This window comes from Xenopus tropicalis, chromosome 9, assembly GCF_000004195.4.
Source record: "Xenopus tropicalis strain Nigerian chromosome 9, UCB_Xtro_10.0, whole genome shotgun sequence".
Taxonomy (NCBI): domain Eukaryota; kingdom Metazoa; phylum Chordata; class Amphibia; order Anura; family Pipidae; genus Xenopus; species Xenopus tropicalis.
Genome location: NC_030685.2, coordinates 54256900 through 54401078, shown reverse-complemented (window position 1 = coordinate 54401078; position 144179 = coordinate 54256900). Strand labels below are relative to the sequence as shown.

Genomic DNA, 144179 nt, shown 5'->3' with positions numbered 1-144179 from the left:
TTCTGTCATTTTATTTAATTTATATTGCATTGTACATTTATGGTTAGACACACTTAAGTGTAAACAATTTTTATTTTAAATTTGTTTTGGGTTTACAGGAGAAATATAGTAATATGCGACAATTACAGAGAAAATATTGAGCGCTGTCATTAGTGAATATGCAGCATGATCATCCATAATTTAGACTAGTCATGAAAGGTATCTAAATCATTTGGTAATAGCGATAATTGAGGTTGGCATTGTTATAATTGTGAAACAAATAAAAACACGATGAGATTAAGCAAACTGCCTACATCATTTATTACAAAATAATGTTACTGAGAATTAAGTAATGGGGAATGTAATGATGAATATGGCTGTTTACGGTGGCATACCTATGTAGTATAACGTTTCTAGGAGTGCTCCATAGGAAACTGGCATAATAAAAATAAAAACATAGCATGAAACGTCCCAGATTCTAAGAAAGTTACCATGAGTGCCAGAGAGAATAGAGGTTCATTTTTCATTAACCATTAGGTTACTTAACTTACAGACTTTTAACTGGGAATTGGGAGAAAAGGGGTAAGTCAGGATTTGGCGATAAGTTGTTTGGCTGCCGTAAATATAAAGGTGATCAATTTGAGAGAGTTATTGTTAATATTAGGTATGCATTTATTTCATAGGGCCTTCCAGGGATCCTTTCTCAAATGCACATGGCTGACTGATTCCATAAAACCAAAGACTCTCAGCCAAAAACCCTGGAAAGAGGCGACGGTACCATATGTACCCTAAGGCTAGAGGCACATTTACTAATCCACGAACGTCCGAAAAGCGTCCGAATGCGTTTTTTTCGTAATGATTGGTATTTTGCGACTTTTTCGAGTCGTACTGGCTATGAAAAAGTCGCGACAATTCACGAAATTTGTAATGGCAATGAAAAAGTCGCGACAATTCACGAAAGTCATAATGGCTATGGAAAAGTCGCGACAATTCACACAACTCGTAACGGCTACGAAAAAGTCGCAAAAAATACGAAGAAGTAGCAAAATGTTCGTTTTCCAATCCGAATTTTTCCCATTCGGATTCGTGGATTAGTAAATCAGCCCCTAAGAGTGTAAGCAATTTTTACATTTACAAATAACTTCAAACCCATGTATAATTTGCAATTAATGTATATTGGAATCATTTTTCCAATTTTGGAATTCCATTTTGTTTGATTAGGCAAACTTTTATATTTTATATTAGGGTGACCAGATCACTTGAGAATTCAGTGTCTCTGAATTTTTACATGATCTGGTCACCCTATTTTATATTTACATTGAAACCTGTCAGTCACCATTGGTGAAGGGGAGGATTTGAATGTTTATTTTGGCTACCATCTGCCTTTCAGCTGTGACAAGCGGTTTGCATTAAAGAAAATGACAACCTTGTTGGAAGGTGGAAAGCTGACTGCAAATATGTTTTTGCACTGAATTATTATTGTTAGGATATTGACTCTTATGTTGTTGTCTATTGTGCCAGTGTTTCTGTATATCATAAAGCATTCTCTAGGTAAACCAATATAAGCAGAATCAGGAGGAGCATTAGCCTCTCTGCTTGTGTGAGCATTGGCAAGGAGTAGTTTTGCAAAGAAACAGCATTGCTAAGTTCAGGAACTTCTCAGAAAAAATGCCAGTGGAGAATATGTCTTGTGAATCATGAATCTAAGAGCCCCTTACACCTTACTTTTTCAAGTAATCAAACCAAACAGACTATACATCATTTCCATTAGTCCCTGCCCAGTTGGAGCTTACAATACATTGACATTTTACTATTTTCATTACATTAATAGTAAAAATAAAAAAAGCCTCTGCCAAGGTCAGCAGATTGTGAAAATGGCACCAAAAGAGTCCCAAGATGTGACACAACCAGACTTGTGGTCTAAAAGTGGGAATTTCAGAAGCTTGTCCTACATACTATGCAAATGATACTGATGTAATGGCTAATTTAGGTCTGTAACAATTCTGCAGTCAGAAATAAGACTGCCATGGGGCACCTGCACTAGTTATACAGTCCAAGACCCTACGTTGTCTTAAACTTGCATATCATTTTTATTAAAGTACATAAAGCTCTAAACTAAAAAATACTGCAAAAAGGCATATTCTCTGCTTTCTTCCCCATGCCCTGGAATTTATTTATACATGTATGTAAAAATGATTCTGCTCTTTCAGGCCTTATGAGAAGGCAAGCTACCATTCCTATAACTACAGCTCTAAAACTGCAAATATAACAGATTGCCAAAGTACTTTGAGGATCAATAAATACTTTTTTAAAACTAAACAAAGAGTCTATTGGGTAAACTTGCAATAAAATTTGCATTTAACCTGTACAAAACAAACATTAGTTAAAAGGTTAGTGTTTGTAGAGAGGAATATATATATATATATATATATATATATATACAGTATATGCACAAGAAAAGAGTTGTAGCTCTACTGCATTCATTCATTTTGCAATCCTTGTCAACAACATGTATGGAAACCACAGCAGGCAGCCCAGAGCTTATCACTTCCTTGCTCGTTCAATCTTGATCAAAATCAAAAACAATTGCATCTAAGTCTTTTCTAGTGGAGTCCACCCACCTGGCAAATAACTATCGCATTCAGTTATCTTAAAGGTATTCAACCATATATACCATGACGCTTCTACCACAAAAGCACAAAGCAGATAAGAGAAAGCCAAAGGAAAATTATTTAAGAAAGTAAGAAATGTCTAAAAATACTTTTGTACTGAATAGGATCACAACCGTTAAAAAAATGTGTGCATGAATGACATCCACCCAAGTACAATAGAAGACAGACTATTAATTGTAAAATATTTGACTGTCAGCAATGTCGGTGCCTCAAGTCTGGTAGAAACCTGATGTGCACAAAGCCACCATGTATCTGCTTATTGTTTGAATGAATTTAGAATCTTTGCAAAAGATCTGTTGTTCTGTTCATTTCTATGAATCATTTGCCAAACCATCATAGCACACTCATTTTATAACTGAAAAATGATACTATAATTTATTTATGGTAAAGGAACAGTTATAGATTTCTCTTACAATGAGTGATTAATGGATAAATGGTTCAAATTAAATGGATGGCTTTTAAGCAAGAAATGACAAATTTGTATTTTGTAGTGGTAGTTGATTTAGGGGGCATTCACACTGCTATTTTGTTGTCAAAAAGAGCACCTGTATGTTTTGATTTCTTCTGGATCAGAGGAAAGATAGGGTAAGCAAGAACAAAGTGTAAACTGGAAGAAAATGCCTACATTTAGGATAAATAGCAGACCATTTGCCATTTATTATTTTCCACATCTATATAGCCATTAGGATTTTTTTTTTACAAAATGGTGTGGGAAGTCTTACCCATCAAACAATTGGCTAATAGTCAATATGTGCTAATGGCTGTAGAGACCTACAAGAAGTAGCCTCTTGTTAAGCCTCAGTTTCATTTTAGGGCTCTGGTACACGGGGAGATTAGTCGCCCGCGACAAATCTCCCTGTTCGAGGGCGACTAATCTCCCCGAAATGCCATCCCACCGGCGAAAATGTAAATCGCCGGTGGGATGGCAAATGCGGCGGCACGATTTCAGTGAAATCGCGGAAGTTGCCTTGAGAGGAAACTCTAATCTCCCCGTGTGCCAGAGCCCTTATAGTTAGTATCTCTAGATTTCTTTTTTTGTTTATAGTTCATTGTTTTTTTTTCAACATTACAGTGTACTTAAAAGTAAAAGAAAGAAAGGGGATGTGAAAAACATATGTAGTGGTAGAATAAGTTGCTCTAAATTTCAAACTAATGTATTATTTTTTTTTTATTTCAATAAATTTTTATTTAAATCGGGGAAGAAACAGACTGTGTTACATTTGTCACAGCATATAACGTTAAAGGAGAAATAAAGGTAAAAACTAAGTGAGCTTTATCAGAAAGGTCTATGTAAATACAGCCATAAGCACTCACAGAAACGCTGCACTGAGTTCTCTGTCAAAAGATTTGTTGTGTCTGTAATTCCTGTGCCAGAGGCACGCAGCTCTCTCCCCTCTCCTGCTCCCCCTTCCTCAAGAATGCTAAGAACTCACTCCCCCCTCCCTTAGGAATGTGGATCTGAGCCAATCAGCAGGAAGCTTCCTCATAGTCTTACTAACTGAGCATGTTCACTTGGTCTGGGTCTCGGTGCAGGAGCAAGGCATTATGGGAACTTTTTTTGCACAGCTCAGCGTTTTTCCTTCCTGTTTGGCTTCTGATCATCTGAACAGGTGAAATATGGGGAGACTTAAGGGCACTATTGAGATAACTGAAGGTATGCCTGCAGCTTGAGATTAACTCTTTATTAGCCTTTCCTTCTCCTTTAAAGCAGACCAACAAGATATGATATCTTAGATGGATATCAGTATAGGAGCAACCAAAATATATAATTGGTAGTCTCTATGTATACATTGGGGGCCTGGGGTTCTCCTTCAAGGGAGCGCTCTAGTACCCATTGCTTAAATAATATAATATGTCAAAAAAAGACTGTAAAGCATTAGTTATAAAGGGTGTAAACAATAAAACAAAGAACAATGAACAACGGATAGGTCATATCTTCAGAATTCAAGCCAAGGAGGGACCTAGGTCTTTGGTTGTTTATTGTTGGCCCATTTTAAATGCCCTCTGTGTACCTTTGTCTAGGCCAAGTTTTAAGCTGGCCATACACGCACCAATAATATCGTACAAAACCTAGTTTTGTACGATATTTGGTGCGTGTATGGCAAGTCAGTGAGTCGACCGATATCGCAGGATGCTGCTGATATCGGTCGACTTACCGATCGGGCCGGTTAAAAGATTTTGATCGGGCGCCATAGAAGGTGCTTGAGCAAAATCTGTCTTCGGGGCTGAATCTGCAGAAGGAGGTAGAAATCCTATTGTTTCTACCTCCTTATCTGCCGTTTCAGTCCTGAACGGTTAGTGGTGGATTGTACGATCTTTTGTGCGACCGATGGTCGCACGAAAGATCTAAAATCACCACGTGTGTGGCCACCTTTACAGTGAGAGAAGAGAAATACGGTAATCTGCCCCATATCTATATATAAATCATGGCTTCCATATTTTAAGGAACTTCTTGTGGGAATCTGTTAAGATACTGGGCATCTTTTCCATGGCCATAATTTCAGTAGTTTTATTCTTACGGGAGACTACCGTAGTCTTCTAAAGAGAAGCCAATAAGTCTTTAATATTAATATTGTGGTGACATTTTTTATTCATTTTCAATCTTAGAATGCTCTTGCTGTACAAAATAGAATACCAAACATTATTTTGTATACTCAATGTGAAGGGAAAGGTGATTTGCTGAATCCTCCTAAGAACCACCAGATTGTCCCAGGATTTCTGGACTGGTCAGCAAGTAGAGGAAACCATTTAATGTTCCTTCCACATGGTATAATAAACACAAGTACATTGTTGAAATGTAATCAAAAATCCAAAGAAGACAAAAGAGTTGCAAGGCTTCCATCTAGTGTTCAACCACACAAATACTTTCTGCGATTTCCTTCTGGTTTCCTGTGTTTATTCATTTGAAATGTGAGGCAGGGAACAAAGAACAAAAAACAAGAGCAAAGTACTAGTGATGTACAGGATGAGCCACAAATGGCTGGACCTGCAGTTTACCCTGAGGTCAGGTGGGTTAGGGTTGAAATTTGGGCAACCATTGTGGGTTCAGGTTGGCTGTGGGTCAGGCTGGGGGAGTACACAGTTTCTCTACTCCTAAATTTTCCCTGTCTTGGAATCCAAGGTGCACTCAGAATTAGCTTTAAGCGTGTAAACACGCGGGTATGTGTTGGATGTGGATCTTACAATGGCAACATTTTACGGGTTAGGTGTTGTTTAGCGGGAAACTGTCACCCTGGGAAACAATTACAAATCCTTGTCTATCATGTTAGTTGAATAAAATAAACTTCACTTACACTATACAAAGTATTTAAATTTAGTTTTCTTCAGTCTTGGAAGCCACGATCACAGCAAGCAGGCAGGTACCATTTTGGGGGCACTGTTATTAAGGTTATAATGTGAATTTGACATCTAGGTGACATCTAGGAAGTCCTGAATGATGTAATTCAGATATTTTTTGTAGTACTTTGTACCCAGCCCCTTTGTGCCTTATGCTTCTTCCATGAATACAGTAATACCTGCATTCGGCAGTGTTATATTTATAGAGGGGTGGGCTGGGGGTTGTATGAGGATGTCCTCTTTATGCCCTCTAGCTTGCACATCATTCAAATGTACAACCAAAGATTCAGCATGGCTTGCAAGTGTACTATGGTCTTGTTACCAACTAAATATCTCTAATGTTGTAGCTAACTAAAAGCACTTCAAGGCATTTGTCAGGATGAACATCAGGTATCGAAAGGTTCCTGTGAAAAACTTTGGGTCATTTTTATATCCCCCTTAACAATTATTCAGTCTCCTAGCAAGGTGATATATTGGCAGAATGGTGAGTCAGTGATTGGCACTGGGATCCTGGGCATGATTCTGAGCTGAGCATTACTGCATAGAGTTAGTATGTTCTCCCACTGTGTGGGGTTTCTCTTTGACTCCAAAAACATACAGTCAGGTTAACTGACTCCTCTGCATGTGGTAAGGTCCTTACATTGTAATCTATACCTTGACAGGGATTGATGTGAATGATAAACATTTTCTATAAAGAGCTGCAGAACACGTAAGCACATTAGAAATTATAATAGTAATATCAGTGGATAAATGTCAGGAAACATTAGAACGACAACAGTATTACATCCTAATCCTTTGTAGTTTAAAACCATATGGATAAACTGAGCCTATAATAGCTACAAAGAGGCTGTGAACAAGGAATCCATTTGAAATGTTGAGCCCCAAGGCAAGATAAAATACTCTAGGGAACAAATCCTTTTCTTTTCATCGTAACACTGCAATCATCTCAGCTTTTATCCACTGTGGTATTTTGTCATACATAACCATATCCATACAAAGGGCAATCCCATTTACCAAAATTAAAGCGCTTAGCCATTTATAGCTTATTTTATGATTTAACAGATTGATCTAAAAAAGGATTGTTCCTTATGGAAAGAAAGAATGTGCTTCTTCTGCTAAAGGCTAAAATATAAATTTTAAAAACAGATGTGTGAAGTTACAGAGTGCTATTTGCAAAAAGGGTAAATATTTATTACAGTTGCAGCAAAAACAGTCAAGTTTAGATCGCAAAAATTAAAAAGAAATTATTTTTACACTACAGAATAACATACAATAATTCTGAAGATATCAGAAAAAAATTGCTATTATCACATGGTGCAAGCTCATTGGTCAGTGGGGCCTGAGACTCTGGGGTAAGAGGTTGGCAGACTAAAACTTATCACTGTTGAAAATGTAGAACATTTTTTGTCCGAGCAATTATATACAAAGAATAAATATGTAATAAAAATACAAAGTGTTACAGATAATGAAATGTAGAACCTGTATAAAGTGAAAGATATAATAACAAAAATTGCATTTATTCATACAAATGGTGAATAAAATACAATACAGAATCAGGTTGTTAGCTATCTATTGACCCCTATAGGTATGGTGAATAAAAAGCTTAAAGTTTCCTGGAGATTCCCCATCTTTTTTTACTATTTTAGGGGTACAAGCTTCACTCCTTAAATACAGGCAATGTATTGAAGCTGCATGCTATTGCATGGTTGCACAGACACCATTACTGTCCATGGAACACATATGATTTTTTTGCTATTTAGTCATTAAGGATGTACATTCAATATGCAACCACTGTTAATAGGCTGAGGTGGATATACAGTACATGTTCTTATACTTCCCTTGAGTGCTGAGCAACAAGACCTCTCTCTTCTGTTCTCTATGAGCACTTCTAAAGTTCACTGACTAATTAGTAACAATGAAGTTAGCAAAGAATATATGTGAACCCCCCCAAAAAAACATTGAATTTCCACAGTAACCACCGGTACCAGTAAGTAAAAACGTCATCATATGGAGCCAAAAAGTACCACCATTGCATGGTGTTGACCCACGGCAACCACCGGTGCCAATATGATGACATTTTTGCTTATTGGTACCGGTGGTTGCCGTGGAAATTCAATGTTTTTTGGGGGGGTTCACCATGGCAACGGCGGTACTTTTTGGCTCCAAATGATGATGTTTTTACTTACTGGTACCGGTGGTTACAGTGGGCTCCTGGCTTATTTAACTCTGTTTGGTAGTACGGATCGGGTAGATTTTTCTTTTTGGTTTTTGTTTTTTCTGCTGATTCTGTTCCACTCTGGCTCATATCCTGACTTGATACAATTTGCACCTGAAATGATACTTGTATTTTTGCTACATTTGTGTGCTATACTTATGTTTCACTTCAGCAATAAGTGTCTGGAGGGTTTGTTACACTCTCTTTTCATGTTTGATCTACCATTTTATTAGGCTTTTCCTTTTCTTTTGTATACAAGCAGTTTCCATGATTACGGACACTAGATTTTGGCACCTTTTTTGTAGTGGGCTATTTAAAGGGGGTGTTTGTGCACAGTCTTTTGGTTTGTCCCTGAAGAACACATTTAGGGGCTGATTTACTTACCCACGAACGGGTCGAATGGAGTCCGATTGCGTTTTTTTCATAATGATCGGTATTTTGCGATTTTTTCGTATGTTTTGCGATTTTTTCGGATTCTTTACGAATTTTTCGTTACCAATACGATTTTTGCGTAAAAACTTAACGCTACGAAAAATGCGCAACTTTTCGCGTAAGTTTTAACGCTACGAAAAATGCGCAACTTTTTACGCAACTTTCGTAATGGATACGAAAACTCGCGTTTTTACGCAAAAATCGTATTGGTAACGAAAAATTCGTAAAGAATCCGAAAAAATCGCAAAACATACGAAAAAGTCGCAAAATGTTCGTTTTCAAGTCGGAACTTTTCCAATTCGGGTCGGATTCGTGGGTTAGTAAATCAGCCCCTTAGTGTTCAAAACTATGGATTAATAAAGATTTTTTGTTCTGTTTTAAAGTCCCTGTGTGTGCGGTACTCTGTTCTTCATTTATATATATATATTTATTTTTGCACATAAGACCTGTGAGAGCGACTTCTTCGTGTTCAATATATATATATATATATATATATATATATATATATACACACACTGGCTGGAGTGACGGCACAAACAGGATTTTCACAAAGGATTCTGAGGAACAAAAAAAAATGGAATAAATCAGAGGTTTATTGTGACCAATGTTTCAGCTCCATCCCTTTTGATCAGGGATCAGCTCCTGTGTGGAGCTGAAACGTTGGTCACAATAAACCTCTGATTTATTCCATTTTTTTTTGTTCCTGAGACTCCTTTGTGAAAATCCTGTGTCTGCCGTCACTCCAGCCTGTATACTTATTTTTTGCACAGGCACCCAGGTATCAACACGACCTCATGGTGTGCAGCTCTTCCAGCATTTTTGTATATATATAATTTGGCTTTTCCTAAAACACAGCATCACCTGCTGCAAAACCAGGCATTCTATCTGGCGCTACTTGTATCCCACCTTCAACACTGGTGTAAATACACCAAATAATGATCTTTTCCATTGCATCTCTCACAATATATATTATATGTTCATATTACTTTAATGTACTTTTATACTATTGGGATACTTTATACATTGCTTGACATTGTATTCAATATAATACAAAATTTAAGAAAAGGGAAAAAAAAAATCTCCAGTTTGAAATTTCATCAACTGTTTGGTTGCTAGTGCCCAATTTTAGCCCATTTTTTTATTTAATTGTAGCCTCATTAATCAATAGTTTTTTGGCTGCCAGGTTCCATGTCCCCTATTTAAAAGTTGGATTAAGGCAGAAGAGGAAGGCAAATAATTCAAAAACTATATAAAAAAAAAACAAAAAACATTTGAACAGTTACTAAGAAAAGGACATTCTATAGCATACTTGCGTGCCTGTGGCTGTGGCACACAAGCTGTTCTCCTACCAGCTTGTGTGCCATAGGCCATAGACTTAATATGTTTAGAGAACCTCGCCACAGTATCTTAAATACCCAGTCCCCCAGCTGTTGTGAATTACAGCTTTCAGCATCCACAACATCCTTCTGCAGCTGGAGAATGAGAGTTTGGCAGACCCACACAGCCATCTATAATTTCAGTGTAATAATTACAATTATGCCCTATTGCTAAGGCTGATTGAAATGATAGGAGGGTGTATCTGGTCCCAGCAAGCTCTGCAAGTATTTTCATCCTAAGATGACTCTATATTCAGCTCCTAACTGCTTAAAAAGCGTTACCTGGAAAAAAATAATGAAGTAACATTGTGCACACTGATACTCAGCTTATGTTATCATCCACAGCAGAAACACCCACTGAAAACCTATCTGTAGCACAACAGTTACAGCCAAGACAGACAGCCAGCCTCTGATTGCCTTCCAGAGCTCTACCTGCCTATAGACACTATAGTGGGGCTCATTTACAAGACTGGCAAATTTGCAATTACCCAAGGCCATTCAGTTTTTTTTTAGCAAACTGCAAGTAGAACAATGAAAGCAAAAATGTGATTAGTTGCAATGGATAACTGCCCAGGTGCAAATTTGCCTAGTCTTGAAAAATTTGCCCAAGTGTGTGATCTGCAATAATTTCCACCCTGCCCAACTATGGCCAGTATATAGCTTGTGTGTGTTTGTATAGAATGTAGCCCCTTTGGAAATGAATGGAGCTACTAAAATAGTAAAATGTGCTCTTCAGAGCCCGATTTGGCAGGTAGTTTATAAAATTCCTAAATGCTGCACCATATTGAGCAATAGGATCAATTAACTAGAAAACATTGTAGTTTAACGCTGAGCAAAGTGACAAAGACAATTACCATGCAGTGCACTACAATACCTTATTTTAACTGTTCTACTTTCTACCTGTAAATAAGACAGTACCTTGTACTTGATGTTAGCCAAAATAGAAAAAAAAATCATGTTCATGGCAAAACAATCCTATTGGGCAATATTTAAATGTTATTAAAGGGGTGTTTCACCTTTAATTTAACTTTTAATATATTACGGAATGTTCTATTCCAAGCAACTTTTTTTTTATCATTTTTTGAATTATTTGCCTATCTCTTCTACATCTGTCTAACTTTCAAATGGTGGTCACTGACCCCGGCAGCCAAAAAACATTTGCTCTGCGAGGCTATTATTTTATTGTTATCATTACCCTCTCCTGGAACAAAAAGCGAAATAACTGAAAAAAAAACAAAAAAATGAAAACCAATTGCAAAATATCAATGTGTATATCATACTAAAGGTTAATGTAAAGGTGAACAACCCCTTTAAGCAGCTTTAAGGCATGGTGCAATTTATTAAAGACAGACCACTGGAACAGATCTGATAAAATCCAAGTCCCAGTGATTCTAGTTAACTGATACTGTACCTCTAGAGTGTCACCTCCAAAATAAATTACATTAAACTGCAAGTTGCTGATTTTTCTCTCTAAGATGAGTTAATGGAATATTGCGGAGCATCAACATTTGCTGCCAGTGCTTTGTCAAAAAAATGCTAGAACAGTGCCAGGCACAGTTGGAAGGACTGAATATATCCTCACATGTGTTAAAATTAAGGGGTTATGTAATACTGTGGCAAATGTTCTTTTAGTAACCCATCATACAATGAACAGTTAGCTTGTATGCGTCTCCTGGAGTTAAAATAAATACATGGTTGCTTGCAATGTCTTTTTGGACCAATTAGAGTTAGTGTGAAATGGTACAAATAAACATAAAATCATTCCTTTAGGGAAAAATTATAAATAAATACAGGCTTTGTCTAACAATTAATCTGATGTGCAGAACAAGTATCTAAGCCTGATGTTGAATATACTGATGGTAGACTGCAGATTGATACGTCTGTAGGATTTGTTTCAAAAAGCGTCTGGCTGCTTACCTCTACTGTAAGGAGATTTAACTTCTAGTTCAAATTTAGCATTGCTTATTAATCAATTGTCTGATGCTCTGGACCAACATAGCTCCCTGAAGACATTCAGCATTTACTTTAACCTACATTTATCAAACAGCATCATATTTAAAAGGATTTTGGTGCTACAGCACTATATCAGAGAAATAAAGCAAATAAAAATTTCAAATAGCAAGTCCAAAAAGATGACCAAGAAAAGTGATCGACAAACATATAGAAATGAAAGGCAGAAAATGCTAGAGTAACAAGTGCTGATCACATATTGCAAGAGGAGTTGTAGGAAGTAGCTGCAGCCACGATTGTGCTCTAGGGACAGGTTATACGGACCCACCAATAAGAAACCAAAAACCATGAAGGCATGAAAGAGCAGTGTTAAGGGAGTAAAAATGAAAGCATTTTACACAATAGGTAAAGTGGAAGATACAAAGGAGTCAATGGAGATATTTTGGAAGTGTCTGGTTAATTTTTGGAGCAATGGAAACAATTCCAATAGATGAATTTAGGTGCTGTAGTGGTGAAAGATAGGTAGGGGGTAAGTCTATAACAATGTTAATGTAAGAACTGTTTTTTTAACAAGCAAAACCTCTTTGTTGAACAGCAATACAGCATTCTAGCACAGCATATGCAAATGTCCTCTTTGGAATAGTCATTCTGATACAATGAACTAGCTAGGACAGTAAAGGAGCAAGTACCAGACTTTTATTGTTGGGTTAAAATATATATACGGCACATATGTACAGTAATTGCTTCTATTTATTTTGTGTATATTAGCAGTGAACTATACTGAACATCCTGGACATGCTGAATCATGTGCCACAACAAATCCATTATGTAAAAAATACAGGTGGCATATAAGCAAATGCAGCATACTGGCTTATGGGGTGGCAAGGCAATGAGTATAAATGAAGGCAGCTCCAGCAAATCTGCAGCTCAAGGGACAGACCTGTTATGGGACAGCAGACGACTAATTGCTTTCAGATAACTGCTTACTGTTTAGAACAGTGCTGTCCCGCAACCCTCTTCTGTGTGGCCCCCCACCTGACTGGCTGCTTTGATGTCTTACCTTTGTGTAAGCTTTACATGGTATCAGTATTGGGATTAACTGGCCCCCTGCATAGTGCACACCTCAGATTCAGGCTGTAATTCCCCTGTATTGTTTAAACATGTAATCCCCTGTACCGTTCACACCTTTTAATCCCTGCATTGTTCATACCTCAGGCTCAGGCTGTAATCACCTACATTGTTTACTTCTTCACACCTCGGACAGACTGCAGGAACAGTGCCAGCATTGTGTCGCTGTATGTACTGTGTATGGCACACACAGGCAGCATAGGGCAGACAGAGCATGGCACACCCAGGCAACTAAGGGCAGGTAGAGTATGGCACATACAGGTAGCATAGGACAGGCAGAGTATAGCACATACAGGCAGCATAGGGCAGGTAGATTATGGCACACAGGGGCAGCATAGGGCAGGCAGAGTATGGCACACACAGGCAGCTAAGGGCAGGTAGAGTATGGCACATACAGGTAGCATAGGACAGGCAGAGTATGGCACATACAGGCAGCATAGGACAGGCAGAGTATGGCACATATAGGCAGCATAGGGCAGGTAGATTATGGCACACAGGGGCAGAATAGGGCAGGAAAAGTATGGCACACAGATGCAGAGTAGGGCAGGCAAAGTACCAGTGAGCACCAACCATTTGGGGTTTTGCTGCGCTACCACCATTAATGTGGTCTTGTGATAACATGGGTGTGGTTTGAAGTGGGTGCAGTTTAAAAAAGGGGAGTGGTCAAAACTGGCTTCCATTAGCGGCCCTCCACTATATATGCTAGAGAAATTCCGGCCCTCGGCACCACAGTAGTTGGACAGCACTGGTTTAGAACATAAATTCATACTAGGGATGCACAGGCCCAGATTTGTGGAGAGGTCACAAAGGCCCGGGCCTAGGGCGGCAGAAGTTCAGGGGCAGCTTGCCGCCCCGCCGCAATGAAATTTTTTAATTTTGCTCCTATACGGAGCAATGGGGGCCTCTCCTCACTGCTCCATATGGGAGATGAAATGCATGCGCTTGCTGCCGCGGGGGGGGGGTTCGCGCATGCGCACAGGGGGAGGTGGGGGGGCGGCCTTGGGGAGCACATTCAGGCACCCATTACAAGCACCTATGTAAATGCTCAAGTTGGAGTATGGGTCATACAGTATTATCATTAATCAATGCTTTATATACATCTTTAGTAGGAATGAAAGTAACAGCACCAAAGTTTTGCTTGACTTGGTAAGATCATTATTAAGTTGCTGTATGACATCCATTTTAGATTGTTTACCCCAGGGCACAGATTAATTGGTGTTATTGGTTTTGCTTTATGTACCGGATGGAGACTTAAACAGGGTACACATGGCATGGCTTTGATTTCTTTATTGCAAGTAATCATTGTAGTTTATTTGATTTACAGTATTTTGGATTGTTATGTGACCCTTTTTTTCAGTGCTTTAATAATATCACCATAATAAGTTTGATGGTGATGTTGTTGGTAATAAATAGCGTTGCTTACAGTACTCTGTTGAGTATGTCTTCTCTAAATAATATGTTTTTAATAGGCCTTTTTTATGACACAGTCATCCTTTTGTACTCTTTAATGCTATAGATACAAGGAATAAGGATCAGATTTATAAAATGCTGCATATAAAGATTTATTTCAATAATCTCTGAACATATAATTTCTAAGCAAAATTAATCTTGAATTTGCTCTGCAAGAAACAATGTTTTTTTTCCCCTCTCTTTTCTTTCCATAGTTTATCCACTAGGTATGGTTAATTTGTTTGTATAGTTAATGTAAATTTTGTTTCTCTGTAAGCATTCTATTTTCTTCATATCTTGTCTTTTTGAAGGACAAATGGTTGAATGTGATTTTTGTTCTATAACCTACATTTAAATAATTTGTGATTATTCATCCTGTATGTTTATTGCAAAACCTCAATAAAATGTTAAAAAAAAGAAAAGTACTGTATATACTGTATTTAAAGGCAACTCCACTTTTTTTTTATATTAGTGCAGTGAAGCTGTTTTGTTGTTTGCAAGTTCCAATGTGTGTATAACCAAGTGCAACTGCTCCATAGAAACCCCTACTCATTTTAGATTGTAAGCATTCTTTACCTCTGTGCTTTGTAAATATGTGTTGTTGTTGTTGTTTTTTTAATAATAATAGTAATGCCAATTATAATTACCTAAATATTACCCCTGCAATCAGCACCATCCTTCCCCGCTTTGCCTACCTTGCCTGATGCCTGTTACCTGCCTTGTCTGTTGATTTGTTCCTTAATAAAGAGCAAGTCTGTCTGCCAGTACCAGGCTTGTCAGTCCTACCTTTTGTACAGTAACTGCTCCTTTCTAAGTCTTTACTTTTTAGCCTAGATAACAGATGTCTATTGTGAGCATAGTGAGAGACTGAAGGTGGCACAATTGTATTCTTGTACATGCAAAATATTCTGATGATATTTGACAATGTTTCACAGCATTCCTTTAAACAAAGCAAAACATTTTAGAAGTTATTTAGCAGCATGTTTTATGTAAAATGTTATTAATCCAACTAAAATGTGTGAATTTTTACAATTGCCAAATGGGGTTGCTCCTCCTCAAAGGTATTCTCACTTATCTATATCCAACCACTAGATGTCATTATCCTGAGAGCTTTAAAAATGCTTAAGCCAAAGCAAGGTTTTTCTGGGTACCACTCGGATCTATAAATCTGAGCGAAAAGGAATTTGCTATGTACATAATTAGCTCTGCTTTTTCTAATTCAGAAATACTAGTAATAATTGAAATATATTTTCCATTTGGCACAGATATTACGATTCTGGCTTGCATTTCAAATTTAAGAGCATGCAATTCGTCAAATCTCCAGATAAAACAGCGTAAGGGGACAGAATTTCCTTTTTAATAGAATAAGCAGCTTAATGAATGAGACAAGCGGGTCAAGCTGTCTAGAGCATAATCAGCTAAACACTGCATCTGCATTGTACTGTGTAGCAGGCAATGTGACGTGATGTTTTATAGCAATGAACTAAAGTATAAACCATCTTAATTTCTTATACAACCAAAAAAGGCTATAAAAAGTCAATACCTGGAGAGCTGAAAAAGCAAAAATGTTTAAAAAATGCAGTCGTACACATTTGTAAAGTACATGCATGCTAACACAAGCTGTTTTGCTTAACAGCACACAAAACAGGATTATTTGTCTTTGTAGTATATTTGCCTGAGGTCTGTATATATTTTACTTGTATATGTTAAACCTTATATTGCTAAACATACCTTATATCTTAAGGTAATATGGTACTTTACATACTGGATATGCTAAGAAAAGGAAAAAACATAATTAAAAATACTGAATAAACAAGAGCAGGTAAAAAAAAAAATCCAAATACAGGCATGAATCCTGTTATCCAGAATGCTTGGGACCTGGAGTTTTTCCGGATAAGGGATATTTCCATAATTCAGAACTCCATACCTTGATTCTACTAAAAGATCATTTAAATATTATTTCAACCCAATATGATAATTTTTGCCTCCAACAATGATTAATTATATCCTAGTTGGGATCAAGTACAAGGTACTGTTTTATTCTTAGAGAGAAAAGTGAAATCATTTTTAAAAATTTGAACTATTTGATTAAAATGGAGTCTATGGGAGATGGCCTTCCTGTAATTCTGGACTTTCTGGATAACTGGCTTCTGGATAGTGGATCCCATACCTGTAACAGCACTTGATAGCTGCAGGGAGCCAGATTTATTGAATTAAATGTTATAGTTTCCAATATTTTCTGTAAATCTAAAAAAATCAATACAAGAAAATATTAAACGTGTGTTTATTTAAAAAGCTTAAATCTCAAAAACTTGAAAATAAAACAAAATTCTACTGCTCATTTTTAATGAGTCTGCCAATTTTTATTAAACAGGTATTGAAAACTAGCTTGGATTTTTCTATCTACATAATTTCCCCAGCTTTTAGATGTTGATTGTTGATGTTGTTCAATTTGAATGTTGATATATCTGCCCACTCAATTGGAGACTCAATCCATTACCATTGTAGATGCTCATATCCCAAATAAGCAAGGTCCTCAGTCAAATCAGACTTTAAAATCTTATCATTTACATGAAGAGCCATAAGCAGTGCGGTTTAGCTCTTAAGTCAGATAATCAGATCATTCAGAGTCTGCTCATTTAATGCTGTCTTTACTCATGCTGAATAGCACTTGTATTTGCAAACACACAATATTCTATTATAGAAAACGTTTAAAAGAACATTGTCTATGAGTGTTGTAACTGTTGCCTAATTCAGACTATAGGATTTTTTCCAATTTCATGCAAGTTTGAATAAAAATATTCCCGTATATCTTATTTTAATATATCTTATATTTCCCATTGCCCTGCTCTCATGAATATGGTTGTTGGACAAATCAAGCCCACCTAGAGATTCAAGACCCCTTTAGCTTATAACTAGGTTTAGATATAGGAAAACATTAATTAGACACTTAGCCAAGATTATCTAAAACATCAGGTTAATTTCAACCTAAATTTTACCCTAATTAACTTTCAAGTTGGTCTTTCAGATGTACCCAAGAGAGCAAATAGGCACACGTCCCATATTCCATTATAACTGGCTTTTGACTGAGACTGTATGCCCCTACCCTTGATGCACTACCATTTAGGAGCCATTGATGCAGAACACATTAAGAAAGTCATAACTAAGGACTAACCAGGGGTACACTAGTAAATTTTCCCTTTCACCCTCTTGCTGCATTATGCATTTAAAGGTTAAATACTGAGTTAGATTGCTTCATTATGAATTTTCTATCTATATTTAGGAGCTTTAAATCCAGTAGAACTAGTATGGATGGATAGTATACATTTACTCAGCTGCCTCCCCATTTTCTGCCAGCTGCATTTATTAGTAGTTTTCTTTAATATCAAATAATCTTTAGTTAATTCAGACACAACCCATACAGATTAGGTGCTATCAGCTTATCTACTTCCTTTCCTCTGTTTTGTACCGTACTACATCCCCCAATAGCCTTGGACCTGTTGCTTAGCAAATGCAGCTAGACATTCCCAGAATGACAATTCCTCCATACAGTCTGGAATTACAGAGTTTGAGAGAGTCTATCCTTCATATACCATTCATATACCACTCTCAAAAAAAACCCTTTTGAAAATATTTGACATAATTTCTAAACAGAATTTAGACAGCCCAGTGACAAGTTACGATTGACACTTTGCTGGAAAGAATTTAGGAAAGAATTCTTAAAGCAGAGGCATTATTAGCTTTAAGTAACCCAGGGCATCATTGTGGAGAATTCATATAGAAATCAATGAGAGTCAGCATCATGGTTTCATGATTTTTTTGGCAAAGTAATAAGTCCCATTCAAGGCACTGAGGGTAATTTATTGCTTTGCAGCAGGCTCCATGATGTCACACTATAGCCTCTTGTGAAGAACAGTGACCCTTTAACACTTGTGCACTGTTGGAAAAAAACAACAATATCTCAAGTTACAACTGTCAGCAGAGACTTGTACTTTATGTTAGGCTATAAACAAATATTTAAAATAATCTAGCATCTGTTGCTGTCTGTAAGGCTACAAAGGAGTTAATAGAGGCTTTTTATTTTCATACAGGTCAAGGTTATTGTCTCTGCAGAACATGCTTTATAGTTATTACAAATCTACTAAATTAAACAACCAGTAGCACCCAACAATAAAAGTTTTTGTATATTTAAATATAATGTACTTTTAGAAATATAACATATAATATTCCCCATAAGAACCAGTTAATTGCAGTTCCACCAAATGTAAAATATAATATAAAATCAACATAACCTTTATAAGATTTATTAGAATTGAAACCCATTATTAATAAATATAAGTGTATCTGCTATACAAGTGAAAATAATATTGCTCTAAATGCCGTGGATCTAAATGCACAGTGAGTCAAAAAAAAATGACAACACTGAGACAGATTAGGACTAATTGCACTAATTGCAATATTCCACTGTAAGCCCCTGTTGCTGCCTTGCTTATAAATACTATCTATCTTGAAGGATATAGAGCACCTAAAACTAGTCACTGGTCACTAGTGGGCATTTTTTAGGCTAAAATCAATCCCATGTGTACAGTGACTGGAGGATGCCACTGAGATTACAGCAAGTGTAAAACTAGGGTGTTTGGGCCCATTAGGAGCCGTCACCCATGGCCCTGACCCCTGTAGCGAAACCTCCCCTCAACATATTCCTCTGTTAGTGGACTGATGGCAGCAGGGACCATGAGGGACCACCCAGTGCAATCCTGTTTACTTTTTACAGACACATAATATTTTTGGAGTGGAATTGTTGTTTTCTCTGTTTATATACAAGTTTTGCCTAGTATTTGCAAAATGATAAATAGTAGTTAGATGCTATTCTAACTTTCTACACACAAATAGTACAAAAACCTCTCTCATAGCTAATGAGATGGTTTCTGCTGGGAAATAATTTATTTGTAGATGCTGCATATACAGATGTCTGTATATCTCTGTAAGTTATGGTGCAGCAAAAAGCAAATATAATCAAAATGGTGTCTTGGCCATAAACAGATACCTGTATAAACTTACATACAAATAAAACAGTGCCACTATATTATAATTTTATTGACATATAGCAAGTTAAAAACACATTCCTGAACATTACTGAAATAAATCCTAAATCTTGTTGTGCAGGTTCTGAAATTTGGTTTCTATCCCTCTATGTTTCTGTCAGCTCATTTCAAGACAACTTTCTTTCTAAGCCCTGCTCATAAACAAAGAGAACGATATTTCACAGCACTGAAAATTCAGCAGCACAAACAAACAAGTATAAGTTTCTGAAGCTCTGTTCTCCCGCTCTTAAAAGGATGTTTTTTAAAATGTAAAATGTATGGACTCCTGACCTCTTTTGTTATCCAGAAAGAAACCTATTTAATGCAGACATCAAGAGTTTCTAATAAAATTAGTTTTAGCCATTTGCTTAATCAATTTTGAATGGATAAAGTTCAATGTTTCATCTAACTGCAGTGTATGTTTTCCTTTCAGTGGTGCTCATGGATTTTGCAATAGAAAGTTGTGGGATAGGTGAGGTCACTGTCTATGCAGGAATCCACACCCTGGCTTTACAAGGCTGTACTGTGTTAGCATAGGAAACATAGCACCCAAACTGTTCCAGCATCATAAATGGACAGAGCTGCTTTCTTCACTTCAGGGTGTGTTCAGTGACTTTTTTATTCATTTCTTCTAGGCAAAGGAATATCCAGGGATCAGCTGAGTTGCTGAATCCTTTCATTGCTATGAACTCCTGCTAAAACTGTAGCGCCAATTACAGAAAAAAAACACATTCATGATTCCTGTGTTTTTAATTTGAAATAAGTGTAACAGAACCTATGTAACAAATTAAAGCATATTTAGTGTGATAAGTGATCATTCTTCTCTTATTAAATTTATTTTATTTGCCCCTGTTTTTTAAGTATAGATCAATATGTTATACAGCATATAAAAATATACATGTTTAAAGTATAAAACTTCTTTTAATACAGCCATGGGACGTGGATATTAGTATAGAGCACATATACAGGTATAGGATCTATTATACTACTAAAAATAATTTAGACATTAAAAAAAACAACTGTAAAACTGCTTTTTACAGTTGTAAATCATAACGCAAACCATGCAACCATATTTCTACAGGAAAAGAGTACTACTGTTAGTTTGTGGGAAACACTGTTTACAATAGGGTTCTAGCCAATCAGATGTTTGTGCCGGCCCCATGCCCTGCATCTTAATTCAAAAATCAGTGCACCAGTCACTATAGTGCACAGTGCAATCAGTGCAAATTTCCCTTGGGAATTATTTAGGCAAGGAAGTGCAAAACACTAATTGAAATAAGGCACTCAAATTTTTAGCTTAATGTAGCATTTCCCCAGAATTTCAGTGTAGTAGCATGATGTAGGGAGCATGATCAATAGTGCAAATCTACTTTGGTAAATCCATGCAGGTTGCAGTGCCAGTATTTTTTAGTCTTGTTCTACACGAATGGCATTAATTCAAGCACTCTGAAGTGATGCGATTCTATTAAAAAAATGGATATTACTATACATTTACTATCTTTTCCTAAAGAAGCATGGTGGTATCACTTGCAAAGGGTGGCGATATGCTGTATTTATTGATATTATATCTCAAACCATAATAGCCTTTCATAACTGGATTAAAGGATTGACCATATGCTAAACTTCAAGACACATAAAGGCTTAGAATAAGATCATTACCATGTATGTGTTGATCTGTGCTAAAGCATCTGATTATCCATAGGCTTAGTTGTCTCAGATGGAAAATCATGAAAACTGTACATCACTATATGCATTCGAATATACGTTGTGTTTGTTTGTTATGCTTCAAACACCTACTGCAACTGAAGTTTGAAAACCCACTTTAATTAGACAACAAATTGCCCATGATGTGAATACAATTTTAGGTAAAAGCATAAAGGCAGTGTTGACCTACATTTTAAAGCAGGTGCCTCTGATTATGCAGCATATTCTCCTGCCTTTCTGTTCCTCTGGAAAATAGTTACAATAAGAGCATAACCATTTTTTTCTTAAAGGGAAACAATGTATAATGTGATGGAGGACAAGGCATTTATTCACAGACTGAAAGGCAAGATGCAAAGTGCAAAAAACAAGCATAAGCCACTTTTCACTCTGCCCCATCATCAGCGCATATAGGCACAGGTCCATTCTGGAGTGCAAGTACCTGACCTTCCCCTATCAATACAGTTCTGCCTGAATTTGCTGTTGCTGTATTCATAAGGGATAGATATGGGTTGGCACATAGGTGTCCCCCCTACCCATCACCTAACTTGCTCATCACCTCACTACAAATTAAATGGTGCAGAGAACAGGCATGTTCCAGGCACAAGTAGTTTCTGAATGAGCACTAAGGGGTGCAATTTTAACTTTATTGATTTTTTTTTACATTTATTATTATTGTACTTTATTTGTATAGCCATGGCCTATTTCACAGCGTTTTACAGAGATATTATACATCAGTCCCTGCCCCAGTGGGACTTACAATATAAGTTTCCTATCATGTTCACACACACACAAGGGTCAATTTCATCAGGAGGCAATTAACATGCCTGTATGTATGTGGAGCATAGGAAAATTACAATGTACTGGGATAAAATACACGTATGCAGCAAGGATAACATACAAACACTCAAATTAGCCCACCTGATCATTCTTTAATACAAACAGTAACTATATTATGTTAGCTCCCAGTTCCATCCCAAAATGCATCATTGGTAGCATTCAGAGTTGGACTGGGGGGGTGCAGGGCTCACCGGGGCTACCAACCCCCCCCCCCCATATATTAAACTTACTTTCAGCTAGCTAGAGGAGGGAGATCTGCAGCCCGGGGAGCTTCAGTGGGGATCAGGTCTGTGCCGGCGGGGCCCAATGGACTTTTTCCTAGTGCCCCACCGGCCCAGTCTGACCCAGGTAGTGTTGTTAGCAAACAGAGTAGCTGTTGATCTGTGTTCTGTTTTTATGACATGACTATAGAAAGGGTCTCTTGTTAACTCACAATGACTGAGCTGTTAGCATTAAGCTACCAAATAACTTTCCTAGCTTTTAGAGAGAGTTAACACAGTAACCCAGCTTCCTTACAGTGTCCCTATTTCTCAAGTATATTTATATATTTTCCAAGATTGTCTTGATTATAACATGAAGAACATGAAGGAAATATATGGAGCACCAGTGGGAGATAATTCTTCTCCATCCAGTAAAATATCAGTTACAGAGTTCACTAAACCTTGATAAACAGACAAAGTTGAAAAAGAGAAATTATGACAGGACACAAAAGGGGTCATTTACTACCTGCAGGGCATGGTACAAAGTAAGTGTAATCCTCTTTACTGTTTGCCCTATAGGGCTTGCTTTCGGTGATGCTGTGTTTTGTATCTTGTACCGGATTCTCTATCTGCTAGGCCCAGAACCCAGACAGAAGTGGTCTTTGAATGAGCACAAAGGGGGACACATTTATGACCATTAGTGCTCTTGCACTTCTATTCAGTGTCATAGTAAATGACACTTCATGCTTTGCCGAGCTGTTTATGGGGGACAAGGAGATATGTAATCAGGGGAGAGAGGAAAACCAAAAAAACTATATTGTGCCTAATAGATTTTCCCTTTTTGATAGAGGACTGCCAGTTAAGTTTATATCAGTATATAATATATAATCTATAATTATATCGACTGCAGTATCCAGCTGTTGTTTTATAACAACTCATTATCTAATGACAGCTGTTAGTTGCAGAAAGCTGCAGGTTTAATTTTAAATATTGGTTATTTAGCCCTGGGCCCTAAACTGCTAAAGGCAGTTCTTATGCTGCATATTTAGCATAAAATGTAGTCACGGAGTATAAGGGAACAAAACCTGTAAAAAGCAAACGTCTAAAAGAATTAATCCATTTGGAAATTACTATAAACCCTTTTGAGACCCTGTGATATATTCATTCCCTATTAATAACATTGGCATCAAACATACCGGCAAAGTGGTAACCCTACAAGCAAGTCATTTTCAAAAGGCTCCCAAAACCAGATAGTCTTGTTGTGGTTATACAAAGACTGCTATTGTTTTAGGCTGCCTGGGGAAAGTTCAAGGACTTTTGGGTCCTACTACTTATCAAAGAGAGTTACAGACTGGAGATCTAATTGATTTCTTTTTTCTTCATGTGAAGATCTCTCCATAATTGCCCTACAGTGCTTTATTGAAGTTCCTCTTCCTCTTTTTACTCAAGAGTTTGGAATATTAGTTTATATATATATCACCATGGCCTTACACCATTATGTGTCTGAAATCTTAACTTTAAGGCTTATTCTGAAGCAACAAGAAAACCTAAAAAGCTTTTCGTTCTACCAACATGAGAAAGAAAAGGTAAATAATCCTCCAGTGCCAAAATTAAAACTGCATTCGCACAGTGACTGGGGACATTATTTTTGTTTTTCACCTTTAAAGGAGAAGTAAAGGTAAAACCTAAGTAAGCTTTATCAGAAAGGTCTATGTAAAACAGCCATAAGAACTCACAGAAAAACTGCACTGATTCCTCTATCAAAAGAAACACAGGATTTCTTGTCTTCTTTTGTGTAAACATGTTCTTCGTTATCAGACTTCCTCTCCTTTAGGGCTCCTTCAGATTTGGGGCATGAGTCTGCACAGCTCTCTTCTCTCTCCCTCTTCCCCTCCCTCTTTTTGCTCCCCCTCCCATAAGAATTCACTCCCCCTCCCATAAAAATGTGTGATCTTAACCACCAACAGCTAGAGCTACAGCACAGAAGCTACTGAGACCAACCTAAAAAGGCAGCTGCTATCTTAAACAAACGGTATCATGGTTTACTCAGGTATGGTAAAGCTTTCTGCAGAATAAATATAACGTTCTAGGTGGCACTCTGTTAGCAGTAAAATGCCAAAATGCCTTTCCTTCTTCTTTAAATTAACCTTTAGTATAATGTAGAGAGTGGTATTCTGAGACAATTTGTAATTGGTCTTCATTTTACATTGTGGTTAATGTGGTTTTTCAGTTATTTAGCTTTTTGTTTAGCAACACTCCAGTTAGAAATTTCAAAAGTTGCTAGGGCCCAAATTACCTTAGCAACCTGGGAGTGGTTTGAATGAGAGACTGGGATATGAATAGAAGAGCTGAATAGAAAGATAAGTTATAAAAAGTAACAATAATAATTGTAGCCTCACAGATCAATTGTGTTTTAGCTGACCGCCATTTGATGGAAGTGGTCAGAAGAAGGCTACAAAAACTATAAAAAATAAATAATGAAGACCAATTGAAAAGTTGCTTAGAATTGACCATTCTATAACATACTTAAAGTTAACCTAAAAGTGAATTAATTTTTCAGTACAATAAACATAAGCAGGAGGTGATATTTGAGTTTAGCGCTGTTTGGGCCTTTGTGTACTTGCAATGTCAGGGCCTATTTTAAATCTCTTTCTATGCCTGCTTGAAAGATTCTGTCAGAGTATGCCCACACAAAAACATGCATGAACAAATTTAATGCCAGCATGATTTATATTGCCCCTACTATAATGGAAATAATATAATAATATAATGCCAACCTAATGATAAATTGCAGGATAAATACAGCGCCAATTTTAAAATAATCACCAACACATGGCAAGGTAAATGCAGTGCCAATGTTAAGTATTATATGCATAGAACACATGGTAGTATAAATGCAGTACCAATTTAAAGGAAAAATATATCCTCAGAATGAATACTTAACCAAAAGATAGTTTATATCATATTAAGTGGCCTATTAAAGAATCTTGTCAAACTATCAGTAAATATTGTCCTTTTACCTTGAGCCGCCATTCTTTGATGGGCTGTGCGCTCCCTCAGAGATCACCTGACCAGAAACAATGCAACTCTAACTGTAACAGGAAGTAGTGTGAAAGACAGAACTTTGTCCATTAATTGGCTGTTGTGACCTCACATTTTGGTTTCTTTGTGTGCACTGTGAATCGTATGATTCCAGGAAACATCCCTTGGCATATACTACTTAAACAGTATTATTTTATGAAAATGGTTCAAGGGTTTTACATATGAGCTGTTTTATGTGATATAGTTTTATACTGAACTACTTTGTTAGGGGGTATAGTTTTTTCTTTAATGAATAATACCCCAAGAACAAGAGGCAGAGTATTTGCAGTACCAATCCTCTTGGGGAGGTTTAGCCTCTCCAAGCTTTCTTTCAAATCCACCCATGGCAATAAATCTGTATTTCTGGGATTTTTTTCTCTTGGTTTTTATTTCCACCAATCAGACTAGAAGCTTGATACATTCCAGAAAGTTGTTATGTGGGAAGGGCTAAAAACAGCTAGAGATTAATTGATTTACACATTTGCATTTTACAGGGCTTTTTTCTATCACATGTCCAACCTATGCTAACTATCTGAAATGTTCTTAGAAGGTTATGGCCCGTGGCAAAATAACTTGTGTGGGTCCTGTTATTTATAATAAAACCTGCAGCTCTCCACTAATTATTAAACTACAACCTGCAGTATCTCCTGACAGACATCAAACATGTGCTCTTTTAGCCAGAGACGACTAGGAAGGGAAAATAGAAGCAAAGGGATGCACTTTTTAATTATTTGAAAAGTAACTTGGAAATATTAGTTTCAACTGAACTCATGTCTTTCTAAAAGCAGACAAAAAGGTTAGTCATGGGATTTATAACATATTTTTCAGTGAAGGATTTATTGGCAAACAGAAGTTGTGGTTGTTACTACTAGCCCTGACAAAGCACTAAGAAGCTGTCACTCAGAATCGTTGCAGCAGATCATTTTTTTTCTTAACTTGGGTTAACATAAGTGTGTGTGAATCCTTACACAGAAGCATATGTTGTATAAATTGTGGGTATGGTCATTGAAGTGTGTATGTTAAAGTGTGTTTGGATTGAAAAATTTTACTTTACTGCTAGAAAAGTTATTGGAATATTATATGTTTGAATAGAGAAATCATTTTTCTGATCATTATTTCTATTTCTCAGGATCCAAACCACTGGTCCCACAAGATTAAGAAGGATCAAATACACTTTATCAGAATAGTTTAAAATTATAATTTAAAATTTAATAAACATATGTTTCCAAAGGCTCTGACTTATTAAACAATATGATACAGTATGGAGGCTTGGCAGAGACTAAATAGATACATCTCTTCCAGTCATAGAGTCAGAGTATTAGACATATATCAGTATTGATGTAAATAGTGAATAATCATTGTACAGTGCTGTGTAACATGTTGGCACTATACAAACAAAGGATAATAATGCAAACATTTATACAATTATAGATAATAATCAGGCCTAGGTCTAAAGCAGGGGTCCCCAAACTTTTTTACCCATGAGCAACATTTCATTATATAAAAAGCTGAGAAGTAACGCAAGCATAAAAAAACTTCCTAGGGGGTGAAGGGCTGTGATTGGTTATTGGGACTTGCAGACTTCAGGAGGTTCTGTTTGGCAGTACACGTGGTCTTCATGCTTCCAAAACTTGCCTTCAAGTCAGAAATTAAAAAAATGGGCATCTGCTTTAAAGCCACTTGGAGCAACATCAAAGGGTTTGGTAAGCAACATGTTGCTTGTGAGCCACTGGTTAGGGATCATGGGTCTAATGTCCAAAGTGTGCAGCATTCTCTAAATTCCTTTTCTAGATGGTTCTCCAGAACTGTGCCTCTACCCAAGTATTGCCTTAATAGGAATATATTAAGGTTTTAAAGTTATAGGGATTGATGTGAATAGTGGATAATCTTTGTAAAGTGCTGTGTAACATGTTGGCACTATAAAAATAAAGGATAATAATACAAATTTTTATATAATTATTGATTATAATCAGGCCTAAGTGCCTCCTTGAACATTGGAAAACAAAATCAGAGTAAATAAATCAGGCAATCACTAGAAGCCGTTCATTAAAAGGTCTTGCTTCCAAAGCACAATTACAACTGCAAGTGCATCAGGTGCATCTTTCCCTCACAGACACAATGATGCTGGAATTAAAGAGAAAAAAATGCTGCATTGTGGGTAAAAAAAATATGGTGAGTGCATTTTGTGAAGAGGTAAAATAAAAGATTTATTTTAGTAAATGTAAATAGTTGGGTAATGTGCAGGTTCCACCAGCAGATGGCACCAAGCCACCTAGTTGTAGCCCATATAAGGGCGTGCTTTGGGCGGGCACTTCCTCTTTTGGTCTAGGAACACCTTGAGGCAGGATCAAGACCGATATAGCCAGACCAGTTGAGAGACTGACCCCTTTAGGGTTGTGAATTTAGTGAGAAAGAACTGTTTGTTGTCCTGATGAGAAGTATTTTGGGGTAGAGCCCCAAAAGCGATTATGCACCAGGTAGGAAAGTGAATGTTTAGGTGTAGGTTAAAGAAGAACAAGCTTGGACTCTGTAAGGAGACAGGGCCCCTGGAAGCTTCAGTGAGAAACACTGTGTGAGTGTGAGAAGCAGAGAGAGGCAATCTGTAGAAGTATTGCATAACTCCCAACATTTAAAAAATTTAAAGATAGACAAAAGGAAATGCTGCACGTAGTGCAGTTACTTTTTGGTCACGCCCACTTTGTGAACACCCCCGCTAAATACCACACCCATTTTATAAAATTTGGCAGGTTATGTAAAGTTTGAACACATTTCTGGGGATCTTGTTTTATGTGTGATTACAGTTTTGCTAATGAAGGTGAAACTGCCCTTTAAGCAGCAAGCCTCAATTTCCCCAAGAGACCTGCTTATCTTATTAGTTACAACTGTATCTAAGTGCAGGTGTTTTGAGTATTTTGGGCTTTCTACCAAAAGCCTATTTATTTAATTAAGTTTGAGAAACTTTGTATCTTTTTTGGCATTCAGTGCAGGAGATCAAAGGGAAATGAGGGACTTTTTAATAAGAATCCAGGACTGCGGGCTGGGCTGTAAAAATCTGGACTGTCCCAGGAAAATCAGGACATTTGGAAGGCATAAACTATTGTGGCTTGTTTAACCTTGAGTCGGCAACCAGTGCCTCTGTCTGTAACCCACCCCCCTGCAAGAAGCTGTTAATAAAGCGTGCCTCTGTTTATGGCAACTTTGTGAATATGCTTACTTCTTACAGTAAAGGTCAGAAGCACACATCTGACTGTAATGAGTGTCTGCCAGCTAAGGGTGGTCCCGTTGCAACTTTGTATACTGCACTTGCATGTAGCCTTATAGCAGTGGTTCTCAACCTTCATAATGCCGCGACCCTTTAATACAGTTCCTCATGTTGTGGTGAAACCCAACCATAGAGGAGCGGTGTCTCGGTTCCCAATACCATCGGAAATATGTGTTTTCCGGTGGTCTTAGGTGACCCCTGTGAAAGGGTCGTTCGACCCTCAAATGGGTCCCGACCCACAGGTTGAGAACTGCTGCCTTTATAGTAAGCCCGACAAAATTGCCTCACTGGTAGAAATACTTTCTGAACCAGGGCCAATAGGGTTGATTCACTAAAGTGCGTTAAAACGTGCGCAATTTATAGCGTGCGTTAAAAATGCACGATTCACTATAAGCATACTTGCATTAATTTACGCATGATACTGCATGCGTTATTTTCGTGCGGTATTGGATGGTGCATGCGACAGTGCATATAAATAGTCGCCGCATATAAATGGTAGCATATAAATAGTGCATATAAATAGTCGCCGCATATAAACGGTAGCATATAAATAGTGCATATAAATAGTCGCCGCATATAAATAGTGCATATAAATAGTCGCCGCATATAAATGGTAGCATATAAATAGTGCATATAAATAGTAGCATATAAATGGTAGCATATAAATAGTGCATATAAATAGTAGCATATAAATAGTAGCATACAAATAGTAGCATATAAATAGTGCATATAAATAGTAGCATATAAATGGTAGCATATAAATGGTAGCATATAAATAGTAGCATATTAATAGTAGCATATAAATGGTAGCATATAAATAGTGCATATAAATAGTAGCATATAAATGGTAGCATATAAATAGTGCATATAAATAGTAGCATATAAATAGTGCATATAAATACTAGCATACAAATAGTAGCATATAAATGGTAGCATATAAATAGTGCATATAAATAGTAGCATATAAATGGTAGCATATAAATAGTGCATATAAATAGTAGCATATAAATAGTGCATATAAATAGTAGCATATAAATAGTAGCATACAAATAGTGCATATAAATAGTAGCATACAAATAGTAGCATATAAATGGTAGCATATAAATAGTGCATATAAATAGTAGCATATAAATGGTAGCCGCATATAAATAGCAGCTGCATATAAATAGTAGCCGCTAATGATGAGCGAATCTGTTCCGTTTTGCTTCGCCGGAAAATTCGCGACTATTCTTTTTTGATGCCTGCGACAATTTTTGGACATTTTTGAACATTTCGCCCATCACTAGTAGCCGCAGATAAATAGTCGTGCAAATAAACGCACGCCATGTTAGCCATACATGCCAATACTTTCGGAAAATTACTGTACTGAAAATGACCATTTCCCTGCAAACTGGAGGCTACATCACTCTAGGGCCAACACAGACTTGAATAAATCCCACTGCAAAGTCCATATTGTGTTGCCAAAAGCTCATTAACTGTACTTTTCTATAATTACCGCCTGCCTCAAGTAGGTGTTAATTTTCGCACGAACTAATGCGATATTTAGCGCATTTAAGTGTTTGTGAATCATGCATTTGTTATGTCGGCATCAATATGCACAGTTATGTTACTATATACTTGTTTTTAGGTGCACAATAACTAGCATGAAAACAGTCAGAGCATGGAGAGTGAACAGGGTATTTCCCTTCTGGTTTATTACTTCCGGGGCGCATGAGACATACATCACACCACGGTATTGCCACCTAGTGGCACGTATGTGAAATAACACTCAAATACATTACATCTCCTCCCCACTTAGATCAATTACTCCCATGTTCTTTCTCATACCGTGAACATTGGAACATCAGTGGAACTCAATAACTGTGAGGCCATTTTAATGATAAAATAACCTACCGGACCAACCGTTAACTGCTTGAGTCTACACCCAATTAACATATTATGCAGTGCAGATAAAAACAAAAACTACAGATCTAATCTGTTAGGTGCCTTACGATTCCTCACGGGGAATCGCCTCTCATTTTGGGATATAACCGTAGCTGGTGCAACAAGCCCATCTGCATGTTGGTCTGGTGCATAAGATACAGTCTCATTAGATATCAAAGGCAGTTCTTGTTCCCTATTGTCTAATATTGGTGACACACTGTTATCCGCTGGCAACAGTTCGGTGGCTTTTGTGATTTCCGGGTGTCCCCCTAACATTTGATCTGCATGTCTTTTCCAGGTTTGTGCACTGTCCACTTGGACCGTATATGACACTGGTCCTGACTGGGAAGAGACAGTACCAGTTTTCCACTTTTCTCCCCCACGTCTATAATCTCTGACCAGCACGGAATCACCAACACCAAAGTCTCTTTCTTTCGCATGGAGAGCACGGTACGAACATTGAACTTCTTGGGCTTGCTCCACAGTCTGTTTTACACTTGGCTTTATTAAATCTAGTCGTGTTCTCAGTCTGCGATGTAAGAACAACATTGCCGGTGCTTCTTTTGTTGTGCTGTGGGGAGTATTCCTGTACTGTAACAGGAAAGCATCTAGTCTTTGTTGCAATGGTTTTGGTTCTTTGGATGCTTTTAGCGAATGTTTAAAAGTTTGTACAAAACGCTCAGCCAACCCGTTGGTCGCTGGGTGAAATGGTGCCGAGCGTACATGTTTAACACCATTCGATTTCAGAAAGCATTCAAATTCCTCTGAAGTAAATTGTGGGCCATTGTCGCTCACTAAGGTTTCAGGTATGCCATAGCGACTAAAAAGACCACGCAATACCTCGATCGTTTTGCATGACGTAGTAGAATCCATCACCAGAACTTCTGGCCATTTCGAGTGTGCGTCAACGACTACTAGGAACATGCGTCCTTCAAATGGCCCAGCGTAATCGATGTGGATTCGCTGCCAAGGGGATTCGGGCCATGCCCAGGGATGTAACGGTGATAGGGCTGGGGATTTCTGATTTTGTTGACAGGACATGCAGGTTTTAGATTTTTCCTCAATCTGCGAGTCGATATTTGGCCACCAGATGTAGCTACGCGCTAATGCCTTCATTTTGACTACACCTGGGTGTCCCGTGTGTAAATCCTCTAAGACTTGGGGTCTCAAATTTGGTGGGACGATAACTCGCTGTCCCCACATTAGACAGTCCTGCAAAAGTGATAGCTCCTCCTTCCTCATGAGATACGGTTTTAAAACATTTTCTGAGTCTTTGGTAGGTGGGAATAACCCGGTGGATACCATTTCCTTTACCCGACAGAGAATTGGATCTGTCCTGGTTCCTTTCCGAATATCACTGCTACTGACTGGAAGTGTATCCATTTTGTTTATAAAATAAACCTCTAATGCATCCTTTCTGTCCTTGTGGTGAACAGGCAGTGGTAAGCGTGATAAACTATCTGCATTCCCGTGTTTGTCTGCACTCCTATACTGGATAGTGTAGTTATGTGCAGCCAACAGGAGAGCCCACCTTTGAAGTCTGGCTGCAGCCATGGAGGGAGTCGCTTTGTGTGGATGGAGTATGGTGGTAAGTGGACGGTGATCGGTCATTAAGGTGAAGTGACGTCCATATAGGTAAGTGTGAAACTTCCGTACTCCGAAGATTAATCCTAATGCTTCTCGCTCCAGCTGCGCATAGTTTTGCTCTGCCTTACTTAAGGTTCTCGAAGCGAAGGCTATGGGTCTTTCCTGCCCATCTGGCATCAAATGTGAAAGTACTGCCCCCACCCCATAGGGTGAAGCGTCGCAAGCCAATCGGACTGGAAGTCTTGGGTCGTAGTGCGTAAGCACATTGGGTGTCAATAGCTGTCTCTTGATTTCCTGAAATGCACCCTCACATTCTGGAGACCAGTTCCATTTCACCTCCTTATGTAACATTGTGTTCAGGGGGTGAAGGACTGTGGACAGGTTTGGAACGAATCTTGCATAATAATTAACCAGCCGTGAATTTTCATGTACAGGGATCTGCAGGTACGCTTGTGAAAGGTCCAATTTGCTAAACCTTTTTCCTCCCGCTAGTGAAGCGAACAGATCTTCAATCCGAGGTAATGGATAATGTTCGGCACATAAGGCTGGGTTTACCGTTACTTTGAAGTCACCGCAGATTCTGACATTACCTCCTTTTTTGATTACAGGCACAATCGGGGTTGCCCATTCACTGAATCGTACTGGTGAAATGATTCCTTGTTTGAGTAGGTGGTTGATTTCTTCCTCCACCTTGGGTCTGATGGCATATGGTACCACTCGAGCTTGGAAAAACTTTGGTTGAGTTCCTGGTTTCAGATTGATGGTAGCTGTGTAACCATTGAAAGTTCCTAACTCTTCACTGAAAACTTTCTCATGCTGTTTTAGAAGGCTGTCCAATGTCCCTTCGTTGCTGCGGTGTACTGCAGTTATTGATTTGATCTCACGCCAGTCCAGATGAATTCGGCGAAGCAACTCGCGTCCGAATAGCGGAACCGCATTTCCGGTAACAATATACAGTGGTAACCGTGCACGTTGTTTGTTTAGCTTAACGCACACCTTGATGACTCCTTCTGGCCGGATTACTTCGCCAGTGTATGTCTTGAGAACAACGTTTGTATGGCGCAGACGAATGTGACTTAATTTATCTCTATACAGTTCCCCTGAGATAATAGAAACTGCCGCTCCTGTGTCGACTTCCATCTCTACTCGTAACCCCTCAATTTTTGGTTGTATTTTTATTACCGCTGTCCCTTCCTCATTTTCCCTTTTCATTATGTTCCCTGGTGCAGGGTTTTGCGATGTTGCGGTAACGTTGTGTAGTGTCAGTTCAGACTCAGTATCCGAACTTGTCTCTTCATTCAGCCTTTCCGTCTCAGTGCCCATTTTGTGAATTGTTTTTTTCTTTGTCATTCCCTTACTTTTTACATAGTTTCCTTTTCCGAAAACTCTCGGTATTTTCACCTCTGTCTTTGCACCTTTACATGACCGAGCGATGTGGCCCTTCTTTCCACAATTGTGACACAGTTGGTCTTTGTAAAAACATTCATTTTGGGTATGGTTAGACTTTCCGCATCTAAAACATTTTGCCTTTGGCGATTCTGATGCAAAAGACATGGCATTTACTTTCAATGAGTTACTTAAATGCTGTGATTCCCTCGATACAGCCTCCATTGACATTGCTATGTCCACGGCCTTTTGGTACGTGAGCGCCGATTCAGTCAAAAGCTTCCGCTGTATTGACTCGCTGCACAGGCCACACACCACTCTGTCTCTTAATGCATCGTTTAAATTGTCACCAAATTCACAGTGCTCCGCCAGTTTCTTTAATACAGCCACATACTGTGCAACACTTTCCCCCTCCGCCTGATTTCGTTTGTGAAACTTGAACCTCTCAGCAATCACAATAGGCCTGGGACTGAAATGCGCTTGCAGTGTGTTCACAATGTCTCCATATGACATAGTGCCGGGCTTAACTGGTGCAATAAGGCTACGTAAGAGTCCATAAGTGGATGCTCCCATTACGCTGAGGAAAACCGACACTGTTTTTCCCTCGTCAATGTCATTTGCTTTCACGAAGTGTTCAAAGCGTTCTACATACGTGGTCCATTGCTCTCTCGCCTCGTCGAAGGTATCAATCTGTCCAATGATCGTAGCCATCCTTACTTCTGGCTTGACAACTAGATATTGACCGTGGGCACGTTTCCCTCGTCGCCAATTTATGTTATGTCGGCATCAATATGCACAGTTATGTTACTATATACTTGTTTTTAGGTGCACAATAACTAGCATGAAAACAGTCAGAGCATGGAGAGTGAACAGGGTATTTCCCTTCTGGTTTATTACTTCCGGGGCGCATGAGACATACATCACACCACGGTATTGCCACCTAGTGGCACGTATGTGAAATAACACTCAAATACATTACACATTAGTGTTATTTTGGTGCTCAAATTAACGCACGCGGTAATACTGTAGTGAATCGCGCGCTAATTGTCGCGTCTATTTTAACACAAGAAAGCATGCAATAATAATTAACGCACTTTAGTGAATCAACCCTATTGTCTTTTCCAGAACCTGAAATTTGGTGGAGGAAAAATCAGGGCTGTTTTACCTCTACTGGATAACAAACACAGGTCAGTGCAGTTCTTGGATGTTTGAAATTTCAGCCTTCCCAATTGGTATCTAACACTTCCCTAATCAGCAACATCCCTGAATCACATTGCAGCACATTAGTAAATCAGTTATGTGCCTTTATTTTATACCATAAGGATGAGATGGGATTTCTAGCTGTGAGTCACCAAACTGTGGTAAGCAATTCATGTGCAAACAGGAAATGAACTAGTCTATCACTCCCTGCAAAAAGCCATGCTACTAGGCTTAGTTACAAAACAGCAACCAAACACACAGCTGCAAATGTACTGGTTGTCAAACCCCAATTTTTTCATTTTAGAGTTCAAATGATTAAATTGCGCTTTTTCTGGCAATAATTTGTGGCCCAATGCAGGGTACTGACCTGGCTCCTAATGAAGTGCACCTGCGATATGGTTTGTGTGTGGCACCCTATGTTTTACTGCATGGTTGTGTATTGTGGCTGTTGTTTCTACATCCGTAGGGTTTTAGGATACATGAGCAGAAGCAAATATCTATAGGTAGAAAAAACAATAGCATAAAAACCTACAAAAAGAGAAATAACATATATTAGGTGGTAGATGATCACTTATTTGGTTAAGTAATGAGATATACTATAGTAAAGTCACCGGGGGTTAGGATCCAGTTCGGTATTTGGCTATTTATCTGGTGCTAGTTGTGTTGAGGTAGTGATGGTTTTTCCACTGTATGTTGTCCAGGGTGACCAAATACAGTAATAGACGCCAGTTGGTATTTGGTTTCCAGAATATCAATGAAGAGAGCACAAAAATGAAACTTATTCTGGATATCCACCTTATTAGACAAAATCATTAAAGAGATACTGACACCAGAAATTAAACCTTTTTTTACATCTATCATAACATTGTCTTTGCATGACCTTTATTTTTGCCATAAAAATATTTGCCCAATGCTTTAATATTACCTGTCTGATCCCCCATGTTCCCCTATAAGGGGGCGGCCATATTTGTCCAGCAGGAGGCCGTTAGCATTGGAAGCTATAACTGACAGGCTGAGAAGGGACAGTCAGGTTGGCAAAACAGTCAGGTTTAGGAACTTCAAGTAACAATTATTTACAAAAGCAAATCTCTCAGCGAAAATCAATCAACATGACCTATAGGCAACTTTTTATGTAAATTCATATTTTGAGGAGTTGTTTTTTAGTGTCAGTATCACTTTAATGTTATCTGTTAACCTGAGTATACTAAGGATTTCCCCAAAGTATGTAAATCAGAGTTTTGTATCCGCCATAAAAATTCATAATTCCTAGGGGCAAATTTAATCAGGTTTTCTGAGAAAATTTTTTATTCTTTTTGGGGTTTTTTTCTTCAAGATTTACATATGTGTTTTTTGGCAGTTTTGAGAAACGAACAAATGTTCGGGATTTATGTGACTTTTTTAGACTGGCAAAAAGTATGCTAGGTTTAAGATGCTGAGTCCTATGGAGGCTTAAAATAGTAGAGAAATAGTCAGTGAGAGCCTGTCCTTGACACATTTTCAAGGGGAAGTTAATCCTATCAATTTCTATTTCACACATTTTCAAGGGGAAGTTAATCCCATAATTGTTTTCTATTTCATACACTTTCAAGGGGAAGTTAACCACATTATTATTATTATTATTATTTTCTATTTCACCCAGTTTCAAGTGAAATTTCAACACATTATTGTTTTCCAAGAATGAGAACCAATGCTTTTCCTGTTTGGGAAAAATAAAGAGCATTCATGGCAATGAATAGGTATTTAAAGTTTTACGAATTTCTTGAATACCAGCATTATTGTGACATTTAATAATTGCATTTTTTTTTTTTTTTTAAAAGGTGTATTTTATTGATTTTCATAAAAACATAAAACAACATATCTGACAATACAAAAGGACAGAATGGAATACTTTTTTCCAGGTAACATTATATCATTGCTATATACATCGTTATTACAGGCTTAATGAGATGAGTATAACTTTACAGGGTATAGGTCCGGCAGCGGTTCCAGTGTATTATGTTAGTCAACCCTCTGCTACAGGGGCGCAGAGTTCTGCCCAGGCCATTCTGGGGGGCTGATTGTTCCAAACGAATGGTACTATAATTTGATTAAGTTTCTTGAAAAACATTTTTGGGATAAAGACTGGGGCATTGTGCAATATATATAAAAATTTGGGAATGTATATCATCTTAATTATGTTTATGCGACCCAAGAGTGAGAGTGGTAACTTGGACCATTGCATCAGTCGGGTTTTAAGATCTGAGATTAGGAGGTCTAGGTTAAGTGTCACATATTAGTAGGGTCTGCAGTTATCCAGATTCCTAAGTATTTTAATTGATTGACCCATTTTAGAGGTATAGAGGGGGTCTATAGGACAAAGAATTGATTTATCCCAGTTGATTCGCAGACTGGAATAATAACCAAAGTTGTCCACTTGCTGAAGCAGAGGGGTCAGTGGTTCCCTGGGGTCTGCAAGATAAATCAGTAGATCATCTTTTACATAGTTACATAGGGTTGAAAAAAGACCAGAGTCCATCAAGTTAAACCCATCCAAGTAAACCCAGCACACACACAACCCACACCTACCAATCTATACACTCACATACATAAACTATATATACAACCACTAATACTAACTGTAGATATTAGTATCACAATAGCCTTGGATACTATGCTTGTTCAAGAACTCATCCAGGCCCCTCTTAAAGGCATTAACAGAATCTGCCATTACCACATCACTAGGAAGGGCATTCCATAACCTCACTGCCCTCACCGTGAAAAACCACCTACACTGCTTCAAATGGAAGCTCCATTCCTCTAATCTAACCACATTATTATTATTATAATTTTCTATTTCACCCAGTTTCAAGTGAATCTGCGTATAGCGGTACCTTTTCTTGGATATTAACATATGTGAGGCCCTTGATGCCCCAGGAGTTCCTAATTAGTATGGCTAGAGGCTCTATCGCCAAGGCAAATTGTATTGGCGAGAGTGGACAGCCTTGCCATCTCCCTCTCTCAAGGGAGAATGAAGGAGAAGTAATCCCATTCACTCGAACCCTTGCTGTGGAACATTGATACCTACTCTCACATCCAGGACTTCTCACGTGCCGCACCCATCCTCTGGAACTTTCTTCCCCATCCCATTAGGCACTGCCAAACTCTCCAAGCCTTTAAACGGTCTCTTAAAACTCACCTTTTCACTCAAGCCAATAACCTAAACCCCCCAAACATTCACTAACCACTGGGTTCCTCCTCTCACTCTGCACTTACTGTCACTTTACACACCTACATAAACTCCAACGCCATACTAGTTACCCTGACCTTATGTCTCAGCCCTACCTTTTAGAATGTAAGCTCTTGCGAGCAGGGCCCTCCCCCTAGTGTTTCCAATCCTCATTCAATGTAACTGCAAACCATTTTCGTGTATTGTTTATATGTACATGTTAACTTATGTCTTTTGTACCCCTCTATTCTGTAAAGCGTTGAGTAAATTGATGGCTCTATATAAATAATAATAATAATTGATATAGTAGCTTAATCCACTTTAAAAATGACTGGCCAAAGCCAAAGCTGGACAAGACCTCCCACAAGTATCCCCACTCAATTGAGTCAAAAGCTTTGGCAGAGTTTAAAGAGGCCACAACTCTGGTACCTGTCTCCGGGTGGGAGATTTGTAGATTGGTAAAAATTGTTCGCAAGTTAATGTTAGTGGATCTTCCAGGCATAAAGCCCGATTGATCGGGGTGTACAAGATCAGGGACCACCTGTTGAAGCTTCACCGCCAGGATCTTGGCCAAAATGTTGGCATCTGTGTTAATTAGAGGGATGGGGTGGTATGAGGAACAGACGGAAGGATCCTTACCCGACTTCGGAATGACCACTATTACAGCCTCAGCACAGGAGGTGGGTAATGCATGGTTGTCATAGGCATATTGGAAAGTTTCTAATAGTTTAGAGGGTACATGTTCGGATAGTGCCTTGTACCAGTTTGATGGTAGACCATCCGGACCTGAGGGTTGATTCACTAAAGGTTGATACATTTTATTGCACGTTTTTTTGCGTTAAAATAGACGCGGCAATTAGCGCGTGATTCACTACAGTATTACCGCGTGCGTTAAGTCGCATATCGCGAGCGTTACATTTCACGCTACCGCATGCGTTAATTTGCGCGCAGAAATGAATACGAACACATGATTCACAAACACTTAGACGTGCTAAATATCGCATTAGGCTATGCAAAAATTAACACCTACGTGAGGCAGGCGGTAATTATAGAAAAGTCCAGTTAATGAGCTTTTGGCAATAAAATATGGACTTTGCAGTGTGATTTATTCAAGTATGTGTACGAAAATAATGGCATTATCATGGTACTATAGCGGCGCATATTTTGTCGCAACAAATACATTACACGTTATATTTTGGCGACTATTCTGTTGCGACATTACGCCGTTGGAATCTCGTGATAGGTGCGAATTGCGGCCATTTTGTCTCAGAGCCTGCAGTGACACAGAGAGCCAACATGCCTGGGGTATCAGAGCTCCGACCGGAGGAGAGGCGCTACATCTGCTGCTACCTCCTGCGCGAATCCTATGACAGGCAGCCGCTGGGGATCGTAGGGGTCCATGAAAGGAAGAGGGCAATCCTTCGCAGGCTGATGCGGAGGTTAGAACATCGTTTTGCCCTCCAAATGGACCTCAGACTTCTCCAGCGGATTTGGTCGGATATTAAGCGCAGGAGTCCAGATTTAGTTGCTGAAATAGCGGAAGGTAATTATTGTACTTTATTAGGGTTTTAAAGAATACATTAATTAAATATATATATTATTATTATTAGATATGGTACCCTCAGCAGGACATTGGGGCAGAAAAACAGAATTCAACAAACCTTGCCAGTTGCTTGGATTTCCATCTTATCATTACTATCCTTACTTAGTATGGCAGCTTTCTTAGCCTTCCCACACTTGCCTAACAGTTAAAAATAAAACTTAGCAGTAGTATGCATAGTATGAGTAATTTGGGGAAGGACCACAAATGTTTTAGGGGGCCCTGGCTAACAATGTGTGGCTAACTAAAAGAAAGTGTCTTTAACTCCTTCCCTGCCAGAGGTTTTAGTGCATTGCTAGGCAATATGTTTTTCCAATAGTAAAATTGTAAACCCAGAAATGTATGTGCTACATCAATAGAAAGGCTGTCACTGACTTAACAGAAATTTTTTAGACCAAATTTAATTTAGCCATCATATATTGATCATGGGCTTTGTAATAAGGGTGCTTTTAAGAGACACAACAAGGGGCATTTACTAAGCTTCGACTTTTTCGTGTCACGCTTTTTGTCACTGAAAACCCTAAAAAAGTTTTGGAAAAAAGTCGCAACTTTTCCGAGATTTGTTATTGCAGCAATTTCCGAATCTGAAAATACTCCATCTAAAACCTGTTGAGATAATGTAATGATGACAGATTTCTCATTTACAACTGTAAGATCTTTCTTTGTTTTGTGGTTTTCTGATTTTTTGACACTGGCTTTTGTGCAACAATATGAAAGGGTTATCATGCAGCAAGTTCAAAAAGTTGCAGTTTTTCCATGACTTTATTTTTTCATTTTTTTTGTATGTTTTCAGTTCAGATCTTTTGATAAATGCCATTTGTGGAAATTAGTTTTTTTGTGTATTTTTTTTTTATAAAAATGAGAGAATTTCGACTTGTGGTAAATCTTCCCCAATAAGTTCCCAATAAATGGATGTCCTCCCAAAAACAGTTTTTGCTTTTTCTTGTATTATAAAAGAAAATGTAATTCCAAATAATTTAAAGGAATACTGTTATGGGAAAACCATGACAACCATGACAGAAAGTCCAGCAGAATCCTGCACTGAAATCCATTTTTCTAAAAATGCAAACAATTTTTTTTTTATTTTGAAATTTCACATGCGGCTACCCATGTTTTTCATTTCCCATGGTGCCACAGCCATATGACCTGTTCTCTGATAAACTTCAGTCACACTTTACTACAGCACTGCAAGTTGGAGTAATATCACCCCCCATGGTTGTCATAGGCATATTGGAAAGTTTCTAATAGTTTAGAGGGTACATGTTCGGATAGTGCCTTGTACCAGTTTGATGGTAGACCATCCGGACCTGAGGGTTGATTCACTAAAGGTCGATAAGTTTTATTGCACGTTTTTTTTCGTTAAATTTGCATGGGATTTGGAGGGGCATTTTTATCAAAGGGTGAACTCTCACTTTCACCCTTTGATAATTATATGCCTAAAAAGTCCTATACAAGAGAACAGAGTAGTGGAATTTCCCTCTGGCAAACTCCATTTTGACAATTTGATAAATATGTCCCAAAGTCACAAAGTCTATGTGGTGATCACAGAGAGAATTTCTGTAGTCCTGCAGCTGCAGGCAAATAGGAATTTAGCTTTGAATTACTGTATTACTGAATACAATTCAAGTGAGTTTATTTCATGTACCTTTTACCTACACCTCCATAAAGAGATCATATGTCTGTTAAAAAGGTTACCTTAGAATGATCTTTTAACATGATATTGATATCCTCAGACAGCAGTAATTATTCTTTCTTTGTTTAATTTGCTTTTCTATTCCATTTCTTTCTAACCTGAAAAATAAAATTTTACATTGCTGGTTAGCAACACCCAATAAGCAAATACCTAATCACTATTGTGTTATTATTGTTATATCACTTATCATTCTATCTAGGCCCCCTACTATTTTTTTTTCAGGTTGGCTGCTATGGTCAGGAGGTCACTTATATCCAGATTGCAGTTTAAATTCCAAACAGGAGAATTGCAGAACAACATGTTGAATTATTTTTTTTGCAAGTTCTCCCACTTAGAAATCACGAAGGGGTCTCAAATTCACATTGTAGCTGCATTCCCACTGTGAGAGACAGCATTTAAAAAAATAATTCAGGAAATCACATTGTATGATTTTTAAAGAATGTATTTATATTGCACTGCTGCACATAAGTATTTGAACACCTGGCAATCAGCAAGAATTTTGGTTCTCAAAGACCCGGTACTCTGCCTTTAAAAAGTCCACCTCTACTCCACTCATTAATCTAAATTAGTAGCACCTGTCCACCCCACAGTCAGTCAGACTCCAACTACTACCATGGGCAAGACCAAAGAGCTGTCAAAAGACACCAGAGACAAAATTGTGGACCTCCACAAGGCTGGAAAGGGCTAAGAGGCAATTGCCAATTGCAGCTTGGTGAAAATAGATCAACTGTTGGAGCAATTGTTAGAAAATGGAAGAGGCTAAAGACGACTGTCACTCTCCCTAGGACTGGGGCTCCATGCAAGATCTCACCTCGTGGGGTATCACTGATGATAAGAAAGGTGAGAAATCATCCCAGAACTACAAGGGAGGAGCTGGTCAATGACATGAAGAGAGCGGGGACCACAGTTTCAAAGGTCATTGTCGGTAGAACACTACGCAGTCATAGTTTCAAATCATGCATTGCACGGAAGGTTCCCCTGCTCAAGTCATCACATGTCCAGGCCCGTCTGAAATTTGCCAATGACCATCTGGATGATCCCGAGGAGGCATGGGAGAAAGTCATGTGGTCAGAAGAGATCAAAGTAGAACTTTTTGGTCTAAACTTCAATCGCCGCGTTTGAAGGAAAAATAAGGATGAGTTGCATCCCAGAACACCATCCCTACTGTGAAGCATGGGGGTGGTAACATCATGCTTTGGGGGTGCTTTTCTGCAAAGGGGACAGGACAACTGCGCTGTATTAAGGAGAGGATGAATGGGGCCATGTATTGTGAGATTTTGAGCAACAACCTCCTTCCCTTAGTCAAAGCATTGAAGATTGGTCGTGGCTGGGTCTTCCAACATGACAATGACCCAAAGCACACAGCCAGGATAACCAAGGAGTGGCTCCGTAAGAGGCATATCAAGGTTCTGGAGTGGCCTAGCCAGGCTCCAGACCTAAATCCAATAGAAAATCTTTGGAGGGAGCTTAAACTCCATGTTGCTCAGCGACAGCCCCAAAACCTGACAGATCTAGAGAAGATCTGTGTGGAGGAGTGGGACAAAATCCCTGTTGCATTGTGTGCAAACCTGGTCAAGAACTACAGGAAACGTTTGACCTCTGTAATTGCAAACAAAGGCTTCTGTACCAAATATTAACACTGATTTTCTCAGGTGTTCAAATACATGTGCAGCAGTGCAATACAAATACATTCTTTAAAAATCATACAATGTGATTTCCTGATTTATTTTTCTTTAAATGCTGTCTCTCACAGTGGGAATGCACCTACAATGTGAATTTCTGACCCCTCCATGATTTTTAAGTGGGAGAACTTACGAACCGGATTCCAAAAAAGTTGGGACACTAAACAAATTGTGGATAAAAACTGAACGCAATGATGTGGAGGTGCCAACTTCTAATATTTTATTCAGAATAGAACATAAATCACGGAACAAAATTTTAAACTGAGAAAATGTACCATTTAAGGGAAAAATATGTTGATTCAGAATTTCATGGTGTCAAATCCCAAAAAAGTTGGGACAAGTAGCAATAAGAGGCTGGAAAAAGTAAATTTGAGCATAACGAAGAGCTGGAAGACCAAATAACACTAATTAGGTCAATTGGCAACATGATTGGGTATAAAAAGAGCTTCTCAGAGTGGCAGTGTCTCTCAGAAGCCAAGATGGGGAGAGGATCACCAATTCCCACAATGTTGCGCAGAAAGATAGTGGAGCAATATCAGAAAGGTGTTACCCAGCGAAAAATTGCAAAGATTTTGCATCTATCATCATCAACTGTGCATAACATCATCCGAAGATTCAGAGAATCTGGAACAATCTCTGTGCGTAAGGGTCAAGGCCGTAAAACCATACTGGATACCCGTGATCTCCGGGCCCTTAAACAACACTGCACCACAAACAGGAATGCTACTGTAAAGGAAATCACAGAATGGGCTCAGGAATACTTCCAGAAACCATTGTCAGTGAACACAATCCACCGTGCCATCCGCCGTTGCCAGCTGAAACTCTACAGTGCAAAGAAGAAGCCATTTCTAAGCAAGATCCACAAGCTCAGGCGTTTTCACTGGGTCAGGGATCATTTAAAATGGAGTGTGGCAAAATGGAAGACTGTTCTGTGGTCAGACAAGTCACGATTCGAAGTTCTTTTTGGAAATCTGGGACGTCATGTCATCCGGACCAAAGAGGACAAGGACAACCCAAGTTGTTATCAACGCTCAGTTCAGAAGCCTGCATCTCTGATGGTATGGGGTTACATGAGTGCGTGTGGCATGGGCAGCTTGCATGTCTGGAAAGGCAGCATCAATGCAGAAAAATATATTCAGGTTCTAGAACAACATATGCTCCCATCCAGACGTCATCTCTTTCAGGGAAGACCCTGCATTTTTCAACAAGATAATGCCAGACCACATTCTGCATCAATCACAACATCATGGCTGCGTAGAAGGATCCGGGTACTGAAATGGCCAGTCTGCAGTCCAGATCTTTCACCTATAGAGAACATTTGGTGCATCATAAAGAGGAAGGTGCAACAAAGAAGGCCCAAGACGATTGAACAGTTAGAGGCCTGTATTAGACAAGAATGGGAGAGCATTCCTATTCCTAAACTTGAGAAACTGGTCTCCTCGGTCCCCAGACGTCTGTTGAGTGTTGTAAGAAGAAGGAGAGATGCCACGCAGTGGTGAAAATGGCCTTGTCCCAACTTTTTTGGGATTTGTTGACACCATGAAATTCTGAATCAACATATTTTTCCCTTAAAATGGTACATTTTCTCAGTTTAAACTTTTGTTCCGTGATTTATGTTCTATTCTGAATAAAATATTAGAAGTTGGCACCTCCACATCATTGCATTCAGTTTTTATTCACAATTTGTTTAGTGTCCCAACTTTTTTGGAATCCGGTTTGTACAAAATCGCATGGTGTTTAAATACTTATGTTGCTCACTGTAGAATCTAAAGCTGGCCATACACGCATCGATGAAATTGTATGAATTTTTCTAGAAAATTTTGGTCAAAATCTGCAAATGTTGTGTGTATCGTGCAATATCCTTGGGGGACTTGGAAGTCATTTTTGGTGTCATTCAATTGGTGTCTGCCAACTATTTCATTTTGATAACATCCTCTGATTTGTATTTTAAGGGCTTTATCCTATAGTTTTAGTCGGAATGTTAGTTTCACATCATTGCATTTCAACGTATGAACAATATCCGAATGTTTGTTGGAAAAAGACTTTAATCTGAATGTGTATGGCCAGCTGGAAAAGAAGGCAGCAGAATAGAGATGCATTATGGATCTTAAAGACAAGGATGAAATGAAGAAAGAAAATGAGCATCCACCAATTGAAGAGGCCAGATATAATAAACAGCATAAGATCTGACTAAAATAAAAATTATCTGGAGTGTGGATCAACTTGCATTACCCTGGTCAACTTCAAGAATCCTGCCCTGAAGGGTTAAACAGTACACACTGTGAAATGATGAATTAACTTGGAATGTGACAGTAGCCATGAGGTATTGGGGAGGGGAAGGTAATAAAAGATGCTGAACAATATTAACTAGCAGGCAATTAATGGAGAAGCGAATATGTGTTGCTCTTCAGTTTGAGAGCCCTTCATTATAATGAAAGAACAGACGTGTTATCAAGCGGCCCTACTGCTGCCGGAGGGTTGCTGCCAGTAGTAGTGCAACAGCTGGAGTGCAGCAATCTAAACACGCTTGTTACAGTATGGGGAGGCATGATGACTGCTAGACACACCCAGTATGGGATCGTCTCTGACTTCAGAAGGGAGTGGAAGATAGATAGGCCCTCTGGGGCAAAGGCAAAGAAGTAGCACGACAGGGACGGGAGAACTGTATCGCTAGATAGGAGCGCTAGCAGCAGGAAGGCCGCGCAGGAAGAAAGGAATCCACAGGCGGAATACTGGAAACCACCGTGACTCGTGTGAGGGAAAATCCCGCAGCAGAGAGAAGGAACGTGGAAAGAGCCGGGAGAGAGGAAGGGAAGGGCCTTCCCGGTCACTCCTCCTTCTCCCATCCTCCTCCACCCTCTCTCCCTCCTCCCCGGTGCTGCCGTCACTCTCAAGCCGGGAGCTGACGGGGTGGTTGAGGCCGCCGGTTGCCCGCATCTTGCCCAGAAGCCGCACAGAGGAATTACCCAGGTGGCAGAGGGAGAAAGCTTGGAGCGAACGCAATACAAGGTGAATGTAGGGCCGAGGGTTTGGCTGCTGCTGCTGCTGGTGTGGGGGATCTGCACTGCTGACAGGGGGCCTGGGCAGCTACTGAGGATCGCACTGTGCTGGGGGCACCAAGACACTAACTGCCACAGGGTGCGGGGTGCCCTGCATACATGGCTATGTCCTGCTGCATTGTGTGGGGCAATATGACAATGCATCTTGGTGCCCTGCGCTGTGTGGGTCTGTGTTGCAGTGTATCCTACAGCCCTGCATTGTGTGGTGTGTATTTCACTGTATGATAGTGGCCAGCATTGTTTGTGGCTGTGTTACAGTGTATCCTAGTGCTTGTAGGGATGAGAAGAAAATCATGTCTGTATGGTTGCTCCTTAGAGCAATTCCTGTGAATTAGGGTTACCATATTGTCCTTCTAGAACTCAGCACCTATATTATGCACATTCTGCAGGGCTGATTAGCAATTGTTCATCTGCATACCACATGGTTGCATAGAAACCAATATAGGCTGCAGCCAGCATCTGAACTGCTAATTAGATAGAAAGCATTTGTGTTTTATTGGTGTCCAGATTTAAAGGGACTATATGGCAATGTGTCTGCAGTAATGATTTATATGGCATGTGGGTTATTAATGCAAAATAAATAGGTAGGGCCCTGAAAAAAAGCCTTGTCAAAGCAGTGGCCCCCCTGTTGTTAAACTACAATTCCCAATTCCTGGTGGTAGTGAAAAGGAAAGTTTCAGTTCACCAACAGCTGGAAGGCAGCAGTTTGGACTGCTGATCAGACATGCAGGAGATTGTAATGCAGGGGTGTTCCTCCTCAGTACCCTGATTTAGAAATGTATTCAGGGAGCTGAATGTGATCTTTGCGTTATTTTCTATGGTATGAGTTTCATATTCTAGTTTGTGCCAACTAATATTTTGTTTATAATATATGCAGTGTGTTAGGGGAAGTGTATATGCCACCTTTTATGAACAGTGCTATACATTACAAGGGCTGCATTTGTATATTGAGTAAGGGAGTTGTAATATTTTGTTGGTACAGTATTTATTTCCATATGACAAGGTGTGTGGGCAGTATAATGATTACTTGGGAGCTGTTGCATTTCAGTCCTTGGGAGAGAATTGTTTCCTGACTTGTATGGATGCCTGTGGTTTGTTTAGCTTTGATTTTACCAGTCTGCCCTTCTGCTCTGCCCTGGGCACTATAACTTCTCTTTCTGTATTCTACCTTGCCTAGTTACTGTTTTTTCACATTTCCCATAATTCTAAAGAAAAAAGAACAAAGACGTCACATGCAAGTTATTAATACAAGCAGTCTTAGTGGGTATAATTAGCCAAGATCCTCTCATTAATATCTAGCTCTCAACAAATCTTCAGGCAGCTGCCTTTGGTCACCCCTATCGATAAGATGTTACCATTTTTAGGAATAGGGACGTCTTATATGAGTAATACATTTTAGATTTATAAAGGCCATTCTTTTAATTTTTACTTTGTTACCTGTATATAAAGGTTACTATTGAAAACCTGCATAATAATGCTGGTCTGGCCTTTGCTGTAGTCTGGATTTTAGAATACAGATCTGGAAATACTTTATATCCACCTCTGCTTTATAGATTACATAACATGCCCGTACTTGTGAGATCTGTTGTGCTAAGAAGCGTGTGTGATGTCCCACCATCTAGAATTTTACCTTTGAAATAAGTAGTTCCATTAGTGCAGATGTGCAGACACGTGCTTGTATCACTGAACAGTGGTGTTATCACAAGTGAGTGTGACAGTGCTGTGGTATAATCTGCTATCCTTTGATGAGTGGCCACTTCTGGTGCCTGGGGGAAATGGCATTACTGATAAAGAAATGACAATTCTCATCTTACAATCTCATATAGAATGTATTTCAAATAAGATTCAAGAATCCTTATTAATTTGGCTGTGCTACTGGCATTATTAACAGGTTTATGTTAGATTAAGCCCACTAAACCTCTTACTAAACTATCCTGTAATACTGATTATTTTATTTGGGATAATGATTGCAGATAGGCCATAAGTTGTCTGACGTTTCTAACATGAAACCATGTTTTAAATCTTAAACAGTGTTGCAGGTTCAACTAGCTTCTTTAATGCTTCATATCAAAAATTGATGTCTTGCCAGGCTAAAGCAGAAGATACATAAGTGGTTCTACAAAAATAAAGAGAAACTGCTCTTTTTTGACTTATAAGATCTTGATGTTCTTTAGGCTTACTACAGCGTTATAAGAAAAAGCCTTCTGGCAGCATCATGCATCTAAAACATAAATAGGTGATTAAGTTTTTGGTGAAAGGAATTCATATCTAAATATATGGTTATTGTTCCTGCGTAGTCTGAAATGCTTTTTACTACCACCACCTCTTTCACAGGGGTTCAGTCGTGAGATAACTGTATTTTTATAAGTTAAAAGGGAAACCACCATGTTATGTTTTTTGTGGATATTATCAATGTCTCTCAGTTATTATTGGTATTACTTCCCTGGTGGAATGCCTTTTGGGCTAGGCTTTTATATCATGCATGTTAAGATAAATATCCCTAAACGCTAGAAACTGTCCCAGTTTACAAAACTCATGCTTTCTTGGCCTCAGACTTGTGGTGTAACTAGTGCTTAGTTCATTTAATATGCAGTTGCACATATTTTGGTCACCAGTTTTTACATATGGGTGTCAGTCCTTCTGTCTTCCCATACACCTCTTTAAGAGCTTAAGGGCAGTTATCTGCCAGATTGATGGGGGATACTAGAAATTGTAGCTCAGAAACAGCTGGCCTGTAAAAGTAGCTTGTCCCTTGGGTGTAGTCCATACCTACCATGTACTCATGTATTGATAGAATAGTGAGAGATAAAATCATTAAGGACAATGGCACACGGGACATTTTTTCATCCATGATTATCTACTGTAGTACAGGAGACAAAACAGCCAAAGTTCCCTTCTACCATGTACTCATGTATTGATAGAATAGTAAGATATAGAATCATTAAGGGCAATGGCACACGGGACATTTTTTCATCCATCATTATCTACTGTAGTACAGGAGACAAAACATCCAAAGTTCCCTTCCCACCAGCATTAAGGAAAAGGTAGAGAAACATATCCATTGCATAGTAGCCCCAAATTGCCTGGTCACCACAGGCAGTGGAGTCAATGCATTTGCTTTCCCAGTGCGATATACAATTTTTCTGTGGCAAGGGAAATTTAGATGTTCTACAGCCCAGGTTGGAGGAAATTAGGAACAACTAAAAAAATTTGTCATGTGCCATTGCATTTAAGGATGTTAATGACAAGGGATGCAGAATCTGCCCTGGGCAGGAGATGTCTTATGGTGGCCGTACACATAAAGATCCGCTCGCCTGGCAAGGCCGCCAAGCGAGCGGATCTTCTCCCAATATCCCCACCTACGGGTGGGCGATATAAGGGAATTTAGGCTAATTCGGTCGCTTGGCCCTGGAGCCAAACAATTGAATTATAACAACTGGAATAGGTGCAGTCCAATCGACTGAATTTTTTAACCTGCTCAATCGATATCTGCCTGGTTTTTTCCCATACATGGGCCAATAAGCTGCCAAATCGGTCTCCGGGACAATCAGCCCGTGTATAGCCACCTTTAGGGTTGTCTTAGGTTAGTACCAATATTTTGCCAGATCCTGTATGGGAGTATCAAGGCAATCCAGGTAAAGAGAGAACTGATATGACCCCCTTTTTCTCTACACAGGGTAGAGATCTAGATCTTTCTTAGATTCCCCTTTGCCAAAAGACTTTTGTGTGTGTGTTTAGAGCCTTGGCAAGGCAGGTCCAAGAAGAGTCTGATATAAGAATGAGTGCCCCCATGAGTAAGAACAAGCCAATGTGAGAGCCTGATCCCTGAGATGAGGTGTTTTAGCAACACAAGTAGAATGGCAGAATAGGATCCGTTATCTGGAAACCTGTTATCCAGAAAGCTCTGAATTATGGGATGGCCTTCCCCCAAAGACTCCATATTAATCAAATAATCAACATTTTTTAAAAATTATTTACTTCTTCCTCTGTAATCCTAAAACTTACCTTGTACTTTATCCCAGCTTAAATATAATTGTTGCTAAAGTCAAAGCAATCCTATCTAAATGATGGAAAGATCCCTTAGAAAGAAAACCCCAGGTCCCAAGCATTCTGAAGCTTATGTAGTGTGGTTTGTAAGCTAGTGGGAGTCCCACCGGTGCAGGAGCTCTTGAGTGATAGGAGTCACTTGGTAGGTGAAGAAAATGAAGACCCTGTATAACGAAGCTTGTTTGAGTCTGGAGTATCAGCCCTAGAGTATCAGACCAATTACATTAACAACTATGTTCAGTGGTTGCTATTTATGAAGCAGGCACCAGGGCCTAATAGCAGTATTGTATATTTTCCACCCTGACCTGAAGGGGTATTATAACATTAGTGATCCTTGGTGTACCTTGTGCAGGCTTGGGCTGAATGCCGGACAGTAGACTGTGGCCATATGTATGTAAGCCAGTTTTACAGTGTCCATTTGAAAGCTTTGTGCTATGGAGGGTCATCAAGTATGCCCCAACTTGGAAAAATTTCTTGTAATTTCTAGTAATAACTAAATATATTTTTTTATTATCTACATTTTCTTTTATACTGCAGGCTTGAAATATATACCTTTCAGGTTGGTAGAACTCCGTTTGTCAGTCTGTCCATTTTGGAAGATGAACAGGGGCAGTCTTATTCAAAAAAAAAGTACTGTAAATTTTAAGCCTCACAGTCAATCTTATTTTTAATTGCCAGGGTTAGTGACCCCAACAACCAGACTTTATATTCCATTACAAGCTGGAAAGAGGTAGGATAATCTCACACCAGTGTTATCTACATGTCACTACCAACACAGGTCCGATTTTGTGCCAAAAATGCACACACAAGGGTTTTCAGGCTGAACTTCTCTTTATTTTTAAAATACTAGCAACTGGATTCGTTTTTCATGTTTCAAAATAAGAAGTGGCAGGCTATTCATTGAATTACTAGTAATGATGTGCTCAGAAGCCTATTATTTGCATATACTTTGACTGCAACTAAAGTGTAAGTTGCATTTATTATTGTAACTGTCAGGAAGATTATTTACGGTTGTAAGTTCATAGTGTTTTCTCTGTCCTCAACAACCAAGCTTAGTGTAAGAACATATTTTTTTAACCCTTTATAGATAACTAACAAAGTCAGCTAAAAAACATCTTTCATTTCAACATTGCTTAATGCTTGAGTAGTGTTAGTATGTTTCTACCCAGTGCTGTCTGCAGCTTGAATTTGGTTAAGCTGGCCATACACGTTTAGATTTGTAGGGCCAGGCTTATCTTGAAATGATTGTTTAAAAAGTACGATTGGCCCATCAACGATAACGACCATTTTAAGCGGTGATATCATCTAGTTGAAGCTAGGAAAACTACCTGCTTGGTCCTGCAAACAATTGGACAATGGGCTAATTTCATTGATAACAATAAAAATTTTCCAACCTGCCCAATCGATTTTCTGACTGATGTTGGATGAAAAATCGGCAGATGTGCAATCATTCGGTGCCCACTAACCTTACAATAACTGGACTGATTTGTTGAATCACGCTGAAATTGGTTATCAGGGAGAGAAAAATCTTAACGTGTATGGCCTCATTTAGGCTAAAATAAGAACCTGATGGTTATCTCTTTGAACTGTTAGGGCTCTGGCACACGGGGAGATTAATCTCCCCGTGTGCTAGAGCACTAAAGCTGGCCATACACGCACAGATACTATCGTACGAAACCTCGTTTCATATGATATTCGGTGCGTGTATGGCATGTCAGCGAGTCGACCGATATCGCAGGAAGCTGCTGATATCGGATGACTCGCCGATCGGCCAGGTTAGAAAATTTTGATCGGGCGCCATAGAAGGCGCCTGACCAAAATCTGCCGTCAGGGCTGAATCGGCAGAAGGAGGTAGAAATCCTATTGTTTTTACCTCCTTATCTGCTGTTTCAGCCCTGACTGTGTGTGGCGGATCTGACGATGTTTCGTGTGACCGATGGTCGCACGAAACATCGTTAGATCGCCACGTGTATGGCCAGCTTTAACAGAGCTAAACAAACAATGTTGTTCCCGGTAGGATACCTGAATAGGGAAACAAATGAAAGGGAGAGCAAGCATTTACCCTATATCTATCCTCTTTGCTCCCAGGAGTCCCATTTAACCAAATTGCTGCAACAGTTATATAACAATTGTTTCCCTGTTTGGTGTCACATGAGGTTTAAGTTGCCCCATTCAGGCCAAGTCTGCAGCATATCAGCTCATTTATGGGCCCACCCCAGTGGCCAACCTGATCGATAGCTGGCCTAAAATTGACTAGATATCTATTGGGCAAGTAAACCAACCCGATTTTGGGGGGCCAAATCAAACAAAGATCTGCTTGTTTGGCTACGTTAATAATGTTGGGAAGAATTTTTAATACAGAAATTTTTTGTTGTGTTTCATTAAGAATGTAGTGGTTACACTCCACAATGTGCTGTGCAGCCCGGTGGGTTTGCAGTTGATTTGCTTGTGTTCAGAGGAAACCAGTTGACAGCTTTCCCAGACTTGCTTGGTCATGCTTTTCCTGCATAGCAAAGCAGTATTCTTAGTGCATTGACTCTTTTCATTGACTAGGCTGGGAATCCAAAATCATGTTTCTGTGAGCAATCTTCTCTGAGTATCAGTTTGTAATTGGACAAATAAAAAGGTCTTGCTAAGCTATAAAGTATAAGTACCATCAAATATTAGATATCAGAAAATAGATTATATACTTATATTATGCAAGAGCCATAAATAATCTGTGAATATACTGTATATCATTCTATATGGTTCTCATCAGTTATCATGTGTGCTCAGCTTGGCTCATTTAATCTTGTGTATTATATAAGGAACAATGTACCTCCTGTTATAAGGATATTTGCAGTTCCATGACTATATAAGTTTTGGTGCTACCTAATGATGCCAAATTATCCAGAATTCAAAAATAAACAGGTGCACAACAGGAACCTTTAAAAGTTAAAAAGCAAAAATCTTAATTCTATATATATATATATATATACACACATATAATATATATATATATATATATATATATATATATATATTTTTTTTTTTTTTTAAAGCTTATCTTAAGGCAAGTTGCTACCTAATTACTACTTGTATGTGGCAGCTGTATCCCCTGCCACCACCCCCACTGGCTATGAAATATAATTATGGAATTAGATGCTATCTCTGCTTTATATCCCTGAGCATTTTACATTGCAAAAGCAGGCATTCAGGGATGTCTCCAGGGAGTGGATAACACATAATGATATTTGTTATTGACTACTCCTGAATGAAACATAGCAATATTAGAGGCTGAATGGGATAAGTGTGGAAATCTGCTTTCAGAAGTGGGAAGGGGGGCTTATGATCTGTTTTATAGGAGCCTGTCCTCCCTTTGCTGGTATTATCAATGAATATTAGCTAGTATTTATACATAAACATGATGAGGGAAGGCACAATTACTTCCCTGCCCCCCTTTTGTATGGGAGAGCCCTTAAAGCAGTGTGCAAAATTAGATTACACCATCATGAAAGATCCCAATTGTGTTTGGGTTTTTTTTTTTTTTTTGCACATAACACAATTATTTTTTTTTTCAGCTTTGTGTCAGAATGGGGGAGGGTACATCTTGCAATTTTAGCAATGAGTTATTTCGTGGGGCCACTGGTTTGTACATTTGCTTAGTTTTGTTTATATCATACTCATTTTTTGTACAGTCTCTTGGCTCCTTTTGCTAACACAGATTTCCGCATGTGCGTAATTTCTCTCTGTGCTGCACAGTTTATGTCTAATCAAGTACTCTCTGGGATTTCTAACCCTCTAGCTCTAGTGTTTGGTATAAATATGACACTTTCATGCACATCGGTTTGAGAAATGTCCACATGCCGATTGCATGAACAGAATTGCTTGTAGTTGTCAGTACTAAAAAATTGGTTCCTTTTATTGTAATTACTCTCATTGATTGATTGTGTGTTTATGCTGCTTTAAGACTGATGGCACATACCTCTGCTGCCTAATAATGACTTAAATGGGGAACTCCTGAGAGCAGCAGTACAAAAAAAATATAATATTGCAATAAACCATAATTGGTGCAGTGGCACTGATACAATTTTGTCCACCACTTGTGTCTATAGCACATGGGATGTATTTGGGCATGTTGAACATGCTTTAAGACAGTTGCCTATTGGTTTCTGTTATTTATTGCACTTCACAAGAAAATTAAACCATTTTTACTTTAGCACTTCCTAGTCCTGCAGAGCACAGGAAGGGCTGTTAAAACTAATTATTTGTCCACTGAGAAGCCTTCTGATAACGAGCTGCTCAAAGACTGCTGCCTAAGACCAATTAGATACAAGGAAATATGTCTCCCTGCGATGAATCTCCTCTAATGGTGGCGACTAATCTCCTTGAATGCTTTCCTACTGGCGAGAATGTTTCCGAAGTTGCCACGTGGCAAAAAAACTTTTTAGATTACTACTTAAGAATGGCAAAAAAATAATTAGGAAGTTATGGATTTTATTTATATATTGAACTTATTTTTACCAAAGGTGTTTTAGTTGTATGCGGTCACTTTAATATTAGGTTGCATCTGATGTAATTTCATACTAAAACGGGAAATGAAGAAATGGAGCCTGATGTCATGGAGTCTATTGATCATATTACTGTATATGAGTCAACACACAGGGGCAGATTTATCAAAATGGGAGATTAGAGCTCACCACAGAATAATTCACCCACTTTTTATTCAATCTATGGGAATAATGGGATTTTTAGAAGCGTATTTATCAATGGATGAAAGTTAGGGGCACATTTACTAAAAAGTCTAACTAATTTTCTTTATTTTAAAAAAAAAAAAAAAAATCTTTTTCAAGAATGTCTGACATTTACTAAAAAGTCTGAACTGAAAAAGTCAAGAAACTGCAACTTTTTTGAATTGTTGCACTGAATCCTTTACTTTTAGGATACGTCAACAATCCAAAACTTCTAAAGTTTGAAGCAAAAGAAGGATCCTCCAGGGAAGGGACATCTGATATTGACTTCTACATGATCTCCGAAAATCCGAATTGGAAAAAAAAAAATCCAAGCATAAATGGCCCCCTTAGAGTTTACAATTTGATAAATATGCTTCTAAAAATCCCATAGGACAGAATGGACAATGGGTCAGTTATTCAGTGGGGAGCTCTAATCTCATATTTTTATAAATCTGCCCCATAGACATGTGACAGTGTTTGGGTGATAGGTGTGCTCCTTTCACTTGCATGCTGTCTTTGTCGGAATGTCATTGCATACGCTGATAAAAAAAAGAAATTGGAAATGTGATGGGAAAACAATTTTGGCAAATATAATTAACAGAATAATGACCATAGCGCTCTTCCCACCCTGTGTGCTTACCTTTTTCTGTGCCAGATTGGTCTGGGAGGGGGGACCCATTGCTAGTGCAGAGAGCGCAATTGTAAATTCATAACTGGAAATCTGGCTCTTAAAGTTATCGGGAGCTTCTTTTTGCCTCCCCTGGTAACTCATGGTTCTCACCTTGCCCTGGGGCCTTGTTCTGTTGTAGTAACTACAGTTGCCATTTTTTTTTCCCAAGTAGGTGTTTTTTTAACCTCCAGTGACTGCTTGTAGACTTTTTGTAGATTTAGTTTTTCCATTTATACAAATTATATAGAAATTAATTAATTAGTAAATGGAGACTATGCTGTCCTCCAAATGAGATGCTTAAATTATTAATTAGATTGCCTCCTCCTTCTATAAATGTATAAGGAACTTATAAAGATATTGAATGTCATCATATTATCTTATACGGCTGCAGGCCCAATTCCCTTTGCCATGTTAAAAGATAAGTAAGCCTTTTATCGCAAAAGCCCCTTAAAAGACTCTATAAAGTCTCATGCAGATTATGTGCCACAAGCAACCCAGCTGCACACTAGACTAGGAAGTAGCTCAGAAAGCTGAAGTTGAGCTGCTTGTGGTACAGAATCTGAGCCTCAGTGCAGGGAGAAAGGTATGTTATTCTAGAATTGTAAAGTTTCATTAAAAGGTTTACTTATTCTTTAAAGACTTTTATAATTAACCATGCTTTTTCATTTTCTTTATTTTATTCTCTTATCCATTATTTATACAGCCATGATGTATTATGCCATGCAGGTGCAGCTGTGCCCCATTGAGCTTATGGTCTAATTTCCAAGGCAAACAACGCAAACATGCAAGTAGTCGGTTTCATCAGAACTTAGATATCCTCCCTGAACATATGAACTCCTGTTATTGTTTTTATAATGGGTAGCATTAGAGTAAAGCTAGGGTCATGAAACACCTTTTCAACTATCTGAGCTTTTTAGGAGGGGGATGTAACCCTCTGTTTTTCTCTAAAGGTATGTAACCTTACACGTTTGTGCATGTTGTAGCATACTTAGCAGGGTGTATTGTGTTAACACCGCCACCTTGTAAGCATTCCAATTTCTTGTATTCCGATTCTGATTGTATTTTTGTATTATTTATCAGTCCTGATGATTGAATGTGCACACAGGCATGTTCTAATTATTTAGGGAAATGGAAAATAATCAGGTGTCGGCACACAACTTGTATTTCCAAATTGACCAGTGATTCTGCTAGTACAGGCATTGGATGGAACAGTCAAATCCGTTTAACTTTATTACATTGCATTAACATTTATTTATAAAGCGCCAACATATTCCGCAGCGCTGTACAATAAGTGGGTTACATACATTGGTCATACAGAGTAACATATAAAGCAATCAATAACCGATACAAGAGGTGAAGAGGGCCCTGCCCAAAAGAGCTTACAATCTACAACTTTATGAAGAAAAATGAATGGCAAAGAAAATGGGTTCTTTCACATTGTCTTACCTTAAGCTGCTGCTGGCCATTGAGATAGTGGCAGCATAAAAAGAGTCCTGTATGTAAATGTACAATATAAAAACAAAAAGTGAGCAAATTGTAATTGAGCAGGGCTCTTGGTCATAAAGTCATACAGTCACACAAATGGCTGACCACTTTAACATACGTTGGTTGAGGCTTTGAAAAGGGAGTAAAGAAAAAAAAATACAGTTTCTAAAATGTTACTATTACAAACATTATCAAGCACATTATTTACCCTGGGGTACTTGGGACAGCTTTCCAAGCTTTCCAATATTACCTATGTGATTCATATAGAAAATTAATTGTTAAACATGTAATTTTGTAATGATTGTAAATATTGTAGAAATATGTTCCAGGCAATTAATTAGTATTTATAACAATCTAGTAATCAACATCATCACAGTACTTTGTGTAAAACCAGTGTTGTTAATCTGGAAGCAATACTAATGCTTTATATTTATTAGCTGCAAGTTGTCCAGTTCTGAATTATTGTTTCCCATAAATATCTAACAGCAATTATTGTGCACTGAATGGAATGATTATCAGAATGTTAAATTCACTTATGCTAATACTAATTTTATGATATAAGTTGTGGGGTACTGCCACACGTACAAGTGTCGGACTGGAACTTACAAAAACCAATAATATAATTGTTAAGCAGCAATGCCACATGGCTGATTTTTGTTTCCTTTAATGAAATCCTTCCATCTTTTGCATGGAATGTTTCTGAGGCTGTTTTGAGTCACTGTAGGAAAATACTGGCACCTGTTGAGTTTGCTTAGCTCTGGACTTTGAACTTAAGAGGAGAGTTATTTAAGTGAGAGTTATTCTATTATGGAGATTATCTGATTTAAATTGGTCAAAGAGCGTCACTCTTATAATCAACAGTATTAAAGCTGCAAACTTTGTTTTCATTTTTGGAGGGTCCCCCAAAAATATCCCCCCAATACTTTGGTATATTATGCTTTATTTGTTATGGAACTTGCACACACAAGGCATAATGTGGCATCTAGAATCACTTCGCTTATAAAGGCTTTATATCTTTTATCTATGTATGCAAAACACATTTAGTGATGACATTAACTTGAAAGGTGCCCATACTATAATAGTAGGCTTGCCAAGACAGCTATGCAGGCTTTGTGGTAACATGCAAGGGCTATGATTGAAACCCTTCCTGCCTTTTTATTGCTGTTGGTGCTTGCCTTCAAGGCACAGCTTGTTACTGCTCTGCAATATCTAATAGCCATGTATAATAACAAACTTGGCTTTATACTCCAGGATCAGAACCTGGAACTTCCAAAGGGATGTAATTAGCACACTTATCAGACTACACCTCACCAAGCACCGAGTGTTTAATGTTAACGCTCTTTGTTTTTGTCGGTTAAATTTGTAAGTTTACCTCATGATGGTAAATAACTTCAATATTGTTTGCTTATAGATAAAATCAACTTTATACTTGCAAATAAGTAAAGTATTTTGATACATGTAATAAGCAGTGCTCAGAATTATAAGACTTTTTATTTGTCAATGGAATGGGATCATTTCAACAATTTGCATGTTTGTTTTGCTCTGTATGTATGTAATGTTCACATTTACCTGCCCAAATAACAGCAAAAAATATAGTTTGCATTTGGTCTTCATATTTTATTATTTGCGGTTTTTGAATTATTAAGCTTTTTGTTCAGCAGCTCTCCAGTCTGGAATTCTTAAAAGCTAAGTGGTTGCTAGGGTCCTGTTTAGCCTAGCAACCAGGCAGTGGTTTATAAGAGAAACAGGAAAATGAATAGAGGAGGGCTGTCAGTGAAAAACGCCTCCAGCGTCCTTTGTTGACTCCTGACTGACTTCTTGGTCACCCTATTTAACTTTGGACATCTTCATCAGCTGCAGGCACCAATTGTTAGGTTGTAAGACAGCAACAAATCATTATGCATAACCCAGCATACTTTTTATGCTGAATTTACAGTACTTGATGACCAAGAAATTGTGTGCATAATAATGGTTTTATAGACCACAACCGAGTTGTTTTATATCAACCATCTTCATCAGGCTTGCAAGACTTGTAATATAAAGTTAATAGAACTGGAGATCTGCTGACTGAACCTACTACTCCTGTGCAACTATACAATGTCACAGAGGCTTTTAAGGTGGCCATACACGTTACAATTACAATCTTTCCTGCAACCGATGGTCACAGGAAAGATCGCTCGTACTCTCCACTTTCTACCCCTATCTAGCGATTCATCCCTAAACGCTTGCTTTTGCCTGGGCGCCTTCAGCAGCACCTGGACAAAAATTTCTGTCCCGCCCGATCGACGAGGCGCCTTATATCCAAGGCTTTTGGGATATTTTCCTCCTCATCAATCCACCATACACACACCGAATATCTATCTGTGCCAGTATGGGCAGCTTTAGTACAGTTTTTTTGCTATTAAACTGTTATTCTAGTCCAAGCTTTGAATTGGAAAATGTGACTTTTTTCTGTACACTGCGTTGGAGCTTTTATTGGTGAGTTTGTCATGCCAAATTGACAAGAAGTCTGGTCATTCAGCAGCCTGCTTAACAACAGCGTTTGTGTATGGACATTGTTGGATGGCCCATTGCTATTCTACGAGAAAATTCTAATAGAAAAGGCTAGACATTGTTTCAGGTTGATAGGCATTGGAACTGTGTACACGGAGCATATACTAGTTTGGTTTATACATCTGAATGGCCGCTGACATTGTGCCTGCCTCAAGTGAGCTATTGTCCAACTACAGCAACTGAGCAGCACATTTAAACAGTGATGACTGCAGAAAAGCACCATAAAGTGCTCTATTTGTGTCTAATGAGAAGAAAGCTATATGGAAAGTACCACTTCTATGTGAAAACGCAAATAAGGATTGCTTTGTGCAGGATAAGCAATCTGCTCATACTAAACTTTGTGTTCAGGGAAAATTAATGGAGAGCAAAATCTACTTAAAATCTAATAGAGTTCCTCTTTACTGTCTTGAAGTGTAGTGGGTTAAGACTGTATTCTTTTTTAGGGGGCTAAAATATTTGTCTCTAATAATAATGTTCAAGCTGTAAACCTGTAAACCCCAATCATGCAGAGAATTGTTGGCAGTGGTGTTATTGTTGGCTGTTAGAGATCTAACAACTGAAGATAAAAGCCAGTCTATAGTAACAGATCTGGTTTGTCTGTGTGAGTGAGTGTTTTATTGTGGGATTGCCCTATGTGTGTCTGGCATAGATTCAGACTTGAAGAGAGAACATTTTACGCTGTCTGCTTCTGTTTGCATACAAGCAGAATACTGGGTACAGATTCAATTACTGGACAACACTTTCAAATACGCTCAGATAGTGTCAGCAACAATTAGGTTACTCATTGACTGTATCCAGTCAAAAGACCAAAAACCTATTGTATGTCATCATAAAATATATAGTGCTTTATTTTGTTCTCCATATACAGACGAGGCCTAGAGTGATATGTACATAGTAATTTCCTTCTCTGTCTGTGATTATATGGTTGGATTCGCCATATTGCTTGACCTGAGAGAGGCCTTACTACAACCACTGTAGATGTTAGCAGGCCCAGACTGAAAATCTGTGGCTGCTGTAAGATGACAGATACAGTTCCTTGACCCTTGGGAACTGGTTACATTATCAACCCCTACACCCCCTGTTACACTGCACAAGTATTTGAGAGGGGTAAAGGAAGATTTAGTCTAGGTGCGCAGGACACGGGGCTAAAAGCACAGAAAGTCATGCAAGTAAATTAATACAATACATCAGGAACATAACCTGATCATCTCTTAATATTTCTATAAAAAGAGTGCTTATTGGCTCTTTAAAACTACAGGCTGGAATGAAAGGAATGGAAAAATCTGGTAGGTATGTCCTGAGTCACAGGACGTGTAGGATCTTGCTGGTTCTCTAAGAGGAACTTTGTTTCATGAGACAGAACATCATCATGCATTTTTTTTCAACCTGGTAAACTGCAATTTTTTATTTCATGTCTTAAAGGAGAAGGAAAGTCATTTTGCCATTTTGCTGCCAATAGATTTGCCACATTAGTGCCATCTAGAATGCTATATTTATTCAGCAGAAAGTTTTACTATACCTGAGTAAGATGCCTAGAAGCTCCCTCCTATAGCAGCTGCCATGTTAACTTGGTCTTGGTAGCTTCCTGCTGCAGTTATAGTCCTTGGAAGCTCAGATCACACATTTCTAATGGAGAGTGGGAGTGAGTTCTTATGCATTCTTATGGGAGGGGGGAGCAGGAGAAGGGAGTGGGAGAGAGGAGCAGGGTCGGACTGGGGGGTGCCTTCTCCGGCTGCATCCCCTGCAGCGCACCCCTAAACCCCCCCCCCCGCAGGGGCCCCTGTCCGACGTCCTCCCCTGAATGCGTATGTGAAACGCGTCAGGGTATGACATCGGAGGCCGGAGGAAGCAGCAATAGGGTCGGGTATGGGCCGCTGGGGCCCACGGGGCCTGATACATTATCACAAAAAAGACAAAAAATCCTGTGTTTCTCTTGATAGAGAACTCAATGCAGCGTTTCTGTGAGTGCTTATGGCTGTATTTACATAGACCTTTCTGATAAAGCTTATTAGTTTTTACCTTTACTTCTCCTTTAAAATGAATGTTGCTGCTTTCCTGATATCATAGACTAATGATACCAGTGAAGCCAAGTAGGTCTTCATTCGTTGGCTGGGTCTTTTATTCATAAAATAGAATCAACTTTGTGAAGATGAAAACAATTAATCTGCATTATCTACATTATTCATACTAAACCAGCTGCTTTGAACCTTTTCATTTCCTCTCCAGACATTTGCCGAATTGCTAATGTATCGTGCTCATAATTTGGCCCAAGAAGAACACAAATTCTCTTCGCACACTGTTGGAGTGAGTATGGGCACAGACAGAGGGCTGCTTGTGCTACGAGACATTTGCAGCTGACTCCACTGAGCCTGCTGCTGCCTTCTTACTAATCCATTAAAATATTTGTTTTCTGCAGTGAATGTGATGCTGCAGAGGAGAGACCAAACGAGGGAGTTTCCTCTGTCAAAAGTAGCAGCTGCTGTTTCCTATCTTATTGGGTTGGGGCAGCCTTTTCCCTCCCCTGCCCCAAACAGCTGTGTGTGCTTATGGTCAATAATAAAATGCAGCCAACATTTAGTACTAATGAACCTATCAGCCATTTTTGAGGGAAGGGATGAATAAGACAAACTCATATCCAATATTGATATTTTAACAAATGAATCAGTATACTGTATGCTATTATGGTTTCCATCTTAAATTGAAATTAAACAAGAACATTGAAAATTTGATTCCTCTCCATAAGATTTGGATTGCCTTGCTGAAATGAATTTGCCGTGGATTTTTTTCTTTTTTTTTCATATAGTTACAGCAATATTTAGGGGCACGTTCATTAAAGTACGACAGGTCTGATTACAAAAAATTTGTATTTTTTCTGAAGTTTACAACTTTTGCGTATATTCTGCAATATTGTCGTTAATTTGCGCAAGTTTTTCGTATTTTGAGACAATTTGCGCAACAAAATCGTATTTGTTGCAACGAGTAGGAAAGTTTTTGATTCATTCAAGTTTTGGTATTGTGACTTTCCTTGGGCCGGGTTGGAGCTGCAGATTGCCATTGAGTCCTATGGGAGGCTTCCAAAATCATGCATTGAAGTGTCAAAGTCAGAAAGATTTTCCCGCCGTTTACGATCGTTTGGATACAAACGATTGGTTCAATACGAAAATTTTAGAATTTTCGGATCATAAGACCAAAATCTTCATATTCAAACAAACAGAATTTTCGTGACTTTTGCAATCATCAGATATTATTGGATTCCTTGATTTGGATTTGTACATGAATGTGGCCCTAAATGTTGGAATGTTCCCACATGAATGTTCCTGATTCTCTCTCTTAAAAAGGCTGAGCTCTATCAGATTCGAAGGTGTTGATTTGCGACCCTGTGTTTTCATATGTTGCATAGTTCAGGAAAAAGGGAAATATTAATTTTAAAAATGATGTATTCCTTTGGAATTTGTCGTCTGTAATCAAGGCCACAATCATATATTTACTGTATAAATGCCTTTCATGACACCTGTTACTCTTTATAATTACCTTTTAAAGTACCTTTACTCCTTTTGCTTTGTGTTGTCACTTTCATTAGATGCTTCATCTCTCATGAAGGGGGTCCTTGACCTAAAGTGACACATTTAGATTGCTGCCTGGCTCTGTTACAGCACTTTCATTAATTCAGATTATTTGGAGTTAGGGCTACTGGTATAGTTTTATGTGTATCTTCTAGGGATAATAGGCACACAGCTCATACCTTCTACCAAAATATAGTTAAGTAAAGCAAATTATGCAATAATAAGGCATAGGGGAAATGTGTATAGAATAAGTATACTATAATAATAGTATAGTAACTTTTTCCTTGACACACACTGCTTTATAAATGTTTATTTTCTCAGTTTAGGTTGGTTAAGTCATGGAGGAATTACATGTTAAGCACACTTCTTTGTCATGTTTAAGGCAATGCTAATTACTATTGAACAGCTTGCTTTAAATTGTTGTAATAATTTAATATACTGTATATACTTGAGTATAAGCCTAGTTTTTCAGCACCCAAAATGTGCTGAAAAAGTCACCCTCGGCTTATACTCGAGTCGGGTGCCATAGGTCCCTCTAGACTAGCATCCTCTCTCCTTTGTGTGCAAATTAGGCCACCTGCAACCAGACCCTAAAGTGCCCTGGCCTAGGCTCCCACTAGCAATACATATTTCCCCTTACATCTCCTCCGGGGCTGGGTCTGCTGCCAGTTTGCCAATGTGCAATGAGCGTGGGGTAGTACTCATATTGTTTTTCTTGACCCTCTTCTCCGCTTACAGAGCTAGTTTACTGTTTTTCTTTGAAATAAATATTGAAAAACATATACCCCACTGATGCCTCAATTAATGTAATTTTATTGGTATTTATTTTGATTGTTAAAACTTAGCAGTAGCTGCTGCTTTTCCCACCCTAGTCAATAAGTTTTTCCAGTTTTCTTAGGTAAAATTAGGTACCTCGGCTTATATTCGGATCGGCTTATATTCGGATCGGCTTATACTCGAGTGTATACGGTAATTATTGGTTTGTCTTTCCATCACAAGATCTCAAGTGCAATAAAAAGAGGCTAATGGTGTTCCTGTCTCTAGGCTATGACCATGAATGAAAGCCATTTGGATATTATTATTGCTGGTACAGTAGCACATTTAGCAACATTCAGATTTTTGTGGTTTTAGAATTTTTTGGAAACCGTGACTAAACTCCACAAAATTGCACATTTGCTGCACAAACGGTTGCATCAAAAAACCCTGAAAACCTCTAAAACCACGAAGCAAAGAAAGATCTTCCAGTTGTAAAAAGGACACCTGCCATTTCTACATGATCTTGGAAGCTTTTAGATGGTGTTTTTTTCCGTACTTGTTGCATAATAAACAGTAAATAAAAAAATCATGTTTTTTGCGCAAAGTTGTGAAAAAAATTGAAAATTAGTAAATGCCCTGCTAATTGTTTGGGACTGTTTTCCATTCTTTGGGGCAGAGCTCCTGGTTCCATTTCAGGTTTTAACCTTAAGGCGACAGCGTACAATGACATTCCTGGCAATTCCATGCTTCCTACTTTGCGGCTACAGTTTGAGGCTCTTTCCTGTTTCAGCACAATAATGGCCACATGCACAAAGCCATTGGGAGAACTTGACCGGCCTGAGGTCTCACCTCAAACCAACTGACCTCAAACCAACATGGAGCCGGCCACTGCTCCTGTATAAACTATATGTGCATCTAGCTCCCATCATTCCCCAACTACAGGCAGGGATTATTTAGTACCTCTACTAACTGCATGTTGCAGGGCTTCGCTGATAACATGCAAATAAAACTGCATTTCCTTAGCTCAGCTAAAGTCATGACTAGGGGATGTCTTGCTGTTTGTAGTTTGTCCCAATCTATTGCTTCATAGGCAAAAAGGGCACAGTTAGTCTAAGACTGTAACTGGTGATCTCTGATGGCGCTGGTTCAAATCCAGCTCAATGTGTGACTGTCATGCACTATATTCATTGACTGTTATTGATTTATACCAGTCCTTGATATTTAGTCACAGTATGTTCTCCACTGATCTAATGCTCTTGCAGGCTCCCATGTTTTGTTTCATGCAGTCCTGTTCACAGAGCAGAGTATTATTTGCCTAATTAAACCACCTTCATACCTAATCATGGCCATAGGAGAGTCGGGCGTAACTGATCAGTTCTAACTGGATCCCAGTGACACTAAAAACATGGTACCCCGATAAAGGCTAATGAGAAATCTGCTCAGTGCATTGGAGAATTTCCTGTAGCAACAGTTGTATCTGCAAATATAGATATGCAACCAACATCCTTTTAATAGGTAATCTTGGCAGCCTTAGTGTTAAAATACTGTACCATTCCAATTCTTTCCAGTTCTACATAAAGTAAACTATGAGTGCTGTTATGTGAGCACTAATTTGTCTTCCTTTGATATATACAGTACAGGTATGGGACCTGTTATCCAGGATTCTGGGGACCTGGGGTTTTCAGGATAAGGGGTCGTTTTGTAATTTGGACCACCATGCCTAAATACTTTTCATTATATCTTCCATTATATCCAAGTACAAGGTACTGTTTTATTATGACAGAGAAAAAGGAAATCATTCTTAAAAACTATTCAGTACTTCATATCAAGAGAGCACTGGGCTCTGTACCATAGAAATGCCTCAAATGTTTCTAATGCTAACATGTAGATATGGTGCCTTCTTGTAGTAGTAAAGAAATTTAAAAATTGTTGCAATCATCAAGTTGTTTCCTACTGTATTTCACAGGAACAGGCCTCGGGACATTGGCCCCTATTTGCCACTCCTAAGGATGGTTCTCTTAGTATATGAGAAAAAGTTTTTGCACTGTCTGCAGTAGTATGCTAATAATAAATCCAAGCATTTCCATATAGAGATAAAGACTGTGAAAATTACTAGTTTTGTTCAGTAAATTGGAGTGCTCCTACTCGTAGGCTCGTAGACACTTAAAGAGGTAATGTAAATCGGCATGTAAATCGCCAATAGGAAAACCTATGTGTCGCTTCAACTTTTCAAAGGCGCCCAAAGTTGCCTTGCGAGGAAACTTCGGGAGACTTTGGAAAACCAAAGCGCCGATTATGTTTTGCTGAAGGCAAAGGATTCAAGGAGATTAGTCGCTACTGCTAGAGGAGATCAATCGCAGGACGACTAATTTCCTTGTGTGTCATCGACCTTAATGTCTCCTGTGTGTGAGGAGCTCTGGGACTTATTTTAATGAGATAGCTTTGTGTTTACGACCCATGCGTTTACCCAGGTGCTTAAATTTTCCCAATGACGAGTAGTGCTGTAAAAGAGGACTTTGCTATCATATTGTAAAGCAGCCATATTACAGTGTTCTCAACTGTTTCCTCAACAAACATGAAATTGCTTTGATGTGGTTGTTACTCTGAGTGCTATATTAGAAGGGCAGAATTCCATCAAGGGAAAGCGTTCATTAATCCCAGAGCATTGTTGCCTCAGATAGGCTAATTGAGCTTTAGTGTAATTTGGCTGTTTAACAGCGGGAAAAAAAAGCAACAAGCAGGCAGCTTCCAGTTATTCCTAAAGATAAGAAAAACATTTTAGTTGGTCTGTATGCCATCCAGATAGTAAGGATTAGTTATATACAACAGTGTATTAAAGGGTTGGTGCAGAGGAGATTATGATGTGATTGCTGATGGACAAGTTCTTGCATGGGATATCAGATCTGACTGCAGGGACTGTTATACATGTTTTAAGGTTGGAATGGCATCTGATCCAATTCAGCTTGTTTATTTTTATATAACGTCAGATGAACAATCACTCTAAAGAGTATAAAAAATATACTGTCTGTGCCCCCGGAAACTGGGGTACCCAGAGCAAAAGCAAAGAAAAAACAATACCTGTAAAGTTGCAATGGGGGGTTCCCTAGTTTTATTGTGGTGCTCAGGACACAGAGTAGGATATATGGTTTTGGGACAACTGATAGAAGGGCATACCATTGTCCCAAAACATTTTATTCTACTCTGTGTCCTGAGCACCACAATAAAACTAGGGAACCCCCCATTGCAACTTTACAGTTGTTATTTTTTGCTTTTCGTGATACATACTGGCAACAGAGGAGGCCAGCTTTAATACCTATTATCCCCTGAGCATTACCTTCAAACCCACACAGACACTGGGAGGACCAGCAGACTAACCACTAATCTGTGCAGTTTGACAAAATTACTTTTTTTTTTTTTTTTTTTTTTTTTAAACGGGTCTAATATTTTTTTTTCTGTCCCACTCTCTGGTTATTATTTATTTGCAAGTGTGTGCCTTGTTTTGGATAACTGCCTGTAACCCATTAGGATTGTGCTGGAGACATATGGGCACATTTGGCTGCTAATGTCCCTTTTCTGCACCCCCCCCCCAGTTCTGTGATAACATTATTGAAGAATGAGAGCAGACAGTTCATACAGGCTTTTAGATGTATTTCCTGTTTGTGCTTGCAGTTGTGATTGATCCCTATAGCTCTTTTTGCAGCCATCTCTAGAGTACTGCATGCATTTATACACACTTCCTTTTCATTGCATTGCAATTGGACAACTCTTAATTCCCCCATACTACCCACTAGCAGTATTGAGGGTGCTTATAAATAATATTATTAATTCATATTATGTGTACACATTTAATGGGGGAAGTATGTTAAACTCGCATTTCAGTTCTCACGTCTTAGCTAAAAGAATTCAACAATAGTGTCAAACTGACACATTTTCATCATAAACGATTACCTTCTATGACTTGACATCAGTGTGTAGCTTCCTTGCCAGGCAGTAAGAAGGCTAAAGGGAAATAATATCCTAATTCCATTGTTCTATACAATAGGTGGGGGCTGTTGTGTAGGTGGAAGCTCCGGGCATGAATGGGCCTCCGAGGGATGTTTATGGCATCCAGCTTGCCTGTAGACTTCTTTGCCTGCTTTATATGACCTCATTTTATGGCTCATGTAGTGTTGGGAAAAAGTTATTTTCTTTGTTGTGATTAGTCTGTTATGTACTAAAAACAATAAACCCTACTTAGTGCGGTACAAAAAAAACAAGGTTATTTTTCCAATACACAAAACAGTCTTGTTTCAATAATCACTGAATTTAGTTTAATTTTATTTCATTCATTAAATTTAACATGAGGAGCTATGCCCTTGTGGTAGTAATCAAGGTTATTGTTAGATTTTTTTCAGAGACCCTTTATGACAATTTTTAATTTAAAAAAAGAAAAAAAAGTTTGCAGATACAAAGCACCAAAAAATGTGCCATAATGCTATACTTACTCTTCCTGCCGCGTGGTGTTCCATTTACACTCTCCTGATAATACTGTAGAGAGTCATCAACTAGCCATGTCACTATATGACAGGAATTATGGTCTTTGCCATTTCTTTTGGGAATGTAATATTCTGTTGGTGTGAGAAAATAAGCAAATGAGAGGTGAGAGATTTATTTTTTGTTATTGACTGTATTCGTGCTTATCTGTGACCACATGACCAATGTCTTGAAGTTCTGTTCAAGACATTCTTGAGTTTCCTGTAGAGCAGTGCTGTCTAAATGGTCCGTTTACTGTACATACATGGTGATCCTGTGCAGGTCTCAGACTATAATTCAAAATAGGTCCTGGCGTTCCAAGTACACAGAGCCCCAAACAGCCCCCCACCAGCCCACTAAACAGTGACTGTCTGTGGCATCTTACAGCAGCCCCTCTGGCATTTGCCAGAATCCACAGATTGCCTGCCTAAAGGTGAGCCGATTGTAGCTGCCGATATGGGTCCCTTAGAATGATTTGGAAGCTTATCGGCCTGTGTATGGGCACTAATGGCGTGCCTGCCAGACCGACATCTGGCCTGAAATCGGCCAGATATCGATTAGGCAGGTTTGAAAATTAGATCGGGGGCCACAACAGCTCCTTGAACTGGCCACCGAACCGACGGACCCCTATATCAGTCATTCTAATTCGATTGTTTGGCCCCAGGGCTAAACGACCAAATAAGCCCGATATCGCCCAGCCGTATGTGGGGATATTGGGAAAAGATCTGCTTGACCTTGCCAAGCTAGCGGATCTTAGCGTATATAACCACCTTAAACCTGATCCAAATTCTGTCCGAGTGATTGGCCTACAGTACAGAGAAGTGCAATGTGAATGGAGGGTCCTTTCTATTGTTCTGATCACTCAAAACAATCAAAACAGCACATTTGCCACCCTCTTCTGTCCCTTCTGTATGCAATGCTGCCCAGGGTCTGACGGGGGGTGCAGGCCCACCGGGGCTCCCAACCCAGGGGTCCCACACCCATCCAAGGGGCCCCAAAGCAATTATTGAAAAGTTGTAGTTACCCAATATATTACTGACCATGGCTAGAGGATAAGAGATTTGTGACTTTAAGAAAGATGATTGTTGGGGCATTTTAAAGAAAAGCTGACCTAAATATGGGGTGCAAAAATATTATAAATTAGTGTGGGGAAAAGCACATATTCCTTGACAATTATGTCAATGCAGATGTTTATCATGAAGGACAGTGTATAAGGAAATTTACAGAAAACTTTGTGATTGTTGCTTTTTTTTTTTCCCTTTTCGCCACCATATTATATTTGTTAAAATTAGGGATTTAATGTGCCTCAAACATTATAAAATAGTCGTTGTTTCAGTGAACACATATCTCAAAATGAGCTGTGTACAACTTATCATCTCCACAAGGATGTTTTTACTGCCAACCCTTGTGATTTTTTAGGGAAGCAAGAAGAATCGTTTGGATAAATTAGTTTCCTCCTTTCTTATTCTACAAAAAGTAAGATAAGTAGGAGCACTGCCAACATGTTGCACAGCTGTTCCAATGAAATAATGCTTTTGTTTAACCAAAGGGTAATTTGGTTCTTCCTGTCTTGCCTTCCCTTAGCTATGCATAATCATTCAGTTGAAGAGTGCAGAGGATATATTATTATTAACAAGTATTTATATACTCTGCAGTGCTCTCCAATAGAAGTGCATGCACATTAAGCAGTCCAGTAACAAACATATACTGACTGTATCAGGCAGTAAAGAGACCCCTGCTTGTTAAAGCTTCCAGTCTGTATAGCTGACCTGAGTGGGGCATCGCCTACCAGTCTGTCGTATGAACAATTTCTCTAAGAACTATTTGCTGCTAAAAATATATCCCAACACCCTACGCAGACATGTGTAGAATGGCCTGTTCTTTGATTAAAGCATTCTTTTTGCTTTCATTGCAATACTTTCATTGTATGTTTAGACACTCCCCTATAATGAAGTTCCAGTTGTGATTGTTAATGTAGTAGCGATAGAGATTTTGCCAAGAGTACCATAAGGACATTGAAAGAGTAACTTAATTCTTTCAACACTAAAAAAAAAAAAAAAAAGAAAAAAAAGAAACCATTAAGGATGTCTTCCTAACACTGAGACTGTGTTTAGAAATGCAGTTTAGAACTTAAATACTGGTTTTATTATTGCATAATAGAAATTTGGCTTTGCAGTTCTTCTGGAACAGTGGCTAAGGGAATGCTGCCTTGGAATTGTGAGGCAAAAATACAGGCACCACAGTGGAAAACAGCAGATTTTGGTTGACAGGCAATCCATTCAGATATAAACTTATGCTAAGGAGAAACAGCATTATTAAAGGAATACTGTCATGGGAAACCATTTTTTTTTCCAAAACGCATCAGTTAATAGAGCTTCTCCAGCAGAATCCTGCATTATAACATGTTTTTCAAAAACACAAATTTTTTTTTTATATTTAATTTTGGCATTTCACATGGGGCTAGCCATATTCTTCATTTCCCAGGGCTCTACAGCCATGTGACCTTTGCTCTGATAAACTTCAGTCACACTTTACTGCATATTGGAGTGATATCACCCCCCCCCCACCCAGCAGCCAGTCAACGGAACAATGGGAAGGTAGCATGATAAAAAAAAGTACACCATAAAAATCATGACTGTATCCCTTTATAAGCAAATTTGTAGATCAGGCTGATGTCAGACATGGCATATTCTCGGCAAGCTGAAAAACACTTGCCGAGAATACGCCCTCCGCCTTTTACCTGCTCCAGAATAAATGAGATATGCTCCGGTGCAGGCACATGTAGCCGAAATACGCATAGACTTTGCGAGACTTTGCATTCTCTCTTGTTTTTATGTGTGTTTCGGCTACATGTGCCTGCACCTGAGTGTATCTCATTCATTCGGGTGCAGGCACAGGTATGACGCATTTACAGTAGCGGGGGCACATTCTCAGCAAGCATTTTTGACTTGCCGAAAATACGCCACATCAGCCTGAATCTTAATTTCTTCCCCTACAGTTGTTGCTTGCAACAAAAACTTGTTTGCAGATGCAGATCGTTCTATAATGTTCTAGGCTAGGTTATTATTGCTTATTTAATGTATTCCTTATCTGTTGCATCTATACTACTTTGATTCCTTGAAAATTTATATTCAAATAAAGTTAAACATAGGATATAGTTTTCATAATGTAAGTCTTCTGTCAGATTATAAATATTCTATTTATGACACAGGGTACAGTTTTCAAGTACTAAACACTTTCTTCTCCACTTTACATAGAAGTGACTACAGGTGAGCACACATGCTCATAATGAAACCAAGGGATGGGTCAGACAATCCGGCAGTCTAGGAATTCTTTAGAACAGGTAGAACTGTGTCAGAATTGTGTAGTTCATTAATAATGTACTCTGATCTCTATACATCTGTAATAATTTGCTCCCTGTTTGCATGAAAGTGCTTACTAAGCTGCATTGCCAGTCTAGTAGTGTGATCTTAAATCTTCTGTTGCTATAACAAATTTCATTTTACTAAATTCGGAATAGATTGGATTAGATATCCTGTTTACAAAGTAATGAATACATAATCTTGATTTGTTCACAGTACAGTTAGAGGATTAGGTCAGTTTAAAAATATTTGGGCCAGTGGAAATGGTTGCCCTGGTGATATTTTATATTTCATGCACTCCTGTTTTTGCTTTTAAACCCTGGATTATTTTAGTAAATTTTTCCTTTCCTTTATGGTATTTTCTCTTTCTTGCACCAAATACACATTTGGACCATAAATGCAGCAATTGCACAATAGACAGGGTGAGCCAAAAATACAAACTATTTATAACTTTTACATTTGCGAAAGAAAATGTTTTTCCTGGCTTGCACACCATGCTTGGCTTGTTTACAGACTGGAATAAGATTTTTGCTAATAATGTGTGATACTTGGATTCTTTTGGTATAGATCTGATCCAAAACAATAAAGAGGAATAGAAATGAACAGGTTGTTGGATAGGTAGCAATGTATCTTAAACGTGCAGAAACAGAAGTGAATTGAGCTTTTGTGCAGCACCACTTATCCTTTAGCACAATATATTATAGCAGAAGCTGTATAAATAAGTAAGGCCTGCTTCTCTGTCTCTGGTGACCGAGAGGTCGCTGGTCATCTACCACATTGAAGGGTTAATATTAACCCTTCACACATCAACAGAGAATTTTAAAATAACCAAAATGACTATAGCTGTCTATGCATACCCAGCCACTGCTTACAAACCTCTGTAAGTGTTTGTTTCAAGCTAAAACTAAATATAAGCAAAAACTTTATTTGATCTGATGGACCCAGATTTCTTGTTTCTACTGGAAGTTAACAATGGAAAGCAGTTACTGAGACTTTTTTTCTATTACTAGGTCTCTGCATCTTGGAACATTAGAGGATAGATATGATTAGAAACCTGAACATAAGCCATAGTGTATCACTAAACAGAAAGTAGTCATTCTGGTTTAGGCTCACCCCCTGTGCTAGGCCAATCAAGAACATAACTGTTTCATTGGGTGGATAAATAGTCTCTCTTTGCTTTGTGGGCCTTCTGTTTTGGATGGAAATTTTCACATTTTACTGAAAACTGCTGTGCAGTGATCTGAAACAGTACTTAGTGTTTTAAACTTGTACTGAGACAAGGCTTGCATCATTCTGACTTTTATACATGTTCTACTTTAACGGGGGTGGTTATGTTGGCTTAAGTGATTCACTTATACCATGTCACAAGAGAAAATATTATTTTTTTTAAAAATAGAATTGCAAAAAATTTCCTGAATTTACTTTTTCATACCAAAGTCCTGACTGCTAGGCTGGCACAGCCATATTCTAATCCAAGAAGACCATAATTATCTGCCACCAAAACGTTCATATTAGGATCTGCATAAATTATAATTGTTCAACTTACCTTGTGGTGGCCATAGATAAACACTGCACACAAGTGCTTTTGCCCAGGTTTTTGTGCAGCAAGTGTCTTGGCCATTGCTCCTTTATCTGTCTACTGATAAGACAAAACCTTACATCATTAAAAGTCTACACACACCAATTATATCCGTTTCGTACAATATTCGGTGCATGTAGGGCGGCTCGACGAGACAACCAATATATATATATTTCCTGACCTAATTCTGTTGTACATAGTCTCTTAAAAAATGACTGCAATGAAAGATATCTGGCTTTAATAAAAATATGTTTACTCAGTTCCTAAATTTATGCAGCAGTAGAAGCTCTGTGTATGGTATTCTAGCAGTATTAGACACACAAGGCAGGTGATAAACAATAGGTGTGAGCTGTGTGAATAAAAAGCGTGTGGGGACAAGTGGGGAATGTGGCTCACCCAGCGTAGCTGCTTATCTCTTGCAGTATTCCCCTGGAGCTATGGAGTTTTGTGCTGTGGATTTCTATTGCTTCTGGCCAGGTTTCAGCCAGCTTCAAACTGCCCTTGTTTTTCACTTATATACCTTTCACTTGCGCATTCATGTTAGCGATTTTCCAGAGGGCGTGGCAGTGAAATGCAAGTCTTGCATTGCTGCCAGAGGTATAGCTAAATGGGAGGTATCACTTGAAGACTACAAAAGTTGGCCATTGTGGGGAGTCAAGAATATTTAGTCTGTAGCAAATGCCCAATGTAGAATGATATTGGTGGGTCTTGTAGCCTTTAGCCTTTGGTCTGTGGGCAAAAGGGCCGAAATGGGTACAGCATATTATATTTGATCTTGTCAGCTGTCTCTTTATTGCACCTCCACATGCTGGTTGTGTACAGAGTTTGCCTTTTTGAGTTTCCCCCATTTGATAGGTTGTGGCAGTTGCTATATACTCAGGGAAATCAAATGTGCATACATGTAATATACCCACAAATACCAGCACCCAGTTTCAGTAGCCGGCCAAGATTTTTGTTCTTTTAGAACAGCGGTTCTCAACCTGTGGGTCAGGACCCCTTTGGGGGTCAAATGACCCTTTCACAGGGGTTGCCTGAGACCAATGGAAAACACATATTTCCGATGGTCTTAGGAATAATTTTATGGTTGGGGGTCACCACAACATGAGGAACTGTATTAAAGGGTTGCGGCATTAGGAAGGTTGAGAACCACTGTTCTAGAATAAAGGACTTTCTATTTAAATATATACATTGTAGTTACTATTTTTCAGAATACTAAATATACTTTTAAAAAACCTTTTAATATTTAATTCCATGACTATTGATTTTCTCCTTGCCAGTGTTCTGTAGTTTATTGCAGCTTCCCACAATATTAAGCACCATGTAACAAATAACACTTCTGGTAGTTTATATAGAAATGTTAGCTCTTGGGTTAATCACATTGCCAGCTACTTTAGCTTAAACTTGCTAGATTGTCTTTCAGGTATGTTGCTTCCTGAACAAATTACAAGTGGAGACTGCATGCACAGCTGGTATGCTTACACTTTCAGGCATATTTATATAACCTTTTGCAAGTGTGATAGGTTTGCAGAAAATAAAATGAATACGCCAGTTCTTTTTTAAGACATTTAGCAGACCTTTTCCCCACCTACTCTATTCTGATAATTTAGTTGTACAATAAAGCAATGAATATAGTAGTCTTTATCTGTAATATTGCATGGCAGCTTTCTTCCTGTTAAATAAAACGATTAAACATCCAGAACCATCTTAAAAATATGCTAGTGGTGACTATTTCACATGACAGTGATAATGAATATAACTGTCACTTCATTCCATCTTGGTATAAATAATAATAACCAATCAACTCACCATTACTCCATTTTTGTTAAAGATAAGGGAAGGCTATAGCTGGACTAGGTTATTAGCCCTATGTACAACTGCTTACATCCCAGTTTGGTTTCGGAGTTATGTGTCTTGTGCCATATTCTGCTGCCTATGTCAGATTAGATGAGGGTTAGAGGGCCATGCCTAGCAAATACTTATAATTTACATAAAATATAAGACAAATTTGTTGTGCTGAAATGAACTTAAAGAAAGTCATAGAGAAACCCAGTGTAATTTCAGTACAGTAAAAACCTTCTTTAACAGAAGTTTTCGATGATGTTATACACATAACTCTGCTGCACAAAACCAACACCAGGGAAAATCTTTACTGAATCCTAAGGAAAAGAGTGCGAATCACTCTTCCTTTATCTCTAGCATAGAGGCAGCTATAAATTCATAGCCTTAAAATGTATATGTGCAGAGACACACACATCCCTTATCTGTTAATGCTTGTCTTTCAGTGGCTTTCATTTTATTTGCATATTTGTTACATTTCCTACCAGCTCATGGCAATAACACTCATTACTGGAGAGTGCCTATACAGTGATTAGTAAATTTGGCAGATTTTCATGGCAGGAAGCCCAGATTGTGTAATTTGATGCCAAATACTGCTAGGTTTCAACATAATATGGCCACAAAGCCAAAGAATGCACAAATAATAACCACAGCCTACCCATGCCGCTCCCTTTGGTTGAACAACACTGGAGAAATCCTTATTTGTTCCCGGCATGATATAATTGCTGGTTTTTGTAGCAGGCTGAGTCTGCTACATTTCTGAGTCAGCGCATTCCCTCTAATCATATGTTCCGGACACTTGGAGAATATGCTAGATTATTATGCTTAGCTAAAATAGACTTGCTTTGCGGCTGCAGAGTAACATTCATGCATATTTTTTTTCACCATTTTCTCCTGTTAACTATTGCATATCTGATTGTAAGCAATTAGCATTTATTATGAAATATTCCTGGATACTAACAGAGAATATTTATCAAATGACAAAACGTCACTATGACATTTCTGCTGTAAATCTGTGCTTGCTACTGTGGACAGAGTATTCATCTGTGTGAGTATGGGGTTTTTGACTCCTCGATGATTGATGTCTTTGCTGAACTGTAGGTCTGTTGCCACAGTAGGGGGTTGGCAGGAATATGGGGGGCTATAACTACAGTTGCATGGAGCTTGTACAAGGAGATTATTTAGCAGCCCTGGCAAAGATTGAGTTTTCTTCTTTCCCTTTAACAGTGCTGGGCCAAGGCCAAGCGCCCTAGGCAACCTGGTCGGCTTGGTGCCCCCCCATCTCGTGTGTGCACTGGTGCATGCGCTCACAAATGGTGGCAGGGTTACCGGGGCCGCAGCTGGGGGAACCTTCCGGAACCAGTGGCAGGTGAAAGAAGAGGTACCTCCCCCCCCCCCCCCCCCCCCCACTGTTGCCTCTTCTCCCAACCCCTAGTTCCGGCCCTGCTCTTTAATATTACAGTGGTAATAGTGCTGCTTAAGTATTTTCTCCTGTACCCGGTTATGTCCTTTTTCCTCATACGACATACTCATATGCTTGCAAATAAACAATAGATTTTACGCCAATATTAGTAAATATTATATCATACTGTATATTAAGTCTCACAGCCAGCTGAATGTGTGTTTGCCTTATAAGCTTCTATGAACTGCTAATGGGCCGGTCTATTAATAAGAAAGTTTTGGGACAATGTCAACCTTTTCTGTAAAATCAATTTAAATATTGACATACAAGTAACAACAATATGGACAGTGTTTATTTTCAGCAGTTACTAGGCACGCTATATTGCATTGTTGGATATCGACTATTTCTCCATTACTTGATTGAGTGAGAATAAAGCTTGGTATGACCTGTCGCACTGACTGACTTTAATAGAATTCAGCTGAAATGTTGCTGGGCATGGTAGCGCTAACAGCTGGATGCACTGCAGATTGTATCTTATAAACTGGGGTTCCAAACCCTTATGTATTGCTGATGGCCCTTATTTTTTTTTTTTTTTTTATTAACTTCTGTATGTTTTAACACATACATTTTCAGCTGTCAACATTGTTTTACAATTTTAATATTTTTCTAACACTTGACCCAAATTAAAAATACATTAATCTTTGATCTTGTAGGTTAAAAAGCCTTTGCCTTTAGAGGTAACTGTTTACCCTGGCCTGGGTGAATCGCATCCTGGAGCTCTCTGGAGTAATATAGAACAGATGGGAAGGGCAAAGTTCAAAATTCATTACAAAAAAAAAAAAAAAGAAAGTTGGCCATTCCAGCTTCTCCCTTGTGAAGATCTATGAGGTGACATGTATGTTTTGTTTAGTAAGTTTTCTGTTTTGGGTAACCAATGCAGCTGTACCACACCGACCTCTCTATCCCAAATAGTTCATTACTGCCGCCTACATTTTCACCACTTCCTCCCTGTCATTTATAAATAGAACAGACCGTTACAAATATGCAGAGTCAAACCTATTCAGATGCATGGGCGCACTGCTGTATGTACTGACATTTGGAGTCACTGACTAAATAGCAGAGTGCTCAGTAATGTACTGGTCCTTCAGCTTCCACACGGGAAGTGCATCCTGTTATAAATTTCTTAATACTTCCCCTATCTCTTGCCTTGCCCAGATTCCTTACAAATGGGATGATAGGAAATGAGCCAAATTGTTCATGTTAGCATGTTTTCTCTCTTAAGGGCAGTGCATTTTTCTACAGGAGGAAGAAGTCAAACCCGTAGCTCACTTATGTTAGTCCAATAAATAGGATTAATGCTTTATAGAATAGCAGTAAGAAATACACATAGGACATAAATGCATAGCTGACTGCAGTTCTTTCTGTTTTTTTTTTTTGTGCATTAGTTATATTACATTCCATGTCACTCATATATGATGGCCCTAGTGCCACCAAATGAAATAAATTGTAAAAGAAAAAGATTAAGGTTCAACTAAATAAACCCTTTGGTATATTGGCACACACTCTGCTTCTTGAGCAGTGCACTACTGTAAAAATATATAAGTTACTGTGGACCCCTGGGTGCTACTAACTTGACCTATTGTTGCTGCTGCTGAAAATATATACTGTTCGTTATTTCAGCTATTTGTTTTAAGGCCTACCATATAGTTATGTGTGTATGCTATAAATGTCTCACTCTATCTTTGGCCAAAGTTCCTAATCTCTCTTTGCATTATTGTTTCTGCCAGGTACACTGACGATTCTCTAGGTACTGTAGGTACATACAGGTAGATTGTTATTATACCTGAAATGTCAGTGAAAAAGGATGTTAAATAGGATGGTAAATATGTGTTTTGTACTATCCACAGTAGTGGCAATTTTGTATTTTCCAGCCTGCACTGCACAGTCTGGTTAGCCAACCATATTGCCAAACATACACATCTGCTTGGCGTTATATGACTGACCTATGTTGTTCTTACAGTTCTATGGCATTCTCTAGATCTGGATTTTTATTAATTATTGTAAAGAATAAATTCTCATTTAGTGTGATAATGATGAATGGATAACACAATGCAAGTCTTAGAAATATCCTGTATTTCCTCAAGAGACTTCATAGCACTTCACCCTAATAAACAGGGAAGGAAGCATTAGACAAATAAGAAGCACGTGCTGCCTAAACTTGCATAAAGTAAACATGTTGGAAACTGTTTTATGATCTTACCATAACTGTACTAACCCTTTGCATGCTTTTTATCTAAAGGGACTTTCAAAAACCTGTTCTGTAACATTTACAGATATACTTTGTATCCATAACCCTGACTGTCCAGCTTCTTATTCTGAAGCCAAGTTAATGAAGTTGGTCCTCCCTTGGCATCTATTGCAACCTTTACTTTTCTGTGAAGACTTTCCATTAGATTTTTCAGTTCTCATCAGTACATTTTTGTGAATTTGTGTGGCACTTTGTCTTGTTGATCCTGTTTATTTACACTTCATAGCCACTGCACTGGAGTAGTTCTGGCAGACCAGAAATTTAACAAAATGTTTGAATCTTCCTGACAAGGGGCAGCCCATGTTAAAAGTCACCGAGCTATTGATTACGATCTATTTTACTTTCTAGAGTATGTTTGTGTAGACCACTACACCTGTGTGAGCACTGGTAAGGGCTTCAATAGTCTACTAGTAAGAAGGGGCATCTGGATACTTTGGCCTAGTAGTGTATAGTATGTATGTATGTATGTATGTATGTATAACTTTATTTATAAAGCGCCACAAGGGTACCCAGCGCTGTACAGTCTTACAGAATACAAAATTACACACAGGGAGGACAAGTGATATAATAAATAAATACAATAAATACATATATGTATATATATATATATATAAGTGCCATGTGGTATGAGACACAGTAGGAAGGAGGTCCCTGCCCTGTAGAGCTTACAGTCTAAGTGGTTGGGTAACATACAGGCACAAACTGGAAGGTAAGAGTGCATCAGGTATGGGCATTTGCCCTTAAGCGCAGGACTGGGCAAAATAATGTCTTAGTGCTCCAGAAGGTAACAGCTGAGTTTTTTCTTAAAGAGAGTGGGTGAGTTTTCCCTACGGAGGGATTCAGGGATAGAGTTCCAGAGGTAAGGAGCAGCGAGATAGAAAGGTTTAAGACGAGAGAGCGCAGTGGGTGTGGATGGTGTAAAGAGACGGAGGCTCTGAGAGGAGCGGAGGAGACGACCAGGAACATGTAGGGAGACCAGTGAAGAAATGTAGTGAGGAGCAGAGGAGTGAAGGGCTTTGAATGTCAGCAGAAGGATTTTGTAAGCTATCCTTTGCTTGACAGGCAGCCATGCTAGTGAGCTTAATTGAGGCTGAGCAGGATCCCTCTTAGGAGAGAGCAGGAGGATCCTGGCAGCAGAGTTTAAGATTGATTGCAGGGGAGAGAGGTGGGAGTCTGGGAGGCCGCTTAGTAGGAGATTGCAGTAATCTAAGCGGGAAAGGATAAGGGCATAGATTAGTGTTTTAGCTGTTGCTTGTGAAAGAAAGGGGCGTATCTTGGCAATATTGCGGAGGAAAAAGCGGCAGGTTTTGGCAGTGTTATTAATATGGTTAGAGAAGGAGAGGGACTGGTCAAAGATAACCCCAAGGCAGCGTGCAGAATTTACAGTAGTGTATATTCAGTTATTTCTGACCCAACGATATAATCCACTATCTGATTGTGTGACCCACAAGAGTTTAGGTGGATCAAGCTAATGTCCGAAATGAGAAGCTAGGCCAAGCCGTTATGCTTATAGGTTCATGAATGTGGTTGCTTCATACTTGATAGTTACAAAACTGCCAAAGGGTTCATTGAACTTAACACTAAAAACAAAATGCTGCAATTTATATACTGAACTTTTTGTACCAGCCTAGCGGTTCAGCAGCCCTATAATGGTATAATGGCCTAAACAATTGGGAACTATACCGTCCAGTTCAGTGTAAGAATGTCTGGGAAAGAGACACTTGATTGGCGACCTTGTTTTACTCTAATGGTAAGGTGCATCTTACAGGGTGCACCTGTACTTCAGATTCGCTTTATGGCACAACGTTTGTTACAATAATGGTGGTTATTGCAAGAATATTGTAGATGGTGTGATGATCTATAGATGTATATTAAAGGTTAAATGCATTCGTTCCAGCAGCTGGGAACAATCTATTATTTCCGTGCTCACATCTGCTTTGTGCCAAAATGAATTCTTCTGAGGTCCATAACCCTCGAACTTGGCTACATATCACATAGAGCATTAGCCTTCTCCCCCTTTGTACCCAAAAGTAGTTATTCTAAATATGTAACTAAGTGGGCAGCTGGCTGGAGACTGAGGTCGTTCAGTGGGATAGCTGTTGTTTTGTCCTGTCTTTTTGATAGAAAGTGGTGGTAAATGGACTGCCTCAGATAGGGTCATCCAGGATTCATTTCATACACTTCATGCATTGCATTGGGTTATTGAATTTAATGCTGTTTCTAGCAAGGTTATGTCATGCCCTTCATTTATTCAGCTATTGGGTGTCATTTAAATAAAAATACTGTAGTAAATTATCTGCTGAGTGTGTGTATATATATATATATATATATATATATATATATATATATATATATATATATATATATATGCATAATACATACATTTGCATATTCAGAAATGTCAAAATGTATATTTAATATACAAAATGGCTAATGTGATATATTTATACTGAAACTTAGCTTCAAATAGATCTTGCTTTGCCTCATCTACGTTATGCGTGTTCTTTTTTGGGAAGGGTTAATCCATAATACATCCATAAAGAGTAGGACCTGGCGGTTACTATAACAACAGACAGTCGAGCATCTTTTTCTGCCATGATATTTTGCAGACAGGCTGATTGCGCAGTCACTGAATATTTCTGCAACTAAGGATTTCTAACAAAATCGCACACAAGGAGGATTCAAGTTGTTATTTTGCACTTACGTGGTATAATTTTTACCTTTAACGGGAAATTATTTTATGCGTGTTTTTTCAAAAATATTCCTCTTAGTTGTGCAAACAGTATTAGCTCCTCTCACGTGTAAGAGATAGGGCTGCAATTTTTAAACAATGTTTATGTATGTACAAATATCTGTTCTGGTAGGACATAGATTTTAGGTTTAGAGCCAGTTGTTCATTGAAATCATTCATGTCAAGCTTTGACATGAAATGCTTTTATGTGTCTGCTCACCTAGAAATTAGTGACGTGTCATACTGATTTTTGTTACTAAACGTTTGGAGACTATTAGCACATTCATCAAACTTATGCATATGGTGCTATATAAACAAAGGATAATAATATTAATACAGTTCCCCGACATCTCTTCTAAACACATAATATTAGCTGCTTAGTGCAGAGTAAGGTATGTTGGGACCTGTTATCCAGAATGTTCAGGACCTGGGGTTTTCTGAATGTGGGGTATATCCATAATTAAGTTCTCTTTACTTTGTCTTCTAAAAAATCATTGAAACATGATATAAACCCAAAAATATTGTTTTGCCTTCAAAAAGGATACATTGTATCTTAGTTGGGAGCAAGTGCGAGGAACTGTTGTATTAATACAAAGAAAAAGGAAATGATTTGTTTTAAAATGTAAATTATTTGATTAAAATTTACTCTTTGGGAGACAGCTTTCTGGATAACAGGCTTCCAGATAAAGGATTCCATATCTGTACTTAAATGAATGAAGACAAGATGCATAGACTTATGTAAAGTACACATTAAACTATTTCAGACTGATAGAGGAATACAAATCAGATATCCCTGAATACCAACAGGGTATTAGAATCATAGGTGCACCCTTCACTTTCATAGATCCAAGCATTTGATGATATACCAATCTTTACCTGTACTTAACAGAAGCTTTGCCTTAAATTTGCAAAACTATGGCATTTCTGAGATTTTTCTTTTTTTTTTTTTTTTTCTAAATCATTCTGTTCAAAATCAAGTAAGCTTTTTAGTGGGAGATGGTTAGAAATTCAACCAAATTCTTTACACATCAGGTTTTCCCACGCTTTCTCAGAGGCTGCTTAGGGGGCTTGTGTAAATGGGGCATGCACAATCTGATACAAACGGAAATTTCCCACAACTGAATAATAAGGACAGAGCAGGAAACTGACAGGACTTAATGTATTTTCTCACAGACATATTTGGTGAAATGTTTAAATCAAGGATGTCCAACTTGTGGCCCTCCAACTCTTGCTAAAGGAGTACTTGGACCTTCACAAAACTATATTTAAACCGCTACAGTTTCATCTATTAGTTGCTAAAAATTCCTAGCAGCATTGGCTTCAGCCCCTATTGAGCATGCTTCCCAACTTCAAGCTTTGCCAGCAATTAATGTATCAGTTTGGACCAACTGCTCTGTAAATTAAAATTAAATTATAAGCTGTAAAGGGAACTAACACAAAAATGAAAATGTAATCTGAAGTTCATCTCATGGAAACAAGAAATGTTTAACTACAGGCAAATAATAATATTATATATTATAGTACCCCCTCTCAGCAATATGCCTCTCTTCATGAAAGTCAGATTTTGGTTGACAGTCGGTCAGCTACATTGGTTTGTGCTCTCAATGCCTAGACAATGAAGTGGAGCTAACTTTTTTAAAGTAAAAAATAAATTATTTGCGCTATTGGAATCCATTGTTGTGAGGGTGGATTACTAACGCCTAGCATCCACCCTACTGGCTCCTCTGAAGGTTATGATGGAACCTGTAAGATTGCTGTGTCAGTTGGACTGCTATATATGTTTTATATACTTAATACTTTTTATTATTTTTTAATTTCTTATGTATTATTGCCTTGGGGAGGGGCAGGCAATAACTTTCATTTTCCATTTAGCATTTCCTAGATGTCATTGCATTTATGTATCCTCTTCATGGGCATGGGCCAGATTGTGGAGCATAAACAAGATTTTGAGATGATGCAAAGCTTGTCTAAATAGCAATTTTTACAAAACGACACCTGCCTGCTTGCTGGGTGTACTTGCAAGATTGAGTAAAACAAGATTTATATAATTTATGTAGTTTAAGTAAATTTTATTTTGCTCAGCTAATATAATAACAATGAATTTGGAATTATTAATTAAGAGCATGCAATTACGTCCCTAATGCGGAGGTGCCTATACTAATATGGCCTCTCTTGACTAAATTGGCAGCAACCTCCATTCCAGTAAAAGGTTGTAGTGTTGCACCGGGTGTCAGACAGGACCTGTGACCACTGTGATAAATGATCTGTTATAAAATTAGCTAGAAACATATCTTAAAAACTGACAATGCACATTAATTATGTCAAATTCACATTATCTCCTAATGCACCGTACATTTCCACCATACATCCTAAACAGTCATTATAATTCTCTGCACATGGATGCCCATCTTTAACCTCTGAATATCCTGATACAATTCCTAGGCTTTTTATTTATTCATGCATTCAGGCTCCAAAATATTAATGTAACCTGGTGCCTCTTGGTAAAAGGAAGTAGTCGGAGAACAAGTTACACTGCTGTGAAAGCCATAGTCTTCCTTTGTGTTAAGACGATTATGGCCTTTTGCGTGGTGTACTGCTTTAGACAGGACTTTTAACTGGTCCAAGTGCCTGTAAACCATCTACAAATTTATTGTCGTCCCATCTGCAGAGTGGCTTCTTAGAAATCAATACGGCACTGACACGAGGCTAATGGTTTGTAAGAGCAAACATTTAGAAACACCCAGTGACCCTAATAGCCATTCTAATTCCCCTGCCTCCTGCATACTATAGCCTTTTACATTTAGTGGTAGATTCATCTTCACTTGTTGGTTGGCAACCAGGTTAACCCACTGAGTGCCAAAGGAAAGGTTGAGTTCTTCTCAAACCCCAACCCAATAACACCCCCTCCCCCCCCACCATCACCATCACCCCCGGGACCTGGGTAATTTACCATTGCATTCAGGGTTAACAAAAATGAAATTAACAACAAATACTTCTGACAGCTTTCTTAATATAATTAACATCACTTTATTACATGGCAATAACTCCTACTCTTTATACCATAAGCACAATACTTGATAAAAGCATTCTAATGGTTGTTCTTTGTGTGTCTCCCAGCATTACAAGCACTTGGAATTCTGCAGTACTTTATCTATAATAAGGTTTTAAACCTGTTTCTTTGCTTTGATGGCAGTTAGTTTATTCTGGCTAGGATGGTTTTATGGAGGCTTTCCATGCAAGCCCCCAGTCTTTTGCTATAAAGGATTGGGGCATTTTTCTCTTTACAGGGTATCCTTCTATAAATAGCATTCATCATTGTGAAAATGACACAACAGTTTTTAGTGCAGTTTTTCACTGTAACCGTGATTAATCTACCTTATGTTTGATATCACATGGTCTACCATTTTCAACTAGGTTTTATCATGGGTAGCATGCCACTGTGTTGTTTAATTAAATATGTATTGGCTTTCTGAGTCTATTACCTCCATCCTCAGGGACTAGCCCTCTAATTGCCTGTTTTATTTAATGCTTAAGTATTGAGTAAAGTCACAAAGTCTGTATTTTTTGTAGTAAATATATTATTCTTTTTGTAGTGAATACATTACTCTAAAGTGCTTCTTTAGAGTTTATTTGTTTTTATGCAAGGAAATAAAAATTGGCATATTTCTTACCTCTGAATAAGACTTCATAAACATTAAAGGGTTACTGTCACCAAGTTAAAAATGGGCATATTAATGCAGGTAAATAAGGGGCATTTCCATGCTAGTTATAAAGCGGTCTAATGACTTTTGGTATAAGAGTAACTGTGTATAAAAATGCCACTTAAAAACTGTTTGCTACAGTTCTCTACTCATGGAGTTGCCACCTGGCCAGTAAAAAATTATACTGTATGGTTGTGCCAATATTAATAGCGAAGAAAGATAAAAATATATATAGGCAGGTTTTTTTTTTTTTTTAAGAAAAACTTGCAACCCTATTTATGCAACCTTTTTCCTGTTGACTTCATTTGTTATGCCAGATCTAAGGCAATACAGTTTCATATCATTTTTTTAGTGGACTAAAAGTTTATAGATCCACATTATAGAAAGACCCCTTTTCTAGAAATTCTCAGGCCCCAAGAAGTTTGGATAACAGGTCCCATACCTGTATTAAATAATGATGTAACTTTTTGTATTAAGGCAACCATACACTAGGTGCCCCTAATCGCTATCCAGCTGAATGACTTGCAGCCTAAATAAATCAAGCATAGAATGTCTTATACTCCTTCCTATTGTTACAGATTTTTTGGGTGAACAAGCCTAAATGATTGTAACAGCAGGAAGTGAAGAGGAGCTGCTGCTCATGTCACTGATATGTATATAGCCAGCAGTAATCTTGTGACTTTCTGAGGTTCTTCATTGGTTTATTGTAGAGGGTTCTTCATACACTGTCTGAATCAGAGCCTGTGTCACACAATACATAAGACAAACGTTATCTGAAAGACACCGTAATATTTATTGCATTGCTCTTGGAGATGCCTGTTGCTGGTGAGATAGGAAACGGTGACTGATGCAAAGTAAACAGAAGTATTTCATTTCTTAACTACATACATTTATGAAAACATGACACTAATAAATGCATTGTGAGACATCACATTTGATCCCACCAAATGTAATATCTCATTCCTTTTTACAGCATTCAGCAAAATACCATGGCATATGGGCTGTAGTGCGTCTATGATTTGTTTTATAGGCAATGTAAGAAAATATTTATATAGTTATTACTATAACAGTTGTTTTTACTTTTAAATTATAGATTCTTTTAAGATTTAAATCCACATGATTCCCAAACTAAGAAAATAGATTATTTTTGCATTACATGTTATGGAATCATGACATATAAAGCATTCTGTGGTGTTTTTGTCTAGGGAACTTTTTACCTGGGAGAGAATGCTAATAATCAATAACCATAAAGTCAATACAAATTGTTACAGTTATGGTGCACAGAAGTGATTATTGCCTTATGGTTTCTCTCCAGAAACATAGTTAACTGGCTTTTTTAAAACTAACCACAGATCAATTTTAGATTGTAAGCTTAAGGGTCTAATTAGTAAAGTTATTTAGACAGGGCACACTCTAAGCCAGTGTTCCCCAACCAGTGGTTCATGAGCAACATGTTGCTCCCCAACCCCTTGAATGTTGCTCCCAGTGGCCAAAAAGTAGGTGCTCTTTTTGGAATTTCTGGCTTGGAGGCAAGTGTTGATTGCATAAAACCCAGTGTAAAGTCAAACAGAGCCTTCTATAGGCTGCCAGTCTACATAGGGGCTGCCAAATAGCCAATAATAGCTCTTATTTGCATGCTTTTGTTGCTCCCCAACACTTTTTCCATTTGAATGTGGCTCACGGGTATAAAAGGTTGGGGATCTCTGCTCTAAGCCAAAGTTAAGTTGTAGTCCTGTAGGTATTTTAGGATTGTAGATACAGACATGTTCATCCTTTAAAACTTTGTTTCTGGTGATCCCGATGCAGTTTTTGTAAAATAACATCTGGTGTTACCATGAACACATGACCCAGTTGACTAAAGGAAGGCTGATACAAGCTCTGACATTCAGAACGGTTGCATTTCCTTACATGGGGAAATATAACACTTACGGCTGTAAATCTGCAATGTATCTGCTACAATCTCTGACAAGCTGCAGATCTTTCCGGCTGCTGGTTTGTTAGTGGGGGAAGAATCCTTCTATGAGATCTGCGCTTTTTCACTCAGGGAATTCTTTATCTGCTAAAAAATTGTGCTTTTTTCTGTATATACATATATGAAACCAAACTGATGCATGTTGTGGTGCTGAGCAAGAACAATTTTTTAAGTATTTTTCTGTGGCTGGCCTGGCAAGCCGCAATGTCTTTTTATTAAACTTAATTTCACTTCCTAAGTAGAGAATAGGTTTAAGTTGTGATGAGTGTCTTTGGATGCAGAGTTATGGCTTAAAATCTTTGATAAGTCAGGTCCCTGCATTGATTAAAAAACACAAGAGTCCTTCTTGTTTTTAGTTGCTCATATCTCATGTGCAATATAAAATATCTTAAGATAAATAAGCAATCACACTCCACTATTAAAGGCTTAAGGCACACAGCATTTTTGATTGACTTGGTGCTCTAAGGGAAAATCACCCTTTTGAGCCAGCAACCACTCTATTCTGCATATTTTGCAATGTAAGGGCTGTGACACACGGGGAGATTAGTCGCCGCGCAACAAATCTCCCTTGTCGTGGGTGACTAATGCTTCCTAAATGCCATCCCACCGGCTAGAATGTAAACCACTGGTGCCTTGAGAGGAAACTTCAGCGAGTTTGGCAAATCGTGGCGCCGCGTATGCTATCCCACCGGTGATTTACATTCTAGCTGTTGGGATGGCATTTCGGAGAGATTAGTCGCCCGTAACAAGGTAGATTTATTGCGCGGCAACTAATCCCCCCATGTGTCACAGTCCTAAAAGGCTTAAGGCCTTCTGCCTAATTGCACAGAGTATCTGGTCAGTATCTGATGGTAACCATTATGGAGGGCCAGGGTCCTAAAGTTCCAGCATGTGAACTGGCCTGGCAAGAGAGTTTTGTTTAACCCCAAACTCTAAGGGGTGTAATCTCCAGTGTCAATAAATAATGCTAAGGACCCACGGAATGGTTCAGTCGCCTGTGATAGATCTCTGCTATTGTGAGCAACTAACCGCTCCAAAATGTGTTTCCACCGACAACAATAGGAGCCGCCGGTGGAAAGGTCACCACTTCATTATCCCGAAGTTGCCTGCAGGAGGGAACTTCACACAACTTCGGAATACCGAAGTGATGGCCTTTCCACCAGCAACACCTATGGTTCCTGGTGGAAAGGCATTTCAGAGTGGTTAGTAGCCCGCGATAGAAGAGACCTATCATGGGTGACTGAACTGCTCCTTGGGTCCTTAGCCTTAGTGTAGATAGTGAATGCCAAGAACCTTATCTGAAATCTTGGTGGCCCTTTAAAATCATCAAAGCATGAAATCATGGTGACCTTTTTTCAGTACCCAATCTTTTCAGGTCAGAAAAACGAAGTGAAAGCATGTCTTCCCACTCATGTAAACCCAAGGCAGTGATATACTGCAAAGTGGAGTGGCAAACTGAGCACACCTTGTGGCCCAGGCAGTATTAGTCCCTGTAAACATATCAACACTGCCAAATTATTGGAGGAATCTACTGAGAGTTCATAGTGCTCCATAGTACACATAAAATGTCTTGTATATAAGCTGTACTGCACAGATCAAAGGGTAACTGCTACATCACATTTAAGTGGGTATATTGTGGCTGCCTATTTATAAGGGCAAACAGGTGAGCAGTAAATTCTACCCACTGATGCATTTCAAGGGTTACTAGACCTGCTGCAAGCTTTGTGGTTTTATTATATTTCTCAGCAAAAGTCTCATGCGTCATATAGGGAGAGGAGACTGCCAGTGAACTAAATGCAAGCAGAAAAACAACCAGGTGCAATTTTTTATGCAAAGGTTAATCACAAGACTTAATCGAATGGATAGGTTGGTGCCTTTGTTCGTTTCAGTTCGGGAAATGGTGTACTGTAAGTTATTGCCTACATTCTTCTTCCATCCTACTCTGGCTACTGGCGTTTCTTCTGGACTAAAATATAAATTGATGTAAAATATAAATGGAGCCATTTGAATAGAATGAAGAAGCATCTGTGCCTTCTTTGTGTGATTTTTATGTTTTTTACCGAAAGAATTGGTCCCAAAACCAATTTTTATCACTTTAGTGGCCTAGAGCGGAAACCTTTTAGCAGGAAGTTTAATCACTGATTTAGGTTGCAAGCTAACCACACAGCTTTCTCAACATAGCGCAGATGTAAACTATATTCTGACAGCTGATATGTTACTATGTAAATCCTTAATTGGCCAGATAGAGGTCTCACAACTCTCACAACTCTGGTCATGCCCATTCCCACACCTTGTGTCTCAACCCTTTCTCCTTGTAGATTGTAAGCTCTTTTGGGCAGGGCCCTCTTCACCTCTTGTATCGGTTATTGATTGCTGTATATGTTACTCTGTATGTCCAATGTATGTAACCCACTTATTGTACAGCGCTGCGGAATATGTTGGCGCTTTAAATAAATGTTAATGTAATGTAATGTAGAGGTCATATAACATGTCTCAAGTTATATCAATTGGCTTAGGTGTTTTGGGTGCAAGTTCACCTTTACCTTTTACATTCTTATTTCACGCTGTTGCCTGGGAAAGATGCTTTAGTCAGTTATCCTTGGCTTGGGGGAGACCCCATAGCCACCTGATATGGGATTTCTTTTATCTTAAATTTATTTTGGTATGATTTATGGAAAGTTTGCATTTATTGTATATAGCATGTGATTATATGTCTCCTTGTGTAGCAGGATGACATAGTTTGAGGATTGTTGTATTACTTTGTTAAGGATCACAAACTACCTGTCTTTTTAGTGTATGCACTGTATTGCCAGAAAGGAAACTGCTTCCATATACATGTTGAATAGCTCAAACAGGTAGAGCAGGACTCAGTGGAGTATCATGTATTTTTCCTAATAGGATGCTCTGTAAAGGATGCACTGTGCCAGATGTTGTGCTAATACTGTCTCCTTGTACTTTTTGTTATCTAAGGTACTGTGTCCAGTAGCTAACCCATTTCCTTTTCTTTTTTTATAGATGGAGCAGTTATCGGATGAAGAACACGACCATGGCGCTGAAGAGGATAGTGATAAGGAAGATCAGGACCTGGATAAGATGTTTGGAGCCTGGTTAGGTGAACTGGACAAACTCACTCAGGTACAAAAGACTGACAAAAAAGACTGTATTAGCTTTACTTTTCCATGAATTTCCATCCAAAATTAGTGCTTTAGGCTTATAGATATTATTGCCTAAGGCCAAAAAATGGCACAGTTACCTAAACCATACCTCCAAGAGGTTTTTTTTGCCTAATAAAAGAAAACAATACTAAGCAACTTTCCAATATGAGTTTATTCATTTTTTTAGTGCTTTAAAAGTTACTTGTAAATGTAATTGCTATTGAAAGCAATATTTGCTGAACTCCTGATTGTTACTTTTTTAACAGTTTTGCAAAGGCCAGTCTCCTCCAGCAAGGCAGGTCTGTTAATCAGCTGGGTTGTGTTGCATTGTTTCAAAAGTCAGAGCCACCTGGCTGAGAATAGAAAATGACAGGCCAACACTGCTTTTATTAGCAATTATATTTTATTACAAATAACACAAAAACCATTACAAATTTTTAATGATTGTATATTGCAAAGTTGATTAAATTTATATTTTGGGTTAACTTGTCTTTTAAAAGGCAACTATTATTTGTCTGTTTAATGCTCTGTTTCCTTACTTTAGTTTCATGGTTGCACAACTCTTCACTCGTGTTAAAATGCTTTTGCTGGTGTGACCTAGTGGCCAAGCTTAGGCTGGTAGAAATGGTAGAGATTTTAGCACTTATTAATTGCAAGGGCAACCTTCTTAAACCTTGCTTATTCACTGTAAAGAGAGATATTGTAAAACCATGTAATCATATCTGTTCCCCCTATACGAAGTAAAATGAAAGTGAGCCACACCCTCTTCAATATATCTGTCTGTTTGTTATTTATTGCACATATTCAATGTGTAATCAAGAGAAAAAACTCTAATAATCTGCCAATGCAGTAGCACAGTACTGTACTTGTCTGTACCTAAGAAAACTCTATATGCCTTGATCCCATATTAGGGTAAATTATAGATAACAAAAATCTCCATGAATATGATTCACAAACCAAGTTGTAACAGCTCATATGCTTCTCATTGAAATTCCTATCACCATAATGGGAAGTTGTGCTGAACAATTCCCACAAATTCTCTTTATAAATCCCCAAGAAGTTACACACCAGAAGGTATATTTAATTTGACAATTATGTAAAAAAAAGAATTCTGTTTATTGTACACATATTCACTAATACAAATCTTCAGTTTGAACATTCTTCCTGGGATTGTGGAAAGCCGTTTTTGTTGCTGTTCAGTTTAGATTTTGTAAGCACCCCTATATTGTATAGCTGGTGTAATGTTAAAGGAGAAGGAAAGGTAAAAACTAAGTAAGCTTTATCAGAAAGGTCTATGTAAATACAGCCATAAGCACTCACAGAAAAGCCGCACTGAGTCCTCTATCAAAAGAAACACAGGTTTTCTTGTCTCCATTTTTGTAAACATGATGTTTGGCTGTCTGACTTCCTCTCTCAGAAAAATCCTTAATTCCCTGGGCCTGAGTCTGCAGCTCTCTCCCCTCTCCTGCTCCCCCTCCTACAAGAATGCCAAGAACTCCCTCCCCCCTACCTTAGGAATGTGTGATCTGAGCTATAACACTGGAAGCAGGAAGCTACTTAAAATGGCAGATGCTGTTTTAAGCAAATGGAGAAAGCTTCTAGGACTCTTTACTCAGGTATAGTAATGCTTTCTGCAGAATAAATATATTGTTCTAGGTGGCACTAATGTGGTGGATCTGTTGGCAGTAAAATGCCAAAATGACTTTCCTTCTCCTTTTAACTGTTCTGTAAATAGTGCTAAAGGTATGGTACAGGGTGACCCAATGGGAGAAGGCTGAAAAAGAATAAAGATACTGTTTGGGGGGAGTTTGCAGTGGAACGGTTATATGTTGAAAATGTCAACCCAATGTTTATTTATTTTCTTCATTTAGAGTTTGGATACTGAGAAAACAGAAGAACCAGTCAAGAGGTCTCCATTGCGCCAGGAAACCAATCTTGCCAATTTCTCATATCGTTTCTCTATGTATAATATAAATGGTAAGACTGTATTTTTATGCATTACAATGGTATACGTTTTAAATGCAGTTTCAATTTCTATACTGGAACAAAATAAAAAAAAAAAATACACCAACTACAATTTTACAATATTACATAGCAGAGAAGAGGCAAATTTTAAGGAAAATGTCTCCTTTACGAAGAACTCGTATATTAATTAGACAGTATTTGAGTGCACCAGTGACCTCCTTAATTTTCACCAAGAGTACAGTTTTTTGACTCATCCATACATAGCATTAAACAGCAAAATGTTTTTCATGGTGTAATTATAATAATGGTCGTAGGGAACACACAGAACAAGGTACCTCCTACTCATCAGTGTACTGAGGAATGTGAACCTTTAGTTTATGTTTGTTGACAATTCCAGGTTACTTATGTCACTGAAATGGTTAGTATATGATCTTGGCACACATTTACATTTTAAATGCATACCATTATAAATTTCCTATAAATTAAATCTCTTATTTCATCAAATTATATCTCCAGCAGTATCTATAGTTATTAACACTTACCTTCTAAGATTAGAGTGTAAAGTAAATACACCTTTTTTTTTTCAGAGGCTCTAAATCAAGGAGAGCCAGTGGATTTAGATGCTCTTATGGCTGATCTTTGTTCTATTGAGCAGGAGCTTAGTAGCATTGGGACACATTCCTCCAAGAACACGCTCATGTTTCAGGAAAGAAAACCTTCTCAGAAGCCCCCTGGCAGTCGGATGACCCCCAAGCAGAGTAGCTTAAAAGGACTGCCGTCCTCATCTGGGAGGATGCCCAAGCCTTCTCATGCCAACTTTTCTTTGGATGATATTACTGCACAACTAGAGCAGGCCTCTCTCAGTATGGATGAAGCTGCTAGGCAGACAGTTGTAGAAGATGTAAAACCTATAATAACCACCCATCATCGCAGGACAGCTTCTGCCGGAACAGTGAGTGACAGCGACCTCCGCTCTGTAAGCAATTCCTCACGTTCTAGCATTACTTCTGCGGCCTCCAGCATGGATTCCCTGGACATTGACAAAATGACTAGACCGCAGGATTTAGAGCTGCTTCAGCCAGGCCAGCCTATATCAGAGGTAAGGCTAAAGCACTAAATATGATGGTTTTACAATTTTCATATTATTTGTGTATCATAATGAGCAGTTATATGTTTGTATACTTTATGTTAATGTGCCCATAACATGTCTTCTCCCTCAGGATTGTATAGTATAACTATTATCAGCATAAATTATTTATGTAGAAAAATAGAGCACTGCTTTGCATGTACACTGCTGCATTGTATTCCCCATAGTGTTATGGAATTATTAAATGCCTCAGAATGCCTTATTTCAATTGTAAGTTATAAATCACTTTCATTCAAATTATTGTGCATCAGGGTGATTGATACTATATGTTTCATTTTCAGTTTTGGCTTTAATTACATAGCACCTTATATAATTATAATTTTATAATATTATGTAATATAATATTTAGCAAATTATCCTACCATAGCTCAAGACACAACATGCAACTTGTTAAAAGGAAAAATACTTGTAGTTATTTTTTTCGAACAAACACAGTATGAGTTGTGGAGTATTCTCTCTCATTTGTGGAGTATTTTCTCTCATGAAGTGGGAATGTTTTAAAATCAGATTACAATTACTAGAAAGTAAGAGTCTTAAAAACCATCCATGGCATTAATGCACATAAGCACATTCCAGGCATTAAACTTGTTAGTCAGATAACAAGTATAATTTCCTGATTATCATCTTGATCAATAGGAGCACAATCAAAGCAAAGCAGCTGTCGAGTAAGAAGCCCTCTGTATAAACAAGTAGCAAATACATTAGATAGCTTCAAGAAAGGGGTTGGATGGAAAAATACAGGGTTATTGAAAATAGCTTTAAGTACTAGTTGATTCAAAGACTGGTCCAATTGCCCTCTTGGAGTCGGGAAGAATTTTTTTTCCCCTCCGAGGTAAATTTGAGAGTCTTTAGAAGGGTTTTTTTTACCTTCCTCTGGATCAGCTAGCAGTTTAGCAGGTTTCATATAGACACAAAAGGTTGAACTTGATGGTTGTGTGTCTTTTTTTCAACCTAACTTGTTAGTTACTATATATTCAAAAGCCACAAAAAAATGAAGACCAATTTCAGATTCTTAGAATGGCATGAACTTATGCTAAAAGTTCGTTTTAAGGAGATCTTCCTTTTTGCCACAAACAATTGTATGTGTTCTGGCTATGCCTTTGACATATACATCTCAATATTTGTACAAATACTCATTGTAGACAACCAACATCTATATGGCTTTACACTAAAAAAAGTTGTTCTGCCATGTGTAGCTTGTTTTAACCCTATGACAACTGCCTGGTTCTAAGTTGCTTTTTGATGAGGACACACATATTTACTGGCAGTTTTTCATTTTCCAGTGCCCAAACTGTGTCTGTGGGCCAACATAAATCCTATATGCCTGAAATATGTACCTTGCTGATGTGCCTTAAGCAGTTGTTTTTGATTTTGAGCCAAAATAGCATGTGTAAATCACAATGGCATTATAATTAAAGACCCATTTTCTCAAGAGTAAAAAAAAATATTATAAAACCAGAGTGGAAACTGAAAAAAAGTGGTGAGAACTTATTTGTAAAGATATATATATATATATATATATATATATATATTTAATTATATATGGGCTATTACTAGGTCTAAACTGCAATGCACAGTGAAAAATCTGATGAGCCTTAAATGAACCCAGTTATATTTTTAGTGGTGCCCATAAAAGTGCAGTGCATTCAGAATACTTCTGTCTTGGGCAGTTAGAAGGGTTCCTTGCAAACGAACGATTCTTTCTCTAGTTCTTTCACTTTATCCATCATTTATACAGCATCAAGGTCTTTCCCTCTCCAGTGAAAGTGACAGTGTGTTCCCGCCACATGTGATTGTCTTCAAAGAACATCGTATACTTCTTTTTGGCAGTTCCTTAAGCAAGAACAAAATAATCTCTGTTTCCAATGCAAGCAGCTTCCTGGTGACTACTAATGAAGCACACTTTTGTGTCCATTTAAACAAAATGATTTTTTCCTTATTTCCTCCCTGAGTGCATATTCACACACAGTCTTTTTGTAGTGCAAGGACCTTTTCATTCTAAATGCTCTTTAGTGTTAGAGGGGAAACTAAAACCTTAGACATGCATAAAACCTTACTGTTGTTTATGAATGTAATAGTAAATGAAAGATTCCATGGCCCTTCCCCTCAGCATCACCAGCTGCAAAAGTTATTGCTTCCAGTCCAGGATAGATTCATAGTTTCCTTCCCAGTATCTCATTGTTCCAGTCAGCCTTCCCTGACCTCCTTTGCTTGCTCTTGGCCAACACACTGGTGCTAAAATCCAGCATGGCAGACATATAGAAGTGTGGAGAGAAGTATCATTTTGTCCACTGTATTGTACTGTGATCAGACTAACAAGCTAACAACAGCATTCCCGCCTGAAATCGAATGGAGTTTGGCATTGAAATGAGATTTCCATTTCCACTAATATGCCTGACTGCTTAATGGCAGTAAAATGAGTATCTTCAAAACATTTGACAGTGCTTTGGACTGATTAATATATTTTTATCACACTTAAAGCTCACAGTGTGGACACACTGAGATGTGGCTGCCACGTCACTGCCTTTTTCAACACTGATGTCTGTTTTGAATCCGTGACACAGTTCATACTGTCATTTCTGTGGTAATATTTAATATTTTCCTGTTTCCGTGCCTGCTTACAATTGCAAAAGTCACATCTTCTCTATGGTGACAAATTATATGATTTTGGCTTTGTGAAGTGGATTTATTTTTCCACTCCAGCACTAAAAAAAACAGAATTTACAGGGAACAGACTGCCAAATATAGGAGATAATACCTCAGTGCATTTATATAAAATAAAGAGCAGATACAAAAGCAGGGCTCACAGATGTAGACCGTAAGACTTTGGTATTGGTCACTAGGGCATAATGAAAGGGCCAGTGGCAGCTGGGTGCCCAGAAATTAATAAAGGCCCAATGGTGGTGGAATCTTTGGGGAGGGTGCCAACCCTCTTAACTGAGCACTGGATTACTGGAATGAAGAGGTTCTGGCGTGCTGGGGATCTTCTTTGTTTGGGTCAGTAATTTCTAGTTCTGTTTGTGGTTTAATAAACTATTTTCCTCATGTTTAAAAATGAACAGAACAGCACTGTTCACTTGGTAACCTATTGTCATTATGTACAATTAAGTACATTTTCTACATTAAGTAACCATTATTTATTTACCTTTAACTACAGTTAAAAGGTGTTTAAAGGGGACAATTATTAGAACTCCTAATAGATCCAGTCTATGTTACAAATGAGGGGTGGAAGTGTTGCAGATGTTCTGATTCAGCCTTATTTATTCAGCACTGTAAGTACTTTCATTTTCCTACTTCCTGGTTCTTAAGAGGACTTTTGTAAGGAGCTAGAAGTAGTCACCCAGATTACTGAGGCACAGGCAATAGCTGTGGGAAGGGAGCAACGCATCACATTTTTTACTATTATTATTTTTTTGTGTGTTTAATTTAAGTACTACTAATTGGCTTGTGCTTTTGTTCATATAGAAGCCTTCATCAGCAACATATTTATATGAATGGGGGTAGTACTTATACTGTTGAAGGATGCTCACATTGCAAAGGACAACTAAATTTATTTTTTTTCAGACATTTGAGTCTGTTTTTTACTTAGCAATGTATTTGAGCTTTATGCAGATGCCTGCATCTAACAGGTTATATTACCTACACGCACACAGCCCCTGTACGCACATCATCGTGAAGGTGCAGATATGCAGGCAGCCAGCTTACCATAAATCAAGAACCTTTATATAAAAACAGACAGGCACCCACTTGTTTCTTTTTATTTTATTTCGGTGACCTTAGATTATTTTTTTTTCCTCTTAAGTCACATTTTCCATTATTAAAAAAGAAAATCATTTGTTGAAAAAGTTCTGACAGCGTTTTGTGTATTATCGCTTATTTATAGTTGCGCACAAGCTGTAAGTAGCACATAATTTGTTTTCTAATAAAAACCAATGGAATCAAAATAAATAATTAACATTTTTTCCATTTTCACTACTGAGACTTATATGCTGTTTTTCATAGTAATAAGCATTTTCCCGAGTAGCTCTAGCAATTGTGAATCAATTGCTAATGTTAAAGGGCTGCATGGCTCGGTCATTTTATCCAAAATTCTCATTAAAAATCAAACCACTATGCTACCCTTTCACTGTGTTCTATAGTTTGCTGGACACATGGGCATTTATATTCCCTTAGTAGGCATGGACTCAAAGCAAAGGCTTGATCTGGGGCTGTACGGTGTCCCTATTGTTTAGTCATTGTGATATTTCATTGTTGTACAGTCTTTCAAGTCTCAACCTCGGGGATCGCAAATGGATTTGGTCTCAAACATTTTTATTGTATTATTTTTTTCTTTCCTCCAGATACATTTTCAGTGAGATTGTTAAAGTACAGCACATGTAAAGGAAATCAGAACTATAAAAATACCTGTGTTTTAAATAATGAGATTTCATGGTAGTATTGAAATACCGTGTAGCATCCTGTAGTTGTGGGATGCACAGGCCAACACTACATTGGTACCAGGGGCCGGAGATTTCTATGGTAGTGGGCCAAAAATGGAAGCCATTTTTTATCCTTCCCCCTTTTAAAAAGCCACACCCACTTAAAACAACACTCATGTTATCACAAGAGATTTTAAGACCATGCCCACATTACGGGCGGTAGCACAAAAAAAATTTAAGACACCCATAAATTCATATGCCTCCTCCTCCCCTGTGGATAGCAGAGTATGGCACACATAGGCAGCGTAGGGCAGGCAGAGTGTGGTAAACAGAGGTAGTGTAGGGCAGTCAGAGTATGGCCACACAGGCAGGGTAGGGCAGGCAGCAGCACATAATTAAACTCCTATGAGACTCCCTTACAACGATTTCCAAATGCAAACAAACAAAACAGACCCCTGCCAGGTTCACCTCCCACAGGCAGCATAGGACAATCAGCGGATGGCACACACAGACAGGGTAGAGCAGGGCAAGTAACTGATCATGACCATTCCAACATAAATAGTTTGTACTGCAGTGGTCTTATAGGTGTGCGCAATGCAGGGGTGTATAGGTGCACACTATGCAGGGGTTTATAGGTGTACACAATGCATGTACTTAAAGGAGAAGGAAAGTCATTTTGGCATTTTACTGCCAATAGGTTTGCCACATTAGTGCCTCCTAGAACACTATATTTATTCTGTAGAAACCATTAACATACCTGAGTAAAGACATTTAGAAGCTTTCTCCGTTTGCATAAGATAGCAGCTGCCATTTTAAGTTGCTTCCTTCCTGCAGTCTCCAGCCATTATAGCTGAAATCACACATTCCTAAGGAAGGGGAGAGTGAGTTCTTAGCATTCTGGTGGGAGGAAGAAGCAGGAGAGAGGAGAAAACTGCGCAGACTCTGGCCCAGGGAATTAAGGCGGTTTCTAAGAAAGTCAGACACTGAAACATCATGTTTACAAAAAAGGAGACAAGAAATCCTGTGTTTCTTTTGATAGAGGACTCAGCATTACTGTAAGTGCATATGGCTGTATTTACAAAAAGCTTTTTGATAAAGCTTACTTAGTTTTTACCTTTCCTTCTCCTTTAAAGGTGTGCATAATGCAGGGGCTTACATGTGTAAACAATGTAGGGGTTTACAGCCTGAATCTGAGGTGTGAACAATGCAAAGCCCAGTATTGATCTCAGTGCTCACACCATTTAAAGCTTACACAAAGTTTAGCAGTCACAGCAGCCAGACAGATAGGGGTGGTCTGTGGGACAGTTGGACAGCTCTGATTTAGAGGTACGCTTTAATACATACAGCATACAGTACATGTTCATCTTACATGCTAAAGAGCAGATTAGTCAAAGGCCACAATATTGTCCTTATACTTGATCTCGACTAACTTGAGAGCTTCTCAAGCTATGTTAGATAATTCTCTCAGTGCAATCCTATTGAAACCTAGCACAACTTGAGAACCATGTTCCTGGCTTTTTGCACCAGAGAAAGCCGATCTGAGAAACAAAAAATGGGCAAGAGAAAAAAAAACCATAGTGAGAAGACAGTACAAGGTTCTTTGGTTTTTCAAAAGTGACAAGTAATTGTAAAGCAGGATTTGAAGGCAGATGAGTAACCTGAGAAGCTAGAATTAAACAAATAGGTCATCTTTATGTTAGTAAGTGAATTACAGCTCATGTTCAGATGTCACAATCCATTATAACTACCAGAATGTTGTAATTAATCTCTGCTGCAGGTAGAAACTACATTTGTTTTGAAATATTTAAACAAGCAGCAAATTGTCCATAACCCAGAAGTGTATTTCCTAGTGGGTCAGCTGCTTCAGTAAAACCATTGGACAGTTTTGGTAGAGACTGCAGTTCAGTCTTCCTTAAAACTTGATGAAACTAGAGATCTTTTCTGACATTTTTCTTGGAGCTACAAGAGTTTTGTTGGCAGCCTACTGACATCTGCTCTCCGTGGGGTCTTTCTTAGAAATGCTTTTCCTAGAAATGAATAGAAATACATACAAGTAAAGGCTTAGCATTTTTCTTTTATTTTTTTAAAATGAGGTTTATATCAAGTCAAAAAACTAAAAAAGCATTTGATGATATCATTTTATGGAGCCCAGTCTTTTGGGTGCTGTTGTACAGGCTGTATGTAAGAATTCCCTGATTCAATACAATGTATTAAGCAGTGGTGGAAAAAGCCACTATCCGTTTTACAGAACTTACATAATCGTTACAGTTTTCAGGTTTAAAATTGAAACCAGCTACATATAGAATGCAACATGCAGTCAAGCTCGGTATCAGATTTCTCTAGACGTGGTCAACACCTTTTGACAGCCGCAGTTGAGAGTTGTGAATTCCATAAGTTTCTAAATCATGAGTGCTATTAGCAATGGTTTACTTTTTATACTACAATAAAACAATTTATCAGTCATAAATAAACTGAAGCAGATGGTTAAATTGACCCATGTACAAGGTAGAAACTATAAATTTAAATCTTCTCTACAGTTGACCTAGGAAAGTGGAGAGTAGGGTATGAAGAATGTCTGTAATGCTGGAAAAGTTTGGATCTCAGCCCTACTGCTCTTGAATGTTAGAAAACAAATTGGGTTATCTAATAACATGGACAAAGTTTTCCTCAGGCCAGGAAGGAAGAGATATGAACCAGTCAGATGTATGCTTTCATCAGTGTTGCAGTAATGGACCAAAAATAAAATTATGCTCTATGGGTTTTGGATCTGGGCAAACAGTGCCAATGTTTCTATATAGCCCTATGAGCTGCTTAGCAACCCAATAGATCTTATGTTGATACTTAAATTGTAATTAAAGTGGATTAAATCTGCAATTAGAAAGCTTGTAGTAGACCTTTTCAGCTGTAGTGGAATCATTCATGCTTGCCAAGGTTTTCCTTACAAAATGATTTATTTGTAATAACATACTGGTAATCTCTATTCAGTTCATGCTTAATAGTTTTGTTTGAAGCCCTGTTGTAATTGGTTATCTACTCAAAAGTGAGTGTTTGAGCCCAACTGCGATTGATTGATAGGACTGATCCCCCAAATCGGAAAATCTTCCTGGGATTCAGTACATGTGGGATGTTCATTTCCTACCTGGTGGCATATGGGGCTGCACTCTCCTTTAGTGATTCAGCCAGTTGATCAGGGGAGTTTGCCAACACATTACAAAAAAGCGTATAAAAGGAATATCACTGTCTACACAATGTACAGAAGTGCTACCTGTGACATTGCCCTTACATAGGAAAACCCAGTTACTCCTAAAGATAATTTGTTTGTCTAAATAGGACACTGTGGGGAATCAGACTTTCCTTTGGAGCTTTAATAACTCTTTCTTATGTTCTATATATTAAGCATGAGCTAAATTCTTTCTAGGTCATTTCAAGTATACCCCAACATCAGAATAACAAAGTGTGTTTCCTTTGCTGCTCTATTTCATGTGTGAATTTTTCCATGCTGGAAACTTGTATGTGTTGTATTATTTATAGGTGCACTCAGTTGTTCTTTAGATGGTGTGTAACAGTATGTTATTTTATATTTAACCCTTATTGTATTAATTCTCAAATGTTTCTTGTATTCCTGCATCTAACTAGTATATGACAACATTTTGTAAATCCTATTCTTGTGGTATATAAACACTGCCTTTCAATACATATTTAATAAAATGTGGAAGAAATTGGGTTAACATGTTTCAAGTCTAAATCAATAGGATTGCTTAAAAACAATCCCATTTTCTTTTTATACATAAAAAAAAAAAAAAAAAGTAACATAGTAACTGAGGTTGAAAAAAGACAAGCGTCCAATAAAATCACCTTTTTGTCAAAATGAAACCTGACTAACTGAAGACAAAAGACAAAAAATTTTTTTTCCAAATCATCACCAATCAAATGGGAAAAACATCAAAAGGTTAATTTCAGTATCCCTAAATAGATTTACTTGCCTACAGTATTCTACTTATTATCTACAAATAAGTGATTAAAAGACAAATGTTGAGTTTTGGCTGGGCCGTTAGAGAAGGAAAGCCTAGGTCACTTGGGGGTGCCAAAATGTTAGGCACCCCCAAGTGAAATCGCTTAAAATCTCACTTAAATTGCTTACCTGGTGCCCCTGTTAAGAGAGAACCGCACCAGCCCAGGGTAGCAGCGAGCGCTTCCTTCTTCCTCGTTGGCGCGCATGCGCATTAGAGTGAAAAGCCAAATTTTAACAAGAAAGTCGGTTTTTCAATCTAATGCGCATGCGCCGGCTAAGGGAATTTGCTGCAGAAGAAACCCGGAAGAAGGAAGGGCTCGCTACAGCTACCCCGGGCTGGTACGGTTTTCTCCTAACAGGGGCACCAGCCCGGGGTACAAGCTAAGCGATTAAAGTCATTTGGGGGTGCCTAACATTTTGGCACCCGCAAGTGACTTGGCCTTTCCTTCTCCTTTAAATCTGTGTCTTGGGATTTTTGGAAATATATTTTGAAAAATGCCTTTTTTAGTATAACTTATTCCATCTGGCCATTCTTACGTTATTGGCATAATGGGTTCCATCCACTTGAAGCATTGGGAACATTGCATAATATACATTGTTTCATATGGGAGAGGACTCTGATGCTTAGAATGTTAGACATTCCTCATCCATTAGCATAGTTATTCTACTGGGATCTGGCTGTCAGTATGTATGTGTGTATAGCTCCATAAATGTACATAGTGCACTACAGAGCCATGATATGTTAACAGTAAGAGAAAACATAAAAACTTGTAAGTACATGACTTTGCAGGAAACGTGATTTAAGTAGTATGTGCTTCCCAGAAGGCCTGATTTTTTTACCTCAGTGTTTGAAATTAAACCTTGTGAATTAAGAATGCATGCTGGGATAGCTGGGCTCTGCAGATTTAGCACTGCTGTTAGAGCATGCATACTGACTTATACAAGGTTAGAGTGCCTCATTAACGAACGATTTTGCAGAACATGGAGGTGATTTGCTAAAGTTTTAAATGTGTAACTATATATATATTACAGATTTTTGTATCACAATAGCCTTGGACATAATGCTTCCTTAAAATGTCATCACAGCCGCATCCCACTACCTCACTGCCCTCACTGTAAAGATACACTGCTTCAAATGAGAATTGTTCCTCTAATCTAAAGAGGTGCAATATATTGTGGTATTTTTTTTTCTAATTAAATATGATCATGGACACAATCATATATGGTAAACAGACATAGCGTATCCCCCGGTATAAATCCCTTGTATTTTCAATTCCCTTCCCTCTGTTCTTAATGTGTTCCAGATCCACTTAAAGAAAACTAAGCCACACTTTTTAGTGAATATATATACTGCCCATGTACAATAAATATTTTAAAGGTTATTCTCGCAGTTATTGCTCGAAAATCTAACCAAGCATTTTTTTTAAAGAATCAATCAATCAAACCCAACCATTTTTAAAGAATCAACTGGCCAACAGAAGTCCTTGATAGGGTTTTTGCTCACAAAAATGTATATTGTTCACACATATGTTATTATACATAAATATGCCAATAAATAAGGCTTACTTTGCAGTACAATGTTAACATACCTCCCATCTGTCCTGATTTTCACAAGAAAGTCCCTCTTTTAACAGCTCAGCCCACAGTCCCCGATTCTTACTGAAAAGTCCCCCATTTCTCTTTGATCTTCTGCACTGAACGCTTAAAATTATACAAATGTTTCTCAAACTTAAAATTTCTGGTCTCTCTGCCAAAAGCTACCTATTCAATTTAAGAAGCTATACCTGCACTTAGAAACAATGTTTCTCAGACTTAAACAAGTAGCTTTTGGCAGAGAGCCCAGAAACTTAACAAGCAACTCCTGAATTTAGATACAATTGTAACTAACAAGCTAAACAGGTCTCTTGGGGGAACTGAGACTTGCAGCTTCAAGGGCAATTTCACTTTTTTAGCAAAACTGTAATAACACATATAAAGACCCCAAAACATCCCAGAAATGTGTTCTAACTGTAAATAACTTGCCAAGTTTTTTAAAATGGGAGTGGTATTTAGGGGGTGTGGTCAAAAAATGTCACCGCGATATGCACAGCATTTAATTTTGTCCTTCTTAACATTTTTCAAATGTAGGGAGGTATGTGTTAAGAAATGGTGTGTTTTTACTCAACCCTACAAGAGACCCCATGAAACAAACCCTGTTTACCTAAGTTCCCATGGATACCAAGTAAGGTCTGCGATTGGTTATTTGGTAGACCGTTGTGGACTGGCAGACTACAGGGGGTTCTGTTTAGCACATTAGGGGCAGATTTATTATGTTGTGTAAAAAAATGGTGAGAAAATTCACCAGGCTTTGCCGTGTAAAATTGGCGTAATTTTTTATGGGTTATTTCTTCCACCAGAACCTTTTGGTGTATTTCATTTTACACAGTGTAATAAATAGGCCCCCTGGTTTTTATGCCTCCAATGTAGAATTTTAAAATAAGCAACTTTTTCGAGGCCACTGGGAGCAACATGTAAAGATGGCCATACACATTGCAATTACAATCTTTCCCACAACCTAATGAAAACAAGCAGGTGTTTTTAAATAATATCTACACTATTTAACAATCCGTTTCTTCTACAGAAGCAATCAGCCAGCTTGTGTAAAGGGTGTTAGTGCACTACAGTCACATAAATGGGAAAATCATTTATTGTTTGAAAGGAATGAGGGTGATAGGGTCTGTAAGAAACATGGAGAAATGCTATCAGGAACTTGCCAGTGCTCAACAACATAGATTGAAAAACCTTGCCCATGATGATTACTAAGACTGGTACATTTGACCCAGGCATGTAAATAAAACCTACCTTGCCCTCTCACAAGGTCACACAAGAAATGGGAAAATTAAAACCTGCAGGATTTCTATTGTTTAATGTAAAATGGCAATGAGCTTTGTTGTTATTGCTCTGACTGACACATCACTGATTATTTTATACATCTTCAGCTTAACAACTAATAAATCAGAAGTCAATTCTGTTCACTGGGATCTTTAGCAAAATCTGTGCAGCATTTAGCATAATATACTTTTTAATAATGTTGCATTTAGGTTTGCCATCTGCCTGGTATTTTACTAACCCAACCAGTAAAAGTTAAACTGATGGCAGTGTTATTAATAGGATAGAAATAAAATGGGATGGGTAATATTACATTAAAAGGAAATCAACTATTCCAGCTATCTATTAAGCCACTGTCCAATTAGTCATAAAAGGCAATTGGCTGCTTCAGATTCATTTGAAAACAGTCAAAATTCAACTCAATTTAAAACACAGAAAACACTGTTGACTGAAACACCACAATGTTTCACATTATAGGAAGTAGCGTATGGGAGAAGCCTATTTAATAAATAGTAGAGGAGACATTTCAATGGGAGGATAGGAGTTTATGTAAAAGACAGATAATGCTTGAAGAAGTAGTAGTTGTAAGCCAAACTGAGTTTAGTAGCCCACCTGGAACAGAGCACCTGATATACTGAGACATACTGTAAGTTAAGTCACATTTATTTAGTTTGCCTTTGTGATTATGGGTCAGAAGAAGAAGATTGATTAAATCAGCCAGCAGTGACATATTGGAGGCTTGTCTACAGGGCTACTGAGATCTGCCTTGACAGTTGTTAGCTTCACATCAAGGCACACAAGTTGCATGTTCCCATGACTTTCAGCAGTGCAGATCAATAGTCAGTGTTTCTGAACCCTTGTGCTGTGCTATAGAAAAAGTCAGCACTGTACAGGATTGGGTAAAGGCAACTTGAGAGGCAACATATGATGTTTCAGGGCTGAACCCAGAAACAGGGTTGAATGCGTCTTGATACTCTTGATAAACACAAGCACCTTACTTAGCAGCGTTTCTGCTTTTGAGTGAAATTGTTGCCCTTTGTGGTGAATCCAGACTTGTGGGTAACAAGGCACACCTGCACAGATTGAATGGAGTGTAGCAACACTTTGGGGATTGTGTGCTTGCTAGCAAACCAGTTTAACTACACTATTCTTTTCCACTCAAGTGGTGAGGTCAGTAAATACAAACTGCTATTTATTTAATAACCACCACTGTCATTATAGTACAGGTATTTGTCGTTTCTTCTCTGTTAAAAAAAGCTTAGTGGTCTTGTTTGCTTTGTTCTCTTCTTTTTATAGTGTCTGCTCTTCCAATCGCATCTGCTATGGCTTGTCTGTACTTTAGCTGTGTAATGCAAACATAGAACCAAGAATCTTCCATATACAGGAGGGTAATTACTTTTACCTTGAGTCTCATGAGACTTTTGCTTAGATTCTGCCTCTGGAATCTCACTTGAAAGCATTATAGGACTGCTATAATACAGTATTGCGTTACACAACATATTTTATTTTGTCAGGCACTTTTAGAACCTTTCTGTATTGATAACTGTATCATTTTACAATTAACAAAAAGCAAAACACAGGGAAAGAGAATTCATGATCTACATGTTGTGTAATTTAATATAATGGCTCTATATAAAGTATGTAGTACTTTGGTTACTGGGATTTTGTGACTTAAACAAGATGATGATTTGTTTCATTTGATTTCCTACTCCAATTGACATGGCAGCACCCTGCTACCTTTTTACTTGACTTACCTGTAACGCCCATATTGCCACCTTCACAAAAAGCATGGGCTAGTGAGTTCCTGTAGGACCAGGGCACTTGTTACACAGAACTGTATATACACACATGTGCAGTCACCGCCCCTGTGAGCTGACAGGAAGGAAGGCCTGCAGAGGAAGTGCTGGGAGAGAGAAGCGTCAGTGTGAGAGAGAGTGCTGTGAGATCCCAGAGATTACAGAGTGGGAAGCTAGTGGGGAACCCCAGTGGCAGAAAAGCACTCTCTGTGCAGAAGGAAAGGGAGTCCTTGTCAGGGTTGCCAATTTTTTGTGTGATTATGGATCAAAGAATTTCTCATTACAGGCTGTCATGACCAAGGGTGGAGGCACGCCATTTTAGAGTGTACCTGCTGTCTCATGTAGCAGAGGCACAGGACTTCTGTAGCGCTAAAAAGAAGTGGAAATCAGACAGGATTTCCTTCAGTAGCAGAATAGGGCTACAGATGTAAAGGTTCGTCTGTGACACTACCCCGATTGTTCTACTGACTGGCTACTCCATTTGCTGGATGGCAGCATCCCATGACTGTAGGTTGTATAAATACTTGTGGCCCTGACACACTACAAATGTGCAGTAGGTTCTCTCATCCAATGAAGAATCCCTAAAATATTCCTTTTATAATAATGGGTCTTAAGGTTCTGAAAATAGACAGCATTACTTCATTCAAATTTAAGAGGAGCTGTAATCCCTTCAGCAGCCCTCGTTTTTTTAGTCTCTTTATGAAGCCACATAATGATTTCTATAAAATAATGTAGCAAGAATGTAATGGTTATTGAGCAGCTCCCACACCAGTTCCCTGTTTGTTTCAGACAGAACATCTTTAGGCCTGGTCTGTCAGCTGATTATATTGATATTTTGTTTGTTTTTTTTTAGAGGTATTGAGACATTGTTTTGGGAGCATACAGTGCTGGAATTACCAATAGAAAGTACTATAGGTATGGGACCTGTTATCCAGGTCTCCATACTTTGTCTACTAAAAATTGTAATTATTTGATGGAAATGGAGTTCATGAAACAAGGTCATCTCCTATCACCTGATACCTATTGTAGATGTGTAGTTATAATAGAGTTGACCTAAAAATTTCAATTATTAATATTTTGCAGATTGTAGTCATTTAAGATATATTTCAAATATGTTTAGCAATGCCTGCATTACATGGCTTAGGCACCCTGGCACCTAAGTTGTAGTGCCATGAGATTATTAGCCCAGTAGAAGAACTGTATGGCCAAAATAGATGATCCATCTGATGAGCAGAAGTGAAGCTTATGAAGCTTTATGGTTTTAAAATTATTGTGAAATAATTTATTGTTATATTTTTATGAAAATAACAAAATCATTACATTTAAGATAATAAAATACAAGGACATTTTGCATATTATTTAACTTTGTACATCCTAACTAAGCCACATGAATCTGTTGGGTTTATTTGAAGGGATTCTGTTTACAGAGCAAATAATTCACTCTACCATTTAAAATGTTATTCTTAAACCAACAAATTTAATTTTTTTAGTTGTAATTTGGTGTGTAGGCAGCCATCTCAGTGCATTGTGCCTGGTTCTGAACTTTCAGAAGGAGCCGGCACTACACATTAGAACTGCTCTCAGACATGCTATTTCTTCTCCTACTCCCATGTAACTGTAGGAGTCCCAAGCCAGACTTGGATTTCTTACTATTGAGTGCTATTCTGATATCTACTGGGAGCTGCTATCTTGCTCCCTTCACATTGTTCTACTGATCGGCTGCTATTCTGCTTGTCAATTTCTCCTATACATTATGCTGTGATGATAATATAGGGGTATTTTAGGAGCTTGTTGCACAGATTTGATCAAATATTTTGGAACAACTGTGTTGTCTTTGAGTGAATGGAAACATGCTGCCCCAACACGTTTGGTCCAGCCTGTGTCTCAAGTACATTAAGGGCTCTGGCACACGGGGAGATTAGTCGCCCGCGACAAATCTCCCTGAGTTGCCATCCGTTGCCATCCCACCGGCGAAAATGTAAGTCGCCGGTGGGATGGCACACGCGGTGGCACGATTTCGGCAAATCGCCGAAAATGCCTCACGAGGCAACTTCGGTGATTTGCTGAAATCGCCTGCGCAGCGACTTACATTTTCGCCGGTGGGATGGCAACTCGGGGTGATTAGTCGCCCGCGAACAAGGAGATTTGTCGCGGACGACTAATCTCCCCGTGTGCCAGAGCCCTAAAAAGTAAGGAAAATCCAAGTTTCCCAAAATTAAATGCATATTCCTTTTTCTGTTACCTATGGAGTGTTATCTCAAACTACAAATAACTCATGCCTTTTCATGTTGCAGTCAGTAGTTGGTGACCCACAGAAGTTCCCTGTATTTTGATTTATGCGATTAAGTAGCAGTGATCAAAAATACTTCATGCATGTAGGCTTACCCAACTAATAATGACCAATAAGGTATCTGAACTTTACAAATTAAATATATGATATTAAATGAAGCACTCTTTGAAATATTACTGGTCTAATATTCACACACAGGTAGGTCAGTGCAGGATTACAACTATATTTTTATCTGGACTTTATTATAAATCTGCTATCTCCTGGCTTCTAATGTTGTAAGATGAGTTATACGATGTGTATTCTGATTGTTCCATGTTTATGATATGCTTCACTCTGTTCCTTACTCCTAGGTGATGGCGGCCTCCTGTTTCTTTTTTTTTTCCTCCATGCATGCCACTATATTAATCAGATCACGTAATGATTACAGTCTGCGCAGAATTCTCATTTAATTGTATTTTCCACTTTTTTTCTTGTCTGTCTCTCTTTTTTTTCTATGCAAGCACTCCTATCTGGACAGGGAAACATCAATTCTTCTCAGAAACATTGCAGGAAAACCCACTCATTTGCTGACTAAGGTGATGAAGCTTGATCGTTGCATCTGCATGTCTGCCATACCCCGGTAGCTAAATGGGCATTGTGAAATTGATATGGGCATGCTGGAATCTCCTTATCATGACAAACAGTGCTGGGCACAATTCTATTAACACTGGACTGTGCGATAATAAAGATAGTCTGTAAATTTAGTTCCTTACGTAAATTTTTTTAACATTAGAAATCCATGACTTGTGGGATTGGCCCAGCTTTGTTATAGAGGGTTGTGCTTTCACAAGAGCATGCTGATCATCTGACCTTCTTATCTTTTCAGAATCTGAGTATAGCTGTCAGTGCATGCGAATAGGTTTTGGTTTTATGGGAAATAATGTGCTAGTTTCGGGATAGAACAAGAGCAACATAAATCAAATATAAAATGAAAGTAGGTTGATATGGAACCAGGGAGACATAAACTGGAGACTTGTCTGCATACATACTCAACACAGCTATGAGAGAGAACTGCTAATCCAAAGCCCAAAGGTAGCCGTATAACATTTAGAAAAACTTTTTTGCTGAAAACAGAAATGTTAAGTATATTGCAAAAGTACATAATTTTTACCTTCAGCTCCTCTTTAAAGAAAAATGAGTAGTTTTGACATGGTAGTGCAATTCTAGCATCTCAAGTTTTAAGAAACCAGAATAATGTCATTTACAATTGAAGCTAATGATGGATTGCAATCTCTCAATACAATTAATGGGCAGCATAATATAATCTGGCTGCATGAGGATAAGGTTTTGAAACTGCAGCGAAAGGGGTTGCCTTAATGTGCTGGGCTCTCTGTATAAACCAAATATAGATAAGCAGTGTCATTCTGGAGACCCATTGGTGAGTGTCATATAAGCCCTTTTAACTGCCACCTCTCACTTCCCCAGTTGTACAGAGCAATTACATTTCTGTCTGAATAATGAATGGAAATGAGTTTGCATGGTCTATTAACCGCATGGCTTATGTTCTAACATGGATTGCTTCTTCCACTCCCTTGTGTGTCTGCCCGTAAGTTACCTCTGATATGTCTGTCTGTGTCACTTGATTAAAGGGACTTCTATTTAGCTTTCGTACGGTGATCAAAAAGATGTGTAAATGCGTTCTTTACCTCTTATTCTGTTTGATGAGATAGACTTATCTTGAACCCTTTGTGTTAACTCAACAAATTTCCAGTGTCATTTTTATTGTTATATGCTTATTATCTGGTGGATTTGCACAAAGATAATATATTATTTCATCCAGATTTCACCCTGTATAACTTTACTTTAGTTAAAGATGATAAAAAGGCAGTTATCAAAAGAATAAAACGTCATTGCTTTGTTAAATCCTTTAGCCGTCATGCTTTTAGTATAAAGTTTCTGTTCTGGGATCTTTCTTTAAAGAGTTTGTATATTCTCTTTGTGTCTAGCATAAGTTTACTCCTACACTGCAAATAGACTTTTGATGACATTGACTGTAATATGTGTTGTGGGAATGTGGTAGGGAAATTAGATTGTAAGTTCCACTGGGGCAGGTACTGATGTATCAATGATGAAAAATGTGTAAATATGTTGGTGCTCTATGAATATAAGAGGATAACAAATGTAGCACAGGCAGCTAGAATATCTAGTATATATAGGTGAGTAGCTTCTGACTACACTATGGGGGAGGTGAATTTTACCCGTTCCTTTGGGCAAAGTTGCAGTAGCTCTCATAGGCTGTCATCTGGATATGATTGTTCATGAAAGTGATATCAATTTATGTGACAGATTCATGATGGGGTTGATATTAGAACCTTAATTAACCACATCAAGAAATGCACGTTTTCCATGTGCTCTGTATGCTAAATGATGCTGCAGTAAGGTACATTTCTGCAGTGTTGTATTGGCAAGATTTCCCATTTAGAGCACATTTTGCCTATTGCCTTGCATTTTAAATTAATTGGACCATAAAATATATTTTCCTGTCGTACCTGCACTACTCATGGGGCAAGTTTGTTACATTTAGAAAACTGCCTTCTATCACCTAATCTTAGTTACATTTTTAGTAGCTGAGCACTGCTTTATATAAGCACATCAGCTATGCATATCAATTTGTGTAGTCGCTAATGACCAGTACCGCAGTATCTATGGCTACGACTGAGGTTTAAAAGGAATAATCTGATCAGGCATGCCAAGTATGACTGCTTGATGACTGTATATTCCATGTTGATATGAGGAACAACTCATCAAATCTATTGATCTAAATAAATTTCAGTCAAAACAGTGGGTTGTTTTTGGCTCTGCAGTTAACATTGTTGAATAAATAATGATCATATTTCACCACTAACCATGTATACACAGTCTCTCCTCACTTACATTACATCTTTTTTATTTCATTTAGTGGCTTGAATGAGAGGATTAGAGAGTGGGACACCGGTCTGGAGAGCAGTTAGGGCCTGTTTGGTGAAGTAATTGTAAAATACTCTGCATTTCGCACCATGACGTAGCCCTTTGAAAGCCCTTTTAGGCTTCTTTTAAATTGTTGTAATCTCTGGTCCCCTTTATGTTATACCACTTCTACTGTCAGGAGACGTTGTATCAGCTTTAACACTGTGATGATGAGATATGTGTTATCTGCATGCATATATCCATTTTTCAGTGTTCTTTACATTTTGCACAGATTAAAAGGAACACCTCAACAGGATTTCTTATGTATTGTTTTCATACCAGCAAAACCAGCAGAGGGGTATCCCCCTATTCAAACTCTGTAGCCATCTTCAGGTTTATTAAACCACAAATGACATCAGTCTATTTATGTATGTCACTCCTCTCAGTCTTCTCTCCTCTCAAAGTGTTGCAGGAATATTACTTCTGAATGCTTGCACGGAGTATCTCTATATACTCTGTAAAGGAAAATGATTTTATAGTTGGCAACAAGATTTTTATAGTTGATCACAAGATTTTAGTTGCTAGCATGCAGTTGTGGATATGTGAGATGCCTTGTAGAAAGTTTGTAAAGCCCATGGTTCTTGGCTGTTGTGTTAATGAAATATTGATTTCCTATTATGTTTCCAAACTAAGTGGAACCATAGTAACAACAAAAACACAAGGGTCAGATGACATAAATGTCCAGTGAACCCAAAAATGTTCCATTAGGCTTTTTGTAAATTGTCGTACAATTGGCCAGTTCATTGGACTTGATGTTTTGTATACTGTGGATTTAATGAAATTGTAGTAACCGCTGTTGTCAAATTGTTCGGCTTATTTCCCATATAATCCTTGGACTGGGATACAGTGGTTTTTAGTGGAGTGGCACAGGAACCCAGCGGCACAGAATGACTGTCATGGAACTCTTTGGGAGTTAAAGAGTCTGCACTATATGGCTTAGTTCAGCTAATTATTAAGGAAATGTTGCCTAAAGGTTTTTGATGAGTGACTTGAAAACCAATTTTTTTTCGGGGGGGGGGGGGGGGGGGCGGGGGATGTTCCCTGATTAACAGCATGGCTTCAAGGTTTGTTGTTGACTCTTATTTATATGTTATTAACACTTATTTATAGACATATTACAATCTGAGATAACTTTTCTTTTTGTTCACTATAACATCAGATATTGATCTTCTAAGATGACTACAGATGTAAAGAGCACATTGTCTTTGTGCAGCAAGAAGAGTATTGGTGGGGTGGGACACCTAAGACAAGGAGGTGACCGGGAAGTAATAAGAAACATAGTGATTTTATAAAAAGTGAAGTTTACAGAGGCTGCAGGGTTTTGCCGAAGACTGGAAGAGACCAGATATGATTTGTTGGCATGTCCATTTACACTAAATTCCTAACCCTTGCTCTCCATAATTGGCTAATTGAGAAGTGCATAATAATCATTCTGTATGCAGTAACCAAACTAATGTCTGCAAGTACTATCACATTGTTTGTTTTTGAGGGTGGAAGCTGTGTGCATAATGCCTTTGTTCTGTTTCTGCAGGAGGAACAAGCGGCCAAAATAAAGGCTGAGAAGATTCGAATAGCTTTAGAAAAAATAAAGGAAGCTCAGGTGAAAAAGGTAGGTCCCATCTTTGCCACGATTCTGCACATGTAACAGTTGGACTCTAAAAATAGACTGAGACTGCAGTGTTGTTCAGAATACGAGATTGACTTGGTTGTGTTCAGTTCATCCATAAAGGAAACATTTGCAGCATTATAAGCGTGCCAGTGTCCACACATACTGACAGAAGGAGAGATAGGGAAAGTGCTAAACAATGGGGCAGACAGAAAAGATTTTTGTATGGGTTTAACAGGACTGGTGTGTATTAAAGATTTGTAATTCAGCCATGTATCTGGCTTTGCTATACAGTATGTCCGTGCTAAACAAGCAAGAGTTTGCTTTAAATGTAGTACAATACCTTTCTCAGTCCTTTGAAATGGGGTAATGTATGTAAAACAAATACTGCAGGTTTTCTGCACTGCAGCTTGTACCATACTGCACCACTGCAGCTTATACCATAAAAATGGATTTTATAGGAAAAGTTGGCAACATGCATTTGATGGTTATTGGATGTGGTACAGTTTATACTGTAGTGGAAAAAGAGGCAAAGCGCCACCACAAATGTTTAATGTAAAGATCACCTCTTTCTTATATTGTCACTACTGGATTGTAATTACTAAAGGGTAATACTCTTTGTATTATGGTAAGAACTCCCTCCCTATTTCATTTGATTACACTATCAAGTCATTAGGCTATCCCCCCATGCTAGTAAGTGAATGTTACGTGAGTCTTGCCATCTGAACCATCTACATACAAGCAAGCAGGAAATGATTAATAATTATGTACTTATCTGACAATGTTTAGATTAGACAAATGAAGCGGTCATGTAACTATTTTCAGCAAGAGAATTACCCCACAATGTATATTTTTACAGTACGCATGCTTCTGGCTTCACTCAACCTACTCCCACTGGTGATTTGAGTTCCCCAGGGCATTGCTCTAAACTGGTTCCTTTGGCAACAACAGGTGTTCTCACATGCTCATAAGACATTTAGGGCATAGTTTGCAGCTACTACATTTTTATATTACATGGCTTATCTTTGGTCAATGTCCCGTTTAAACTGAAATTGGAACTGTGTTTGATAAAAACCAAGTACAGTGCACATCTGTTGAAATTGAAACATGCTAAAGTTGCAGTGCATATTTTTTCTGTGTATTTCTTAGTAAACACATCTTCTAAATAGGATTATAAAAAAAGCTGGGCATACATGAGAAGATGCTTTGCACTGACTTGGCCACTTTTATGGGTTGGCTTTTGTGCTGACATTCAGATCATAATAGGTGTCTATTCAGACCCACTGGGAGAAAAACACCCAGATTTTCTGATCCTCTTCCTATGGGATATTTAGACCTGATGATAGATATCTGGCTGGTCAGCAATACATTAAACACCCTTTTGGTATTGCTCTTACAGGCACCCGTTGTGGTTAATGGTTGTTTTCATGGCAAGTGTGGAACCTTGCTTCCATCACATTTAGATATTATGCATTTGGAAAGGTTTCACTTTATAAGCTTAATTTCTCCCAAAGGTTCTTTTCAGGTGGCTTTGCACTAAATACCCCAGTCTTTATTTGTCTGTTTATTATTCCCTGGCACAGGAAAAATTACTATACATCAAACAAGTGTAATGTGCAAAGCACAATGGCTCTTGGTGTTTATCTATGGAACATGTATAGGAGCAAGGCACTTTTGTGAATAGCATTCAAGCACACACCGTTTTGTGTCCATTATAGTACTTTGCACTTACATGCCAAAAAGAGCCTTATAATCTTTCTCAAATATCAATTCCATACAATATGCTCAGGGATCAGTATCATTGCTATCATTTAAAAATTGGAATCACTGACTGATCAACATGTATTTAAATAGGGAGAGTTCTAAATATATAATATAAAGCGTCTGTTGCTTGTGAGATAAATGCCTTTCTGCTCTTTTGAGTTTCATTTGACTGATGTTGCATTATTCCTGGGCAGTTGGTGATCAGAGTGCACATGTCTGATGACAGCTCCAAGACAATGATGGTGGACGAGCGGCAAACGGTACGACAGGTGCTGGACAACTTGATGGACAAGTCTCACTGTGGGTACAGCCTTGACTGGTCACTGGTGGAAACGATTTCTGAGCTTCAGATGGGTTAGTGAACCTGCTATGTTTAAAAAATTAAAATGATTATCATTATTACAGTATTAAGGTAATGATTTTGCTAATGCAGTTCAACTAAATTGAAAATTAGTTGTAAAATACCACCAGTGTCCTTATTGTTCATGACACTAATGTGCTGTAGGCCTTCTAACCCTTTTTAGTATTTTATGTTACTGTCAGATGTGTTGCAGTTGTCATGGAAAGCACACTTAATTGCCTTGCTTTTTGCCTATCAGGTCTTAAGACTGCTGATATATTGCAGATAATGAGCACAATAAAATGTTCTAAACCCCCATTATACATTTTTTTTGCCTTACTAACAAACAGCTGTAACCATGCTTCATCCACATCACTATTAGTGCACAGAATTGCTCCTTGTTAAGAGACTTACATAGAGAAGTTCCTGGAACCATTAGCCAGTTGCATTTCAGTTCAGCAGTGTCCATGTTAAAACAGTCAGTCTGAAAAGCCATTGTGCTGTAACTTATTGCACTTTTGGCCCATGCATTCTGATCTGTGAATCTAGAACAAATTGGCAATTTATAGCCTTGAATAAGACAATGCTGTATATATTTAATTCCCTCTTTATAAGATGTTTCTCATGGGATCCTGCTCTTCTTTTGTGTAGAGCGAATCTTTGAAGACCATGAGAACCTAGTGGAGAATCTTTTGAACTGGACCCGGGACAGCCAGAACAAGCTTATGTTTGTGGAACGTATAGAAAAATATGCACTTTTCAAAAATCCACAGGTAAGGATGAAAGGCATAAGGAAGTACTGTTGGGCAGATTTACTCTGCTTAAAGAATAAAAGTCTATGGAGATCTATTGAGGTTACCAAGTGAGGCCTGCACAACAGTATTTGTTTTCTGATAAAGAATTATGCCCTTGTGTTTCAGAACTACCTTCTTGGTAGAAAAGAGACATCTGAGATGGCAGACAGAAATAAGGAAGTATTGCTAGAGGTAAGCAAATGGGGTAGTATTAGGGAGGTATAAACAGGATTATATTTAGCTCTTCATAAGTGACTTCACTGTGAATCTAAAGCTTACTATACACCTAAAGATTTGCTTGTTTGATGAGGTTCCCAAATGAGCAGATCTTTCTACATTGAGCTGAGCGGTATCTGGCTGATCGCATCATTTGGCCCTCAGCCCAAACAATCAGATTATTTTGTCCTCATGCCAAACAATCAAATTATTTCACCTTTCGGATCATTTTCCTGTTTGGTAAACATTAATGATAATATCATATAGGGCTGAGTCTTGGCCAGTAGATAAACACAGGCCAAGTATCAGCTGATCTGCTGGCCTATGCTGGCTCCTGTGTCTGCATCAAAAAGCACTGTGTGGATTTCAGAAGGAAAATGCATACTACTTTGGTGCCTTTCAGTGCAGACACAGGAAGCAGCATAAGCCAATGAATCTGCAGACTCATGGCCTGTGTTTATCCAGAGGCCAAGAATCAGCCCAGTCTGGCATTAGCCTAAAGGCCTTTTTAGTAACATCCCACAGTGAACCTAAAAAATGTTTGTTTGTCACAGTGTGTCACAAATACAACAAATTGATAAGTTTAGTGTATTTGCACAATTAAACCTTTTTTTTTTTTTTTTTTATACCCTTTCATTTTTACATGTTCTTTGTCTGGCAAACAGATGGGGTCATAAAATTAATTACAGCTGGGAAGCACTGAAAGAAAGGAATGTCCAGAATATTTTCCTCCCTTATATCTCAAAACTCTCCCTCGCTTTGCAGCAAGGAATTTGTCTGTTTTAGAGCTGTGGCAATGGGTGCTCTAGTGGGGAAAGGCAGAGGCAAAACAAATGCCCTAATTACCTGTTAGTGCTTCCTATAGAGAAATGCCCCTCTGAGGCAGATGCTGGATGGGCTGACACCAAAATATATCATTAGTGCAATATAGACACCATGGTGGCCTCTTCCCTGCATTGCGCAATTTAGAGGTTAAAATGAAGCACGAACATGGGGCCATGAGTTGTACTCCACAGCTATCAGCGGCATAGTTTGTATTATAAGGAAAGATTAAGCCTGCTTGCTTTATTCTCTGTTGTTTATTGGCTTCATATTCAGAGCTAGTGGCTTCTCTGAGTTCCACTGTGAATCACAATTTTTATTTGCTACAAGTAAAACCAATCATTTGGTTCACGTTATTATTGGGGCTGCTTTTTCTAGCAACTGCAGCTGAAAAATCTGTAATTTGCCTGAAGTTAAAAAAAAATATGACTATTTGCCTGGTTTTGGTGTCAGTGTCATCACATTTTATTTCATTTATAATAATTTCATTTCATTTTCCAACAATTTATAACAGTGTAATGATTTTCCAAGTTGCTGTAATGCCCTGAAGTGTGCAATAAAGGCTTTTGAAAACTACAATAAGTGCAGTGCCGTCCGAAATCTATTCCCTATGATTTTCCAAGTTTACAATAGAAGTAAATTGCTCTACTTTAAAGAAAAAAAAATCACCTTTTTTCTAAAAAGAATTTACACTCTGTGGTCCCTATCCTTAAGGACTATATACTATATGTACTACTACAATATATCTAAAAATATATGGGGAAGTGTTAGCAGTAGAATCTATGTTAGAAGTGTTCTTACTCACAAGTGCCATAACAGTCCCAATTAATATGGCAACTCCTATCCCATTAGATCAGGAATACTGACAGTGACAGTAGTTTGTTAGCTTTACATAGACCTTGCAGTGCTGAAACTACCCAATGGTTGGGGGTGTGCAGAGAACGCTGTCCATCCTTATTCCAAACCTAAGAGGGTAATTTGACTGTGGTGGGGGGCTTCTTCTTTACTGAAACATAAAATGATACATAAAGCATAGTTCTAAGACTGTGGCATGCCTTTGATCACTCTGTGCTCCAGTCAAAGCAGAGCATCTTTCCTATTCTGAAGAGCCAGATGGTGTCTCATGGCAAACATATGTCTAAATTGTGGTGGAAATCTGTGAACACCAGCCTCTTCAGCACCAGCCCCCACACACCCTGGCCCATAGAACGATAATACTGTCATGTTATAACAGAACCCATTAGCCTTATCCATATTTAATCGAACATACAAGTCGGCCAAGGAACAATATATTCATTTTGCTAATTCATTTTTTTTTTTTTTTTTTTGCAGGAATGTTTTTGTGGCAGCTCAGTAACAGTTCCAGAAATTGAAGGGGTTCTTTGGCTAAAGGATGATGGTAAAAAGTCATGGAAGAAACGATACTTCCTTCTGCGAGCATCTGGTATCTATTATGTTCCAAAGGGAAAAGCAAAGGTAAGGCCACAATGGATGTTACAAGCGAATAGTGAACAAGAAACATAGATGAGAAAAATTATACAAAAGCACTTGGGGGGTTTTCTTTAAAGGTATAGTGACACCACTGTGTCACTTTAGTGGTATGTCTCTGCAGAGTCAAAGCTGTTGCAAGAACCACTGTGTCATCAAACAATATAGGAGCACCAAGTATGCATCCCTGTTGCACTCATACAACTTCTATACTCCAGATTAAGTCTTGCTGAACCTTCTCATGTTTAGTGCTCTAAAGCTGGCCACACATGAGCAGATTTAAGCAGCCAGTTTGACCCTCCCTGATTGCCCAGATATCTATCAAGCAGGTTTGAAAATCCCATTGGGTGGGACCACATTGGAGCATTGGATGTGGTTCTCTTATGTTGGGCCTGCAGGGCGTTCACCAAGTGAGTAGATCTTATTGTGTGTGACCACATTTTGTTGTGGAAAAGATGGAATTGCCGCTGTGAATCAGTAACTGATTCATTCTACCAACCCAACCTTTTAAACCAACCAATTAAATGGTGGTTTACCTTTAAAATGTAGTATAATGCAGAAGGTTGCAGTTGTCTTCATTTATTTTGTTTGTTTGTTTTTGAATTACTTTGGCTTTTGTTCAACAGTCTGGAGTATCAGCAGCTCTCTGGTTTCTGGGGTTCAATGTAACCTAGCGATGAGGCAGTGGTTTTAATGAAGATGAATAGGAGAGGGCCTGAATGGAAAGATAAATAATACAAACATTACAAAGTAGTTTTTGGTGATCTCCAGCAAGCAGATAGCACTCGCAACCTGGAAAGAGGCAGAAGAAGAGGGCAAATAATACAAACACTACAACAAGTGAAAACCAGTTGAAAACTTGCTATGAAAAGAACATTCTATAACCTACTAATAGTTAACGTGAACTACCCCTTTAATTTGTGACTTCCTGTTGCTCTATTATTCATTACACATGTTTTTGTGTTACCATCTGTATCTTACATTAGGCAGCCAGGGACTATGACTACAGTCATTCATTTCAATTACTGCGGCTTTCATACTCTCAAGAAGGGCTGACATTTTTGCTCCACAATGCAATTGTTATTTTGTTGATATGTGGTTTCCATAGCAGTCCTCAAGTTGCATAAACAACAGAAAGTAACACTTTTTTATTGTTTAGTAAAAATGTCCTAAAGATTGTATTAAAGAGTCTAGCATCACTATCAGTTATCTGTCTTGCTGCTTGAAGCAGTTTTGCACTCAGTATTGGAGAGTGGCCAAATATAAAGGCAAATTAAACTTCTTCACAGTGATTGTGACAGTGAGTGAGTGATGAAGTGAGAATTGCCTGTAAGATACCTCAAATTTTCAGCATATTGCAAATACATTAGGCACACTTTTTTATAGAGTCAAAGTTTGATGATACCATTTACACTATGTCTGGCACAATCATGTATTATAAGGAATAATGCACCCCCCAAAAGATATGAGCAGTAGGAGCCATCTTGTATAAAGAGTGCCCTTAATAGAACTCTTTGGCTGCCCTCACCCACAGGGATGCCCTAGAAATCACTTTCTCTTTATGGGCACACGCCCTCTAGCTTCTTCCCCTTTGTGGGGATTTTCCAATCAAATTTTAAAACTCGCATTATGCTACTTTAGTTGCTTTACACTGGTTACTTTCAGATTAGCGCAATGAATCGGATTTATCTATGGCAGTGCTATCCAACTGTTGTCCCACGGGCCACATTTGGTCCACAGGTATACCTTGTGCGGCCCAACCTCTCCCACTGTGCAACCCCTCTCTCCCACTTTCTCCGCTTCTGACCAAGAAAAGTGTTGAAAGCCTCCTTGCCTATAATACAGGGTTATTTATGACTTAAGGCCACCACTGGCACACTGACCTCTTCAAAAGTCTTAAAACTTTTCATTGCACTGCTAAAAACTTTCAGTGCACTCCTGTGAAAATGTGTACTACGCTCCAATTATTACTTCAGACATAATTAGTGGAGCAAGGAGACACACAGACATGTTTATCAGATGCAAGGAGAAGCCCAATGAGAAGTTTTTAGACTAAGGTTGCAACTAGGGATGCACTGAATCCACTATTTTAGGATTCGGCTGAACCCCAAATGCATTTATGAAAGATTTGGCTGAATTTCGACTTCTAATATGCAAATTTATTTAGCCAACAGGCAAAATAAACCACGCACACGGCGAAAAATTTTCAACTTATGTGTTTATGGGCAAAAAGTTGCATGCTTTTAGGGATCCGGTTTGGCTAGGACCATAGATTCTGACAAATCCGAATCCTGTTGAAAAAAGATGAATTTTGGCCAAATCCCAAATCGAATCCTGCGTTTGGTGCATCCCTACTATAGGCAGGTGGGGCGTGGAAATGGGCTGAAGCTGGCCTCTATATAAAAGGGAATGGATTTGCTGCGGAGTCAGGGAAGGGAGAGATTATAGGTAGGGTTTCCGCCATTTTAAATTTATCAGCAGGTATATTGCTGATAAATTTTTAATAACCGCACTGGCCTTCAGCACTATGCCGGTCAAAATACTGGCTAGGTGGCAAACCTATTTAAGACTTTTGAGAAGGTCAGAGTGCCATTGGTGGCATTAAGTCATAAATAACCCTGTCTTATAGGCAAGGAGACTTTAAGCACTTTTCTTGGCTTGGAGCAGAGCAATAAATAGGGGACTGCACAGTGGAAGAGGGGAAAGAATTTTAATAGTGGAAAAGACTGGGGTTGCTGTGCTATTATTTTTTGGGTGTCCGTGATGCTGCCCTGCCATTTAATGCTGAATGCTACTTTGCAATTAAATGTTGGGTTGTTAGTGCTTGTGATGCTGGACATAACTCTGCCATTTAATGTTGGCCAGTCAGTACCATATGATGCTGTATGTTACTTTGTTACTTAATGTTGGCCAGTCAGTGCCATTTGATGCAAGACATTACTGTGCAATTTAATGTTGGCCTTTAGTCTCTTGCACTTTGGCATAGTGGTTGGTAGGTGTGGGACCCTGTGTGTGGTCGTGTTTGTATTTCTTTAGCCATTTTGCTATTGCTAACTACACTTTCAAAAATGCCAGTGGCTGTAGTTCTGAAAGGGAGAATGGACAGCCACTTGCAAAGGAATTGTGGTAGAAACAAATGCAGCTTCCAACATAAGATTAAAGAGAATCCATGTTTATGTCCACAGTGCTGTAGAAATGGGTTAGAAAGTGCCCAATTCAATGAATAAACTATTGCCTGTAATTATATATATATATATATATATATATACACAATCCTTGTAAATGGTAGCACGCCACAAACCAAGAGTCAAATGCCTGGGTGCTAAAGCAAAAAAATACATACAAACTGCAGTACAGGCCAGCACTCACAGGTCTTCTAGGATAATGGCATCAGACGAATAAAAATGTTATAACAAAAAATCTTGAAGCATGGTTCTTTATTAATCCAATGTTTCAGTTCCAGCCAGGCTCCCTGATGAAAGTTCCTGGCTGGAACTGAAACGTTGGATTAATAAAGAACCATGCTTCAAGATCTTTTGTTATAACATTTTTATTCGTCTGATGCCATTATCCTAGAAGTCCTGTGAGTGCTGGCCTGTACTGCAGAAAAAACCTAGGTGCCAGAGCTTAAAAAATTATACAAATGAATTCAAAGTGTCGGCACTTGTAGGGTTTCCGCAACAAAAGCAAAGGAAATAAAGATACTTTTAAATGCAGGTGATGTGGTTTATTAATCCGACGTTTCAGTCCTTTACTTGGACTTTCATCAGGGAGTGACTGTCCAAGTAAAGGACTGAAACGTCAGATTAATAAACCACATCACCTGCATTTAAAAGTATCTTTATTTCCTTTGCTTTTGTTGCGGTATATATATAAAATATGTAAGTATATAATTCAGCACTCACTATTTGTTGTGCTCTACTCATGAATAAATGCTCAGGTAGATACACTGGTATGAGGCTTAGTAGGATGAGCCATCAGCTGTAATCATCTGGAATGGATTACTAACATGCTCATTTCTTTGCCTGCAGGCATCTAGAGACCTCGTCTGCTTCCTTCAACTGGATCACGTCAATGTTTACTATGGTCAGGATTATCGCAGCAAATACAAAGCGCCCACGGATTATTGCCTGGTATTAAAGGTGAGGCTTCCTATGTTGCACAATTTCACTCCATAGTGCTTATTGCTTGGGCGCTGAACTGGGTGAAAGTGTTTCCTGCGGAAAAATATAAATTTAGGTTAGTGTTGTAACACCCACGTGTAACCCATTCCTGCATTTGGTTTGCCCATAATTATCTACTCATACACACTACAAATGTATAGTTAGATATGTTTTCCAGTAAAGCCTTTACCATCCTCCCAGTTTGACTTCCTTTCTGCTCAGGAGTCACTGGGGGACTTGTTGGCAGACTTTAGCAAATGAATTTTGTTTGTTCAGCTAAAGCTTCTTATCATACAGTGCCACCTTGTGGCCATATCCCAAACTTCACCTTACGTGCATCACCAATTAACTATTTTTCTGTATAGACAGTTGCCTTGGGTGTCCTCTAATATTACTAGACACTGACAGATGATGAAACCATTTATGAAACCACTCTAGTTTAGGGAACATGGGACTTAAAGCTTTTGGTCTGGGTTTTATCGCCCAGTGACCTTTCAAGAGACTTGTATTATAACTATCAGAACCAACAAAAAGCTTTATTTCTGAAATAAAAATGCTTCACCTCCACAGCACCCACAAATCCAGAAGAAGTCTCAGTATATCAAGTACCTGTGCTGTGACGATGTGCGAACATTGCACCAATGGGTTAATGGTCTCCGCATTGCAAAGGTAACTTCCTATAGAACTTTAATGTGCTGGGGCATTAACCCTTGTTTTATGGTTTTCTTGTGTTTTTTTGTTTTTTTTTAAATTAAAATGTATAGCATACATATTTAGTATAAATAGTACTATTACTTTAACTGGTTGCCTATCTTAGCATGCATTGGAGCTGCTTCCAATTTAGATCTTTATGTATCAAACCATTAAAGTTCTGCCCTGGATACAGTTTACTGTCCAGTGTTCAGACCACATGCTGTGTGTGTTTTTGTGTGACTGTTTCTAAGCAGGAACTACCATATGCATTTTCTTATTTTGCCCAAGGTCTGAACGGCCAGTGTCATATATACATCCATGTTTGCCATTTTTCCTTTTCCATTGACTCTGATTTCCCTTTATCCCCTGCAGCTAGTGCTGTTTCACTGCCTTATAGTTAAACCTGAGAGCCCCCAGTTATGATTATACTGCAGTAGCACTCTGTGTTCTTCTTCTGATATTTGACTTTTTTTTCTCCAGTATGGGAAGCAGCTCTATACAAACTATCAAGAAGCACTAAAAAGGACAGAGGCAGCCTATGACTGGACTTCCATGTCCACTTCCAGCATGAAATCTGGATCAAGCTCTTCCAGTCTGCCCGGTAAATCTCTTGGCTCAGGGCTATATCCTGAAACTCCTTCAGCCCAGGCCTGGAAACCTGTGGGTTCCTGCAAATGCCTGAGGGGCTGCTGTATGATGCCACAGACAGTCACTATTTACTGGGCTGGTAAAGAGTTGTTTGGTCCTCTGTGTAGTTCAAATGCCAGGGTCTATTTTGAATCCCAGTCCAGGCCTGCTTCAGCCTATACTGATTTGTATGTATATCTCATACTTACCACTAAGGCTGGTTCTGTTTTACACTTACATTACTTGGACAAGAGCAACTTAAATGGGTCTTGTGCTGCTTATAGCAAAGAGAGTTTTTATGTATTGGTCCTTCGGAAAAAATACGTTATCAGACCATTTTTTAGTTATTTTAGTGTGCTAAAACTGTATTAAATGTTTTTTTTTTTATAACTGAGCATTTTACGTATACAGTGGCCAATTCTCTCATGTTACTGAATAACAAATCCTGCTCTGACATTATGTTCTCTGAGATGTTTTTATATCCAAGCACAAACAAATTTGTTTTAAAGTGAAGTTGTTTCGTGTCAGAAAAGAAGCATGAACTTATATATATTTTATATAAATAAATATATATATATATATATAATTTGCATAAGTGCATTCAGTTTGCCTATTTTTTAATATTAAAGGAACAGTAGTAACACAAAAAAATGAAAGTGGTTTAAAGTAATATAAATATAATGTACTGTTGCCCTGCATTGGTAACACTGATCTGTTTGCTTCAGAAACACTACTGTGATGTATATAACATTGAGGCAATTGAAAAAAGGGCTAAATGGCACAGGCTAAATAGCAGATAACAGATAAGCTCTATAGAACACTGTTATATACTTACAGAATATATTTATGTAACCTTTCTCGTTTGAATGGCTGTCACTATGGCTACACAGATGCTTATTTATATACACCAGGGATCCCCAACATTTTTTACCCGTGAGCAACATTCAAATGTAAAAAGAGTTGGGGAGCAACACAAGCATGAAAACGGTACCTGGAGGTGCCATATAAGGGCTATGATTGGCTATTTGGTAGCCCCTATGTATACTGGCAGCCTATAGAAGACTCTGTTTGGCTTTACACTGGGTTTTATGCAACCACAACTTGCCTCCAAGCCAAGTATTCAAAAAATAAGGGCCTGCTTTGAGGCCACTGGGAGCAACATGTTGCTCACGAGCTACTGGTTGGGGATCACTGATATACACCATAGTAGTGTTTTTAAAGCAAACACAGCAGTTTTACTATTGTAAAGCAATAGTTAATTATATTTTAATTTCTTTAAACCACTGTCCTTCTTTGGTGTTACTGTTCCTTTAACTGCTTACAGTCTTTTAGGGTATGTATTACTTCTTAGTTAATTCAGCAGTCTCATCAATGGGCAATAAAAGTTTTAGTTTAAGCTAAAAGGACATATTATTTTAAATAGCAAGTTGAACTGTAGGGCTATGACATGTGGCGTTTTGACCCCATGTGCCATGTGCACTTCTCAGCTGTGGCATTTACTTTTTATTTGGTTGTTACGGTCCCACTTATCCTAGCAACAAGACAGTGTTTGAATGGCAGACTGGGAGATGATTAGGAGAGAGGATAAATAGGAGTACAAGTCATAAAAAATATGGATCAATGCATTCAATGCACTCCCAGTTCAGCAATGGTGTTTCTACACATCAAGGTTGCATTTTAATTTTCGGGGTTTAGAGAGGCATAAAAGGAAGAAAAGACCAGTTGCAAACTTCAGCAACATGCTATTAAGCTCCACAGGACCCTCCCCCTTTCCCAGCTGCACCAACCATCTTCCCGTTTCACTGTACCTGACCTGTGCAGCAGAATTGGTGGCTGCCACATAAGACCACATCACTTCTTGTCCCTGGCACTGTTCACCAACCAGGAGCACACTGGCAGTCTGCTCAGTTTCTGGGATGGGAATTAAAGCTATTAACCCTGTTCCTGCCTTTTGAGATAAAGTATGGTGGAGCTCTGTTGTGGATAGGGCCCAGTGGAGGTGAAGTTATTTATCATAAAAATGTAATTGCTTTCCCGGACCATAATTTATGTATTTACTGCAGTTTTCCACATTCTCTGTAAATCTTTCCTCCTCATTAGTAGTTTGCACTCTCCTGACAGCAGCATTACAAGCTCTGTATTATAAATGTCAAAGGCATCATTGTGCCAGGGACTTTTGCTAGGTTACACTGAGGGGGTATTTGCTTGGTGATCTTGCAGGGGGACATGCCTTTTTTATCACTTTACTTTGGTCTAATCCTATGAGATTCTTACTTTACTTTGGTCTAATCCTATGAGATTCTTACTTTACTTTGGTCTGATCTTTTCTTTTTATTCCCATAAACACTAAAAATGATTTTATTCCAGCCCATTCTACACCCATGCCTTATCTGTTCTGGTAGGCTAACCTGACCCAAACCCCATTCAATAAATATTTGATTCCTGAACATTTTGCTTTTTCCTTTTCTCTCTTGTCCTCTCCTACTGATATGGCTTTTTGTGTTAGTACAGGGTTATGTGAAACAGTGAGGAGCCATTGTTGCTGTTACCATAACCACTTCTCTCTTTCCCAGAATCCCAATCAAACCATTCCAACCAATCAGATGGCAGTGATATACAGGCCATGTCCCATGTGCGATCACAGAGCATTGTGAGCTCAATCTTCTCTGAAGCATGGAAGAGGGGAACGCAGTTGGAAGAATCCAGCAAGGTATCAATAGCTGTAACTTACTGTACATGCCTGTTCTGAACTAAAGCATGGATTGCTGGGCTGCATGGATAGCAAGCTGTTGGGTTCCAAAGTTCATTCTTTTTACCTCATATCATGAACATGATTTCCCATTCCATTAAGTAGACCAATGTTTAGTATGCATCATGTGCCAAGCCAAGTCATTCCCATTTATATGTTTCCATTACATAGACAAATATACAGTCCACTTCTGGTACTCATAACCCCATCTGTTGATCTGTTGTGGCTGAAATATTAATGGATATAATCCAGAAGACCAATATAGCCTCTTCCTCATCCTGATATATATACAGTGTGTATATATATATATATATATATATATATATATATATATATACACACACACACATATACGTATGTATATATACAAGGCCAATGAATATGAAATGTATTTTATACATTTGCATTAAGCATGGGAAATCCCGTTGAACGGGGGTAAGAAATATGTTTGCATCTTGTTGCTGCTCTGTCGCACGCATTTTGTTTCACTGCTCGTGTCTCTCCTGTTGCCTCATTGTCCCAGGTTCCAAATGAGAAGCCTACTTCTGCTAAGGCCATCCAACCCACAGCGCTCTGTACGGGGCAGTATTAAGGTCAGGGGTCATCTGAAAACACCTTTAACCTGGATGTTGTTAACTGGAATCCTCCAGACTAACTTTCTAAAGAATCTAGGGGCGCACTGAATCCAGGATTCCTTTTGGTATTTGGCCAAACAGCTTTTGTATTGACACAGGTTGGCCGAAATCTTTTTGTTCAGCCAGACCGAATCCAAACTCTTATAATTGTCATGTGACTTTAGAGCTCTGGACAACAAGATTTTTTTCCCCAGATTTTAATATACAAATTAGGGTTTGAATTCAGTTCGGTATTCGGCCAAATCTGTTGTGGAGAATTCATCCAAATCAAAAATGATGGATTCAGTGCATCTCTAAAAGAGTTGCTAATCTTTTCTTGAGCAAAATGTGAATATACCTTAACGCAAGCCCTCTGTCAGACTGACTTTCTGTTTCTTGGCTGAAAAATGGCAGTAGTTCTGATTGCTGACAGTCATATACTGTGTCAGTGAAACAGGTAACTCTGCCTTATCAGTGTGGCCTTTAGAACTTATTAAAGCAACACAAAAATGTATGGGCTTACCCCCAGACACCCTAATACTTTGGTGACCTTGCACCCTTCAGGTGTGTGCGCTCCTTCTCATTTTTAGTTTAATAGAACAAGTTTGGGCTGGGTAGGTATACGCAAGCATCCTCAGCAATATCCTTATTGTCATGTTTTGGCAACAGTCCTGTCTATGTTTTGAGACCACATTATGCTGCAGTTGGGTGAGACACAGTTCAGCATCCAGGCAGTAGGAACTTGATATTTTGGGAAAAGCAGCCAATGTGAATTATAGGTTTATGATATTTTTTTTCTGGCTGCCAGTACTTAGATTTTTTACACACAAACTAGATTATTACTGGGACTTAGCAGGCTAATATTTTTTATAGAATAATTATTAGGCACTCCATACAAGAATAAGCAATATTCTGCTCAGCTAGCCTTGCCTTATTTTTCCTTTCCTTCTCCCTTGGCGTGCATGTTCCCCTCTGGTTCCCTTGTAACCAGCATGCATTCTTTGTAGCATGGTTAAAATCATTTCCAGTTTCTTTGTTTAAAATCCTTGGTTGGGAGCTATGTAAAAATTTAAAATGCAGAATGTTTGCTGTTATCTATCTTTCTGTCTTTAGCATTCCAACGCTAGCGTTTAGTGAATTGAAGTGTTAGAGACTTGACCTACAGTTGCTGGTCCCTGACCTTGCTGGCAAAACATAGGAGCATTTAATGGTGGTTTCATGGTGGTGCAGTTCTCACTGTTTGTATTTATTTTGCTAAAACTTTGGAAGCCCCTGCTTGCATGCAGTGCACATAACTTGGATAATGCATGGTACTATTTCAACCTTTATCAATTGTTTGTGGTGTTTCTCAGTCATCTCCCACCTTCTTTGTCTGTTATAATCAATCGGTTTATTGTGTTGTTGTTTCTCTAAGTAATATGACTGCATCTGGCAGACCCACAGCATATAGCACATCATTCATTAGAATGTGCATGACTGTGTGCTACAGATGCTTTGCTGTGGCGTGCTCAATCTATATCCATTTGCTAATCAGGTATATCCATATATATATATTTATTTTTCTAGGCACGGATGGAGTCTTTGAGTCGTCCCTCAACTTCACTATCACAACATTCACATGTTCAAATTAGAGCAGTGTCTCCCCATGCTGCTTCTCAACCATCACCACTTGCTCCTCCTCCTCCGCCTCCTCCACCTCCACCACCACCTCCACCCCCTCCTCCTCCTCCTTTACCAACCCAGTCAAAAAGCCCATCTGTGTCAGCACCAATTTTGTTTGCAAAGTACAGTACTATCACAAGGTTGCAGAATGCTTCTCAGTACCCCGGTCCTCATTTCAAATCACCTAGCTTAAACCAGAATGTTTCTCAGTCCACAAAACCCCAAATGGTAGTCACTCCCAATGGTGCTATTCCTCCACCACCACCGCCTCCTCCCCCACCTCCTCCACCTCCACCTGGCTCAGCTATGGCTATGCTAAAGCCTTCCCCTTGTACACCCTCTATGCCTCAGTTCACACCTCCACCTCCACCTCTTAAAATCCATCAAATTCAGCAGATTAACACTATCCAGGCCACTCAGCCTCCACCTCCTCCTCCACTCCCACCACCTCCACCCCCTCCTCCCCCACCACCTCCTCCACCACAGTTCCAAGCACCTGTAAAAAGCAATGCACCAATCAATAAAACAGTAGCACCCATTGCTACAGTACCTTCATCTGCTTCATTAGGCCCTCCTACTGCACCCAAAAAGCAGATGCATTTCACTCCCTCACTTATTCAACAACCCCCACAAGCATCATCTGTTCCTTCTGGCCCCACTCCACCTCCAACATTACCTAAACAACAAAGCTTCTCTAAACCTCCTTCTTCTCCTCAGTCACCTATGCCATCTGTTAAACAAATCGTTAGTCAGTTTCCACCTCCTCCACCTTCAGATCAACCTCCTAAACAGTCCATTTCTAATTCTGTCCCTCAGTCTCCTCCTGCTGTAAAAGCAAAACCAAAATGGCAGCCGTTTTCTGTCCCTTCACCAGAATTTCCCCCTCCACCACCTGAAAGCAGCTTAGCTCTCCTTCCACCTCCACCACCACCACCACCCGCTCCTGCAACATCCCCTGCTCCACCACTTTCTCCCACACCAGACAAAATGGGATCCCCTTCCAAAAAGCCAAGCAAGACCTCAAGCCCCGGTGGAAAGAAACCTCCACCTACTCCACAGCGTAACTCAAGCATTAAATCCAACAGCTCAGCTGAATACCAAGAATCTAAGAAGTCTTCAGTGGACAGTCTAGTCAGCAGATTTTCAGAATCTCCTGGTTCTCCATCAAAGGAGTTGGCACCACCAACTGCAGCTCCACTAAAACCAGCTAAACTCAACCTTTCAGGGGTTAACCTGCCTATGGTTTTCCAGCAGGTAAATGTTTCTAGTCAAGTGCCCTGCTTGAAACAATCAGCGAAAGAACCAGCAACAGAGTTTCCATCCCCACCATCAGATTCTGAACCTGATTTCCCACCTCCACCAGCAGATCTTGAGCTTCTTCCCCCACCACCTCCATCAGATGGTACACCTGTTGTTTTTTCTGGCAACACCTCACCAAAGGTAGCTGTGGTAAACCCACAGCCACAGACCTGGTCAAAATCATCTGTAAAAAAGGCCCCCCCTCCAACTATGCCGAAACGGAATGACAGCGTGCGTTTAATGCAGGTGGAAATGACAGATCCTCTTCCACCTGTCAGCTCTCAAGTACCAACTTCACCCAAACCTAGTCTGAGTGTTCAGCCAGGATTCCTTGCTGATCTTAACAAGACTCTGCAGAGAAAGTCTATTACTAGACACAGCTCATTGTCCTCTGCCCGTTTATCTAGACCAGAGCCCACAGCCACCATGGATGATATGGCACTGCCACCCCCTCCTCCAGAACTGCTAGGAGACCATCAAAAAGCTAACTGCTATGGAGGTAGCCATTTATCAGGCTATGCAACTATACGTAGGGGGCCACCACCTGCTCCACCTAAAAGGGACCAGAATACCAAGCTCTCTCGAGATTGGTAACAAGTAATAAACTCTCTTTAGCTGAATGAACACTTGGCAGTATAAAGTACTATGAATCTAGAAATTCCTTGTATGGAATCACCCACTCAAGCAAAATATTCCCCAGAGAAACGTTATCAGGCACCTGATCTCACTTTATGTTGGATAAATGCAGTTACAGTTCCCAATGGAGATACATAGCCTGCCCCAATATGTACTGGACCAAAACACGTTTCAAACTCAGCATTCAAAGAGACATTTTGTAGTGTATGTTGATGTGCAGTGTGTCTCTGCATGTAATCCTACAGTAGGCATATAATTCTGTAATTAAAATTATAATATAGCACTTGTACAATAAAAGATAACCAGAATGTTCTATTTCACTATGTCTATTTCCAGTACAAATATTACCTGTATGGAAGCTTTGTAGATGGTGCTGTGGCATAACAAGCTCATTCACATATGTAGAGACTTTCATTGCGACATACACTACTTGGAGTTGGCTTTTAGCACAACCGTAACCCTTTGCAGGCTGAAGGGGTAAAGCATCCTCACTGGCCTTTTTAGTTGTAAGGTGTTTTATAGTTAAATCAGTGTTGTGTTTTTCTTTACCCCTATGACCATGAAATGTCAGATTTGTGGCTGTCCTGCCAGTGTAAGCTTCAGTTCTCAGTATCCTCTCATTTGGCTGGGAAATGTGGAGCTACCGTTCCAAACAGCCTGATGGACAGGATTTGGAAATGTCTTGCAGCCATAGTGAATGTTCTACAGAACCATAGTAATATAAAAAGTCAGTGAGCCTAATGTCATAACTGAGGTAACGCATAGTCAGATTAATTTATAAATACATTTGGTCACATGGACTGATTACAATATGTAGAATTTAATGTGATTGGAAATTAAACCTTATTCACAGTACTGGTGCTACAAACGTCTTCATCTTTCTTCCATTTGAAATCAACACATTAAAATGAATAAAAAACTGGGAAGGTAATGTAGCCATCGACTATTCTGTGCATTGGCAGCCTCCGCTTCTGTTTCTACTATTGCCCCAGGTTCTTCTGTATGTACGGTATGAGTTCTGTATTACATCATCATATTCTTACAGATCTAAAGCTGTTGGAGATGCATATCCCAAAATGAATCAGGATATTGGCTCTGTTCATTTACTGTTCATAATCCTAGTGCATGATGTACATATCGCCACTAGAACCACTAAACTTAAAATAGTAGTTGCTCTGTTGTAAATATGCATTATAAAATATTCACAAATGTGTATGATTGTTTGTATTGATGCAGCTTAGTATTCGTCATATACAGGTATGGAACTGTGATCCAGAATGCTCAGGGCCTGGGGTTTTTCCTCCAATAAGGACTAATTATATCTTACTTCAAGTTAAGGTTCTGTTTTATTATTACAAAGAAAAAGAAATATTTAATATTGAATTATTATATTCCAATGATGTCTAAGGTAGATGCCCTTCCCATAATCTGGATAATGGCTTCCAAATAACTAATTCCCATAGCTGTACATAAATAACAGTCAAAAGCGTATCCAATGCAGGAAATAAACATTTGCCCTTAAATTTTCCCTTAATTGCCCATCAGACCAACCCTTTTCCTTTTCCACTGCTTTGGTCCTCCCTAGAGGAGCCAGCCCCACAGTCTGGTAATGACTGATCTAGAATCTTACCTCACTTACTTGCAGTTGTGCCAGCAAAGAGCAGGCAGATAAGAGCCTGGGAGAGTTTGACGTGCTCCATCCTCCTTCCACAGACAATAAAAAGGGGAGAATGTCAAGTCTAGTTCCGCTAAGCATATATTTGTGAATGTTACTAGTGCCATGTTTATATAAAGTCATTCATATTTTAGGTTTAGGTTTCCATTAATGCAAGGCTGTGCAAGCTTAATCTTTAAACTACTGTTTCTAGAATGCTGGCAGTTATGGTCCAACAATAGATGGAAGTGGAACTATCCATAGAGAAGTGAAGTGGCACCCAGAAGATAAGGCTAACGTCCATCGGAGAGATTAGGCACCTGTGATAGATCTCTGCGACTGCAGGAGGCTGATCTCCCCGAAATGCCTTTCTGCCAGCAATAAAGGGAATTCCTGGTGGAAAGGCCTACGCATGGCTTTGTTTTTCCAAAGTCGTGCAAAGTTTCCTCCTGCAAGGCAACTTCATGTGACTTCAGAAAAATAAAGTGATGTGTAGGCCTTTTCACCAGCGATTTCCTTTACTGCCAGTGGACAGGCTTCGGAGAGATTAGTCACTCACAGTAGCGGAGATTTATCGTGGTTGACTAATCTCTCTGTGGGGCATTAGTCTAAGGGCTCTGGCACACGGGGAGATTAGTCGCCCGCGACAAATCTCCTGTGTCTCGGGCGAATAATCTCCCGGATTGGCATCCCACCGGCGAAAATGTAAATCGCCGGTGGGATGGCAAATGCGGCGGCGCGATTTTCACCGTGTGCCAGAGCCCTAAAAGAGCTTATAGCACCTTTAATTATGGGGTAATTATGTTGTTTTATGATACAATGAAATGGAAGAGAGCTAAAGCATGATGTTGTAATGGGGTTCTCCAGTGTCTTGTTCTACCACTAGAGGGCCTCAGTTTCCGGCCCTGTAGTTTTTGGTTCTGTAGAATTCAAGAGGTAATGTTACTAAAAAGACTCCAATATGTAATGTGGAAATGTTACCTTATGAATGATGGTATAATATATCCAGTGCCCTGTTATTGTATGTAATGTAAGCTGAACACAAATCAGTGATATTATACAAAATGGTAACTCTTTGCTCACTCTTTCTCCTCTCTTCTGAGATATTGCCCAGGTCTAGCCATTTATCATTGCTAAAGTTAATGACAAGGGATATATAAATGTACAATAAAAAGAAAATTACTTGGGTGCTGGAATTTTGTATGAACTGGAGTTTTGCTATAGTGAATTTTTTATTATTGTAACAAATCAAAGCTTTAATCCGTTATTTGCTACAGGTATGGGATCTGTTATCAGGAATGCTCAGGGCCTGAGGTTATGGGTTTCTGTCATTCAGATAAGGCTACTAAAAACATGTAAACATGAACCACCAATAAGGATTCATGCAGCTTAGTTACCATCAAGTACAAGGTACTGTTTTATTATTAAAGTGAGAAATGAAATCATTAACTGAAATTAGAATTATTTGCATAAAAATGACTCTGCAGTAATTTGGAGCTGAATATCAGGTTTACAGATAAGAGATCCCATACTCGTATTACTAATAAGTAACTCTTTCTTTTTAAGAAATGTAGTGTCAAACACAATATTTGTCATTGCAATGTACTCCTCTAATAATAAAAGGTAAGTCTGTACAAGATTTTGCACTGCTTTAATGAAATGTCCCAAACATGCTACTATCGCCGTTCTGCACCAATGGCTGCTTTCCCAGCTTTGCATTATAGGGCACGCGCCCATCCTTGTGTGAGACCAAAACTGTGATTGGCTCAAATTCCACACCCAAATGTGTTTCTGGAAAGTAAACACAAGGACATTCCCAATGGAAAGAATCTAAGATGATTATTACTTCAGCCCAAAATTAATAAATATGACATAAGTTATTTATCATGGGCTATGTGATGAGGGTTTTAAATGATGCTATGTTTCAGTGTTTCCTTTTAGCTATAGCAGTGCTGTCCAACTTCTGTTGTACCGAGGGCCGGAATTTTTCCGACCTACCTGGTGGAGGGCCGATAATGGAAGCCAGTTTTGACCACTCCCCTTTTTGAAACTGCACCCACTTGAAACCACACCCATGTTATCACATGACCATACCCATATTAATGGTTGTAGTACAGCAAAAACCTGCCATACTCTGCCTGCCCTGCCCTGCCTGTGTGCCATACTCTGCCTGCCCTACCCTGCCTGTGTGTGCCATACTCTGCCTTCCCTACCCTGCCTGTGTGTGCCATACTCTGCCTTCCCTACCCTGCCTGCGTGTGCCATACTTTCACTGTGTGTGCCATTCTTGGCTGGTTTGTGCCAAACTTGGCCTGTGTGTGCCATACTCTGCTTGCCCTACTCCGCCTGTGTGTGCCATACTCTGCTTGCCCTACTCCGCCTGTGTGTGCCATACTCTGCCTTCCCTACCCTGCCTGTGTGTGCCATACTCTGCTTGCCCTATGATGCCTGTGTGTATGGCACACACAGGCAGCCTACAGTGACACAATGCTGGCACTGCTCCTACAGTCTGCACAATAACTATATATTAAAAAACTTTTTAATTGTAGTACCACCTCAGTATATGTTCTTTTTGTAGTATGCTGGGATTATTTGTGGGTTTCTACTGCTCCTGAGGTGTGAACAGGGGAACAATGGGGGTGATTACTGCCTGAGCCTGAGGTGTGAACACTGCAGGGGGTGAACAATGCAGAGATTAAAAGGTGTGAACAACACAGGGAATTACATATTTAAACAATACAGAGGGATTACAGCCTGAATCTGAGGTGAGAACCATGCAGGGGGCCAGTTAATCTCAGTAATGATACCATTTAAAGCTTACACAAGACTAAGCCATCAAAGCAGCCAGACAGGTGGCCCGTGGGCCGCCAGTTGGACAGCACTGAGCTATAGGAAAATCCAGTTTCCAGCTGTTGGGAGTTCTTTACAACCATTATAGGAGACCCCTATTCAAAGGATTGTATATACTATTCTCCATATGTAATAAAAGGCACTACATTTGCCCAGGAGCAGTAGATTCTTCGCAACCGATAAGATTTTTTAATTTTAAACAGGTGAACAGTAAATTTTACCTGCTGATTGGTTGCTATGGGTTACTGCTTCTTGGTGCCTTTTATTACATAACCATAAATGTATTTTTAATCCAATGGTTTCTGTTTTATTGCCTTAGGCTGATGTCAGACGTGGTGTATTCTTGGCAAGCCGGAAAATGCTTGTCAAGAATACGCCCTGCTACTGCAAATGTGTCCTACCTCAGTAGCGGGCGAATACTCGGCAAGTGTTTTTCGGCTAGCCGAGAATACACCACGTCTGACATCAGCCTTAGGTATCTTTCTTCTCTATGCTTTTTTTTGTAACTCTTCAGACAAAGCTTCCCACCATGTAACAAGCACTGAAAAGATCAAGGATGACTAGTGGCCTGGCAGCCAGGGAGTTATACCCTTGCATACTGGGCACTGGAGCGATGGAGCCACTTGCTGCAGCCCAACTCAGCTGTTTGTTATGTCTGAAAGTCACTACTCGTAGGGGTTTATTTATCATGCTGTGTAAAAAAGTGGATTAAAATATTATTGGTGATGTTGCTCATAGCAGCCAATCAGATGCTTTGCTTTGGTTTTCTAACTGTTGAAATCTAATTGCTGATTGGTTGCCCTGGGCAACATCACCAGTGATGCTTCACTCCACTTTTTACACAGCATGATAAATATACCCCACATGTAACTAAGAGTAGTGACTTTCAGACATAACAGACAGCTGGGTTGGGCTGCAGAAAGTGGCCCATTCACATTGGCCCAATACTCTCAATTGTCAGCATAATTCTATATAACAAAGTGAAATAGACACTGCGGTTCTCTGAGCAAAGCTGCCCATGGCCTTTAAAGCCCAGCACAGCTATCTGCATAGGCCTCATGCTTGAGAATCCTTCTGCTACTTGCCCTTTAGGGATTATTAATCGCTGTAAAGAGAGAAGTGCTCCATGCTGGGAGAAACAATTTGAAGTCCCTTGCAGAATCAGACTGGCCGGTGGGGCCCTGCCGGCACAAACCAGATTCCCACCTGTGTTCCTCCAGGCCGCTGATCTCTCTCCCCAACACGCCAAAGGTAAGCATGATGTACGCATGGTCGGGGGCCCTGCACCTCCCAGTCCAACCATGGTGCCCTGTAATACCTAAAAATGGCTCACTGAAAATGAGTACATTTTTTTTGAGTATCTTTCCAGGAAATCTCAAAGTATTTATGGGCTACCTTGGGGCTAGCCAAATTGTCATTAGGTCATTTTAAACTTTGCCCCATTCCACTTATATTTGCGCCATGAGTTCTGTTTTGTGCTAAGCATGTCTATGTAAAAATCCTAATTTCTCAGTAGGTGATTGGTTGCTGGAATGTGACTAGGCTTGTATCCTATATTTAGGGACCAAGATATTATAGTATTGTTGCTTTAGATGACGGTACTGTGTGGCTTTTGGTGCTGCCATTCTACGTACAGTAGGGCTGTCGGGTCCCACATTTGAATATAAGACAATGATTTTAATACTTCGTTGGAGATAAACAACAGCAAAATAGATGGATGGCTCTCTACACATATACAATAAACACCTTCCTTAACATTGTTGCTTCCAAGAAATATATTACTTACAAATGATGGTGTTACGACTGCTTTAACCCTTTCACTGCCAGCCGTTTGGAACAAAGTGGAACTTCTACTGCCAGACAGTTTTTGAACATTTTGCACTGTTTCACTTTAGGGGCCGTTCCTCGGGGGGACTTTTAGTTTACCTGGGAAATCTATATATTGTTTTTTTTCAGGACAAACTAAGCTTTCAAAATATGGTGGAATTTTTGTGTAATTCCAATTCTGTAACAAGATATAGGCCTCTAAATGTCTCAAAAATGAAAAAAAAAATATTTTCCATAATATAAACCAGAAACAGAAATTATTTTATGCACAAAAATACAACTGATTTGGAAAGTCCCATGTCTCCTGAATGTGCCAATACCAAATATATATAGTTTTATGGAGATTTCTCACATGTATAGGTCAAAAACTCCCAGCAGTACACTACCAAATTTCCAAAGCTCTGCTTCAGAAAGCTGCATACTTTAGATTTCAAGGTCAAAAATTCCACTAACAGAAGGTTTATCCCAGAAAATTATACAGAATAGGTAGAACTGCCTGTCTGCACCAAACTACCAAGTTGCAATGCTTTCCTAAAGTTATTGGTTTCTATCAAAATTTGTGAAATTTCCTGTCTATAGTATCTTATCCCCTACAGGTCATAAAGTAACCAGATAAAACACCCTAAATATGAATGCCTTAAAGTATGAATGCCTCATAAAGTAACCAGATAAAACACCCTAAATGCATGAATGTATAGGTTTAGCTAAGTATGTGGCATGTAGGGGCCCCAATGGGAACATACCCCCATATATACTGTCATTTCTGTCATTTCAGCTCCTGCAAAATCAACACATTTACATTATTATATGTGGGATAGAGCTAGTAAAAAGTACACTCAGCCCAGAAAGCCATATATTTTTGGAAAGTACACATTCTTCTGAATTCAAAATGGGTAACCATGTCTTTCTATGCCAAAGTACCAAGCCGCAAAGTATTTCTAAAGTTAGCAATTTTGATGACAATTCCAAAAATCCCCTCAAAGCTTCCACTTTGCAGCATCTTATCTCCCACATAGCATTAGGTACCAAGATAAAACACCCTAAATTTGAATGCCAGGGGTCAACTGAACAGTTTTATGCCCAATATGTATAGGTTTACCTAAGTATGTGGCATGTAGGGGCCCCAATGAGAACATACCCCCATATATACTGTCATTTCTGTTATTTCAGCTTCTGCAAAATCAACACATTTACTTCATTTTATGTGGGATAAAGTTAGTAAAAAGTACACTCACCCCAGAAAGTCATATATTTTTGGAAAGTACACATTCCCCTGAATCTAAAATGGGTACCCATGTCTTTTTACTCCAAAGTACCAAGCCGCAAAGGTTTCCTAAGTTTGCCGATTTTATGACATAAAATCCAAAAATCACCTCAAAACTTCCACTATGCAGCATCTTATTTTGTATAGGTCATTAGGTACCAAGATAAAACACCCTAAATATGAACCCCTGAACAGTTTGATGCCCACTGTACATAGGTTTATCAAAGCACATGGCACTTAGAGACCCCAAAATATACCTTGTGCACACTAATTTCAAGGCTTACCTTTACCTCATTCATAAACACATGGCAGTTTTATGTTTAGAAACTGCAGAAATGTAGGGTTACCCCTGAAAACCATATATTTTTGGAAAGTACACATTCTGACAAATCCAACATCTGCAAAGCTTTCCTAAAGTTAGTGGTTTCTATGACATTTCAGAAAATCGCCTAAAAATGTTGCAATTTGCCGCATTTATCTCACACAATTTCTTGCGTACAAAGGCAAATCACCCCAAATAGGAACACCAGGGGCCTACTGAACAGTTTAATGCCCTATATGCATAGATTTACCAAACTATGCGGAGTACAGGGGCATAGTGCATATGAATTTTCACGAATGTCGCTCCGGCTCGTGCAGTTTTTGCACCCGGTATGTGTATTATGTGCCATAAGACCCCCTAACAGTACGGAGACCCTAGAAAACCATATATTTTCCGAAAGTACACATTCTGACAAAATAAAAATGGGCAAATACATCTTTCTACTGCAAACTACCAAACTGCAAAGCTATGCTAAACAGAATGGTTTTTACAACATTTCTGAAAATTGTCACAAAGCGAATACGCCAGTGATCCCCAACCAGTGGCTCGTGAGTAACATGTTGCTCCCCAACCCCTTGGATGTTGCTCCCAGTGGCCTCAAAGCAGGTGCTTATTTTTGAATTTCTGGCTTGGGGGCAAGTTTTGGTTGAATAAAAACCTAGTATAATGCCAAATAGAGCCTTCTGTAGGCTGCCAGCCCACATAGGGGGCTACCAAATAGCCAATTATTGCTCTTAGTGGCACCACCAGGAAACGTTTTCATGCTTGTGTTGCTCCTCAATACTTTTCTCATTTGAATGTGGCTCACGGGTATAAAAGGTTGGGGATCCCTGGAATACGCTATCCGCAATGGCAATAAAACATTTTTTTCAGGCAAGAATTAAAACTATGCGATAAAAAAAAAAAAATTACAAAATTACATAAGTGTGTGTGTGTAGCATATGGTAAAATGTGTTTTGTGTGCATGTGTGTGAGTGTGCAAGTAAGCGTGAATGTGTGAAACCCCCAACCCCCCCCCCACAATGTATGTGTGTGTGTAAGTGTGAGTAAGTGTGTATTAGTGTAAAATGTGTGTGTTTGTGTATGTATGTGGCACTTACCTGGGGTCAAAGGAGCTGAAGATCGCAGGAGGGAGACAGGAGACGCAGGGACAGCAGCTGCAGTGGTGAGTGGGCGGCACAGGAAGCGGGAGGGGGGAGCACAGGAATGGAGGGAGAGAGCAGAAAAAGTCTGGCACATAGAATCTACGTGCCTGACTTTTTCTATGGGGCCCCTGGGCGATCGCGTTACCCCCCTCTGCTTGTTTCCTAGGGAGTTCTTTACTTTGCGCTCGTTCTCTGCACTCCGATTAAGCAGGGAGCGCAGAGAATGAGCGCAAGATAAAGAAAACGTAGCTCCTACATGCTTGGCAGTTAACATCTTTTTATGCCAGCACATAGGAGCTATGTCGTTGGCAGGGAAAGGGTTAAAGGGAACATATGCCCCCCCCCTTAATTTTTAACATTTAGTTGAGTTATGTCAGGGGTCCCCAACCTTTCTTACACGTGAGTCACAGTCAAATGTAAAAAGACTTGGAGAGCAACACAAGCACCACAAAAGTTAATGGAGGTGCCAAATAAGGACTAAGATTGGCTATTAGGTAGCCTCTATGCACACTATCAGCCTACAGGGGCCTTTATTTGGTAGTCAATCTTGGTTTTATTCAACCTAAACTTGCCACCAAGGCAAGAATTAAAAATAAAAATCTACTTTAAGGTCACTGAGAGCAACATCCAAAGGGTTGGGGAGCAACATGTTGTTTACGAGCCACTGGTTGGGGATCACTGGGTTATGTATTAAAGTTGCATAAAAGCTATCTGAACTTCCAAAAATAAATATAAATGACAAATCCAACAAGCTTTTTCCCAAGATCCCTTATGCTGAGAGCATCGTACGACACCTACCTCAAGTTGTTTCATTGTGAAGTGATGGATTCTGGGGCTTGAAGTCCCTCAGCTTTCCATAATGGGTGGTGCACAGATTCTCTGGAGGGACTTAAAATCTTGGCATGTGTTTTGTTTGAACTTACAACCAACCAGAACACTACACATTTTTAATACTGATTTATCCACTGAGGCCAAATTAGTTACTGAATAAATCATGAATGATGTTGAACTTTCAATGGCCTTGGTGGGGAGGAAGCAAGGAGGGCTCTAGGATCCATGTTTAATATTCACCCTTACCTTACCTGAAACAGGTAAGAATGTTCCTAGAGGGAAGTACAGTGCAAGTTCAGTGGGGTAATAATCTGATATTCTTGGGGCAGGCCCGTGGGATAACTGTGAGAAAGACTTTTCATAACAGAAAGAGGTTCTGTTCTGAAACCCCAGCATGCCACAAAGGCTTTTGGCTGCTGTGAGATTTGGGAGTTGTAGTGCAACTACTGCTGCTGGGCAAAATGATTGTTATTGTTATTAAGTTGCCAATTCAGAGATAAGAATTAAAAATGCAGTTGCAGTGATAAAACAGAACCAGTACAGAGATGGGCAAGATAGACCTTTATTGCAGCTGGGCATATACATACAGACCCCCGGCTACCCTTGTGCTGATCTAATCATGTCAACTATTGATCAGATTCAAATGCAGGTGGAAACATCTAGAGATGACCACATCAAGGGACATTTTCTCCCCTGCCCAATTAATATCAGGTCAATTTGCTGGCCAATTGCAGAACACAAGCAGTGGGTGAATATTTGAGCAGAGTATATAAATGCAATAAAACAAAATGCATAATTATGTCTTTGGCCTCTCCCCTTAGCATCTTGTTCATAAATGAGCCCCTGTATCTTTAACGCCAGTCAGTAGCCAAACTTTAGTATCCCACTAAAGAAAACCAGTGGCTGGGTTTGCCATGGCCAAGGTGAGAGATACAGAAACAATCATCCTTTACTCTGAATCCAGAGAACCCAGAATTTTCAAACAAAATCCACCCAAGTAGTTTTGATCTTAACAGAAAAACAGACATTTGGCAACAGGGAAAGGGAAGGAGCTACTGTGCATATGCTACGTTTCTCCAGCTCAGCTCTTGTTGAAATAACACTGAACTGGAAGGATGCAGAGGGAGAAGTGTTGCATTATGGGTGCAAACCTGCCTGATGCAAAACAGAACCACTGATTATAGCATTACTGTGTGAGGAGCTAGGGTTGGTTTGTACAAACGAGAGCTATCAGCCTCTCTGTGGCCACGAATGCATTTGCTTTTGCAAATAACACAAATGTCAGTTCTCTGTGCATTGGGTACTTACCTATCTATAGTTATACAGGGGCAAACGGGGCTATGGCCATACAGCACTATACAACTATACTCTTCATTCTTACAGCTGCTTTTTAACAACTAAAATTCCCCTACAAGTACATGTTTTTAATGAGACTGAAACACAAGCGCACTAGACTGGGCAAAGTAGCACAAAGCCCCTATAGAAACCAAAAAAATCAAAACAAGAATTAATACATATTGGTACCATGTCACTCCACTTATTAGATGTATTTGTTGCTCCCTTAGATACAGTTCTCATTTGTGACTAGAAAGATCATTGTAGAAATCTAAACAAGGAAAGGAGGGAGGGCACGTAGAGTAATGGACCAGAAGATACCAACAAGTGATGGAATATTACATTTTGTTCACTCAAAGTGTGCATACAGATTAGTTCCCCCTGTTGGGTGGTAACTAACAAGATGCCCAAGGAAAGTGCGTGAATCACAAATCCACTGTATGGTCTCTTCCCACAAAAATACAAAGCTAGTACAATATCATTTTTTGGTCATAAAAAATATGTAAAATGCCTACTCACAAGGTTCAGTCGCATAAGTGTGTAACGCATGGGATATAGTCCAGACTCTGCAAAATGTGGACATGATAAGCACTGGGTAAACAATATCCCCTATGGACAGTTTCTCAGGGCAAGGAAAAATTGTTCCAGAAAAGATCTTAGATATTAGTCCCAGGTTGATATCTTGGAGAAAGGGTTCAGTGAGAAGTGAGTGAGTATAAACTATATTTCATTTCAAAAGTGAAAGAAAAAGCAGCTAAAAGGAATAGAGAATAAAATCTAAAACAGAGTGTAACAAGAAAATACCTTTGGCACTAAGTATACCACTAACAGACCCAATTTTGGGACAATATATGGAGCCAGAGCCAACTATTTATTTTAGAAAAAAAAATGTAATTAGAAAGTATGTCACAAAAAATGTAAAGCCTGTCTATTTGTTGTCCTTGATTGTTTCAATTACAACAGACTTGGTTTACCTGAACCAAAAATGTTTTATAACTGTAGAAGCATACATATGTGGCATATGCAATAATTTGTAAACTACTATACATAGGTACATCCTATACATCTAGGATGTATTTATAATACATACAAACTTTTTATCCTTGAGAAAGGTCCTAATAAGGACCAAAACGTTGGTTTTAACAATATATCTACAATAAAACATTTTTTGATGAAATATTGAAGGGTGTGCTGGCCACAGATGATTATTTTCTATACAGACATAATTTTGGCTAGCACCCCGCAGAATATTGAGCCTTGGAGTGCGGACACCATTTGGATTGATATATATATATATATATATGTGTGTGTGAGTGTGTAATTATTTTATTAACAGCATTACATAAGCAGAAAAAGAGAAACAAGACATCAGATCCGAGAAGAGAGTTATACTGACCATTGAATAATGTCTTTGTGTGGTAAAATGGGAGAGCTGGAGGTACTGGCGTTGGAGCGGAAATATGATGTGATTGGTGTTGCTGAAACTTGGTTGAATGAGTCTCATGACTGGGCTGTTAATATTGGGGGGTATACATTCTTTCGGAGGGACAGGGGCAATAGAAAAGGAGGAGGAGTGTGTCTGTTCATTAAGCAAGAATTAAAAGCAAATATTA

The 144179-nt window shown here is 38.8% G+C and overlaps 2 protein-coding genes across 4 annotated transcripts; one reads left to right on the top strand and one right to left on the bottom strand.

Annotated features, from left to right (window-relative positions):
* Window positions 1-30667: 30667 nt before the first annotated feature.
* Window positions 30668-34312, bottom strand: LOC105948353 (uncharacterized protein K02A2.6-like). The gene has a single exon (XM_012970639.3). It carries the CDS (start codon window positions 34310-34312, stop codon window positions 30668-30670), a length of 3645 nt encoding a protein of 1214 aa, XP_012826093.1.
* An 11135-nt stretch (window positions 34313-45447) lies between these two features.
* raph1 (Ras association (RalGDS/AF-6) and pleckstrin homology domains 1) lies at window positions 45448-132193 on the top strand. 3 transcript variants are annotated; one of them, XM_031893702.1, is made up of 16 exons: window positions 45450-45990; window positions 90245-90364; window positions 92256-92361; window positions 92937-93448; window positions 109381-109455; window positions 113397-113474; window positions 115430-115589; window positions 116227-116348; window positions 116496-116561; window positions 118740-118883; window positions 122927-123037; window positions 123629-123727; window positions 124232-124352; window positions 126952-127088; window positions 127651-127720; window positions 129308-129395. In XM_031893702.1, exons 2-15 carry the CDS (start codon window positions 90245-90247, stop codon window positions 127717-127719), a joined length of 1920 nt encoding a protein of 639 aa, XP_031749562.1. In that variant the 5' UTR covers window positions 45450-45990; the 3' UTR covers window position 127720; window positions 129308-129395. The 3 variants fall into 3 exon arrangements, with proteins under 3 accessions (XP_031749560.1, XP_031749562.1, XP_031749561.1); XM_031893700.1 differs by lacking the exon at window positions 127651-127720 and having other exon boundaries at window positions 45448-45990; window positions 129308-132193; XM_031893701.1 differs by lacking the exons at window positions 109381-109455; window positions 127651-127720 and having other exon boundaries at window positions 129308-132193.
* Window positions 132194-144179: the final 11986 nt, after the last annotated feature.

What these genes read in the sequence shown, in the direction of transcription:
- LOC105948353 (XM_012970639.3), bottom strand. Translation starts at nt 34,312, where the DNA reads ATGGCTACGATCATTGGACAGATTGATACCTTCGACGAGGCGAGAGAG.
- raph1 (XM_031893700.1), top strand. Translation starts at nt 90,245, where the DNA reads ATGGAGCAGTTATCGGATGAAGAACACGACCATGGCGCTGAAGAGGAT. An exon ending in CAGGCCAGCCTATATCAGAG is followed by an intron (nt 93,449 to 109,380) that starts GTAAGGCTAAAG and finishes TTTCTATGCAAG; the next exon opens with CACTCCTATCTGGACAGGGA. An exon ending in CCACTCATTTGCTGACTAAG is followed by an intron (nt 109,456 to 113,396) that starts GTGATGAAGCTT and finishes CTGTTTCTGCAG; the next exon opens with GAGGAACAAGCGGCCAAAAT.